This window comes from Vitis vinifera, chromosome 6, assembly GCF_030704535.1.
Source record: "Vitis vinifera cultivar Pinot Noir 40024 chromosome 6, ASM3070453v1".
Classification (NCBI taxonomy): Eukaryota; Viridiplantae; Streptophyta; class Magnoliopsida; order Vitales; family Vitaceae; genus Vitis; species Vitis vinifera.
The window spans coordinates 3,373,226-3,516,929 of NC_081810.1; the positions used below are offsets into that span (position 1 = coordinate 3,373,226).

The window sequence follows — 143,704 nt, forward strand, 5'->3', positions numbered from 1 at the left end:
AAGAAGGTGATGATCAGGCTCTGGTAAGATAGAAAGTACAAAAGTATCAAGGGTGAAATGTCTGAGTATGAAATGAAAGGTAGAGAGATATCCGAGATCGTCCAAGTATGCCGAGAAGACTAAACCCGAGGTATCAAGAGCTCCATAATCCATCGAAAAGTAGTAATCACAAACAGGAAGTCAAATCTCGATGTCAAAACATCCAACTAGGCGGTTATGCCCCAGTATGCAATGAGGACAACATGAAATAATCCAATGATCTCCATATCACTCGTCAGATGCTCCAATGTCAATAACCAATCTGATCTCCCTCCAAAAGATGGACATGTCCCAGTGTAAAGGATCCAAATAGGGTGGCTATGCTCCAATGAAAAATGCTCTCCATCTCGGCTATGCCCCAGTGTAAAGTAGTGTATCCAAGTCGACAACTGCTGAAGAAGATCATGCTAGTGTATACGTCAACAAATCAATCAATCTCAAGTCTCACTGCCAAAAATGATAATATCTCAACATGATCCATACGAATAAGAATCCCGGGCTCTATGAATGTGAATGAGGTGGCTATGCCCCAGTGTAAACCACCTGAAATGACTATGCTCCAATGAAAAATCAAAGTCCATCACCGATGAGAAGGCTATGCCTCAAAATAAATCGTCATCTCAAAAATCTACCATCAATGAGTAGAGTGTGTCGCAATGCAGAGTATCGAGTAGAGTGACTGTATCTCCAATAAAAGTGCTCTCTGAAGTGGCTATGCCCTAGTGTAGGGTCATCCCACAACTCCTAATCCATCATAATCCACGTGAAGAAGCAAACTGACTATGCCTCAGTGCAAAGCATCATCCCGAAAGAAAACGTCATCGATGAGGGGGGTATGCCCCAGTGTAGATAACAGCGCCTCTGAAAATCCATCACTGATAATAGGGGTATGCCCCAGTGTAAATCATCATCTCAACTCTACATCCATCATGCTCTGAGAAATAATCACCAACTAATCTCGAGTATTGCCCACGTGTGAGCTGTCAAACACAATGCGTGAAGTAATGGCCTCAGGGTGGTCTTCAGACACGGGACGTAACGTAGGCTAAGGTAATAGGGTGAAAGAAATGAAAGGAAACTAGGCTCAAAGATCCCAATGATATAATCCCCCATACCCCTCGTGCATGAGATGCAATGTGTAGAAAACGTCATGAGTCCCGGACCTAGGGGTCCCTACACGAAAAGTGATGATAAAGGAATGGACATATCGAATGAACAAGTATGATGTGTGGATGCTGAACCCAAGTCAAACATCAAGCAGGATGAGAAAAGAAAGAAACCAGAAGAGCTAAGGGTGGAATGGAGGAACAAAACAAAGATACAAGAAAACAAAGAGGTAGAAAAATGAGTGATGGTCAACCTGCATCAAAGCATGGAAAGTAGTCACATCCAAAACAGATGGGATGATGGATAGAGCAAGGATCCAGAGATATTAAAGAAAGGTCACTCGTCTCTCTCACAAAAATCGAATGGATGACTCATACTCTCACCCAAAATATACACTAAGATGGAATCTCAGAAAGAAGCTCTCATACGAACTCTCTCTAATACATGAACTCAATAAAGCAAACTAGCACATTCATACATGTGCTCAATGGAAAACGGTATAATGAACAATACACTTTTTTTTTTTTTTTTTTTTTTTTTTTTTTTTTTTTTGCGCATACTCTGATCAATAATGAATGAACTCCCATGAAAATACATACCCCAAATGATCAAACCCTCTCCACATACGAATGTAACATGAATCCTCACCAACAAGACAACCTCTCAAAATAACATCTCTGAACCACTGCCCATGGGGGGTGAATGATAGGAAAGAATGTGACAATCCTCCATGCAGTGACGTGTGAAAAACCACCACTCAAGGTGAAACACGGATAATGTCGAGCAAGCAATAATGAAAGAAAAGGCAGAGAACGAATATCGCAAGTGGTGATATGTGATATAAGAAAAATAGTGATGAAATGATGTCCAAGTGGAAAATAACACAGTGAAGAGTGAAGAATGAGGCTCGAACAAGTGTGTCAGGTCTGGAACTCATGACGTATCCAAACATAGCATGCAAGCACTACAGGGTCCTCAACCCGGTGTAATAGGTAAATGAAGTGATGAAATAAAAGGCTATGTGCTCGTGTGAGGCTCAAAGGGCTAGCAACGGGTAACTCTATATGTGAGGGTGATAAAGTAAATAGGCTCATGAAATGATGGCCACCCATCATTTGACCAAAACCTCGAACATCATGCTTTCGAGATCTCACATGACCAATACTAAAGATTGGTATCCATCCAACATAGTCATGGCGACTCCTCTGAAATCGTGTGAAATCTCTCACTAATGCTCCGTGATAACCGTCAATGTCCTCTGATAATCACCTCACTCCATCATCACAAGTCACTCACCATCATCTCATAAAATCAATCTCTCTGATCACATCAAAACACCTGAAGTCATGTGCAATGACTCAAATCTGGATGCTCCATGACGATCCATCTGCCTCAACAACATCATCAAGTAGTCAAGCCACTCTCTCATCACGATCCATCTATCATCGTGTGAAGCTCACCTCGGGTCTAACCATCTCTGACACTACCAGGTCAGATCAAGGAAATGATGGAAAGAATAGGCAATGGTACTATAATATACGAAGGCGAATAAGAATGGTAAAGGTCGTATAACGGTACCAAGGGGTGGTGTCATGTCAGGCTCAAAATGGGTAGGTCGACAAGTCCATAGAGTCGGGATATGGATATGGATATGGTACTGCTCCGAACAGAAGGTAAAATGGGTCACAGTCTCGAACTCTCTAGGTCGAGCTCCTGATCCTAGGTCAATAGGCTCAATATCCTCCATGATAGGTCAGGCCAAAGTGATCGTGGTGTAAGTGAAAGATGTACCAAGTCAAAAGTACAACACATCATTTGATATATGGTCCTGTGATGACAATCTAAAATTGGAAATATGACAGAAACTCTAAGGTCATAAAGGTGTCCACTGTGAGATGGCTACAAATGTGACTAGAGAATTCCCATCAATAATCCAAGATGAAAGAGGTGTGAAAAAACACGCTATCACGAGATTAATACTCCATCTGTAACCACATATCCTTGAATCAACCTTCAACTCGAGCTCCATAAGAGAAAAATAATAAGGTGATCAAGGCGACTCTCTCGAAAAAAGTGTGAACATGAAAACGTGCCTTTCACCTTTCCGTAATGAAAATATGAGCATCGAGTCAAAAATTGAATCAAGGATCAAACAAAGAATGAGGTATCGGGCTCGTGATAGGTGTGCAATGCTAAAACAAGATGATCATGATGGATGAACATATCCCGAAGTATCAAGTAAGTGTCAACAAAGTGAAAGGATGTGTCGAGCCAAAAAAGAAAAACGAAAGCCCTAAAGAGAAAACATGACAAACTCATCGAGTGAAAAACATAATCCAAGGTGACATGACAAAGGTGGTCCAACCGATACTCAAACTCAAACAGATCTCCGAGCACTCTCAACTGTAGACTAAAAAGAGGGAAAACTGGATCCGAACTGTAACTAAAGAGGCTCTGAAGGCCCTCAGATGCACCCACGTGTAGGGGGGAAAGTCTTAATCGAATGATCTACGGCTCAACCTACAAGGGCAAGGTGGCTCTAAATGGATATGGGTGGACTTTAGAGGATCCCCAGCAGAAGTGATCGTACCCTCCAACGGTACGCAATCCTCTGCACGCCTCAGAAGAGACGGGGCGCTTCCATGCAAGGTGGATATCACATCCACACATGCACTACCTCGACATCCCAGGGGGTTTCCTATGGTGAAACCTCTCAAACCCTCAACGCTCAATGGTCAACTAAAGTGCACAGTGAATGGTGTAGGTACATCCGAAAACCCTAAGAATCTATAGCAGAAGAGGAAACACACTGGTCACACGACTATCCATGAAACCTAGCTCGGGGCTATACAGGTCTTCAATGATCGGACTCCAATCGACATCAAAGTGTCGCTCTCCTCCAGAATGCTCCCATGCATCGATATAGCCCGTCGCTAGACCCTACTCCTAATCTCTGGCTCGGTCAGAGAGCAAGCACACAGAAGGTCTCACACTTGCAATAGTGAGAACCGAGATGAAAGGGATGACCAAGACCAAGAGATTTGGAAATAAGGGGATAGAAGTGAGACCCACATAGACAAGCGACATGCAATCATGCAGAGGAAGGGCAGTCATGCATCATACAATCAGGCAGAGTAGGATATATCACTCATGTACACAAGATAAGCGAGAATACGACAATCAAGACGAATAGTGATACAAAACATCATGCTTAAAGACGATCAAAATAGTGTACAAGTCAGATAATCAACATGTCAAGCTGAGTGATATACAATGGCGAGTGTATGCATGTGAAGTGATCAGAACAATCATGCCAAAATCAGAATCAATACGCTAAGCAATGCAATAAGATCAATCATCAATAATCCAGCATGCCAATGTCTCAAACGAATGTATCAATGAAACACAGAAGAAATCATGGCATCAGAATCGTCAATCAATACAAATCAATCAACACGATCGACATGTCAAAGTCTCAAGTGGATATAAAATCCGAGCATGCATCAAATATCCTCAATGTGCAATCAAGAAATGGGTATCCACTGATCGTCCAATCGAATGCCACGTTTGCTTCACTCTAAGTTCAAGCTTGACCCTCTAAACATCCCCAGCGGAGTCGCCATTTTGTGGACCCCGCATTTCGGCTCATGCGTTTCCCACTCGACGGCGAGCTCGATTTATTTTGAAAAAAATTGATTTTTATTTATTGTTTGAAAATGACTTGGAGTCGCCACTTATTTTTGTTTTATTTTTAAAGGGTAAACAAAATAAGAAAGAAAAACCCTAAGTGTGACTCCTTAATTTGGAAAAGGTGATCTGCGAAAAACCGGATCGGGTTCGGGGGTCAGGTTACTTATCAGGAAGGTACGGTAAAAACCGTAGCACCCTTCTAAGTCCCTAAAAACGGGTCTCTACTGATAAAATGAAGCAATCATGGCAATGGACGAGTAGATCAATGAGTACCCAGAATAAATCAGGCACACGTGAGAATCAAAATATGCTTGGACAATTATCAGGGTGAAAGTAGGTGCGTACCTGGGCGACGAGCCACCATGCGCTATCAAGAGAAAGGCTAGTGCATAATTAAGAAATAATAGCATGCATGTCGGAGAGCAGGATAAATAAATCATGTATGGCAATTAAATCAATCAATCATAAAATCATGTATGTAGGGCCCCCACCAAAGCCCGATCGATCTTGCATGAATTAATCTCATAAATTCCATTATTCTGAAATTATGAAAGTGACATTCACGCTTATATAAAACCAAGAGGAACATGAGATTATTTGAAAACCGGAATGAAATTAAAACTGTTCGAGTGAAGACTGGATTTTTAAAATTTGTTTGAAAATTGGAGTTTCGAAAATTATTTGGAAATTGGAGTTTTGGAAATTAAATTTAAGAATTTGAATTTTTGAGATTAAATTTGAAAGAAATTGGAATTTTTAAAAGGATTTGAGAATTGATGTCTTGAGAATTAAATTTAAGAATTGGAACTTTAGAAATTAGATTTTAAAGAAATTGGAAATCGGAACTTTAAAGGATTATTTAAAAATTGGAATTTATTTAAAGTTGGAATTTTCAAAAATAAATAATTAAGATGAATAAAATAATAACAATAGCGAAAATAATAATGATTAGATAAAGAAATGTGAAAAATGGAATTTTGAGGGATTATTTAAAAATGGAATTCTTTTAAAAATGAATGAATCAACAAATAAACGGATATAATAATAATGAAAGTAATAATGATTAATTAAATAATGTGAAAATTGGAATTCCGAAAAATTGGATTTTTGAAAATTAGATTTTTGAAAATTAGATTTTGAAAATTAAAGTTTCGGAAATTAAATTTGGAAATTGGAGTTTTAAAACTTATTTGAAAACAATTTGGAATTTTTGAAAAATTAATTGAGAATGGAGATTTTGAAAATTAGATTTAAAAACCTAAGTTTTAAAAATTTTATTTGAAAACGTGAAGTGGAAATTAAAAAAGAGATGGGAGCATTTAATAAAAAAAAAGAAAATGGGTCCATTGTCTGCAGGCCTCAATATTTTATAATGGGTTGTGTGCTACTTTGTTGACTTTTGTTTTTTTTTTATTTGTTTATTTGTTTTTGCTTCAGCCTTTGCCAGAGACCTTCACAGTAGAGAAGCCCATTTTCTGATTTTTTCGAAACAGCGCTGAAATTTCTGGGCATGACTGGTTATGGATGGAGAGACCCATTTTCAGGCGGCATCCGTGGCCAAGGTGGGTGGAATTAACAGAAGTGAAAAGCATGATTTCGGGCATCAAACTCAAATAAAACAGAGACAAAAATAATTCCAACAACACCAAAATGAAGAAAACGAAATGAACTATAGCTCAGTCAATGCAACTCACGGATCAGTTAAATATGCTCTCTGATTCGCACCTGGAAAATCCCGAAAATCCCTTTTGCTGAAAATCCTTTTTCAACCCCCTCTTTCCCAGCTCCTCTCTCTCTCTCTTCCCGTTCCTCTGTTCTGCTCGGGTTTTCCTTCAGCCTGCTTCTCTCTCAATCTCATTCTCTGATTTTCTCTCTTTTCTCTCAGTTGCCCTTCAAATCCTCCAGATCACCCTCCAGGCGCTTCCTCTGAAAAATCCCCTACGCCCCCCTCTTCCTCTCTAAAAATCCCTTGTCTAATGGATTAAAAAATGATGCATCAATCTTGATAGTTTAGAATATTTTCAAACTCATCCTCAAATCCTTGTCATGGAAGATTTATCTCAATCTCTCATTAAAAAGCAACAGTTCAAGCCTAACTTCTTATTGTAAAAACCATGAATGGATACTAGAAGCTCTTCCCTCCTCTCACATGAAGAGGAAGACACTTAAATAAAAAAACTTCATCAACATTTGACCTGCAAGAGAATAAAGATGATTGTGAAGGAATCCTTCATTATATCAAAAAATCAAAATGATAAATAAAACTCAATTCAACAATAAGATATTTTAAACACAAGCTAAAAAATTCACATGCCTATTAGAAGATAAATGTAATTATTCTAACTATATCAACCTAAGGTAATCACATAGAGCGGGGATGAATAGGGTGATGGTCACTTTTTTCAAATTTAACAATTATGTAATTATTTAACAAAAATAATGGAAGAGAAATTTGTATATAAAATAAAGAAAGTAGGAAAGGGAAATTACAAACACTAATTTTTATACTGGTTCGATGCAATTCGACATACATCCATTCTTCTCAAGCTCCTAATTGAATGAGGGTTCCACTAACAAGACTTCCAACCCAAATCTTCAAGTTTTATTACTAAATTATGGTTTCAATTAACCTTCTTGAACTTATAACTCTAAAAACCCTTTACAACAAGACTTTGCAAGATAACGCTTCCAAATTCTTCCCTTTGGATTATGCATTCAAAGAACCCTCACAAGACATGAAAATAAAAAAAAAATAAAAATATTCCTAATTTAATATAAAATCTTGATTTCCAATCATGTGGGGCCCACTTAGGGAGAATGGAGTACCCAAGACATAATTCTTGAGGTGGAAGAGGAGAAATCCCAAAGTAGCAATGCATAATTTTGAAATTGGGGTGATTTTGAAATGGATCTTAAAATCATAGGTTAATTTTTCAAAATGGTTATTCAATTCTATCCAGTTGTCTTTAAATTGTCATAACTTCTTTGTTTCAACTTTGATTTGTATATCTTTTGAAGTGCTAGACTCTTGACTTTCCGAGCTTTAAAATGATATATAATTTACTCAAAAATAATCTCAGTAAGCCCATAAAAAATTACATCAAAGTTAATGTATGTGTTATTACCAAGTTTGAATTCCAATTCTCATGTTGAACATTGAGCTATGGCCTCCAAGCTTCTTTCTTGTGTTTTCTTGCTATTATATTCATTTCTCATATCTCATGTTATGCATTACTCTATTTGCATTTATTACACCTTTCATCACGCTTGAAAACTCTTGGAGCTCCTTGTATTTACATTAAGCTCCTTCACTATCATGGGTGAAAGAGGTTTTTGTAACTTACATCATTTTCATCTCTTAAATATGGATTTTAGATCAATATATACATTACACTCATGACTAGGGTCTTAACAACAATTTGAGTTAAGTGGAATGAGTTAAGCCTTTTTTATCACATAATTCTCTCTCTAGTTGTGACATTAGAGTATAATTTGTGGCTCTAATCATTGACCTACATCCACTTTCCTCAAGCTCCTACTAGTGAGGGTTCCAATAATAAGGCTTCTAACCCAAGCCTTCAAGTTTTATAATTGAATTATAGTTCCAATCAACCTTCTTGGATTTGTGGCTCTAAACACTCTTTACAATAAAAATTTTCAAGATAACCTCTCCAAACTCTTCCCCTTGGATCATAGTTCCAAAGCACCCTCACAAGATATAAAATGAAGAAAATATTTGTAGTTTACAATGTTTGCTTAAATGGAATACAAAAAAAAACTAGGGTTAAATGATACATTAAGATGAAATGCAAATTTGAAAGCAAATACACTCTAAAAACAATCACATAAGGCTCATACAATATTTAATAATGATCTAGAACTCTTCCACCATCAATGTAAGAAGTTTTGAGACTTTAAATAGGAGTTAGAAACCCAAACTAACCATTAGGTAGAGTTTAGGGTTGAGCCAACTATTAGCCATTGGATGGCAAAAGGTATAGAAAGTGATTGTTTGGTCATAGGAGCCCAACCAATCAATCACCATTCAACTATTCCTTTATGAGTTGAGTAGGATGAATAGTAATTGATTGAGTCGTTTTAGTCAAACTTTGGTCAAACATACACAAAATATAGGAAATTGATGTACAAATGACCTTCAACAACTCAAATTGTTTCAATATGAAAATTTAAGATTAAAAAAACTCTTTTTAATGATGAAATACATATCAAAGTATGAGTTTTTATTCTTGAAACAATCAATCTCATTTTTTTTTATAAACAATCATTAAAAATGCATAAATGAACTTTATAGTTTTTGCAACTTTTGCATTTTTTTTACATAAAATCCTTAGGGAAACCCGACTAGATGAACTTCTTGTCATTTTGAAAACTTTTTTAGCTATGAATAACACTAAACAAAGATAGTTTCTTTTAGAAAGATTCTCCATCCAATTTATAAAAGAATAAAATCAATTTAGACACTTAAATGATTTTAGGTGCTTAAGTAAAAATGAAATATATGATCCTAATGCACTAACAACTTTAAAAAGAGATTTTAGAGAACAGATATTGATTGATCTTCACTTTAAGGTTTGCTCGTTTTTTTTTTTTTTCCTTTGACATCTTTGTAATTGTCACTTTAAAAATCTTCATGCCTAAACATATCTAGGATAAATCATTAGTTCAAATCTTATTTTGTTATCATCAAAATCGCCATTAATCAAACCTTAATTTCATAATAAAAATCTTAGACAAAAGTTAAGGCATCTTTATATGGCTATAGTGAGTTAACATGTATGTAGAAAGACAAAATTCTTCAAACAAGAGGCAAGACATCACATGGTTACAATAAGATTGTTCATATATAAGCTAAAAAACTCACATGCCTACAAAGATGAAAATATCAGTTTTCACAAATATATCAATAGTTGGACTTTACACAGATATATTGGGATATATCAAGAAATATTGATGAAAATTTTAATAAAAAAAAATTGTTATGATAAAAATTGATCAAAATTCATAAAAATATTGGGAAACACTCAAAATGATAGAACAAATAATAATATATTGATATATGAAGAAATTAATATATGAGTGATATAATTTATAACATTTTATAATAATAGGTAGAATTTGAAAATACATTTAATACTAAAATGATAATTTATCTACTTTATAATATATATATAATTATTTTCTATTTAAAAATATTTGTAATTTTATTTACAAATTATATATTCTTTATATTTAATTCATGATTTTTGTGCTTTGAATAATTAATTAAATGGAAGTTGAAAATAAACCATTAAAAATTTATTTTAATATTATATATATAATTTAGGTCTAAATATAACATATATAATATGTAGGTCATCATATGCAATAAGGGCATGATTGTCCAAGCAGTTCAAAGGTTATCTCTTACAACCTAGAGACCTTGGTTCACGTCCAACTCGAAAAATCAAGAAATATCTATCATAAGCTATGATACATTATGATTATTAAACCTAGTTCAACATTTTAATTTGTTGAAGGACAAACAATAAGTCCTTATTTAAATTGTAGATAATTCTAATTTATACAGTGTGGAAGTGCCATATCCTTACGAGATATTTCTGAGGAAGCAAATCTCCACTGATCTCATGATTTTCCACACTAGCCCACAATAGTGGCCACTATGGTTATTTTTTTATCATGGGTCATCGGACCAATGTTTTCCTTGTAAGGTCAAGCCAGCCATTGTCAGCACACCTCCAATCCAAATTCCATCCGCGTGAAATCATTTATATTCAAAATTTAACCATATTTTTGGAGACCCATTGACCTAGGAGGCCAAAAAAAGTTCAAATTTTGCAATTCTTTTTTTATTAAAGATATTATTTCTCAATGAAAAGTTACCATAACCACGAGCCCAAAAAGTTCAACAAGGTCAGCATTTAGATGGCATGGCTGCTGCCCCACTAGAAGACCAGATATGGTTGTTTAGGTCTTTGTTCGATCAAATTTAGGCAAAGTGACCTTCACATGGTATTCTATTGAAAAAGTCTTTTTAAGTGTACAAAGCCTTTGAATTCTCGCCCCACTCGAGTTCTCTCAAAATATTTTTATTATTTTCTATTTTTAATAGCATAGGCTAATAATAATTTTTATATAAAATATTGTAGAAAAATGCTAAGTTTCTATTTGACAATTGTTTTCAAGAATAGTTTTTAATTTTTCAGAACAAAAAATCAAGAAAACACGTGTAGGTTGAGTCGTAAATCCTTCCCTCCGGCGGTACGCAACCCTCTGCACGCTTCCAAAAAGACGGGGCGCTTCCATGCAAGGTGGTCATCACCTCCACACATGCACTACCTCGATATCCCAGGGGGTTTCCTATGGTGAAAGCTCTCACAACTCTCAGCACTCAGTAATCAACTAAAGTCCACAACACATTTGATAACCAAAAACCTTTTTTTGTTTTTTGTTCTTAAAAATTAAAAATGAGATATTTTCAGAAAATATATTTTAGTTTTTTTCACACATTAGCTAAGTGTTATTTTAAAAAATAATTATACAAACATATAGAATGATTAAAAATACAATACTAGACATAAAAAATAGTTTTAAAGCATATTTAAAAATATTAAAAATGGGTTAAAAATATTTTAGATTTCTAAATAAACTATTTTTTTACAAAACATTAAACAATAACTTTTAAAAGTTATTCTCAAAAATTGTTTTTTACAATTATTTTCGAAAACAATTATCAAACAAACTTTGAGGTGATATTTATCGAAATCTAAATTTAGATAGTTGAATATATATGATCACATTTCAACAGTTAAATGATTATACAAACAAATGAGATCAAGATATAAAAATATAAATAAATGGGACTAAGGTATAAATAATGAGACTCAGAAAATATATATGCTTTCAATACCTTTTGAGAAAAGTACAATAGATGAGTAATAACATTTTTACACTTATCCTAAAAAATAATAATATTTAAAAACCATTTAAAAAGTTAAAATATTAAAAAAAAGAATTGTCATCTTAAATTTTAAAATTAATTTTTAAAAATAGAAAATAATCCATATTTTATTAAAGATAAGAGTTACCATATTTTATGCAAAAATGATTATTATTTTCTATTTTTAATAATGAAAAGTATATTCAAATGAATATTTAATATTATTTGAACCATCTTTTTCAACTACAAGGGAAGTTGGAGGTTTACCACACTAAGGTGAAAGTGTCATATCCTTGGGGATACTTAGGATTTGTATTAGGCAAAGCAGAGACAAAATCTCATCATTTTCCCCAAGACTAATCCGCATTAGAGGCCACTATGCTCTTCTTTATAACTATTTGTGAAGTAACCAATCTCTAATTTCCCCGTAAATCACTCGAAATTGAAATCCCACCTTATGTGAGTTCACAGAAGTAACCATATATCCTAGGAAATTACTATTTAGTCCTCGGTTTCATGATTTTGAAGTCAAGTGTCCCACATAGGTATTGGGCTCGAAAAGTCATTTTCAGGAGTATAAACCCTTTGAATGTTCTCTCTACTGGTGGGATGCTGGTGGGATTTATCACAATACCCATTAGGTACGACTCCACTCGCGCAAAAAACGAAAAAGAAGATGGAATTGAAGACCATGGCAGTAAAGAATTGACTTCTTTTGTACAGCACACAAGGCATATTGGTAGGAAGATGTGAGGCACGTGGAGACTTACGTATTTGTCTCTGTTCAGGTTAGGCCTTTTTGGCCAAATTGCAAGCTTACGTGGCAGCCACTATATACTCTTGTGGCCAAGTCAAGATGTCGCGTTGGCTGCCCAACTATGCCACCTGGGTGGAACCAATTTGCTGCAAAAGTGGTGTCCAATGTTGAAATGTGACGCCACCAAACCATTCAAAAGTGAACCAAACTTGACTTTGTATCCATTTTGGGTTGATAGAATTGGAAGAATGTTCAGGGTTGGTAATTGGGTTTTGGAGATGGTATGGTCTCCTAATCAAGGGCATCATTAGTTTCCTAATGATGTTTTTGAGACCATGGGCATGTGGGCCCTCACGTGCATGTTCATGAGATGTGAAACTTACTCATTTCAGACCACATTCATCATCCCTTGTGTATGAGTTTTTCTTTTTTAGTAAGGATATAATGAGACGAATTTTTTGGATATCTATCTTAATCTATATCTAATAAGGTATTTTGAAAGAAGTATAAATGATTTAGGGTAGGTTCAATTTTATTTTTTAAAAAAAATAATTTGATTGGGTTTAGAGTAGATTTGGAAATCATCTTGATCCACATGTCATACCCTAACTATATATATAATTAAATAAAATAATAATTTAATTTATATTTTCATTATTTTTTTATTATAAATCAAATAATATAAAACTAAATAATAAAATGTATAGTATTTATTTATTTATGAATTATATTTATTTTAATACAATTAAAAACTTGAAAAAAAATAAAATTAAAAAACGGAATTGATACAAGGGTGATCCATCCCAAATAGGTTGGTTGACATCCTACCCTAGAGGGTAGGTGTGATTGCATGATGAAAATAACACATCCTGAACTGAAAACCTTTTGCCTATTTACAATCAAATATAATAAAAAAATTAAAAATTCTAATATTTTCAAATCTTCACTCTTGATTTGGAAGTAAATTCGAAAATACATATGACAAAAATTTATTAAATTCAAACCTAATTCCTATTTTTGTTATTTTGTAGTATTTTTTTTTCACTATTTTTTTTTTCTCAAAATAGATATTATAGTTTGTTTGATAAAAAAAAAATTGAAAATAGTTTTTTAAAATTGTTTTCTGATTTTTGTAAAAACAAAAGTTTATTTAGAAACCTAAAATATTTTTAATATTTTTAAATATGTTTGAAAAATAATTTTTATCTCTAATATTTCATTTTTAATCATTTTGCATATTTATATAATTATTTCTTAAAATAACATTTTAGAAAACAAGTAAATATAATAGAAACCAATTAAGAGATATTTTATAAAAACATTATATTTTCTATTCTTAACATAAAAAAACAAAAAATAGTTTTTTATCATCAGATGTGTTTTCTGTTATGAAAAACAGAAAACTATTTTAAAAAACAATTCTGAAACAAATCCTATTTCTTTACACCTCGTTGTTAATAATGGTCACGGAAAATATAAATAATATCCTTCCACTTCAACAAAGTACCACGGAAAAAAAAAATCCATATAATACTTCACTAATTTATCAAAAACAATTAAAAAATTTGTAGTACAACAAATTGAACATATGATTATTTATTTTGAAAATGTGATTTTCACTTAAAATACTAACTTTATGCTTTGAAAAATGATGCAAATCTTTAACACATGGAGTTGAAGATCATAGAAATAAATCATATATTGTTTTGAAATCCTAACAAATCTTTTATGGTACTTCAAAATTGCTTATTATTCTCAAAAAGTAATTCACTTTTTGAGACCCTAAACCCAAAATATTGAACCACATCTTAGAGGTATTGCTTCATGTAGCATATTGCTTTGAAAAGCTTGAGAGTTGACCGTTGACTTTTAGAGAATCTTTGAAACACTTAGGTAAGAGTAGGTTAAGATCATAATTTATTAAGGTAGAAAAGTTTTATTTGTTTGGCAATTGAGGCAGAAAACCCTTCTAGAAATTTCTGTTCAATAATGCTATGTATTTTATTGTCACGTTTTCACAAAATATTATACTTTTGCAGGGACTAATTATAAAGTAATTATTAATAAATATTAATTTATTTGTACATAGAAAAAGAAAGTATGTACACGTCAAAAGATTAGAAGAAAACAAAAATTGTAACTTTACCCTGATGAGTCTCATAGTTTAATGCCCTTACATGCATGTGCCACAAAGTCCTTTGTGGTCGTCCAAACAAGAAAATAACCATATTTGAATACTTGATTATAAATTAAAATTAAAAGAATTATAATTTTTTTCGTAAGTATATGTCACACCTTCCTAATCATATAATTGTGTTTTATTGGATTTTATGTAAACCATATGATACAAAAAAACCGATACTTTATTATAAATAATATCAAAATTGGTATGAGTGTTCCTTATGAAAAGTATTTATGATATGTCATATGAGCTATCTTATATTATTTAATTAAATATAAAAAAATTATATTTATTTGAACTTGTAGGAGAATATAGAAATATTTTATGGGAGAAATAAATAAAAGGGATGGTCATGTTTTCCCTCGTTTTTTATTTTTCAAGTTCGCTCTTCGTGTTCTAGAGCTTTCTTCTAGTGATCCATAATATAAAATATACAATTTGTTTTAAATAATGGAGGAAAAAATTGAAGAAAAAAAAAGTTCATTATGAAATTTCTTAAAAAATTGTTTAAAAAATCTAAAAAACATATGGAGTTGTTTAACAACTGTTTTCAATAATAATTTTTTATTTTTTAGAACAAAAAATTAAGAAAATAGGTTTGATAATTAAAAATTGAATCTATTTTTTATTCTTACCAACATAAAATAAGATATTGTTGAATAACATTTTTTAATTATTTTCAATTGTTTTTATTTATTTTCATTTTTTTTATGATTGATTTAAAAAAATAATTACATAGAATGACTAAAAATATAATATTAAGTATAAAAATTATATTTAAAAATATTAAAAATGGGTTTAAAACATTTTACATTTTTAAATACTCTTTTGTTTTATAAAACATAAGAGAAAATTGTTGTCAAAAATTGTCTTTTAAAATTGGTTTTTTAAATTGATTTTCAAATAAATCTGTTCTTATAAATTGTTATTTATACAAAATAGTTTTTAAAAACTATTCTTAAAATTTATTTTTTAAAACAGTTACCAAAAGCAGATAAGTTGGCTCTTCATTTCTCACCTTTCAATTTTATTTTTTATTTTTTTCTCATGAAAACATGCTAATTTTTTTGTTTTTCAAAGCAGTTAGGCTCCTTCCCAAAAACTTAAATTAATTTTCTTCAAAACCGAATAAATTTGTTAGGTTTTTTTTTTAATAAAAAAACTATAATGCACCACCTAATTCTAAGTCCGTAACAAACCCAATATCTGTACCTTCCGGGCCTCTGCATCATTAATGGCAACTCGCCTGTAAAAAATGGCTTGACCAAACAAGAGAAAACAAAGAAAAAGTTGACATCCTTTCAATAATTCTAATTGAATTCTCCATTTTCCAAGCAAGTCGTATATGGGCTTCCTCGAATTCAACTTGTCCGAGTTTGGCAAAAGGCCATTAACACCCATTTCTGCTGCTCTCAAATTACGTATGTACATGCAAAGTCAACCCTGCCACACCACATTCTTTTTGGCTACTTATATGTCACCATTACTCAATCCTCTGCAGCATTGTACTTCCCTTTCATTCTCTGCAATTCTGCCTGCTTCTTTGCATACCGTTGGGAATGGTAGTGTGAGATTGAGGGTTCTCTTTAGCTTGGCTTGCTCAGGAAGAAAAGGCTCTCTTTGGTGTCCCTGGGTTAGTTCCTTTGTTATCAAGCTTGTGAGTATGAGTCATGGCTTGTCTGTGGTCTTTTCATTTTTGTTATTTTTGGCTGTGGTAGAAGAACGCAGATTTTCTTGTTCTTGGGATTTGGGTTTGAAAAAATTTTCTACTGAATAGTTTTACATTTTTTTTGGGGATCTGGGTTTAACCTGCCATTGATTTGTTTGGTAGCAGAGAAAATATGAGAATAGAATGGAATTTGTTTGAGCATTAAATGTATAGATTCCGCTCTATTTTCTTCTGGAAGTGGAGTGAATTTTACGCTCCTATTCACAAACTTCCATTTTTTTTGTCTTTTGAGAGTGAATATTACGCCCTGATTCACAAACTTCCATTTTTTATTCTTTTGAGAGTGAATATTACGCCCGTATACACGATTATATGAACTGGGTTTTTTCAATTTGGAATTTTCAATAATTCAAGAAATGGGTTTCTTCAATTTTGAAGCTTGAGAATGAAGAGAAATGGATTTTTTTTTTCTTTTTTTGGTTATAGTGTAGGAGTACCAAAAACGCAGGGGAAGCCCACTTTAACGGCTACAAAACCGGCTTTGAAATGGTGTCTTGAAGATGAAAATGTATGTGAACTGTGAAGTAGTGAAGGTGACGCGTTTGGCATTTTAAAATTTTAATATGAACGTTTAGCCCATGTGACCTTTGATGCATTTCCCATGGAGTGCTTCTCCCACGCTTCACTCTCTCTCTCACTTTTCCATATAAAAAGCCTTTATGGCACAAGATCCTTTGCTCCTCATCCCTCAACGATTCCACCTCTTTCTTCTTCCATCCTCTTAAGCTCTTTCTCTTAGTATCGGTTAAAGCGATATTACACTTGGAAAGTCTATAGGTCTGTTAATCTCCGCAGGGTTAATTCTTTTTTAGCTGATAGTTCTGTATGTTTGATGATTTACAATTTCTGTAAGACTTAATTATGTTTGCTTTGCAATTTTCTGTAGGTTCGATCCAATTGGTGAAATGGGGTTGGTCCGGAAATCCCAAATGAGAAATGGGGATTACTTGGAAGGGATGCTGAATGAATATGTTGGTGGAAAGGCCAAGTTCAAAGCTCATAAGAGTCCCTCTGCTCGCCTTGTTACTGCCCTTACTTGTCTGCAATTCGCCTTCGCAATTTATGCAACCTTCTTGTTGTACTACATGAGTCCGGCGATAGACTTACGGTCGAAACCGGACTTTGCATGGGCTACACGATTCGCCCAGCACTGGAAACAGCTCATGATCCAACCCCATGTTGTCAGTCACTACCAGGAAGCTTCTTCTCTTGTTGGGGCTGAGATAACACCAATCAATCCATCAGAAGTTTGTGAGCATGAGAAGATAGATTTTATGCAGAAGAAGTCTAATGATGCACAGATGATCAAGTTGAAGACAGAGCTTTACAGGGAGGTGTTGGAGTTTCAAAGCAAGTCCTTCGGGACAGAAACTCTTTCAGAGCTCATGGCAATGAAATCTAAATGGGATTTGAAGGGTCCAACCAAGCCTAAGGTGACAGTGATCTTGAACCATTTCAAGAGGAAAACACTCTGCTCCCAGCTTGACTCATTGCTTCACCAGACCCTTCCCTTCCACCATGTGTGGGTGCTTTCATTTGGGAGCCCAAATGAGCTCTCACTGAAGAGAATTGTGGATAGCTACAATGATTCAAGAATCAGCTTCATCAGTTCAAGCTATGATTTTAAGTACTATGGAAGGTTTCAAATGGCCTTACAGACAGAAGCTGATCTTGTCTACATCCTCGATGACGATATGATTCCAGGGAAAAAGATGTTACAGATTTTATCTCATGTAGCAGGAACTGACAAGTACAAGAACTCGGTTTTGGGCAGCATAGGGAGGATTTTGCCTTTCAGACAGAAGGATTACTCCTTCCCAAGCTATAGAAAGTTCCGATCAAAGGAGGCAGGCCTTTATTTGCCTGACCCTGCTTATGATATCACAGTCGATAAGATCGTGCAGGTGGACTTTCTTTCCAGCTCATGGTTCCTATCTGCAGAGCTCATCAAGACCCTTTTCATTGAGACTCCCTTCACCTTCATGACCGGAGAAGATCTGCACCTCAGGTATGTGTATAGTATCTTCTTTGCATTTCAATTAAAGAGAAGTTTAACAAATGAGCAAATCCATATCAATTTGATAAAACAAATTTTTTATTGAATCAACTTGGCCATAGTTTGGAGTTGTTTTGGTGTTTCTAGGCAGTAATCACTGATCATCACTATTGGATTCAACAAAACTAGCAGTTTAAATATTTCTATTCATTGAACTTTGATAAGTTTTGAAGGAAGCCCCTTTATTTACCTCAATAATGCAGTTTGACCAAAACAAAAAATGCAGGTTGGTCACCTGTTCATTAGTATATATACACTCAGTGATTAGTTTATAAATTAGTACCGATAGAACCCGAATATTGTTTGTATAAACTAATATTCAATTTCTTGGTTGAGAACTGTAATTATCTTGGGATTTTTGTCATATTGATAATCCAATCAGTTAGCAGTAGGTTCAATCTAGTGGAAGAATAAGTAGCCAACTAAGTGTAGATTGAATTGAAAATGACTCAGAAGGCATTTGAAGTAATTATATATTGAGTACCTCAATCAATTGATTTTCAGGCTGAACTTTCTATAGAATTATTTTGCTTGCCTAACCTTGTTTCATTGATAATGTGGTCAACTTTTCTGCTTAACAGCATTTATTTAGTAGATAATTAAAAAAGATTAGTATATTGTTTTCTAGTTTAAGATGGGCACCCCTGTTTCCACTACTGATTTTCCTGCATCCAGCCATTTGTCTAAAAGGTGCTGAAAGTCTTTGGTGGTCCCTCTACCACTATTTCTGCAATTGTTTGAATGGCATTTTGGCGTGTAGGAAGTCTTGGGTCAAGACCATTAGATAGTGTGCCTTTTAGAAATATAGTGACATCCACATTTGGTTTTTTCCCCAACCATTCAATGGAACCCTTATGTAGAAGCCACTGGTGTAACAGTAAGAAGTTACAAACAAAAACTTTCTGATATTTGGATAGTGACAGGCAGAATACTGATGAGTACTTCCTTTATGACTCTACCTTCTGATTCTGCTTCTAATGATTGGAACCTCTAATTGTGCAGCTATCAGCTTCAGAAGTACAGAGATGCTGGCTCATTCGTTCTTCCTGTTGATCCAAATGACAAGGAAACTTGGGGTGACAGTGAACACAGGCTTGCTTATGTGTCTGAAACTACTGTTATTTTCAAGGACATTGTTCAAGTCCGGGATGATCAATGGTGGAAGGCGCTTTCTACTGGTTATGTGACTCAGTGGGCTGCAATGAATCCTCAGAAAATTGATGCACTCTTCTATGCCCACTCTGTAAATGAAGTTAAGGCGCTCGCACCCCTTCTGGAGAAGTTCAGGTCTACTGTTGGGAAGAAGGCCTATATTGCGATCTCAGGAGGCAATTTCTGCCCTTGTGAAGATGCTGCCACAGCATTAAAATGGCCTAAGTCAGTATGCAGAGAAAGGAGATTTAAGATATTTGATTTGGGAGTTGGGGCTCTTTCTGGAATATCTAATTCAGAAGTGCCTGTGGTGCAAGCAGTGTACTCTAGCATGAAAGGATTGATCAAAATGCACAACCCCAGTGTGGTGATCACTCTCTCTGACATTGATCCTCATGTGAGGAAAGCTTTGAAGATGGCCTCAGAGACTAATTCAAATGGTTCAACATTGGTTCTTTTACCAAGAGCTTCTGTACCAAAGGTTCTTTGGATGGCTGATCTTCGGTCCACGGCATTACCAAGTAAGAAATCAATTTCTGAAGTTACGGAACTCTTTCTTCTTCCTTCTGATTATCTTATGAACAATTATCTAACGAACAACTTATTTCCAGATTGGAACCGGATGCGAATCTCCATCAGTATAATCACCCAAAACCGTGCCACCTCATTAACAAGACTTCTCAAATCTTTGAGCAATGCCTTCTATACCGGGGATGAGGTCTCTATCGCCTTCAACATGGACAGCAAGGTGGACGAAGAGACTATCAGGCTTGTGAGTAATTTTGACTGGCCCCATGGCCCCAAGACTCTTCGAAGGAGGATCATTCAGGGAGGGCTCATCCGAGCAGTCAGTGAGAGCTGGTACCCTGCTTCTGATGATGATTATGGACTTCTACTCGAAGATGACATTGAAGTCTCTCCTTACTACTATCTCTGGATCAAGTATGCCCTCCTGGCATACCACTACGATCCCCAGGTGTCTCTTCCTGAGCTCTCCTCTATCTCTCTCTACACCCCTCGTTTGGTTGAAGTAGTGAAAGAACGGCCCAAATGGAATGCAACCGAGGTATTCAAGCATATTCATCCAAACACCCCTTACCTCCACCAGTTACCCTGCAGCTGGGGGGCAGTCTTCTTCCCCAAGCAGTGGAGAGAATTCTACGTATACATGAACATGAGGTTCACGGAAAATGCCAAGGAAAACCCAGTTCAGATTCCAAAATCCAGAACTAATGGTTGGCAAGCTTCATGGAAGAAATTCCTGATCGACATGATGTATCTCAGAGGCTATGTCAGTCTGTATCCAAACTTCCCAAAACAGCACAGCTTTTCGACCAACCACATGGAGCCAGGAGCCCACATCAGCGCAAAGGATAATGTGGTCAAGCACGACAAGACAGATTTCGAAGTGCCATTGCTGAAGGAGGACTTCCGGACTCTGTTGCCGGGCGGGAAGATGCCTCCAGCCTCAAGGCTGCCGTCAGTAAACCTCTTCAACCAGCCGGTTTCTCTCAAGGGGCTTAAGGCTGCCGGAGCCAAGCTGGGGCAGGATGTGCTTCGATGCGACAATGTGACTGAGATCGTGGCTGTTGATCATCAAACTGGTCTGCCCGCTGCCTGCGTCAAATTCTGATGATTGATTTGTTAAGTTTCATTCTTTGTTTCTTTCCATATATTTGTTAAAAGTGTAATGTTATCTATAAATGGGGTGACTGAGTGGAGGAAACGGTACTGAAGCAGAAAGTGGCTCTCAGTGGTTCTTCCCCATTTTGAATCCCATTGTCGTGGAAGGGGAGTAGGATTCTTGGTCGGAAAATGGTTCGTATACTTTCAATCTTGCAATGAAGTTTGTTTTTTCGCAAACACTCTCTCCTTCTATGCTGTGGTGTGGGCCATGATGACTTTGTTAACAAAATATATGATTTGTTAATCGGGAATAGGAATGAAAATAGAAAGGTAAATCATAGTTTTTCTGAAAATAAGGAATTTAAATCTTAATAAGAGTAAGATTTGATTAAGACACTAATGAATTTTTATAAGAGTGAGATTTGATTACGACACTAATCAATTTCTTACTTTTATTTTTGCCTCTAACAAATAATCCAAAACGAACGAAGATATCATAGTCTATCATATTATTTCTTGTCATTTTCATAGCATTAGGGCCTATTTGGAAGATACCATAGTCAATCATATTATTTCTTGTCTAAAAACCAATTCCAAAAAAATAATTTTTAACATATTTTAATATTTTTTAAAATAATTTTCACACCAACTTTTTATTTTTAATCATTCTATATGTTTATATAATTATTTTTTAAAATAACCCTTAAAAAACAACATTAAACAACTTAAAAAATATTTTTTTAAAACACTATTATTTATTTTTAAAAATACAAAACATAAAACAATTTTTAATTACTAAATATGTTTTTTATGTTTTTTATTTTAGAAAACAAAAAATTGTTATAAAAAACAGTTACCAACAAACCCTTAAAAACTTTTTCTTTTTATGTATATTCATATGGAATGATTTAATTTCCTTAAGATGGAAGATAGTGCAGCTTTCATGGAACCACCCCTTGCCCACATGGCTGAGGTCTATAGCTTGGAGTATTTTGTAAGTCAAAACCATACTCACCTATACGTTTCAATTCATTTGACTATGATTCTTCAACAAATATTTTACAATTATCTAATCTGAAAATTTTCCTTTTGGTAACACATCCCACACTCATCAATCAACTCATATCAACCCACCACCATCAAAATAAAAATATTTTTTAATTAATTGCTCTATTTCATAATTTCTTAATTTTCATTAAATTTATTTTTTAATGGAAATAAAATAATTATCTTCCTAAAATAAGTTTTTAATAAATTTATATATATATATAACCGGCTTTTAGAATGCGTTTAGCAGTATTTCTACTAGAAATGTTTTTGGTGAAAATGTTTTTAGGAAAATCATAACTACTTTCAAAAACAGGTTTTTGTTTTACAAAACAAAAAATTAAAAAAATACGTTTAACAACTAGAAACTACTTTCTGCTTTTTGTTCTTAAGAACATAAAATATGATATTTTTAAAGAATATTTTTTTAGTTGTTTTCATTTTTTTTTAGGATTATTTTAGAAATTAAATACACAAGCATATAGAATGATTAAAAATAAAGTATTAGATATCAAAATTATTTTTAAATCATATTTAAAAATATTTCAAATTTTAAAATAAATTTTTGTTTTATAAAATATTATAAAATAATTTTCAAAAACTATTCATAAAAACTTATTTTAAGAATTGTTTTATAAAAAGGTTATAGAATAGAATGAAAGTGTTTTTTTTTTAAAACACTGCAAATAACTTTTCAACAACAAAAGTAATCTTTTAGATTTTTAAAATTTTATCAAATTTTACACTAAAATCGCTGCTTAAAAACATTATAAAACATACTCTTAATTTGTAAATAATATAATTTCATTCAAAAATTTTAGACTGTAACATATGACATCGAAGTTTCAAGTAATTACTATTAGAAATATAAATTTTTATAACGATTTATATTATTGCATTGATGGCATTAGAGAAAAAAACGTAAAATTGGATGTAAATTTTTTAGTTAATAAATCTTTGTGAAATGACTATGACATGAAATTTAAATGGTCTCCTTAAACACCAGTGGTGTTAAGGTTTGGGTGACGGGCCGTCAGGGAGTGGTGTGAACGTCATTCTCTCGTGGAATGATATAGAACCGTCAAATAATGTTGGATCCTGCAGTGTTTCTTACGTGGCGTATTGTGATGGACTGTGAAAGAAGGCACACGACCGAACTGTGGTTATAACTTTTTTTTGAAATTAGGGGCCTTTTCGCCATATGGGAAATAATCATATTTTTCCAGTTTTGAGCAGGGCTCACCGACGATCCCTCAGAATCCGTCTCTCTCTCTCTCTAAAATCCAGTCTTTCTCTTTCTCCGGAATTCTCTCTTTCTCTCTCTCCAAACACTAAGCCTGTAAGTTTCTATTTTTTTTTCTCTATGCATTTGATCAATTTTTGTTACATTTTCAGTTTTAATTTTTTTTAATTGAATTTTATGCGTAATGATCGTCGATTTATCATGTGTGATTGCATTTGAATTTCAGAATTCAATATCCGTACGGATTTTGATTTTCTCCAACAATTGTAGCGTACTCATCGCGTCAGAGTCCATTGGTATTTGAGCTTTTTTTTTTTCTCAATAATTTGCCATTTGGTCGTCTCAATTTTGCCGTTTCTTGTTGATTAGGGCTTGGTTTTAATATTCATTTGTTTAGTTTAACCATTTTATTCACGAGTCATTGGCCATGGTTTTGCTTTTAAAAATTTGAACATTTGTATTATGTTTTGGCACAATAATTTTATTCTATTTTTCATATTTAAATTCAGGCGGTTACATCATTCTTTTTCAAGATGGAGATCAATTATTTTGTATTTCTCAATTTAAATCTAGGTTAAGTAATGCATAAACGCAATATTATAAAGGATCTCATTTATGAAGCAATGCGGATTTGTTTGAAGTTAAATTATAAGGGTTATCAAATTACCAGCTTTGAATATGAAATGTGTTGTGCAAACTGAAATGATTTGTTTTGTCAGGATTTCTGTTGTGGCAGATCACCTTAATTCTTGTACTTGGAGAATGCTAATTTGCTTCAGAAGTTGTTTGAGAGGACCGGTTTCTTCTGGGTGTGTGACCTTTTGAATTGGGGTCATAGAATATACCAAGATGGGGACGTTACATCGCAGGTTTAAATCCTTTCTATACTTCCAATTTACTTTTACTATGGCAAGTAGAGATATTGCTCTGGTGCATTTGGTTGCATAATTCCAAATCCACAATTTGTTATGCTATTTATCATGGGTTTGGAAGCATATTTAATTTCCAGAAACCTAAGTCCTCAAAATAATTTCATATTAAAAGCTAGATTCTTGAATTCCATATTGTTGGAATTCCAAATGAAATCCTAGTTCTCTTCAACCAGATACTATCAACTGCTGTGAGCTCCTTTTCAAAATTATTGCATTACAGTTATGAGATGGTTGTAATGCTAATATACAAAGCTCACCCTGCTTAACTGCCTTAAGTAGTTCTCCTGTTTGGTTCGCAGTGGAGTTCTAAAAAAATCACATGACAGTGCCAGGCTTATTATCACAACTATTATGGGAGTTGTCTTTGGATATTTTGTTGGTGTTTCATTTCCATCTGCTTCTCTCACCAAGGTATGTAGACCTATCTTTATTGTATGCATATGCTGCACTCTGCACCTATCATCAATTTGATTCATGGTTAAATCTTGCAGATTAACTTATCTTCAAGCCTTATGTCCTCTCTTGATGTAGCCACCTCTGAGCATAAATCTAGTAGAAGCAAATCTTCTGAAACTCTTACACCGGGCACTGTTCCTAAGGTACTCATTCTCTAAAGTATTGTGAGCTGTCTTATCTTGTTTTTACTAAAATTCTATGTTATTTGCATCGCTTTGATCCATTACATCCTTCTGTTCCAACCATCTAACAAAAAGGAATTTGATGAAATTCCAGTTTTATGAAATTTTATTGATACTTGCTTGAAACTGTGACTTTGGTGAAGCAAAAGAATATTGTTGCTTTATTAGGAAACACAAAAGCCCTGGTTAGTCGAGGACGGGTTTACTGGTTTTTAAAGTTATTTTGTTTGGTAATGAAGCCTCGATGAAAGCTGTCAAGGGATGGCGCCATGAATAAATTGCTGAGAGATTTGTTTTCTAGTGCTTAAGTGTCCTACTTTATTGTCTCAAAGAGTTTTATACCATGATTTGAAGCTTAAAAGAGGTGCCATTGATATGGAAATAACTAGCTTCTAGGCTAATACATTGACTATTAAGAAATGAAGACCACTGGGATATTGCTAGAGAATTTAGAATGGTTAGAGTCTGATTCCTTCACTATTGCTACTAATCTGGATGACAGTATAAGGGCTTTCTTAAGTTTTGATTATTTCTAATAGATTAAAATAGATGTTTCTTTTGCATATCGACATTCAAACTATCTTGATTTTCCTATGTGTGGACCAAGTTTCAAAATTGTTTTATGATCTTATACAGGTCCTTAAAATACAATGAAGAATTGTTATTTTGGATTTAAGCTTACTTGTGAAGTTGTTGAAATATGTTATATTGTCTCTGAGTCACATTTCTAGGATATGGACACTCGAATAGAAGATGAATATCGATGGTTATTACCAGACTTCTGAACCTAGTTAAATATCAAGCCATATACTTCAACAGAACATTATTGCATAAAGAGATATTGCTATTGCATACACTTCTGTGCTTGAACTTGTATGTATGCAGGCAAGGAAATTTAAAAGGACCATGAGATGACTGAATGATTCAATTTTTCACTAGTATTTCAGGCTAGCAATTAATTGCTTTCCTATAGCAGATATGATTGGTGTTTACCCGTGTCAATACAATATTTACTGGCCTTTATATATCTTCTTAGCTGATGTGGTTGCAGCAATAGGTTCAGCAAACTTTTTGAGTCATGATTCAGACTGATAATTTGATTGACTTGCTTATTTTCTCCCAGATTTATGTTCCAACAAATCCTCGTGGTGCAGAGTCATTACCTCCAGGAATTGTTGTATCAGAATCTGATTTTTATTTGCGCAGATTATGGGGTCTGCCCAGTGAGGTATGTTCTATAATGATTTTAACAAAAATAACTGTGACAGAGCTCACAATTCTGAATAACTATAGCCCTGGCTAGAATAAGTTTGGTATAATTGATAATATCCACTCTATGCTAATTTTCAATATGATACAATTGAAGTAAAATTATTGCTCAAAGTCCTAATACAATGGAAGCTTGCTGTTGTAAAAGTAGGCTCGTGCAAGCATTAACTGTTCTTCTTCCAGTGCTGTAACATATATTGAGCTTTTGTTTTTGGTGCAATTATTATGTTCTAATGGTTGTTTAAAAGCTATAAGTTAATTTGTAAAATCAGTTGTCATTTATTCTGAAACCATTTGCACAAAATTAGATCTGTGTCTCTTTATCATATGCATGACTAGATGTCTTGGAAACTCACTGTTTCTTTAATAAGAGGACAGGCAAGAAAGATGTAGTCGGAGGCCGATGGTGATGGTGATTGTAGTTCTTTCAGTTCAAAATTGTATTTCTGCTTTTATATATAAGCACCCAACACTGGCAAGCACTATCGTGTGGCAAATGTTGAGGGTTCCAGTGATTGTTCATATGAGTTCATTTTCTAGTTGATGGAAATTATCTTACAATGGATCTTCTTAAACCTGCAGGATCTGAAGAAAAAGCCCAAGTACTTGGTGGTATTTACAGTTGGTCTTGATCAACGGAAAAATATTGATGAATCAGTTAAAAAGGTCATCCACATGAGCCGTTCCATAATTTTCATTTATTTATTTTGATTGTTTCTGGATATTGAGTTTCAGATGCTTATGTTTTGTGGCAGTTTTCTGAGGATTTCCAAATTTTGCTTTTTCACTATGATGGTCGAACAAGTGAATGGGATCAATTTGAGTGGTCAAAAACTGCAATTCATGTTAGTGCAAGAAAACAAACAAAATGGTAAGGACTCTATACATAATTTTGAGCATAACACTCTGACCCCTTTCAGTGAGAAGTTTAAACTTAAGATGTAACAAGGTCCTCTTATAAGAAGGAAAAGCATAATTATTTTTATAATTAATTTTTTGCACTCTGTTGAAGGAGAGACACGGCATTATTGGCTAAGCTGAAACTTTTTCTGCTGCAGATAGTTAATACTTTTTGTCCTAGTTTATATTCATAGATTCCCATGTATTGCAGGTGGTATGCAAAAAGGTTCTTGCATCCTGATGTTGTTGCTGCTTATGAATATATTTTTATATGGGATGAAGACCTAGATGTAAAGCACTTCAATGGAGAGAAGTAAGTTTTTTTCCCATAAACCAGTGATAGTTCCTGGTCAAATTGAAAATTTTTACACTTCTTTGTGTTCTGCTTCCGATGATCTTCCAGGTATATTGAATTAGTAAAGAAACACGGTTTGGAGATCTCTCAACCTGGTCTGGAGCCCAATAATGGATTAACATGGCAGATGACAAAGAGGAGAGGTGACAGAGAAGTTCACAAGTAGGCTTTGTTGCTCTCTCTCCCCCTCTCTCCCCCTCTCTCCCCCTCTTCCCCTAGTATCTTATTTCTGCAAGTTCTAAATTCTGTATTGTGCCCCTTCCCTAATATCTTATTTTTGCAAGTTCTAAATTCTGTATTGCTGATTGGTGACAGAATTACTGAAGAGAAACCTGGGTGGTGTAGTGACCCACATTTACCTCCATGTGCAGCGTATGCTTTCTCTCTGTTCTCCCTCTCTTGCATATCTGGTGTGCGTGAATTTGTCTTTATGAGTGTTAAAACATGCATAAACACAATGTAAAAATAAATATTCAAATATTTGTAACATAGGGTAAATATGTTGTCTTGGGACTTGCATTTTCTCCCCTCTCCCCTCTTAGGCTTACAGTTTTCTACATTAATTCAGATTTGTGGAAATTATGGCCCCTGTCTTCTCTCGGGAAGCTTGGCGTTGTGTGTGGCATATGATTCAGGTATCCTTTATCTTTTAGGATTATATTGCTTTCTACACATGGCACATGTTACAAGCATGCACATCTTTTCTCTTCAAGTTATTCTTCTGTTATCTCATAGTGAGAGTTTAAGGCAATAGGTTTTTGGAGGGTGGCAGATGCATTCTTATAGTTGCAAATTTTCTTAAACTACTATGTTACCCCTATTTTTTACCGGAAAAAAATAACCATATACTTTTTTCATCCATGAGGAGAGTTCCTTTAATGTAATAGCATATTGTAGTATAGAAGTGCACTTCACTTTTTTAACAAAAGTCTTTTAATGTGCTTGCAGAATGATTTGGTGCATGGATGGGGATTGGATTTTGCACTTAGAAGATGTGTAGAGGTGACTTCTTTTATCTATTGCTGCCCTTTCTTTTTCCACATTGATAGTTGGATATGTTTCAATTTTAGACACCACCACACCCAACCAAACCCTCCCCCACCACCAGCACAATAAACAAATAAATAAGATGAGTTTCAGTTCCATCCTACATCTGGTTGAACTGCTTGTTGACAATCTATAGCAGCCAACTTAAATGAATTTCACACGTTAAGGTGGCTTTTCGGGTATTGAAGCACTGACAAGCATTCAAATAATTTTTCAGCTAGTAACAGCAGCTTGAACTGTGGAATGAATGGATCCAATGTGGAAAGCTCTCAGACAAAAAAATTGTTTTAGCACATGGTTCTAATCATTTAATCAATTTTTTCTAATGGATTTGGATCTAGTAGTTTTGACCATTAAAAAAAATTCAAGTTTTTCGGTAGTGAAGATAACTGAGCTAAAAAAAATACTCATTAGGCTTCCCATTAGTGCTTTGGATTCAAAAGAGCAACTAGTTTATCTGGGCCATTAAAAGAAAGTATATGTTTGGTTCTATCAGTGAATTATAGATCAGATATTTTATATTTTTCTTTTGGGCTAACAACCTTTTTATCAGCAATCTACTTTCTATTTGACATCAACTCATAATTGTTACTGGATTTTCTTTACAGCCTGCACATGAGAAAATCGGTGTGGTTGATTCACAGTGGATTATTCATAAAGTAGTACCTTCTCTTGGGAGCCAAGTAAGTCATATTTTTGAGGCATATTGTGATAAAATTTTGTTGTGAATTTCATGAATCTGTGCCATGCATTTGATGCACTTTGTTGTTGACTGGCTTGTTTCAAAAAAATTGTGAAGTCAAGGAAAACCTTATATAGCTGTAAACAATCTTCATCAATTTGCTTCATATTTTGATTAATTCTTTTCTGAATTTGCATCATGATTTTGAGGCATGGTGTTGATGACTTATTTGTTGCAAAAAAATTTTGTTTAGTTGAAAAGCGCCTTGTGGCTGTAAATGATCTTTAGATTTACATGTGAAATGATCTTCCCACCTGTCTCATTATCTCATCTGTATGAATTCATTTTCCTTATTGTGAATTTGTGTACTTAAGTATACACTTAATTTTTGTGGTTGTCATTTTAATTGAGGCTTCTCAAATTTCAATTCTTACTTTATGCTTTTTCCGTAAAATTTCAGGGCGAGTCTGCAGGTGGAAAGCCTCCATGGCATGGGGTATGCATATTTAACATATCATTTTGAAAGCTTCAATTATATTTGACATGGTTTTGTATATCTGTCACTGAGCGGTCTCTGCTGTTGCTTATTTACTCACAAATTATGAAGAAACAAAGATTTCACCCCTTGTTATTGGATTTTGAATTATTTATTGACCATTCATTACGGTTTTTTATTGAACCAGCCTCTTAACTTTCTTTCTGCATTTCATTTTCGACTCACAGGTGAGAGAGAGGTGCAGAAGTGAATGGGCTCAATTCCAGGCTCGGCTCACTAGTGCTGACCAGGCCTATGTTGCACAACTCGAGAAAGGATGACTTAGATGCATCTACTACCTCTCCTTCCCCTCTGCACTTGTTCTTTTTTCTCTTCATCTTGAGGAGTGTTCTAGGGTCTGATTCCTTGAAATGATGTTCTCTTTCCGTGACCAGAACTGTTTCTTCTGTATTTTACATACACACAAATACACTTTTGATAAGAGGAAAATATTACATCTTTTTGTCTATAAATATATCTCAAGTTTGTGTTCAATTTGGTTGGTCTACTCTTTTCCTGTGGTTCAAAGTCCTAGCTTAACAGACAAGAAAAATGAAATGCTTCAACAATGAAATTTCTTATATAGTTTGTCCCAGCAGTGGGTTATCGCCACTGCTGTATTATTGTATATAGCATGGATGGTCATGTATCTGTGATAACTTCTGCCTGCTTTCATTCTCTCATCTGTAATAAATGGTCTCCCCGATCCCGGAAATGATCAGATTTCTTTAATCACTGAGGTGGTGTTTGTTTTTTAACTTAATTCTAAATAAAATTTTAATGCTTAATAGTGTTAAATATTAGGTTATTTGTTTTTGTAATATTTTATTTTCATTAAGTATTAAAAAATATAAAAAAATCAATGCCATTTTTTCTATTTAGAAAAAGTTTATAATAAGTCGTGAAAAAATAAAAATAAAAACAAATAACTTAAATTCTGAAAATAAATTGTTTTCAATAAAAAACTAAAAAAACAAATACTACCTGAGTTTTAGTCATCAACTTCCAGATGATCCCTTGTTGGACAATACCAATTTACCAAACCATTCTTCGGATGGTATGAACCTGAAAAAGGAAATGGGTTTTAACTTTAAAGAGAAAAGAGAACTCTCAAAAACTGCTGAGACAACCCATTGTAAAAAACAACGATAAATGTGGTAAATAAAACAGGGAACAACCCCATTTGATGAGAGAGGCTGTCAATGTCAGAGCTTGGGCAGACCTGCAACATTTCTTAAACTGCTTTGTATAAGTCAATTGAAATTGAGATACACTAAATTCATGTACCAAATTCTCTGACCAGGGTCTACACCATCAAGACTGCAATAACTGATCACTTTTTCAAATTCAACTCCAATTCCAAATCATGCCTTTAAATGTCATAGAATCACTGCATCATTAAAGAATAAAGATACATTGGTCCCTTGATTATTAAAAAGATGAAATGTGTTTGAAATACATAACCACTTTTTGGGTATCTCCGTTATTTATTTATTTATTTTTTTTTTTTTTTATGCTGCTGAATCTTGATGTGTGTATTTCAAAGGGCCTGGTTGGTGATGTTAGAAGGGCGCCAAGAAAAAGGACATTTTTGGAGTGTGATTGAAGTCTGAGTCTCCCCACCAAACTTCAATTCAAATTTGGATCTTTTGCTTGCATTTCCAGAAAATATTCAGCTCACCTTCCTGCCTTGTCTGCTAAGCCTCTTTCATCAACTCTCAAAACAATTAGGGCCTTCATCCATTGGACTAAAACACCCTCTCTTCCACCCAATTTGAAACCCTCCTACACACTGAAATATGAAGGGTAATTGTGTCACTGGAATCACAGGTCTTACCAGTTACCACCTTAACGCCCATATCTACACTGAGCAACTTCTGGAAGTAAACCCCGTGCTCACAAAACCCACCCTGGATCCCTTAGTTTAACGGCGTTAGGCCCAACCAACAACCATACTGCTTCCAAAAATAAAAGGGTGGTACAACATCAACATTCTCATACAAGCCACACCAACACACTCTCAGAGGCTCAGAGCTATCAATTCCTTCATCCAATTCTCTCCCACCATTACCCATTTTTTATTCCTGGTGATTTTGTCTTCCTCTGGGGTCTAAGGAGTCCATTTCTTCTGACAATTTTCCAGGGCTCCTAACACACCCAAGAATCATTTTCTTTAAGGTAATGTACTTGGCCATGTCATTAATTTTTCAGTTTCTGAAAAACTACAATGATTCAATGATTCATTCTCCATGGATTCTTTCAGCTATCAATAAATGTGTTTAGTTCTTTTATGATTAATAATTCAGAAACGTACGTGAATGAATTTAGAGGCAAAAACCATGCATGAATATGTGAGTGTTTGAAATTTAAATATTCTAGAGTTTCTAGTAGTGATGGATTATGGAGTCAAATTGCTGCCAAACACCCATTACCGTAAAGTTGTTTAAAAGTGTGGTTGAAATCAAGAAACGAAATATGCTGTGGATATAATCCATCTAATCCTCTACTTCTCTGTGTTTGCTGAATTGTCATGAAAGATGGGAGAAATGTCAGGCTTCCAATTGGGTGTGATAGGAGCACTTTTTCTATCAGTGGCATCATCTGTCTCCATTGTCATCTGCAACAAAGCCCTGATGAGCAATCTTGGCTTCCCTTTTGGTAACTATTTCTTTCCTTCAACAATTAATCATGAGTTTGTTAATTGGGCTTTTCTACTGCATCAAACATTCCAAATGTTTTCAAAATATGTTTTGCTTCTTGGAATATAGGCAACCTGTTTTCAACACAAATCTTCTTTCTTGATACATAAAACAAAGCCTCTTGATCCCAAAATTGTTCAATTTACAATACCCGGATTTGTTTTCATGTTTTTCAGCTGCTTTGTTTTTCTGGGTGCAGCTACAACACTCACTAGTTGGCATCTGATGGTAACATTCTGCACTCTTCATGTGGCACAACGCTTCAATGTGTTCGAAAGTAAGTCGGTTGACATGAAAACTGTGATGCTCTTCGGCATTCTGAATGGTGTTTCCATTGGCCTTCTCAACTTGAGCCTCGGATTCAATTCCATTGGTTTCTACCAGGTACAAATTTTCATATATATACTTGACATAATTCAACAATGAATCACTCCATAAATCTATGGAATTCAATTGATGTGTTATTTATGGCTCTATATATTTTGCAGATGACCAAACTTGCCATCATACCATTCACTGTACTACTGGAAACCCTTTTCTTGAAAAAGCAATTCAGGTTATATGCATATGATGAATTTACGGATTACACTTGTTCATAATTTTCTGAGCTCATTGAAAGATTTAAGCCCTTTTTTTCACTGGTTTGCAGCCAGAAGATAAAGTTATCGCTCTTCCTTTTACTTGTTGGAGTTGCCATTGCCTCAGTGACTGATCTGCAGCTCAATTTTGTTGGAACCATTCTCTCTCTACTAGCCATAGCAACAACCTGTGTTGGTCAAATTGTATCCTTTTCTTCTCCCATTAATTTCTTCTCATTCTGAGCAAAAATCCCAGCTGAATATTAACTTAAATCTCACCAAGATGAGTGAATTTTGATATCTATTGCTAATATATTTCTTGGAATTTTCTTAACCAAGTGCTGAATTCAGCTGACAAACACCATACAAAAGAGGCTCAATGTCTCTTCTACACAGCTCCTGTACCAGTCAGCCCCATTTCAAGCAGCTATCCTCTTTGTCTCAGGCCCTGTGGTGGACCAATGCCTCACCAAGCAAAATGTATTTGCATACAAATATTCTCCTATAGTCTTGGTACTAATCGACCCTATCCTTCGTCTTTTCATTCATTCATCTTCATGTCCATGTCTGCATACCATGACTACTAATCTTTCTATAATATCTGCAGGCATTCATCATACTTTCATGCATAATCTCCGTCTCTGTGAACTTCAGCACCTTCCTAGTGATCGGGAAGACGTCTCCTGTCACATATCAAGTGCTTGGCCACTTGAAAACATGCCTTGTTCTTGGCTTTGGCTATACACTGCTGCATGACCCCTTCACAGAGAGAAACATCATTGGGATACTGATAGCCATTCTGGGCATGGGCTTGTATTCATATTTCTGCACTCATGAGAACAAAAAGAAACAATTGGGAGATCTTTCTACAGTGTCTCAGGTATATATACATATCTCTGATATACACAGTTTTTTCAATGGGGTTAGTATTGGAACTGATGGGACATTGGTGTGATGTGTTGGGTTCCAGATCAAGGATAGGGAAACTGCACCCCTTTTGGCAGGGAAGAACATGGGTTACGAAGATAAAGAAAGTCATGAGGTGAAGAAAGCAACCAAGGACTCTCTTGTTTGAGTAATGCCCAGAGCTTTGATTGTGATAAAAATTTCATGTATTCAGATTTTGTTGAGTGTAAATCATTCTCATTCTTTGAATAATAAACTCCTTCTCCCTTTCCCATTCATTCAATTTTTCTATCTTTCCCCACTTTGTCATATTCCAGTCATTTTTAGTCTTAGACTTCCGAAAACAGTTCTCTTAACAAAAATATGTTTAAAAGTACTTTCTATGTTTTCAAATATTTTTAAAAACATGATTTTTGTTATAATTTTTTTAAATAGTTTTTTTTTTTAAAAAAAACTATTGAAAACAAGAAAACAATTAAAATATTTTTTTAGAAAACACTATTTTTATACCAAATTCTAAAATATATATATATATATATATATATATATATATATATATATATATATATATATATATATTATATAAAAAAATTACAAAACATATTTTCGAATTTTGAAAATATTTTTCTATTTTTAAGAATAGTTTTAAATTTCTATTTATAAAATCAAAAAACAATTTTAAAAATAATTTTCACATATACCCTTTTAACTTTTGTACTCAAATTTATGGAATCAAAAACATTTAAAAAAAGAAAAAAGAAAAAATCATACAAGACTGTTTCAACACTAGTCCATTCGAAATCGAAAGTGGGCCTCTAGTCTCGATATCGGAATGGGTTCAGAAATCAGCCCATGGGCCATGGGCCACGAGCCACTTCGTAGTAAGTTAATCCCCAAACCCCTCGTAGCTCCTTTGCATGAAATGCGATAATCTTAAATTAGGATATGAGATTCACACAATGATTAATTTATTTTTTTCATCCATTTTCCATTTTTTTTTATTTATATTACACACATTTTATTCAAAAAATTGTGATTAAACAAAAACCCTAAATTCATAGTTCAAAAGAAAAAAGAACAAGAAAAGTGTATTTCCATACACTCATATAAAAAAAAACCCATAAAATAGGTAGTTAAATTTATAAAATACAAATTTGAAGCATGTATTTAAAAATAATTAGTATTTTATATATTTTTTTGATCAAAAATGTTACATTTGATCATTCGAGTACTATATTTTAATGATCGTAAGTACTACATTTGACTATTTTAAATATTACCTTTAATTGGTAAGTCTATAAAACTTGAATTATTTTTAAAAGGTTTCTATTTTATGATTATTTTTATATAAATGTATGAAAAATCAATTTTTTTCAAAAGAAAGTGGGAGGGTTTAATATTTCTTTTTTAAAAAAAAAAACTCATTTTTAAGAAATGTTTTCTTACATAATTTTTTTATAATTAATTATTTTTAAAAAAATCATATTTTATAATTATTTTTATATAAATGCATGAAAACTCAATTTTTCAAAAAGGAATATTTCTTTCTTTCTTTCTTTCTTTCTTTCTTTAAAAGAAAAAAGAAAAAAACTCACTTTTGATAAAAGTTTTCTTACATAATTTTTTGAGATTTCTCATATTATGCATTTATTTCCAAAAATAAAAAATAAATAAATAAAAACTTTTAGCAGCAAATCAAGCCAGAGGGTGAGATGCCAACAAAACCTACAAAAAAGTCCAAATGCAAGTTTGGTGGGCCATGTTTGGTGAGATAATTGCTCTCAAGGAATTGGGATTGCTTCACAAATTTAAACTTTTACCAATGAATAAGATACCAAGTACCCATAAATATCCCACACTTGTAATCTTAAAAATATTAAAATATCAAAAGAATTCAATTAATAATAATAATAATAACTGACTCATATTAATTGTTTAGTAAAGTTACAAAGTTTTGGTCAAAGATTTGTTAGAAATCACTTATTAAAATTGAAGTCTGTCACCTTGCAATTTTTAATGATAGATTGTAGTGGCATTTATCAAGACATGACGTGCACCGACCAACAACATGATTCTAAAACATCTCATCTGTTCTGATTGGCTTTAGTGCCCTAAAATTAGGGCTGAGATGGAAAGGGAAAAGTAATATTTAAGAAATGAAAAGCCCAGCATAATATTAAAGGATTGATAATTACTTGTACAACACTACTTTAGCAAATCAAATTCCAAGTTGGTTGGTTCATTGGTTGGTGGTAGGGCTTAATTGTGGGCCCAAAATTTTGCCCATTAAGAATACCATCAAATCCAATGCAAAATATTAAGAAAGGAGGATGATGGGTGTAATGCTATCTTGCTTTGTCTTTTTGCTCTTTGTAGTCAAATTGGAGTTATTAGTGAAAATTTAAAAAAAAAAATTGATAAAAACAATTTAACCCATTGATGAAAACAAATTTGGTTTTTATAGTGGAAACATATTGTAGAATTTTTTAAAAATTTTAGATTAACTTTTGAATGGATTTATTATATTTTATGTTTGAAATTTTAAACCGAATACCTAAATTGGGTTTAATTAATTTTAAAAATAAGTTGAATTTAAGATTTAAATTAACTTGCATCAAACCAATTATTCAAATCAAATCAAATTGATGTTAAAAATCAAAAAATTGATCAAATCATATTTTTCACATACTAAGAGAATAGTAATATAGGCCTTCTTAGATAAATTATAATATTTGGGGATTATGTCCATCAATTTTTATATTTATCTCACATAAACACTTAAGAAAAATGTATTTAAAAAGCGAAAAATTATTTTTCAAAGTAGGACTATTGTATACAAATACTTATGCTTTTCAATCCCTTCTTTATGTCAAATTAAAGGTTAAAGGTTAATTTATTCTTAAAGATGTTTGACATCAACAAAAGTTATAGCTTTGCTCCCAAAAGTTACGCTTACTAATAGATGCCAAACTTTAGTGTTTATTTGTATGTATTTCTTTTTAATAAGAAATTATTAAAATATCTATATTATATATAAATAAATGTCGGAATGCAAGCAGTTTTATTATAATTGTTTTTTAGCCATATTTCCTTTAGATATTTACTCATTTGTCATTCATTTACATCAAAGCCTGATTTCTTTTTTTTTTTGTCGTATTAGAAAACTCGATTTAGGTTTCTTCTTATTTTGTTTAACACCATCGCTAAACCCAAAGCCCCAACAAACACTCCACTTGAATCCATCATTACTCAACTCTCACAAAACACAAGGGATGTTCAACATTTATTAACATCGAAAACCAAAAGCACCACTACTTCCAAATATCAATAGAATATGAGAAAAACAAACAACATACGTACCGCTTCATCACCATTTCTAAAGCACTTTCCAAGCCTCCCAAATGAAAAAAAAAAAAAAAAAAAAAAACCCTCACCAAAAGCAAACCAATTTTATTCCCACAAAAAAAAAAAAAACTCAATTACCACAACCGACAATAACAATAAAAAAAAAAATGGCAGAACCAAGAAATTCGAACCAATCAAGAGTTGATCTCCGTTGAATGCGTCATGACATGAGAATGGCAAAGCCGAAACCCTAGAAGAAAGAAAGTGTTTAGTATGTGTTTCTAAAAAATATGTCGTCTGCTCTATTTATGTCATTATATGCATTACGTACACTTTTTTCACCCTTTTTTTTTATATAAATAATTTCTTTATTTATATGAAATAAAAACCATTCCTAAATTATTATTTTTAAATTATTATATAATTTATATTAAAAATTCAAATATTTTTCTCAAAATTAGAAATTTCTCACATTTGAAAAGCGGAAAATGAAGAAATTATATAACATAAAATAATTACACTTATTTGAATAAAATAATATATTTTTACAAAAAGAAAATCCCAATCACATCCTCTTTTTCATTTTTATTTTTAATTAAAATAAAATTTTAAAAATATTCATCACACATGAATAATAATGACGGTAAAATTAATACTTACCAAATTTAATTTTTTTTAATTTAAAACATACTAATATTCTAATTATAATAGGTATGCAACATTAAGACCTATTTTTTTTCAATATTTATAAATGTCTCCACTTTCATACAAATGTCAAACCATGAACAAAAAAGCATGGGAGAGAACAATATTTTTTAGTTTGATAAGAGTTATATACGTGATTTGAATAAGGTTATTATTTTAGCTTTAAAATTCAATAAATAGTAAAATATATTTGTTTATTAAATAACTATATTTTATTCATTATAATTAATTAATTTAATAAAAAATAATTAATTATTTTTATTCAATATTGAAATTTTATATTCAAAAACAATAAAAATATAGAAAATAAATAAATAAATATTTTATTAATTTATTATAAAACTTATTTCCAATGGTACATCATTGGATTAAAATTTGAAATATTTAAAAAAAATTATAAATAAAGTTCAATCTTATCTACTCTAAAAAAAAACATTTATAATTTGATATATTAATATAATCATTTAATAAATATAAATAATTTAAAATTGAGATCACTTATAAAATAGGTGAACATTAATTTTTTTAAAATTTAATTAAATAATTAACTTTAAATTTAAATATAGAAAAATACCCTATTAGATAGCAATTAATGTGCTTTGCACGTGTAACAAATCTAATTTTATAAATAATAAAAAATCTAAACATCCCAATATCTTTAATATTGTTGTAAAACAAGGACAAATACAATGTCAATTAATGTAATAGAGATGAAATATATCTTACTTTGATATATAATAGGGAATAAGAAATTAGAAAAGAGAGTTGAGAAAGTTAAGAGAATGAAAAACAGAGAGAATGAGAGAAACAAAATTTCTTTCTTTTCTTGGGATATATATTACAGGAGACGGGAAGCCCTTTTATAGGCTTTCCAAATGGCTTCCATTAATATCCCCATTAATGAATATTAATGAAACTCGTAAATAACATTAATGGTTTCTATTAATGAGTATTAATGGAAGTCATAAATAATACTTAATTAACATTAATGTGGTGGCATTCATTACTACAATTATAACATTCCTCCTTAGATGTCCACCACATTGAAAGAATATGTCTCATTAAAACCTTGCTAGTAAAAAACCCTATAGGAAAAACCTAGCGAAGGAAAAAAAAAAGTACAATATTATTTTCTTGGTATATTAGGACTGCCTCGTTAAAAACCTTGCCAGTAAAACCCAATAGGACAAAACCTGGACGAAAGAAAAAAAAAGTACAGTACATTAACACCCTTTTACAAGCATACTCCCACTCATGTCGATATCCTTGAATTGACGCATTCCAATCCTGTGTATTAACTTCTTGAATGTTGAGGTTGGCAATGATTTTGTGAATAAATCTGCTAGATTATCATTTGAGCGTATTTATTGCACATCAATTTCTTCACTCTTCTGGAGTTCATGTGTATAAAAGAATTTTGGTGAAATGTATTTAATTCTATCTCCTTTAATATAACCCCCTGTTATTTGTGCAATGCATGCAGCATTATCTTCAAATAATATTATCGGGTCACCTTTGATAGAGGAGAGTCCACATGATTCCCGAATATGCTGGATCATAAATCTTAGTCATATGCATTCACGACTTGCTTCATGAATTGCCAGTATTTCTGAATGATTTGATGATGTGGCCACCATTGTTTGTTTGACATATCTCCATGAAATAGCAGTACCATTGCAATTAAACACATACCTTGTTTGTGACCTACCTTTATATGGATCTGTAAGATATCCTGCATATGCATATCCAATCAATTGTTGTGTTGATTCCCTTAAGTAAAATAAACTCATATCAGTAGTTCCACGAAGATAACGCAATATATGTTTGATACCATTCCAATGTCTTCGAGTTGGAGTGGAACTGTATCTTACTAATAAATTGATAGAAAAAGCAATGTCTGGACTTATACAATTGGCAAGATACATAAGTGCACCAATAGCACTAAGATATGATACTTCAGGACCAAGTAACTCTTCATCTTTTTCGCAATGACGAAATTGGTCCTTTTTCACATCAAGTGATTGGACAACCATTGGAGAACTTAAAGGATGCGCTTTATCCATATAAAAATGCTTCAAAACTTTCTTAATGTATGTTGATTGATATACTAAAACTCCATTTGGAAAATGCTTGATCTGCAGACCGAGACAAAATTTTGTTTTTCCAAGATCTTTCATCTCAAATTCCTTTTTCAAGTAATTTGTTGTTCTTATGAGCTCTTTAGGAGTTTCAACAATATTTAAGTCATCAACATACACTGCAATAATTGCAAATCCGGTTTCTGATTTCTTAATGAAGATGCATGGGCATATAGGGTTATTCACATACCCTTCTTTTAGCAAGTATTCGCTAAGACGATTGTACCACATGTGTCCAGATTGCTTTAATCCATACAAGAATCGTTGTAACTTGATTGAGTACATGCTACGAGGCTTTGTACTATTTGCTTCAGGCAATTTAAATCCTTCAGGGATTTTCATGTATATATCATTATCTATGGATCTGTATAAATATGTTGTAATAACATCCATGAGATGCATATCCAATCCTTTTGAGATTGTCAAACTAATTAAGAAACGAAATGTGATTGCGTCCATGACAGGAGAATATGTTTCCTCGTAGTTAATACCAGGTCTCTGCGAGAAACCTTGTGCTACTAATCGCGCTTTATATCTTATGATCTCATTATTCTCATTGCGCTTTCGTACAAATACCCATTTGTACCCAACAGGCTTTACATCTTCAGGTGTTTGGATCACAAGTCCAAAAACTTCTCGTTTTGTTAATGAGTTTAACTCTGTCTGTATAGCTTCTTTCCATTTTGGTCAATCATTCCTATGTCGACATTCTTCCACATTTCGTGGTTCAGGATCTTCATCATTTCTTATGACTTTAGAGGCCACTTAGAAAGCAAAAATATTGTTAATAACAATATTATTTCGATCCCATTTTTCTCCCGTGTGTACATAACTTACTGAGATCTCACAATTTTCAGGTACCTATGCCTCTTCAGAGGTTTCTTGTTCAATATGTGCCTCTTCAGAGGCTTCTTGTTCAATATGTGCCTCTTCAAGGGTTTTCTGCATTATTTGTGCCTCTTCTAGGGCTATAGATTTATCAATTTTAAACTGATCAGTCATTTTGATGGCCTCTTATAGAGTGCCAAGTTTTTATTGGGTTCTCCTCTTTCAGAGAGTTACATCCTTTGAGCCGACAGGTCTACCACGCTTCAGGCGTATCTTAGATTCATTTGTTAACTGTCCTACAGGGACATCAATCCGTGCTGGAGTTTTTGCAGTCAGGATATGTGACTTTGTCACTTTCTTTGTATCAATGAATGCATCTGGTAATTGATTTGCAAGATTTTGCAAATAAATGATCCTTTGAACTTCTAGTTCACATTGATTTGTACGAGGATCAAGATGAGTCATAGTAGATACCTTCCAACTAATTTCTCGTCATTCTTCAGGAATCGACTTTTCTCCCCCTAATGACGGGAAAACACTCTCATTAAAATGACAATCCGCAAAACAGGCTGTAAAAACATCGTCTGTCAAAGGTTCAAGATATCTTATGATAAATGAAGAATCAAAACCTACATAAATCCCAAGTCTTTGTTGGGAACCCATTTTAGTGTGTTGTGTAAGTGCAATTGGTACATATACTGCACAACCAAATACTAGTAAGTGAGAGATATTTGGTTGTTTTCCAAGCACAAGTTGTGAAGGAGAGTATTCATGGTAAGTTGTAGGTTGAATACGGACTTAAGCTACAGCATGCATAATAGCATGTCCCCAGGCGGAAGTAGGTAATTTGGTTTTCATTAGTAATGGTCGAGTTATTAATTGGAGACGTTTGATGAAGGATTCTGCTAAACCATTTTGGGTATGAGTACGAGCAACAGGATGCTCAATATTTATCCCTACTGACATGCAATAGTCAATGAATGTTTGAGAAGTAAATTCGCCAGCATTATCAAGACGTATTGTCTTAATTGGATAATTTGGAAATTGTGCTCATGATCTGATTATTTGTGCAAGGAGTCTAGCAAAGGCAGTGTTATGTGTAGAAATGAGACAAACATCTGACCACCTAGTAGAAGCATCTATTAAGATCATAAAATAACGGAATGATCCACATGGTGGATGAATAGGCCCACATATGTCCCCATGTATTCTTTCTAAAAAGACTGGTGACTCAGATATGACTTTAGTAAAAGATAGTCTGATTATCAATTTACCTTGTGAGCAGGCAGCACATGAGTATTCATTGGGCAAAATAATCTTCTGGTTCTTTAGTGGATGCCCATGTGAGTGTTTGATTATTCGACGTATTATTGAAGACCCTGTGTGACCTAGCCTATCATGCCAAATGACAAAAACTTTTGGGTCGTTGAACTTCTAGTTCACGACAACATATGATTCAATAGGCTTTATAGTTGTATGATACAACCCATAGGAGAAAGCCGGGAATTTTTCCATTATAAGCTTTTGGTCAGATATAATGGAAGTAATGTAAAGATATTCTACATTATCTTCATTCATAGTTTCAATATGATATCCATTTCTGCGGATATCTTTAAAACTGAGCAAATTTCTTCTGCATTTGCTAGAATATAAAGCGTCATTTATATGGAATCTAGTTCCATTTGGCAACATTATGTTTGCTCTTCCAGAGCCTTCAACTAAGTTTGTAGTACTAGGTATGGTACTTACATTAGTTTTTATTAATGTCAAGTCGAGGAAATATCTTTTATCTCGAAGAATCATGTGCGTGGTTGCACAGTCTACGAGACATACATCATCCTCATTCATCTTGAGACCAAATAACACATGGATTTTAGATATAACTAAAAAAATAAGGCATAATGTAAATAACAAAAGAAAATCAAAATTAAATATAAGACATAATAATATATTATTTCATATATAAAGTAACATCAATCAATGTTAATTTTCTCATCATTTATCAAATGGTCTGTTTTTTCATTGAGACCTCCAAAGAAATCAATGTCATGGTAGGTTAGATCCAATTCATCACCATCGGTAAAGTTCATATCTATCTCTTTTCCTTTTGCTTTTATTGATGCTTGGTAAAGGTCGACCAAATGTTTGGGCGTACGATAGGTACGTGACTAATGTCCCTTCATACCACATCTATAACAATTATTCTCATGGTTCTTAAGAGGATTATCTTGTAAACGCTTCCCATTTTCTTGTTTTTGCCTCAGTATTGTTCCATTTCATATTGTTCCACTTCTAGTGGTGCAATGAGGCTTTCATTTTCTAAGAATTATTATTATAAGAACCATGGTATCGGGGATTTCTTCCACGACCACAACCACGTTCTCATCCACGTCCACTAGTTTGGGACGATATTGCATTCACTTCAAGGAATGATTCAAATCTAGTTGGATGAGACTGATGATTTTTCATCAAAAGCTCATTTTTTAAATTAAAAAAAAAAAAAAAAAAAACCTCATGGAGATGATGACGAAAGAAAATCAGTGTTTTTGTGCGATCCTGTAGGAATGCTTGATTTCCTTCTTTGATCATAACTTCAAGATTATTACATCAGGATGTATTTCAACATCAAGAATCCTAGATAAAGAGTTCTTTCTCGAAATGTCCAGTGCCACAAATTTGAGTTTTATGAGATTCGACATTATCAAATAATTTCAAATATATGACAAAACAATATTATTAGAATCAATTATAATAAATTGATAGTATTGGTATAACTTTGATTATAAACAGAATCAAATAATTTGTTTATAACTTTTAAGAATATGTAACAAAACAAATCAACAATAATATAACTATGTAAAATTTTATTCTATATAAATAACTTCAAGTTTAAGATATGAGAATTACCTTCAGAGCAATTCGTGCTGATAACGTGTTGTAAAATAAGGACAAATACAATGTCAATCAAAGTAGTAGAGATAAAATATATCTTACTTTGATATATAATGGAGAAGAAGAAATCAGAGAAGAGAGTTGAGAAAGTTGAGATAATGAAAAACAGAGAGAATGAGAGGAGACGGGAAGCCCTTTTATAGGCTTTCCAAATGGCTTCCATTAATATCCCTATTAATGAATATTAATGAAACTCATAAATAACATTAATGGTTTCCATTTATGAGTATTAATGGAAGTCATAAATAATACTTAATTAACATTAATGTGGTGGCATTCATTACTACAATTATAACAAATATATATATACATATATATCAAAATTTGAGGTATTAAAAACTTTAAAATTTGAGATATATACATGATTTAAAAAAAATTATTATTTTTGGATACAAAGTTGAAAGTGTTTTTTTATATATTATATAAAAGTTACTATTTATTTTTTAAACAATCGTTAAACACATTTATTTTACTTTATTTTTAAAAATTATTTTTAAAGAACAACGATCAAATAGTGTTAGAAAATTTTAAAAAGAGTTTTTATTTTTAAAAATAAAAAAAAAACTATTTTTAAATCACATGATAAAAAAAAGTTATTACTTTTCGATGCAATCCTATAAGGGTTTTCTCATATCTTATACAAAAGTTACTATTTTTATTTTAAAAATAAAAACATAGCCAATGTATTCATTTAAATTATCATAAGTGTTAATTTCATTAACACTCCTTAATGTTTAGTACAAATATACCGAGTCATTGTTGATTTCAAATTTCATCAATTAATAGTCCTATAAACATATTTTATCTATAAAATTTAATCGTTAAACACATCTCTTTAATTTTTTTAAAAAATAAAAATAGTGATCAATAAAATTTGAAATTAACTATCATCATCATATGTATTGACACACTTACCATTTATACAAAACTTTCTTTAACAATGCAGAATACAGAAAAGAAAAAAAAAAAGAAAAGAAAAAAAGTAAAAAATAAGAAGTAAAAAGACCTCCCTTTATTATTGATAACAAAGATGAAATGTTTGTAGTGGTGCAGTGGTCCAATTCCTTTTTGAGTACGTTGGGAAAATCAATGGTAGGCTGATGATTGTTGATCCATGCATGCCTGCCTGCCTTCCATGTTGTTTCCTGATTTCGAAACATCTTTTGTACCCAATACAATATGGGCTTTGTGTGTACCATCACTCTCATTCTCTACATGCCTCCCAAAATTAAAATTCTACTCAATGCCATTTTTATCATTAAAGCTCCTTCTCCCTCTTCTCAATCCCTAGGTCGACAAAAGCAAAAGCTCTAAAGTGAAAGAGAATTGTTATGGAAATTTCTTTGGTATGATTTTTACATCTTCATTGTGTTTTCATGGTAGGTACCCCACTTTCAAGAATGTCATCATGGGGTTGAACGTAGGAAGAAACTTCCAATCAAAGTGAATGGGAGAGCACACCCCACAAAGTCATATGATTGGTTTTTGACCAAAACAAAATAATTAAAATTCAACCCATTTCAACATACATAATTTTTGAATTTGGGGGAGGAAATGGTCTTTCATTTGAACAAGTAAGAAAAATAAAAATAAATAAATAAATAATGAAAGAGAAGAAAGAAGGGAGCACATCAATTTAGGACACCAATGAAAAGAACGAGGAATCAAAGGGGCACCGCCCACCTCTGGCCTTTTTTGTCTTTGTGTGCAGCTACACACTTTGACCCTCTGGCCCATATGCCATGCAACAACATCTCAGTCGCATTATTCGCATGATTGGTTTCATAGACATTAGCGTATACATTAGGTTTTAAGTTATTCGTTTTTTAATATTAAGAAATTAAAAAAAAAAAAAAAACTAACTTTTTAGCACTTAGAAAAGTAGAATATTTGTTTACTTTTTTATTCTGTTAAAAGATTTTAAAAAGTAGATAATAAGTCAATAAAAAGTAAAAAATAAAAACAAAAACAAATGATCTGAAATCTAAAAGCAAATTACTTTCAGATTTTAATTTTATTATATTTTTTTTTTTGGGTATGAGATTTCAACTCTTAGAATTTCCTTTTGTGTTATTTAAAAATATATAAAATAGAAAGTATTGAAATATTATATCTTAAATGAAATAAAGTTATAAAAAATATTTTATTAAATTAAAACTCTCTTTCTAGGACATCTACATTTGTAGCATCCGAAAAGACGAGATAACCTTAGGGTTTGTTTAGCAGCAAGTTTTTAAAACAATTTTATATTATCTAAAATTAAAAAAAAAAACTGAAAAACATGTTTCATAACCAAAAAACTACTTTTTTTGTTATATTTTAAAGAATATAAAATAAAGTATTTTCGTATAATAACTTTTAGTTGTTTTCCATTATTTCCACTTGTTTTACAATTATTTTAAAAAATAATTATATAAATATTAGATATAAAAATTATTTTTAAAAATATTTAAAATAAATTAAAAGTATTTTAGGTTTTTAAACAATTTTTTATTTTATAAAACATTATAGAACATTTCTATTTTTTAAAATTATTTTAAAAAATAGTTATCAAACGGCCTTATAATCATTTTCCATGTGCAGTCAAATTTTAATTTAAAAAAAAGAAAGAAAATATACTAGGTACATTATTTGGGAAATGTGGTGTAACGGTCATAAAGGTAGAAATTAAAATTAATTTATAAAAATAAAAAATAAAAATAATATACGCTCGGATATTGCTTTGAAAAAAGCTATTACAATATGCCTTCCTTGGAATTTGAAATAATGATTTTCGCAAGAAGAAAAAGTTGAAAAAAGAGAATCTCAGCCAAAGTACAATTTTTTATTTTTTATTTTTAAGATTTATTATTTAATTAATTTAATCAAGTGTAATTTTTTTTAGATATGTAATTCAATTAATTTAGATTTGGGATCCAAAGATAATTTATTTTATTGATTGAGAAGATATTAATATTTAAAAGGGAGAATCATTTTTAAGGTAGCTGTGAGAAAGTCATAGGCCTGGATTGGCTTCACATTTGGTTCAGAATCAAATCATGTTAGTTGGTTTCATTAAATTAAAATTTAAAACCCATTTAACTATTAAATCAACCAAACTCCATTCCACTTTTTTACAATTTGATTCATTTCATTCTATTTGGGCAAAAAAAACAAAAAAATATATATATTTTTAAAAAATGGAAGCCCCACAAACTTATTTTAATATTAAATAATTAAGTACAAATTATATAATTAATAAAAAATTGATATTTGGCCTAAAATATTAGGTGATAATAAAAGTAGTTAGATCCATTCATAACTCAGAACACCTATTGTCATTATTGTGAAAAAAGTGAGAATGAAGAGAAGGGACGAGGAATGAATTAGATTGTTAGTTTTAGAGAAAAACTAAAAATAAAAAAAATAGTAACTTATTATGGTTAAAAATGATCAACAAATTTTTAATCCTAAATTAGTTTTAATTGGATTGATTTTAGCATTGTCTAGGAAATAAAATTTTATTTATTTTATTTTTAGGAGTGATATCTCACATTGGATAAAGTAGAAAACTTTTATAGTGATATAGATATTAATTTGTTTTAAAGCCGAAAGAGCTTGTTTGAGCCAATAATTTATAATATTTACATAATTTGGTATATCAGAAACCTAATCATTTACAATGTATCAAAATCCTAATCCTTGTTTGGACAGGTGTTAGGATAATAGATATGATCGATTTCCACTTAAATAAAAATCCAAACCAACCTTTTTAATGATTAAAAAATGAAACCATACTCGATCTTCAAATCCTTGTGTGGGTTGTTATGGGTGTAAAAAAATAGACATGATCGATTTATATTTTCAATCAAAACCAAATTAACCCTTTAGTGATTAAAAAACTAAACCAAACAAAACTTATGTTAGATCGACTTGATTTAGATTAGACGATGAATTAGGTATAAAGTAATGTAAACTTTAAATCTAATTTATTTTTAAAAGAAATTTAAAATAAATTAAGTTTGAAATTTAAAATATATTTAAAATCTTTAACTCAAAATGCAATGAATGCATTTAAAAATTAAATTAATTGTAATTTAATAACAAATGAATTACTTATATAAAGTCTACAATATATATATATATATATAATCATAAATATTTATATGACAACTAATAGAATAAAATTTAATTTTTAAAATTCTCAAATCGGATCGACTTTTATAGTTATTAGTTATTATAAATCAAATCGGCTTGATCAACTTTTCGATTTTCATAGGACACGGTTTTAAAAGCATTTTATATATGATAAAAATATATTTTCATTCAAGTAATAACCTGTGGTACTCTTTAAGATTTAAACAATATATAGAATGACGCCTTCCTAGTATTCTTCTAAGTTCTAACCACCCAGAGAAAAAATGACATTATAATTAAAATATGTTGGCATTTACAAGGAAAACCAATGTACCCTCCTCAGTCTCTAGTGTCCCAAGTCTTGCATCACACACTTCTCACAGTCCAATCTAGGTCACTGTCCCTAAAAAGATGCATCTGCAAAACAATAAATTATAAATAAAATATTTATTAATTAAAAATTTTATTTAATATTTATGATGTGTGGTTATTATAAAAATTTTAAAATATTTCTCATTTTAATATTTTGTGATTACAGCTGCACTAAAACTGATGTAGCAGCGGCAAATGGAGGGGTCATATGGACTCTTGTTTTACCAAAATACCCTTTTTTGACAAACATAATTAATAGCATAATCAACATAATTAGTAAAAAAACCCTATTAAAAGTAATGAAGAATTTTGAGTGACTTCGATCGCATAATATGGATTACCTCGAGAAGTTACTAATCATTTTTCGTCATATAAATTTTGAAATTATTGAGCCTAATGGAATCAAACCCGACCCTTGCTTGATAAAAATAATTAATAGGTAAAGGATGGATTAAAATTTATCTGAGGAATAGTTATTAAAATATATTTAGAAAAAAATAATTTAATTTAATTTAATTCTTTTAGTTTAAGGCTCATACTCATTTGAAAAATTCAAACTTTTTTGCCATGGAATGAATTAAATGAATATCAACTCAATAAATAATTATTTATCATATATTTGCTCCAAAAATTGATTTTAGAACAAATATAGATAAGAATTGCCCTGGATTCTTCTAAAACAATAATTTATTAAAAAGAAAAAGAAAAGGAAAAAAGGGGGAGATTCCAAGTCCATGGAAAGTTCAAATGGAAGGGCAATAAAGTAATTTCGGAATGTATAATTGTCTGTCAATATTTGTCTTATTTACGCACCAATTCAGTTGCTTTAACAGAGAGAAACAGAACGAGAAGAGAGAAAAACTGAAACAGCTTCACCTGCAATTCCAAAGCGCTTTTCATTTTTTGTGAAATTTCGTTCTCCGGTTCCTCTTTGCTGGAATCGGAGAATCATCTTCTCATCGCCCTTTTTCTTTTTTCTTGACCCCTCATCTCTCCATTCCCATCTGGTGCTGGAATCTTTGGCTCTGCTGGTGAAAGCTGGGCTTTGGAATTGGAATCTTTTTTTTCTATGGACTTGTGATTTTGAGGAAGCAAAGAGGTGGGGGTGTTGGAGAATTGGGGGTTTTTTCTAATGGGTGTCTCTCAGAATGACGGAAGAATGGAGGGTTGGTTGTTTCTCATACGTTCCAATCGGTTTGGTTTGCAGTATTCAAGAAAACGGTACTTCGTTCTTGAGGATCACTATCTTAAGAGCTTCAAATCAGTACCCATTTCAAAGGATGAGGTTCATGACCTCCTCTCATTCCCTATGTCTTGGTTTTGGTTGATATGATAAAAACTCCTATTACTGAACTGGTTAATTCGTGTAGCCTTTTTTTGAGCTGCTTCTTTTGTTTTTGTTTATTTATTTATATTTCGGGCGTTGTTTATTGTATGAAAATCAATGGATTTTTGCATTGTTTTTGTTTGTTTGATCTTAGGTATTGGAGTTTGTTTGATTGTTCTTATGTACTAAATTAAAGGGTAGAAGATGAATATAATTATAAATACTCTTTGAATGGTTGAGATATTCTGCATGAATTCGATTGTTTGATCTATGTATTCTTTCAGTTAACTCATTTGGTGGAAAATGGATTTTCTTTTTCTTTTCAGTATTGTTAGATGATTCTAGTTTATTTCTCTCTCTCTTTATTTATTTTTTTGTTTGTTTCTGGTCACAAAAATTATTTTTTGCAGTTTGCTGTCTATTAGGTTTCTAGCATTTCAGAGATTAGCAATTTTCTCAGTTATCAGAATTAAAACAAAGACATTGTTTCTTGTGACAGGTTCCTGTTAGAAGTGCAATTATAGATTCCTGTATTCGGGCCACCGACAATGGAAGAGAGAGCATTCATAGAAAAGTGAGAATATTATGCCAGTTTTTCTTGTGGGTCGTGATTATTTTTTGGCTTATACTCTCTGCGAGAATGTGTTTGGTTTTCTTTTTTCTTTTTGATTGGAATGACACTTCAATGTGCAACTTGCAGGTGTTCTTCATTTTCACTCTTTATAATACTTCCAACCACAATGATCAACTTAAGGTACTGCAACTTTCTCGTTAAAATTGGAATTTTCAGTCTAAAGTTTACATGTATAAGTTCTTATGAAATCTAAATTTCATATGACATAGTTGGGAGCAAGCAGTCCAGAGGAAGCTGCAAGATGGATGCAGTCATTTCAGGAAGCAGCTTTAAAGGTTCTAAACTGATTGGTTTCATCAATAAACTAAAGAAGTATTATGTTCAAGCCAATGGACTAATGCTTGTGCATACATGCAGGCAGGTCCGAACACAAGAGGTGGTGGCGTGGGTTGTTCCAAGAGTAAATGGCCGTCTTTTCGGTAAATTAATTCTTGATCCAATATATTGTGTAACAAACTATAATTTCCCACTTTTACATTCTTATGGCTGCATGCCATTTTCTTTGGGTCATTTCTATTTGGCATGAACATTAACTATGTTGAAATTGTTTGGAAATTTTGGTGATACCTTGTGTTCATACTTCTTTCCTGTGGTATCCTTACAATTCCATATGTTGCTCACAGGTTGATCTGTTCTAATAGGATACATCGTACAAACTCCATAGACTGGACTCTTTGTTCATCCACACACATGGATCCAATGACATCTGATGTTATTGCACCTTCACCTTGGACAATCTTTGGTTGTCAAAATGGTTAGTGGTAAAATAGTGATCTGCTTTTTGACATGGCTGAAGTTCCATGTTTAAAATTATGGGTGGTATACAGGTTTACGGCTATTTAAAGAAGCAAAAGATAGGGGTTCTCATGGAAAGGTTGGTAGCTTTCTAATTGACTGCCTGTTGTTAAAATATGAACATCACATTGAACATGCTTTATCTTCAACAGTGGGATGATCATCCTGCAATAATGGCTGTGGGTGTGGTTGATGGGACTTCAGAGGCCATTTTTCAGACACTTATGTCTCTTGGTCCCTCAAGATCAGAGTAAGTTTGTTGAGCATTCCTCTTATCTCATGTTGATGATTTTTTTTTAATTAATTAATTTATTTATTAGATTATAGTGGCCATGGTGTTAGTGTTAACTGCATTTGTTCCTTCTCAGATATTTCTTCTATCTGCTGGCAGTTAAACATTTATATTGTTAAAGCTTTTGTAATTGCAATATTGCCATTACCTTGTCCAATTGGGAACCTATAGCTGTGCAAAAATGCAATTTTAGGATCAACAGAACCTGGAAAATTTAAACAGAAGGAGTAACATAAACAGAAACATAGAATTTTCATGGTTAGTCACATTAGTAATTGCATCCATGAAAGAATACAGAGAACTCTCACCATTAAGAGTATTCTGAACTCAACTCGACCCAAATCAACTCAGCTCAACCAAGCTTTGTGTCGACTACTTCTGGTCTGAGGGCTCCCTTTGAAGAGTAGAAATTATAGAGTACAAAAACCATACTTGCTAAAACCAAGATTGTGACTCAAATGAAATCCCAAACTAACTGGAACAGTGACTTTGACTCTTGCGATATATGCTATAGCTTGAGAAAGATAGTCATGTATTTTGAATAAACTTACATACTCGGTATGGATACTATATATTTGAAATTGATTAATCCCATCTAGCATTTTGGCCTTTTCTTTTTAATTGATAGTGGGTGTTAAGCATTAACAATTTAATGTTGCAACTGGTCTTGCAGATGGGACTTCTGTTTTTACAAGGGAAATGTGGTGGAGCACCTTGATGGTCATACGGATATTGTTCACAAGCAGTTATATAGAGATTGGTTACCTTGGTTAGATTCAAACCTTTATGTTTATAGCAAATATTCATGTCACAATTTTCTAAGATCTCCATATAATACATGTCATTTTATTGAATCATCATACCTTGCAGGGGAATGAAAAGAAGAGATCTATTATTGCGGCGGTATTGGAGAAGAGAGGATGATGGAACATATGGTAATCTTCTGAAGGAAATCTTCAGAAAAATTGTCAGATATTAGATTCATTTCAATTATAAAATAACTTTCTTTGGTTTATCCTGTCACAGTTATACTCTACCACTCTGTGATTCACAAGAAGTGTCCACCCCAGAGAGGCTATGTCCGTGCCTGCCTTAAAAGTAATGTATGCTTACAGTGGAAATAGAATGCTCTCCTAGTCTTTTTGTGGTTTCCAGAAGAATGTTGTCTCAAAACAACTATAGCTTTTTGACATATGGGCTAGTGATATGCAAGTTAACTATGTGCTCTCTCTCTCTCTCTCCCTCTCTCTCTCTCTCAGTTGTACACATAGCATTTATTGATCTTTTTCAAAAGATGTTACAATTTAGCATGCATTGTTGGCTCTGAAACCTGCTAGTTTAACTATGTGCTTTCTCCTTTTATTCATTTTTATCAAATGATCTTACAATTTGGCATGCTTTGTCAGCTGTGAAACCTGCTAGGTTAACTAATTCTTCTGTTGCTTTATCATAATCAACAATTAATATCATTGTTGTTGCCATTGTTTTTATTATCGTCATCCAACTCATAATATCATAATTTGAGATGTATGCTGTGTTCACTATTGGTCTTTTTCTCAGCAAAGGACTGTGAATACCCAATATTTACTGGAGGAATTTCATGGTTTAGAAAGTAATGCATTGAGTATGACATTTTGCACTCTTTTGCAGGTGGAGGATATGTGGTATCTCCTGTAAACCAGGGGAAACAATCAGTTGTAAAACACATGCTTGCTATTGACTGGAAATTCTGGAGATCTTATCTACAAACATCTTCAGCTCGATCTATAACCATCCGGATGCTTGGGAGAGTTGCTGGTAGTTTATGCTAATTGGATTTTGTGTATTTTAACAATGCTTTCTTCTTATAATTTTATGAATTTTGTCTGTATTAAAATAAAAACCTCTACATTTTGGCATTTGCAGCATTACGAGAGTTGTTTAGAGCAAAGCTAGGGAACTACCCTTCCTCTGATTTCTCATCTGGAGAGTTGACAAGCAATGTTAGGTTGCCTCAAAGTGAGCAGGATGTCAAAACTGAAGCTCAAACACTCGCAGAGGAGAAGACTGAGGAGGATATAGAAGATAGAGAAGTGGATAAAACACCTTCAGAACATGCAAGCCTTGTAGGCCTGAATGATGCGGCTGATGAATTCTTTGATGTTCCAGAACCATCAGATTCTGACCTAGCTGAAAATGGTTGGCCTTCTGATTTTGGTTCAGAAATGTACTCTCAGGTATTAGAATTTGGATTGGTTGTTAATGACCAGCTTTATTTATCGTATCATTCATATTTGAATCAATTGATTATCATTTTTACTGGACATACAAGTTGTGGTAGAATCATAATGGAATGATGGGGAGCAGCTACTCAAGATTCAAAACTCTTCTTAAATTGTATTTGTCTAAAATTGAAAGAGTCAAATGTTAATCCTTACTCCCTGCTGTATTTTTACCCAGGGGGTGGGTTGGGGTATAAAATATGTTTGAAATTTTAGCTTTGTGATATGTGTGTGATCTATAGGTTCAGGCACCCACATATCCACCACAAACATATGTCATGTTCTTTCCTTCTGTGAGGCAGGAATGCCTTTATGCATCAATTTCCAATGGATATTTTTTCTGCATCTTGCACATGATTCACTTTCCAAAACTTGTCCATCTAGATTCTTCCATATTGCCATCCATTGCTCTTTTTTTATGTAGGTGTTACTCTGCTGTCATAACATGCTGTTATATTTTGTTTTTGCTTGCTTCAGTTCCCTCACTTTGTCTCTATTTGTATTAATTGTTGCAGGACATTCGGCATCCTAAGTTATCTACTGCTGCTGGTTTTGTAAAAAAATTGCATGACCTTGCAAGTGAGTCTGATTTTAGGCAATCAGTGTCTGATTTCACATTTGCAAATATCTTTCCATGACTTAATTTTGTTAAAGAAAAGAGCTTTTCATGATTTAATTTATTGATGGCTTGAGGCTTTTTTATTCTGCAGTTCAGAAGAGAGGTTATATGGACTTACAAGAGGTGGCAAGGGAAGACCGTATTCCATGCTGCTATGGAGCTACACTTCCAAAAGATCCAACATGTAATCTGGCTTGCAGTTGGACAGAAGCAGATCCCTCTACATTTTTAATCCGTGGAAAGAATTATCTAGAAGACCATCAGAAGGTACTCTACATATTTTATTCTAATTTTGAAAGCTCAAAGATGCAATGTATCATCTCTCCAGGAATGATCTGCTGTCTGCAATAGTTTGAGCTCCTGTAAAAGCAACACTGTAGTGATAATTAAAGTTGAAGTAAACTCATACAGTAGATTGTTTATTTGTCATCCATGAAATGTTTTATCATATCCAGCAATTGAGCAGCAAAAAAGCCACGAGAAGTTTTACTTTCTTGGTACAGTGAATTTGCTAAATTGTCAGACATTATGAACTATTGCATATCTGAATCAAGGATACTTATTAATTCAGTCTATCTCTGGTAATGGTGTTTACATTTTAAAACAACTGCAAAGCTTGAATGAGATAAGAGTTTTAGGTGCTGTTTCTTATTTTATTGCTTCATTATTTTTTTTTTGTCTTCTTTCCAGGTTAAGGCAAAGGGAACTTTGATGAAAATGGTTGCTGCAGATTGGTTAAGATCTGACAAGAGGGAAGATGATCTTGGTGGCCGTCCTGAGAGCATTGTTCAGGTTGATTTGTGATTGCACATAAATATTTTTTATTTAACATTAAGGTTTTCTTGTCACAAGTTGTCCTGTGAGCAAATTTACAAGTAGTCCTATTCTGCAGAAATATGCGGCGCAAGGTGGCCCTGAGTTCTTCTTCATTGTAAACATCCAGGTGGATTCTCTCTTCTGTTTAATTTGCTTTTTCTTTCTTTTATTTTTATTTTCTGATCTTGCTATTGACAAGAACCAAGATATTTACCACAAATATTACAATGAACCAGGTTCCAGGTTCGACAACATACAGTCTAGCACTATATTACATGATGAATACTCCTGTGGAAGACTCACCTTTGCTTGAAAGCTTTATCAAGGGAGATGATGCGTATAGGAATTCGAGGTTTAAGCTCATTCCTTACATATCTCAGGTTAGAACTTGTAACAATTCTTTCAGCCATATTAGTTTAAGCCCAAGGGTATGATTGCATGAAATTACATTTCTTATTAAGATCAGTCATCTCTTTCGTTTGTGGCCTTTAAGATACACTAAAAACAAACGAGCCATATGCTTATACAATCAATTATCCACAAGAAGCCATTATATATTCTTACTCATGTTTATGAAGTACCTTTGCTAAAGTTAGTTTAAACTCTCTCTCTCTCTCTCACACACACACATATGCATGCTTACATACAAACACACACACAAAAACATCTTATAAATAACAAGGAAAGACTTATTATTTCTTTAAACAATATTTTGCTTTTAGGTCTTTAGAATTGACTTCAAATTTGGCGTAATATAATGAGGACTGTAAGCTTAATTTCTCAGGGGTCCTGGATAGTTAAGCAGAGCGTTGGAAAGAAAGCATGCCTAGTGGGTCAAGCGCTTGAAATTAATTATTTCCATGGGAAGAACTACTTGGAGGTAAAGTACAGGAGTAATCATATTTATAGTTCATGAGGGTGGGCATTTTTCAATCCATTACTTGCATATCTTTCATTTTTTCACTGATCAATTTGGAATCTTCCTATGAAACCACAATATACTAGTCAATTTCATTCAAAAAAAAAAAAAAAAAAACAAGGAGAGAATAAAGGAAAAAGGATGAATTGTTTGGCTCTCTGCTATATGTGTATATATATTGAAATCATGTTACTGCCACTCTGTGCCTTGATGCTATGCTGCTAGCTAGATTGGTAATAGAACCACATGGAAGTACTCTTACAGGAAGGAGAGCTGTATCAAAGACAATTTGTGTATAAAATGGTTAATTGTCATGTTGTAAGATGCTAATTCTAAACATTGTAATTTCAGCTTGGAATCGACATTGGGTCATCAACAGTTGCAAGGGGCGTGGTCAGTCTTGTTCTCGGTTACCTTAACAATCTGGTTATTGAAATGACATTTCTGATACAGGTAACACAACTATGTCTTCCACATGTGGCATGTGTTCTTCAAATTATCTCTTAGTTATATGCCTCAGCGCCAGTTTTATCGAGAGTAGAAGCAATTTGAAATTTCCTCATGAATGAGTGTGCATAAACCAAGTTCTCTGATATATGAGCTACCTTTATAGTTTATACCAAATTCTCTGTGATTGTACCTCGCTTGGTGATTTTATTAATCCATACTCCAAGTCTAAGTGTGATTAAATGTATTTTGCAGGCTAACACGCCGGAGGAACTCCCAGAATATCTTCTTGGAACCTGCCGCCTTAACCATCTGGATGCCTCAAAATCAGTTTTAGTGAAACCGTGATCGTCTCCCAACCTTGTTTTTAGCTGGGGTCTTTTGATCAAATACAAAATGTAGATGCAGCAGTCTGCAAACCAACTTGTGGATGCCATTCTTTCATTTAACAAATTCATACTGGCAGGAGGAGGGCCTTTGTTGAAATTGTCATGAGGGCATAACCCAACCTTTGTAAAGAAAGAAAGTTTCTTGAAGCTAATGGGCGTTCTTCAATATATATTGTTGGTGAGGTGTTCAAAACTGTTGTTAACATTTTTTCGTTTGTTGCCATAGAGTGAAATCCCACAAAATATGGCCATGGTGCTCATAGTGTAGGTTTGGTGATTGCTGGGTGCCAATAACATATTTTTGGTGTGTTGGCGTTGAATAGTTTTGGCTTCTAATCCTCCTACTAATGTGCTTAATACAAATATTAGGCTTAAGAGCCAGAGAAATAAGAAAAACTGGGAAGAAATTCAAATTCTATTGTTCTATTTACCATGGAAAGTATGAATAAAAGACACAAAATATACAGAAATGTGTAAGAAAATTCAAATTCTATTATTCACATCTTGTTGTCTCTTATTCATAATATTATTTTTCCTATGCTCATAAAAAATGCAAGATGAAAGTTATCAACATGCTTATACAAAGCCCTTTCTCACGAATGAAGCACAATTTTTGGTTCATATGTGTGGATTTTCAACCCCCAGACTCGGCTGAATCGACAGAGAGTTAGAACAAATAGAGCAGTTTATCACCTTGCTTCCAACACAATTTTTTTAGTCATTATCTCATTTAAACTATGACCAAAACTGATTTGTGCCCGCCTAGCCATTAACCTTATAGTCTGATTCCCCTAGTTATTGTTGGGACGTCATTTGTTTGTTTGGCCCTGGGCAGCCGCATGGGCCGGATACCAGAGTGGCCTCCCCAGGATTCGAACCCAAGTCCAAGACTTAAGGACGATAAGGTTGCCCTCCTGGTACCATCTGCGCTACTAGCGTCCGGGGCCGCTTGAGATAGAGTGCGGAGCAGCATTTACTGGCTCCTCTATCATTACTTCCCCCTCATAGATAGTTGGTGGAGGAGGAAACTCCTTGGGAGGGGTGGGTTCCTTCGCATCCTTCCCATGCTTCTTCACCAGCTTCCCCCTTTTTCCTGAAGTTTTCTTTGGAGGGGAGTCCGGACCCCGCTTCTGTCCGGGAGCCTTCCGGATAGTGCTTTCAGTCTTTTTCTGATCTCTATCCTCCAGGAGCTTTCGCCGCCTTTCAGCGTCAGCCTCTTTAGCTTCCTGATAGAGGGGGAGCTCCTTCACAGTATAATGCTCCCCAGGCACTATCTCATCCTTTGCCAGTTTCCTAGGAAGAATGTTGATAACATATTCCTGGGGCTCCCGGACGACCTCTGTCAAATTCCGCGCGGAAAGCAATGTTTTGTAGGCCCTCTCCTTGGGATCTATTTCGAATAATTTGCAGACGCAGGCAAAGGACGTCTTTTCCACCCAATCCACAAGGTGGCCCCTCAATTCCAAACCTGCATTGTCAGCAACAAAAGGTAAGAATTCCGTCCGGAAAAATCAGGAAAAATCAGCAAAGCAAAATCCGGACAAAAAAATCGCAAAACAAGATTACCCGAAATTTTTAAGGTATAATTCGGAGAAAAAGGCCTCGACGGATGCTGCGATAGCCCAGCCCATCCACCCCAGACTGCCACCAGCCCCTTCGCCCCTCCCTTTGTCGAATCTGGCAGTTCTGTCACCATTTGAAGGGAGGACAGGTGAGCGGACACACTAAAGATATCATTCTTTGCTTTCTTCAGGGAATAGACAAAGAACAATTCCAGTAGCGTAAGGTCGAGGCTGTACAGCATGTTGATGATGCTGCATCCCATCAGCACCCGGACAAGGTTGGGATGAATGAAGATGGGTGGAATCTGAGAGAAGTGGAGGAATTCCTTGAACAACGCCGGCAGAGGGAACCGGAGCCCCGCGTTGAATTGTTCCTTTATGAAGAGGATAACGTTGTTTCCACCTTTCTCAGTAGGCATAGCCGCCTCCTCGTTCACCAAGTCTATCAATACGTCATGGGGGATGCGGAATCGCTCCCGGAACTCCTTCGCATTTAATTTGTCTATCGCCTTTTCGCTAGCTTCGCTAACCCGGACAGATGAAACAGCCTTTTTTGGAGCCATTTTTTACCACAAAGCTAAATCAAAATCTACATACAAAAGCAATACAACGAATCAAACCAAGCAGTCTGAAAATACACAAACCCTAACCCAAAACAGTCAGAAAAACCCATCAAAAACCCCTCCAAACAACAACAAAGTACCAACATTCAACAACAATTGCAAACGACTCGTTCAAAACAACGCCCAAGCAAGCCAGAAAACAATTGTAAAGAACTAGCAAACGTAACCAAAGGAACGGCAGTAGCAAAGAGATACGTACCAAATACAGCACCGAAGAAGAAGAACGGGTACCGCCTTGATACAAAATCACCAGCAGCAAACCAACAAAGTCGCGATACAAAAGCACCGGTACAAAAAGAGCTTTCGAAGTTTGTCTCAGAGAAGCAAAGGACGCAGGAAAAAGCAGTAAGAAGAAAGGCTCTCAAGAGAATGCAGTAGGAAAAATTGCAAAAAGAAGTACAGTACCCTATTTATAGCAGGACAGCCCCTTGGAAAGGCAAACCAACAGCCATGTTATCATTGAAACGACATATTGCCTGGGGATACACAGGGTCGGCGGCTCGCCATAAATGCCTTTTTTGGCTTCCGCACCCCCACTCGCCACATGGCCAAGTTAGACGAATGGACTTTTTCAGTTTTCAAAAACCCAGTTATTTTTAACCCGCCCATTTTTTGGGCAAAATAGGCAAGTTAAAAAGGGGGGCAATGTAGGGACCCCTCCCCTTGGGAAACACGTGGCACGCAGCTCATGGTGACGCGTGGCACGTGTTATCAGCCGGACCATCATCATCCGGATTTCCCTAAAGATATGCATGGTGCGACTATCCTATCCGGAACCCCTCAAGGAAAGACAAACGACGTTTCAGCCTCTCCTATCCAAGGAAGAGCAAACGACGCTGGCAGAGCGTAGACACCCGGATAGTCCCCACAACACATCCGGATAATCAGCATGATCCATCCGGATATAAATCGTCTGGATGGTCAATTAAAGTAAAGCGAGTCTTACACGCAATCACAACAAGCAGCCATGACCCACATCCCATCACCTGCAGAATGAGAAGACAAGAGGAAGTGACAGCAAGTCACTTCCCACGATCATTCTACATAATCGCTTCCCACGATCTTTGACAGCCGCATCACCTACCATGGTCTCTGACAGCCATTCGTAGGATGATAGTGCTCCTACTAACACCTATTGTCATCATCACAACAGAAAATATCTCCTCACCATTAATGAGAGGAACAGTACCCCTGAAGCTGGATATATATGCCTTCGCATGAAGAAGAAGGGGGGATCCCCACTGGTAATCTCTGGATATATAGTAAAAGGCCAACTGATTTATTTATCTCTCTCTCTCTGACCATGGCTAACATAACCATCGGAGGGTGCGTCCGGACACCCTGTCCGGATGCCTTTTGCAGGTGCAACCGCTGAATCAAGAACCCCTTGTGTGTTGAGAATCACGTGTCCATCCATCTAGCAGCAACGTGGACTACAGGATACGCGATGTGACAACAGTTATCACATTTCATTGGCTGGCACATGAACATGGTCACAGTAGATGTATGAGTAGGACCATACCAATTTTTTTTTGAACTCTTATCATGTACCCCATGTTAATTCCTCTTGAGTCCAATTATAATATTTGGCAAATCTCCCCATAAATTGAAATGACGTATCGCTTTTCACCCAAATAATCGTCAAACCCCTGACTGCACCTTTCTTTAATCATTCATATTCCAACCCAAAATAATTATTGACATTCTCATCTCCATTACATGATTTAAGGCGATGTTTGGTTTCTAAAATGAATCTAGGAATGGATCCTGTCAAACGAGTTACAATATTATATCCCACGTTTTCATTCCCATTCACAGTATTACGTGAGCAAAAACAAACGCGGCCTTAAAGGTCTTAAGAGTGGCTCTTACGCGCTTGAAAGTCGAAGCATCTCACGATTTGTGTAGCGCAGCCCCTCGTCATGACGCCAATAAAATTTGAAAAGTATGGTGTGGTGGGCCCCTATTTCCCATATTACCAAACGGGCAACAATAAACAACGAAATAAGTATAAATAAAATAAAATTTTCCATCATGGCTGTCCACCACATTAGGGTATTTTGGTCATTCAGCTGCCTTGAAAAATCCTCAATCGCCCGCCAACTAAAGCCCTCGGTCCGAGCTCAGTGCATCAACAACCCAACGGCGCACATTATCAAAACGCAGGCTACTGAATTATTTTACTCTTTTGCCCCTGCAGAACCGCTGGCATTTGTCTCGGTCGTCGTTGGGGGCTCTCTTGGTTTTCTTGGACACACGGAGTGGCCTAGAAAATCTAGGATTGTTTTCCCGGGAATTTTTGGGTCTGGTAAGAAATTTAGGGTATATTTTCACTTCCGGAAGGTTCCAATGGGCCATTTGCTATTGTGAACGTTGTCTGGTGAAGTCCCAACACAGTTGGGGCTATTTATGAGCACGAGATCCCGAAAATCGGAACAGGTAGGCCAAAATTTTCAATTCCCTTAAATCTTGTTCTCTTTTTGGACTTTATTACCTGTCTCCATACATGTCTGGATTCGCGCTCTTTTCTTATCCTCGGTTTGGTTAGGGTTTCGCTTGTTGGTGTGTTTTGTGGACTCAGAACGTCTTTCTCTCTGTGGTTCGTGAAGTTAATGTTGCTTCTCTTCGTTTCATTTTCCCTCTTTTGGTTTTCATTTTTTGCTTTTAGTTTTTCTTATTCCGCTGTTTGATTGTGGAAAAAGGGTAACGAGAGAAATCGGTTTTTGTCTCTTACAGCTACTTTAACATGGTACAAAACTTTTTTTTTTTCTGAATTTATTTCTGCACTGAAGACACAAACTTTCTTGTAAAAGGCGATGTAAATGTTATGATTTAAGGGCTTTTTTTTTTTTTTTCTCAGTCTGTCAGCGGCTAAGTGGTGGCATGCGGTTTTGTTTTTGTATTAATTCGAGTTATCTTTATTCGAGTTATATTAAACAGAAATGTTGGAGGACTGGAAATTAGGGTTTAGAATAGGTGAATCAAATTTGTTTTCTTTTTGTTCACCCCCTGTTTGATTGCTGAGAAAACTGGGATAAATAAGAAAGAGGAAAATAAAATCTTGAAATCTTATGTTTAATGTTGTTTTGAGGATAGCTTCAAGTAAGCCAATTAGTGCAGATTTTTGTTTCTTTGAAGATTCCAAATTATGATAAATGTAGGAGATATTATTATTATTTTAAAATTTCCTGCAATTTCTCAGTAATCAAATAGTGCTTCACTGCCTTCTTTTCTGTACCATTGGGATGCATTTTCTATTATCTCAGCCTTTCTCCGCTATTTTATGTGATCATTAAACTGGGTTATACTTCCTGTTGCTTTCTTCTTTTTTCTTTTCCCTGCTAATGTTGTTGTTCTTCTTTCTGTTATTTTCTCCTTAGGAAGTGGGCAGAGTAGGCAGGAGATAGATGGACCCTGCCCTGAAATATGCCATGTTGTTAATCCTTCTTGGATGGGGTATGTATTAACAAAATATATTTCCTCTCTTTCTCTTTTTTACTCTCTTTTCACAGTGGCTTGCTAAGACTAAAAGGTGGCTTGTAATTGCATTTTAGACTTGCTAAGATAACTAAAAGGTAGCTTGTGATATGATCTGCATTTTACTCCGTGAGATATCATTTCTATCTGTACTAAACTTTTAGTGCATGTGCCTAAATATTTGGTTGGACTCTCTGATCAATTTCATTCAATACGTAAGGAAACTTGGTTATAGTTGGTCTTTTGGTTAATTGCAGTGATTTGGGATGTTTTCCCAGTTTCTAGTTTAGTGAACGCTTCTCCTGCAAAACATGATTTTGGGCATTGTGAAAGAACTGTGAAAAAATGGGCATCTTCTTCGCTTGATTTAGAAGTGAAAGAAGACAAACATACACTTCAAGATTTGCTGTTTTTCCTCCATGTCCCAAGAACAGGAGGCCGAACATATTTCCACTGGTAATTTTCAACTGTTGTGAAACACAGGATAATATTTTCCCTAAAGTTTGAGTTCCAATAGTTCAATAACAATGACGTTCCCTGCTTGTGGCTATTTTTTTTTTTGTTTTCTTTTAATGGTCGCAGTTTCTTGAAAAGGCTGTACCCTAGTTCTCTGGAATGTCCGCGTTCTTACGATAAGCTGCGATTTGATCCTAGGTATTGTTTTTCTGTTTGTCATTCTTATATCCATACTGCACATATTTAATTATTAATCTTTCTTCTGTTTGGATTTTTTCTTTATGCCTTATGTATGTTGGCCTGTTCGGACCTTTACTCTCCATATGGTGGTACATTTATTCTGTTATGATTTGCTTATTTATTTTTGTAATCTGTGCAATATCACTATACATGTTCCCCTTTTTGCTTCCTTTCTTGGTAATAATGTCTTTCATGTCATCTTTGCTGCAAAGCAATAAGGTTTGAACAGAAATATAGTACAGAGTTCAAGGAAGAGATATTTATTTAACAAAAGATGGTTTTATGCTACATCTCTGGTATGAAATCAGCAAGGTCTTCATTGCTCTCATACTGCTGCAACTGCTAATGTTTGTGTGTGTGCATTTTTTTTTATCCTTTTCCTTTCTTGGCAAGCACTAATCACTTGGTTTAATCTATCATCTAGTAATTACTAGTCAAATGCATGTGTCATGTGAGAATTGAGAAGTGAGTTGTGATAGGTTTTTGGTGTGACCCACCTATCAAAAAGGTTTTTGGTGTGACCCGTTCACTTTATGGGGTAAGCTATTTTTTTGGAAGTGTTTTTATGCTCAAATTATACTTAATACATATTATTGGGAATTGGAACAAGGGCATTGTTACCTGGAAATTTTTGTTGTTTCCTCTCATATTCAATATTTGCAGCATGCATATCTAATCATTTTGATGAAAGGGTTTGTAGTTCGACTGCATTGGGTGTTTTCCTCAAGTTTGTTTGTTTCTTTTGCTTTTTTGGTGCCTTCTATCGGAAACTGAAAACTCCTTCATAGTTAGAGTCTTCATTTGGAAAGTGGATGATAAAAAGGTTAATGCTAATTACTTTTTACCTACTAGGATGCTTTATAAAGCTTTCAACCTCGACCCTTTTTGTTCTATGCTCAAGGAATGGTGAGACAGTGAATCACTTTTTGTTCGATTGACCTGTAACTATGGATATCTGGTAGAGATTATTTAGGCTGACAAATATTTCTTGGGTTCCCTGCAGAGGTATAACCAAACTGATGTTGATTTAATTGATGCTTTCTGGGAGTAGCTTAAGAGGAAGAGTGCTTTGGCAGGTGGGGCCATGCTTAACATTTTTCGAGCAATTTGGAACCTTTTAGGATAAAATGGGTCCTTGTGGGGTGCCATTGATCTCACTTCTTTTTGGGGTTGATTATTATCAAGTTCATAGATACTCCCATTAGTTTCAATATGTCGTATTGGAATAAGGTGTATTAGTTGAACAGAATTGTTTTAGTGATAATGAACAAGTGGACTCTAAAACCACCTTCACGACCCAACCCCCCCAACACCCCTGCACATACCTAGGGTATATGATAAACAATTTGTTAATGCGAGATAGATGGAGATTGATGGAATGGTTAGAGTTCATGAAAGCACTATAGTTAAACTTTCTCTGACCCAGCTAGTTTTGGTTTGGCCAAGAGGCTGAAATTCTAACTTTACTGGAGGGTTTAGTGAAGGCAGCTTATATGGATCTTTTAGATAATTCTAGTGTGAGGAGGATCTGGTCATTGTCCTCTCTTGAGTGTCTCAGGGGAGGAGGGGACCCATGGAAATTGGATAATATGATGGCATGATTGTTGTTCCATGAATAATTCTAGGCTGTTCTTCCAATTGGATGCTGGGGGCAGCTGATCAGATGGTGGACCATGTGGCAAGTGAGGATTTTTTTTTTTTGATTGGAAACGACACAGAGATATATTGATAGATAAAAAGAAGTACAAAAAGAAGGATGAGGAATCCTCCCGCCATAGAAAGCTAAACTACAGTAAATTACACTAAAAAACAAGCGAACACTCTAAAAAGGACCATTCCTTATGGAGTACACACCGCTAACCAATCAAGTTGTATCACATTAAGGGGAGTCCCCATAAAAACCTTGGAACAAAAAGCCCAAAGAGAAGCAAGGAAAACAATAGAGTCCCAAAGATACTCTGAATTCCTTGCTTTATCCTAAAAAATCCTTGCATTTCTTTCCCACCACAAAACCCGATAAGAGCGATGCTTGCAGCTTGCCACAAAACAATCCCCCTCTTAGAAGAACCAAACCCATTAAATTTGATGGACATTATGTCAAAGATGCTCCTCGGGGGGACCCAATCCATCTTAGCAAAGTGAGGATCTTTAGTGGGGGGTTTTCAATGATGGGGCATTTCCTTCCCATCCTGAGCATTTGTATTCTCAGGTGTTCTTTTGATGCAATATTGCAATTGCTTTGTCTACATTATGCTGTTCATTAATTTTTGTTAGTATAAGGTAGCTTGCCGTTCCAATTTTTGTATAGAAATACTTTACACTTTATACTAATTTTGCTTCTGTAAGGCACTTCAAATGATGCAATGTGTTTTCTATGCAGCAAACCAAATTGCAGGTTGTTGGTTACTCATGATGATTATAGCATGATGTCTAAGCTTCCCAGGGAGAAAACTTCAGTAGTTACAATTCTGAGGAATCCACTTGATCGAGTCTTTAGCGCTTATGAATTTTCAGTAGAGGTTGCAGCTAGGTTTTTGGTGCATCCTAACTTAACTTCTGCCAAACAAATGGCTCTACGCATACGTTCAAAAACTAAAGGAGTAAGTACACTGGATATTTGGCCATGGAAGTATTTGGTTCCATGGATGAGAGATGACCTCTTTGCTCGGGTATGTTTAACTTTACTTTTTCTGCTGGGTGTTTCTCCTTAATTCTTATTTTTTCTTTCTTCTTCTTTACCCTGGTGCCACACACTACCCTTTCTTTCTTCAGCAATGGGTCCACGAGCGATCCTTGCAAATCCCACTTTTAAATTATGTTGCAGTTCTCATTACGCTTTTCTTTTTTCCTCTAAATGCTTATCTTAGAAGAGAAAGATGATGAATTCAAAGGGAAGAGGGGGTTCTCTAAAAGATAGATGACTAAATCAAAGTTGTTGTAGTAAGACAATGCACCCACAAAAAAAACCCTTGTCATTTGGCCCCTGATATGAATGCTGGTTATCATAAAAGTAGTCTCACTATTTGAATAAAATTCCCAAAAGATCTTGTAAATTGCTCTGCCCTTCCCAATTTAAAGACATAAATGCTCCAGCCAATATAATGAAAATTTAAAAATTCAGTTATTTATTCATGAGAATATACATTTTTTTACTCTGTGTTGCCATAAATTATTAGAAAAATCAAATACTATGTGCATAATAGTAGTAGTAGTAGTAGTAGTAGTATTGTTAAATGCTGATAATAATAATACTAATAACATGCTAGTATGTTGCAAAGAGTACTAACTTGGCAAATAGGAATGTTCAAAAGTAATTTTATAATATTAATTCAGTAATATATACAACTGACTGCTGAATAATGATCGTAAGTATGTTGCAAAGAGTAGTAACTTGGAAAATAGGAATTTTTGTAAGTGATTTTATAATATTAACTCAGTAATATATACAACTGACTGCTGAATAATGATTGTTAGAACATTTCATGTAGAAGTGCGTTAACAAATTCTGTTATTCATCAGTTTTCATTTATGCTTTTGCACTTTCTTGTAATTTTCATTAAAATAAGAGAGCTAGTTATCTTATATCAGATATGGATCCATCCCTCTCCCACATGATTTAATTATATATCCTTTGGAAGGCAGACCTTCAAAAGAAACTATACCAGAAAATGCAAAAATTTCTTTGGCTTTTCCTTGGCTTATCTTGCAATTTCAGCTTAAGAGGGAAGTGCAAGGTCTAATATTTATGCAGATAAGTAGTGTGATAAATCAATTTCTTGAAGTTGGAAAGAGGTTGACTGTTTGAGTCTCTTGATTTATCTACAGAGGGCTCTCTCTTTTTTGGGCCAACCACTCTATGTGAGAATTAGAACATTCTGTTGATTTTGAAACCTCAAAACTTATGTAAAATCTTGGAAACCTCCACAAAGAGAGGTTAGACACTTGCTAACCTCACCTATAATTCTTTCTCTAGGCTCACAACCTTGTGTGTGCATACCATCTATATGTCATAATCTAGGAGAATAAATAATCCTGTCATGTTTTTCCATTTACTTGGATGTCAATTTTTTTTTTTTTTTGGTGTTATCTATGGAACAACCTTATTATTATTCCTAGTTACTTATTTCTTTTGTTTCAATGGATAGAGAGACGCTAGAAAGGACAAGGGTCCAAATTATGTTAAAGGCAATGATTCGTACAACATGGAAGAGATTGTCATGCCATTACATGAATACATTAATGATCCTATTGCTCGAGACATTATTCACAATGGAGCTACATTCCAGGTACACTAGCATTTATTTCACTTGTGTATGTGTGTGTGTGTATATATATATATATATATATGTTGTTTAATTGTTTTAAAAATCTCTTTCTTAACTTGTATTTACTTACGACAAAACCATGGATTAGATATAAAATGTTAGTCTTCATTGGGCTCTTTGTGGGGTCATTTTATTCATAAAACTAATGACATGACCTTATTCTCCCCTATTATTCAATTTCACATTAAAGAAAAATGGTTAGATTCCTCGTGTTTGCATGCATGAACTTTAGTGTGGAACAAGGTGGATTCGTAAAGAGCTTGAATGCAATTTTTTTTGGTTTTAATTCCTAAGAAGGGGGAGTAGAAGACCTTAAGGATTTTAGGCCGATCAGCTTGGTGGGTGGCCTCTACAAGTTGTTAACGGAAATGTTAGCCAATAGACTTAAGAAGGTGGTGGGTAAGGTGGTATCAAAATCCCAAAATGCCTTTGTGGAGGGAAGACAAATTTTTGATGTAGTGCTTATCGTTAATGAGGCTATTGACTCATTGATGAAAAGCAATGATTGTGGTTTAATTTGTAAGCTTGATATTGAAAAGGCTTATGATCATGTTAATTAAGACTTGTGACTTGATTATAAAAAAGATGGGTTTTGGGGAGGAGTGGATCAATTGAATTAAATCGTGTGTTCTACAATAAGATGATTTGTGCTTGTTAATGGCACTCCATCAAGCTTTTTCCAAAGCTCTCGAGGTTTGAGGTAAGTGGACCCTCCTTCACCCTATTTATTTGTGATGACCATGGGGGTTCTCAATTGTTTGCTTTATAGGGTGAGAGGCAGAGGTGGAGAGGGGGTGGAAGTTTCCCATTTGTTCTTTGTCGATTTTACTTTAGTCTTTTGTGAGTGATCTTAGGACCAATTGACTTATTTGAGTTGGATGCTCATGTGGTTTGAGGCTAATTGAGGTTGGGAATTCATTTGGAAAAGAGCGAACTAATTCCATTGGGGAGGATGGAGAACTTACAAGAGTTGGTTCCAGAGTTCGGTTGAAGGGTGGGTGTGGTCTTGTCCTCTTACTTGGGTTTTCCATTGGGTGCTTTGTTTAAGTTTGTGGCAATGTGGGATGAAGTGGAGTAGAGGTTTTGCAAAAGACTAGCTATGTGGAAAAGATAACACATCTCTAAAGGTGGGAGGCTAACCTTGATTCATAGCACCTTATCTAGTATTCCTATTTATTTTATGTCTTTATTTTGCATTTCAAGGACAATCAGGGTTGAGGTTGGAGCACATTCAAAGGGGTTTCCTATGGGGAGGAGGGACCCTTGAGCAAAAACCGCATTTAATAAGGTGAGCTATTGTTTGTTCAAACAAAACTAAGGATCATCTAGGGGTTAGGAATCTCTCGACACTTAACAAAGCCCCGCTTTGTAAATGAAGTTGGTGTTATGCTAAGGATAGGGGGGCCTTTTAGAAGCAAGTCATAAGTGGAAAATATGTGGAAGAATAAGGAGGGTGACGCTCTCGTGAAGTGAGAGAAGGGTATGGGGTTGGGTTGTGGAAAGTCATTAGGAAGGATTGAGATCTTTTGACTAGTAAAGTTGCCTTCTCAATGGGTAATGGGCGAAAGGTGAGATTTTGGAAGGATAAGTGATGTGGTGACAAATAGTTATGTATTACTTTTCCTTTTTTATTTGCTATTGCTGTTTTTAAGGAGGCTTAGATAGCTTGTAGCAGATGTTTGGAACCCATCAGATGAAGGGGGTGTTGGCCCCCCCACTCCTCTAGGCTTTTCAATGATTGAGGGGTGGAAATTGTGGGGCGTTTCCTTATGAGACTATAAGGGAGGAAGGTGCGTTGGGATGAGGAAGATAAGGTGATCTGGACAAAGTCAAAGAATGGTAAATTTTCTGCAAAGCCTTATACTCGGCTTTAGAGTCAGGAAGTCCAACCTCTTTTTTGACAGGTGTTATTTGGAACTCTTGGGTGCCACCGAAGGTGGGCTTTTTTGTTTGGGAGGCTACATGTTATAAGGTTTTAACCTTGGATCATTTTATAGAGGAGATGATGATTTTTGACAAATATATATTTCCTATGTCATTTAAAGGAAGAATTCATTGATCGCATCCTCATTCACTGTGTCAAGATAAGGGCTTTATGATATTTACTGTTTTCCTTGTTTGGCGTGTTATGGGTGCTTTCCTCCTCGATTAGAGAGACACTATTAGGATGACATGACTCTTTCGTGGGTAAAAAAACAGAAAAAGGTGTGACAGACTGCTTCCTTGTGCTTGTTTTGGACAATTGGGAAGAAAAGAAATTGTATATCATTTGAAAATGTGGAACATTCCTTTTAAGGGCTAAAACACTATTTTCTTTGTAATCTTTTGGCTTGGTCTAAGTTGTTTATAATTTTAGGTCCTCCTTCTATAGTAGATTTTGTTGATTGGTTGGGCTCTTTTTATGGGGGTGGTGTTTTTTGTTGTCCTTTTTCCTTTTGGTGGCTTCAGTAGGCGTATGTTGTATACTTCTTGTGTACTTTAGGGTGAACTATTGACATTTCTTTTTGTAACACTCGCTTTGCCCATAAAAAAATAACTTCAGTATGGAAGGTGGTTATTTATTTGATATCTAATTCTTGAAATTTGTTGAAACTACCCTCTAGTTAATTAGGATATCTAGTTGACTTGTTCTTGAATTAAATTGCTTTGGACCAATTGGCTAATAGAATTGGAGGATGAAGGGAAAGGGGGAAGTGGTTGCTATTTGATGGTGCCCTTCTCTTGTTTCATTTCTTTTCTATAGAAGCGAGTCATGCTTTGCAAAATGATTGAAGGTTTTATCTTTGTAAGCCTTCATTTCTTGATATATGGGACCCAGTGTTGGGTTGTTCTTTAGGGTCGTTCTAGTTAAAGAATCATGGGTTTGGTTGGTTGGATTGCTTGTCCATTTGTGTGGAAAAGACTTGTTAAAAAAGTTAGGGGATGCTTTTGGGTTTTGTGGTGGTGGGTGAAGACATTGCACTATGACACCTTAGCTGGGCAGGATTTTGGTGTAGCTAAATGGCAAATTGGTGTCATGGGAAATGGAGGTTGTCATGGTAGCACTTGCTTTGCAATGATTTATGGTGGGAGTCCCCTTCTTTGATAATTGACATTGGTAAGGACATTAACTTATGTTTGTAGCTCTTTTATTGAAGCCAGGGCTTCTAGCCACCATTGAGAAGTTGAAGATGTTGTTAGGTGCCCACCATTGAGAGGTTGAAGATATTGTTGGGTGCCCGCTTTTTTTGAAGGGTGTCCATGGAAGAAGTTTCTTTTTTGATGGGAAACAACAATTTAATATATTAAGATAAGTAACAAGATGTACAATAGAAGGATGAGGAATTCTCCAAAAAAACAAACTACACAAAAAGCATATAGGGACCTTCAAAGTACTAAATAAATCAATTCAACTATGAGGTGCCATAACCTAGATGGTTAACATGGTCCTTCAATCTGAGAAAGGCCTCTCTTCTAAATGGAGATAGTGAGAGTGTAGGAAGGAAGTGCAATATGGCTTCACGCATTTTCAAATTCAAAACCTTCTTTGGTAGGGATTAGTGAGTGAGCCTCTAGGGCGTGTATTGTACTAGTACCCATAGGGGTACTGCAATTTTGGGCATGTTGAAGCAAGTTGAAAGCCTAAAAGTCCAAATGAAATGAGGTTGAGTTCTCATATTCATTGTAGTGGCGGACAAGGATTAAAGAATCGACCCACCAAGGTAGCCTAGTTGGTCATGGCGAACACATTGGGAAGTGTGGTCCTAGGTAGTGGCATATGGTCCTGGGTTCGAATCCTACCACTAATGAGACCCAGAATTTACCCAATGTTGGTTGTTGCAAAGCGGTTAACACCCCAAGGTTTAGGTCCCCATGGAGAGTTCTAAGGGCTTGACAATGGAAGGTTCATCGATTATTAGAAAAAAAAAAAAAAGGATTAAAGAATCCATTTTCATGGAAATATAGATAGTTGGATTTTACGGAAATATTGAGAAGTATTGATGGAAATTTTAATGCAAAAAAGTTGATCAAATTACAATCAAAATTTATAGAAATGTTAGGAAAAATTGCAAAAAATGATAGAAGAAACAATATCAATAATATATATAAATATGTAATTTGTGATCAATAATAATATATAGAACTTGAAAATATTTTAATGCTAAAATAATGATGTATATTTATTTTAGATATATTTAAACATATAAAAATATGATTGTATTTGCATGATATTTTTTTATTTGAAAATATTTTTTATTTTATGTAACTTATTTTATATTTAATTCTTCATTATAGTTTTTATATTTTCAATGATATATTAAATGGAATTTAAAAATTACATTTATATATATATATATATATAAGGAAGTGTAAGGATCCAAGCTTCAAGAAGTCAACAAGTATGGGTTGTGGAGTTCTCTTTTCCCTTACATTTTCTTCTTCCCTGTCAATTAATGGGCTAGATCAAAGAGATGAGTGAAGCCTCAAGGGGTAGAAGAAGTTGGTTTGTTGTGGAGTTTAAATCTTTTGAGCTTTCGGTTGAGGATGTGGGAGGGAAGTTGAGAAGGTGCATTTGGGAGAGATGTAGAGGTGTTTCCTCTTAGATTAGGTTTGGGGATGCAAGCTTATGCTTTTTGTTGGATGGAGTTGAGGCTTGTTGTAGGGAGAATGGAAATAGAAGGTGGTTCATTAACTGGGGGGAGGGAAGGAAGGGAGTATAGGTTGGAGCGTCGCTCAAACGAGGCGGGAAGGTTCCATCTTTGCTCATTTCATGATTTTGAGACAAAGATTTTGTCTTATTTTCCTAGAAGGGAAGGGGTTGATTGGAGGTTGGAATACTCTAGTAGAGAGGTTGCGAGGCCTTGGAGTGGTTCCATTTGAAGGATTAAAGGTTTTTTAGTAACCTAAAGGTTTCTCTGAGTGAAAAGGGGTCGAAGTCAAGGATGCTTGTGGAGGTTACAAAGTTGAAGCCAAGAAGGATAGGAGATTCGGTCTAGTTGGAAATAGGAGAAAAAAAGTTACTAAGAAGGATGGAACAGATGGATTGTTGTTTAGTGAGTTGGTGGGGTGATTTTTTGGTTCCTTTTCTTGAGTTGGAGTTTGTGACGAAGTGGGCGAATCACCATTGGCTCTTAAAGGGAAGATTGGGAATTGTTGTTTTGGGAAGAGAGCTATTTTTGTTTGAGTAAGGTTGAGTGGGTCCTTGCCAGAGGCAAAAGAAGGATAAAGAGAATTTTTTGAATTTGGAAAGATGGAATCTGGAGGTGGGATGTTTCTGTAGGGGAGCTCATCTAAAGAGGCTTGGGTGTGGTTGGTGGCTCTCCCACTTCATCTGTGGACCCGTGAGGTGTTCAAAAAAATTAGTGATGGGTGTGGAGGTTTAATTGTTGTGGATGAAGATACCACATTTTTGTTTGGGTTGTAATGGGCCAAAATGTTGATGAAGATGGTGGGAAGGGACTTATCCAGTTCTATTCAGGTTGTGGTGGGGTTGGGGTGTTTCTCTATTTAGTTGTGGTGGGAAATTCTGCCTTGGTTTGTGTAGGTGGTGTCCTCAAGAGGGAACTGCGTGAACAGAGTTATAGTGGCCAGGGAAGAAGATGGGGGAAGCCCGCACACTTCTTTCAGTGGAAGCCCTAAGGGTAGGGGGTTGTAGATTGAGGAGCAGTTTGAGGTACAAGTCGTGTTGCCCTTTGGAGGAAAGTCAAAGAGAGTTGCAACCTTTGCTGCTACTTACTCTGTAGGGGCGTCTGATGGTGGGTCTGAGGAGGGTGATGGGGAAGGGAATCTAAAGTGTAGAGGTAATGGTATAGGGGTCAATGTTTCTAGTCCTAAACATATGGGTGGGTACAAAAGTGGGTCGGGTGGCGTTAGAAGCGGGTCATTTGGTCTAGGTCATTTGGAGGCCTAGTCTTTTGCATGGCTTGGAGCCTTCAAAGAAAAGGGGCTGGGAGAAAGGAGTTTTTAGGCCAAATTAGTGGGCTGTAAGGTGGAGTTTGGAGTGGGTTTTGGGCCTAGTGTTGTGGGTTGTGCGGGTGGGGGGTTATTAAAAGAACCAACTCCTTGGGTGTTTTTGGAGCTAGGGCACCAGAGGGGTCTTCGCGAGGCAATTTAGGAAAAGAAAGGGGCAATGAAGGTCTCTTCGTTGGGGTCTCGAGGGAAGATCCAATGGTGGCGACTAGTGCGGTGAACGCTAGAGTCGCGATAACCGACAAAGCACTGTTGGTTGAATCATCTAGGTATGTTGATCCTCTTTCCTTCTCTGTGGGGGCATGGGGTTCCTTTTCTACTCCTTCCTCTATTTTTAGTCGGGCCTTGGTGGCCGATGGGTCTTCCGGCCTAGGGGGGTTGGTAGCTGTGGAAAGAGAGGGGAATCAGGATTTGTTGAGGATCATTTTAGCCGACGACAGCTCGTGGGAGGTAATGACATTGGGGCGGAAGGCTTTGGTTGAGGTGAGAGTGGGGGATATCATTGAAAGGATCAAGGATGAGGGACCTTTGCAGGAAGCTGCAAAAGGGGAAGGAGGGGACGGGGGGGCGGTTGGTCCTGTGGTCATTAGGATGATAGTTGCTTGGCGAAGCTTAGTAAGTTTTTGGGATTCTGGATAGAAGGATTTGATGGGGAAATTCTGAACTTGCCCTAAAGGATGAAAAGTAGAAGGGAATAGTGCAAAAAAAAAAGGGATGTTCAACTTCTACTAGGTTTGAACGTGAACTAAAAAAGTCAAAATGTTTGATTAATTACAATGGAGTGAGCAGAAAAAGTGGGATGGACAAAGGAGGAGGGGCTAGAGTCTCGAGCCTTAGATGAAGATAAAAATCTTATAATGGAATGTAAGAGGGGTTAACAACAATAATAAGAGGAAGTTAATCAAGGCATTAATCAAGTCTCAAAGGGTGGAATTGGTTTGTTTGCAGAAGACTAAAATTCAGGATATGTCCCTTGGGGTGGTGTGAAGTCTATGAGTAGAGAGATTTCTAGAGTGGGGAGTAGTGAATGCAAGGGGTGTAGTTGGTGGGGTCGTAGCATTCTGGGACAACAGATTGCTAGAGTTGGTTGGGATGGAGGTGGGTCAATTCTGAATCTCTTCTCATTTTAAAATTTCAAGGATGGATTTGTGTGGATTTTTACGAGTGCCCATGGTCTTGCCTTGAAGAGAAGCAAAGAATTTTTCTGGGGGGAGGTAGGGGTCATTCACGGATTGTGGAATGATCCCTGATTCATTGGAAAGGATTTTAATGTAATTAGATTCCCTAGTGAGCGTAGTAGGGAAAGGAAGGTGTCTTTAGCTGTGAAAAGGTTCTTGGAGGTGATTGAAGATTTGGATTTGAGAGACCTTCCCTTGTAAGGGGGTCTGCTTACCTAGAGAGGTGGATTGAATAGTCAATCCATGTCAAGACTGGATCATTTTTTGGTCTGGGAGGATTGGGAGTGCTATTTTAGTGGGGTGGTGCAGTGCACTCTCCCTAGACCGGTGTTTGATCATTGTCCCATTTTGCTAGATGGATGAAGGGCCCAATTCCTTTTCACTTGGAAAATATGTGGTTGAAGGAGTTGCTGAAAAGCTAGTGGCAAGGGTTCAATTTCAGCAACTCCTATAGCTTTGTTTTGGCAACAAAGTTGAAGGCTTTAAAGACCAATTTAAGAATCTGGAATAAGGATGCATTTGGGAAGGTTGGGGTTAATAAGAGTTTGGTGTTGCACAAAGTGTCTTTTTGGGATGAACATGAGAAATTGAGAGTGTTAACGGTGGAGGAAATGGAAGCTAGAAAGAAGGCAAGGGAGGAGTGTGAGAAATGGGCTCTGATGGAGGAAATTACTTGGAGACAAAAATCTAGAGAAGTGTGACTGAGGAAAGGTGATAAGAACATTGGCTTCTTCCATAGAATGACTTCCTTCCATAGAAGGAGGAATTGTTTAATTAAGATCAAAATTAACGGAACCTGGTTATCAAAGGAGCATGAGATTCAAGGTGGTGTAGTCAATGCTTTATAGAACTTGCTGACAAAACCTAGTGATTGGCATCCTAGTTTAATTAGGTTGGATTTTGAAAGGATTGGAAAAGAGGATGCTGCTAGGCTGGATGAGGCATTCTTTGTGGAAGAGGTCTTTTCCACCCTTGCAGAGCTCAATGGGGACAAAGCACCTGGCCTGGATGGTTTCTCTATAGCATTTTGGCAATTTAGTTAGGAGTTTGTGAAAGATGAGGTTGTGGGCTTTTTTAGAGAATTCCATGAACAAGGAAGCTTTGTTAAGAGTTTGAACACTACATTTTTGGTATTAGTCCCAAAAAAAGGAGTTGACGACCTTAGAGACTTCATACCTATTAGTTTGGTGTGAGGCCTGTACAAACTGTTGGCAAAAGCGTTAGCTAATAAGCTAAAGAAGGTGTTGCCTTCGTCTCAAAACGCTTTTGTTGAAGGAAGACAAATTCTTGATGTTGCGTTAATTGCTAATGAGGCCATAGATTCTCTGTTAAAAAGGAATGAGAGTGGCGTGTTGTGCAATCTGGACTTAGAGAAAGCGTATGATCACATAAATTGGAATTTCTTATTGCTGGTGCTGCAAAAAATGGGTTTCAGGTAGAAGTGGGTAGGTTGGATAAGGTGGTGTATCTCTGCAGTGACGTTCTCTATTTTGGTTAATGGCACACCTTTAGGTTTCTTCCACAACACTATTTTGGAAGCAAGTTATTAGTAGGAAGTTTGGGATGGAAGAAAGGGGGTGGTGTACTCGTGAAATGAGGGTATGGTGTGGTGTTATGGAAGGAAATCATGAAGGAAGGGTTTCTATTGAATAACAAAATTGTGTTCTCAGTGGGGGATGGTAGAAGAGTAAGGTTTTGGAAGGATAAGTGGTGTGGGGATGATGCTTTGTGTGTTTCTTTCCCCTCTTTGTATGCCTTGGCGGCTTTAGAAGAGGCGTGGGTGGTAAAGGTTTGGGACATTTCGATTGAGGAGTAGGGTTGGAATCCTTGGTTCTCTAGGCTTTTCAATGATTGGGAGGTGGAGATGGTGGAGAGGTTCCTTGTGACTTTACAAGGGAAGAGGGTGATTATATTGTCTTAAAGGATAGAGTGCTATGGAACCAAGGATGGGAAAATTCTGTTAAGTCCCTTTATGATGCATTGGAGCCTAGAACTGCAGTCCCATTTTGGAGGAGCATCATTTGGAGCCCTTGTGTTTCTACTAAGGTGGGCTTTTTCGCTTGGGAAGCTTTGTGGGGGAAGACTTTGACTTTGGATTAACTAATGAGGGGGGAGAGGTCCCTAGCTAATAGATGTTTCCTTTGTTGTGCTGAAGAAGAGTAGATTGATCATATTCTAATCCATTGTACCAAGGCTAAGGTTTTGTGGGAGTTATTATTTGCTCTTTTTGGTGTGACGTGGGTCCTCCCATTGTCGGTTAGAGAGACCCTTCTTGGTTGGCATGGTTCCTTTGTGGGCAAGAAGTATAAAAGGACGTGGATGACAACTCCCTTATGTCTCTTTTGGATGGTTTTGGAAGGAAGAAAATAGGATTGCCTTTGATAATGATGAGCTTTTGCTTCAAAAGATGAAAAATTCTTTTATTTGTAATTTTCGGTCTTGGTCTAAGTTATTTATAGCTAAAGGACCTTTACCTTTAATCAATTTTTTTTTTTATTGGTTGGGTTCTAGATGAGGGTGGGTAAGTTTTTTATTTCCCTCGTTCTTTTTTGCTCTTGCCTTTAGGCGTCTATTGTATATTCCTTGTATGCTTTGGGTTGGCCTTTGGGTGCCCTTTATTCATTGTGTAAACTATCTTTTTGTGCTTCTACCTATCAATATATATATTGCAATTATGATAACAAGGGCATTTTTGCCTTGTTGGTAGATGCTTTATATTTTTCAATTTGGTGATGAACTAGGATATGGCATGATGAAGCATGCACCCATGTGCGTGTATTGGATATTGGCATGGAGGATAAAACTGAAAAAATTGGGAAAACTCCAAAATATTGGAGAATCTCAAAGATAAATCCGATAAAGTTGAGAAAAATCTTGGGATCAAAATTTCCTCTTGAATATTGCATTGGATCCCACCGAAACATGATTTTTTGTTGATATATCGACAATAAATCTTGACATTTTTGTCCTTGGTGGTGGGTACAATAGGGCTGGGCATCAATTGGCTTTTAATGTTAGGGCTCCATTAGTGGTTTTAGACAAGTTGAAGTGGGAGAGCCACGATTTTCTTCTTGTGGTCCTAACCATCTTCCTATGCTTTGACTAGGCTTTGCTTTATGAAGCCCTATTCCATTGCTTTCATTATAGGGAAGTTGAATGCTTGGATTTGAAGGATGGAACTAACTTTCCCTCCCATTTTGGACTTTTAGTCCTTAGTCCTGAGGAATTGGGTGATTGTGGTTCACGATGCTGATGTATGCCTATGACACATTCATCTTCTACGAGGAAGGGTGATGGGGGGTGCTTTCATTGTAAGGAAGTTGAATATGAAGTAGTTGGAACCAATTTTGTCTCCTAGTTTGGATGTTGATTTCCTAGTACCAATGAGTTAGGTAATTGTGGTTCATAGTGCTCATATACGCTTTTGGTTCATTCCTCTTCTTTCTAGGGAGGGTGATGAGTGGGGACTTCTATTATGTCTTCTTTGAGTACTTTTCCGTACTCCTGTGGTGTAGGATATTCAATGGGATTTAAAGGTAAAAAGAGGATGATGAGGAATCTGAGTGGCTTGCAGTCAGAACGTGGATGAGCAACTGAATTGTTTGCAGAATGGGCAAATTGTTGTGTTCCTCAGAATTACTTGCTTGGTCTTCTACTGGGTTGGAGGTGGGGTAGATGGGTACATGTTCTATACAGTACTCTCAGGGTTACTCGTCTAAGGGCTGTGATGGATTTGGGGCCAATTGGGAATCTTATAACTTCCATGATTTGATCTGCACTAGTCAAACTCCACTGTAGAGTGGTGGGGGAAATGGTGAAAAAATATTCAACTACTTATCTGATGTGGGTCCCAGTGGCACTGAGTCACTCAATTTTGTATAAAAATTGGTCATAATACATTTTTCACCCCCTGCATAGTAAAAATATCAATTTTCAATTTTCTGGCAATGGTTTAACAGGTTGCAGGACTAACAAACAACTCTTATTTAGCGGAAGTGCATGAAGTACGTCATTGTGTACAAAAGTACCAGACTCTTGGGGCATTTGTGCTTGAAGTTGCCAAGGTAATGACTGTAGGTTTTCATGGTTGAATAGAGTATTGTGGGTCATATTATTGTTTCTCTGATATGTTTCTTCCTCATGGTTGCAATCATGGTAGATCTTGTAAATCTTGCAGAAGAGGTTGGATAATATGTTATATGTTGGCATCACTGAAGACCACAAGGAATCTGCAACAATGTTCGGAAATATGGTTGGTGCACAGGTGATTTCACAGTTGATGGCATCGAGCTCTAGCATGGAGGGTGCTGCTAATAACTTATCAGGTCAGTCTTGCAAAACATTTTCTGTAGTCAACCTTGTCCTTAGCATTAAACACAAACATATTCAAATGGAAGCATGCAATTTATTCAATGTCATGGAGGTGAAAAGGTTGTCACCAGCTTCTTCCCAGGTTGGGCAGTATCAGATCAAGGAAAATTAAAATACCCCGCCTTCTTGCAATTACATCTTTTTTTTTTTAATATGTATCTACCATTCGAATGCGTCTGTGAGGAGATTTTAGAAAAGCATTAAATTGTTGATGTCCAAATGCACTTGCTTCATGTGTGCCTATTACTCACACAACATGCTTCTATGCAACTTATTGGATTTCCCATTGAATTGCTTGTAACACGTTACAACAGGGCAAGTGTCCAAGTATTCCGTGGTTTGCATAATTCTTCACTTACATGACTCCATGTGTCTTACATTTGCCACATGTGCGATTTACCTGCATATCTCCTTTTTACCTTCAAATTAGGGCAAAATTACATTCAACTTGGGTGCTTAGCCCTTGGGTAGATGATCCAGTGTCTTGAATGCCTACACAGTGAGGATGCCCATATAATGTGGATGTCTGCCTATTGTCAATTGTAATAATTGTTAGTGAAGTGGTATTCTTTCCCTCAATGCATTATGAAGGAAAGGGTCAACTCCCTCTTGATGGTAGAGGTGAATTCTCAGAGGCCAGAAGGACCTGACCTCTTAGGAGCAGTATAGGGGTGCAAACAAGTCGGGTAGTTAAGTTTGAGCTGCCTAGGGCTTGGGCTTGGGCTAACAGCTTTAAGGCCATATTTGGCCTTGTGTCAAGCTCAGAATTAACATCCCAAGCTCAGGCCTGAACCTAGGCCTTAGCCTAACAATCTTCAGCCAAGCCCAATGTTACCTAGTTGAATATTTGTAAATGGGGAGAGTTGCTTTGAAGAAAAAAAGAGATGGGGAAGGTTGTCCCACACTGGTCAGAAGAAAAAAGAATCCTCTTCTTCTAGACAAATCAACTCTTACTTCCTCCTAGCTCACCATAAGAAGGTTCTACCGCATTGATTGGGGGAAGCATCTCATCCCTTTTCCTCATAGAATCAACTTGTATCTTTTCCAAAATAACCGTCCAATACCTTTAGTTAAAGGTTTGTTCTTCCACCCATTTAGTTTAAGGTATTAAAATCTCGTTAAATCAACATTGCAATAAGTAATTAATGTTATAATATTTTAATTAATTAATGCAAACATATTCTAATACTTTATTTAGTTAAAAGTTTTAATCTTCTCTAATAAATCTACAATAAATAATTAATACAATTTAAAAATAAGCATATCTTATCTTTGGACAGGCTTAAGCCTAAAAAATGAGCCTAGGCCTAACCCTAAGGTGGTTAGGATGCCTCAAGAGGGCCTAGTGGTTGGAGTGTAATAATAGCCTAACAATTTGAGTTTCACCAAGCCCAAGTTTTAGGTCACTGGGCTGTTCTAACACATATAGGAGACTGGTAGTGAGGACCTAAGCTCTGAGACCATATATACCTAACCTCAGAGGTGGTATGGGTCTATCCCTTTGAAGGTAGTGCAACTTGAACCTTTTAGAGGTTGTATGGACTGGATGCGTTACAGGAAGGCCTAACCCCTCAGGGGTTGTATGGACTTGACTTCTTGAGGAGGCTGTCAATGCTTCTCATGAGTGATGGTGTCTTATTTCTTCCTTGTAAAGATAACTTCCTAAATTCATTTCTGTATGTTTTCACTTCAATTATCTCCATATTTGCTCCAAGATATTCCATTTTCAATGGCACCCAGATATTATTATGCATGCCTTAACTCCGGAGCAGGGTCCCATGTGAACTTTGTGCATCTTGGTAGCAAGCTAGGCCCTCCTATCAGAAAGTACCTGGAATTGGTTGAAGGTTTTGGTTTGGCAAATGCAGCCGAAGGCTTATCAGGGTGGGATAGATCTAATATATATGATTTGATTGAGAGTTTGAGAGGGTGGATCGTTTGTCGTGTCCTAGGAGCATGTGTCACCATGGTGCAATTTGAGCCAATAATGCCTTGATGCATCATTTTGGTGTCTCCACATTGACTAGGATTCTTCCAGCCCAAATGAGTTGTTCTCTTTAGTCTTCCATGGAGAAATTATCTTCACCAAGAGAAATTGTCTTTCATTAAGAGAGTTTTTTTTTTTTTTTTTTCTCCTCTGTTTTTCCCCAATAATAAATTTTTTTCTCTAATCTCTAAGCATTATTAGCTTCTGGTTCCTCTCCTCTTTTGGCTTTTAGTCCACTTTGTTCTCTTACACTGTCAACTTGTAAAGAATAGTTCCAGTTGGTTGCCCTGACTCCCAAGTTGGAAAGTAGACAAGGAAAGTTTTTATTAATATAAAAATATCTTTCATTTCATCCGTGTCAAGCTAAGTATGTGGGGCAAGTAGTTCAGGTGTCAATACTCAGGAGCATGCTTTGAATAGTCACCTCTTATAACTTTGTCTACTGCATTTACAAACAGAGGACAGAGCTATAAGCCGTAGGGAGATTTCCGCTTTTTGAATTGTAGGGTGTGGGCAGCAGGCTAGTCAGTCTGTAGAGCTGGTTAAAGTCAGAAACACTTTCATCTCAAATATCTTAGGGAAATCAATCTTTTTGCTTAGGTTAGTTATGGGTACCAGCACTCTTGATCTTGTTGTAGAAAGGCTTTTTTGCTTCCTAGTACTTCTGTTCAAATTCTTCTTTCTTGAAGATTTGAATCTAAAGGCTTGTAAACAAAAGCTCTTTATGATCCAAGTGAATGTTTCTTTTCCCTTATCCACGGTCCCTGTTCTTGATTGAAGGCCAAGCTTTGAATCATTTAAATACAAAATACTGGGAACAAGAATCTCATAACCTAACTGACAGCAAGTGAATTGTAAAGGATAAGAGTTTTCTTGTTCTTGTTATGGTAGCTGGGAAATTCTGTAATTGGATTAATTAGACTAGTTGAATCTAAAGTTGGGAAGGAGGAATAAAATACCAAACTCGCTTACTTAGAAAATCAAACCTTTCCATCAATAATCAAGCTTGAGCACTCTCCAGAAGCCCTAGTAAAACCGGATAAGTAGTTCCTTCTACTTGCTTGGGATTTCAAGAAGTTTTCCTTCTTTCTGTTTGGTTTGCAGTCACCAGTAACTAGAGCTGATGGCAGGTGCTACAGATTGCAAAGAGACTTTTAGTTCAGTTTGCACTGTCAAGTGCTGGTGAAAGTCAATTTTGATCACTGGGACAGTTAGAAGTCACAGGGTGACTTTCAAGCAATAAGTAGGCACAGTTGGAAAGTGGTGCACTCAAGCCTTTATGGATAAATAGGTAGTAAAGCAGCTCTTCTTTGCAGCGACCAATGAGTCTTAAGTTCTGGGAGTTGCAGATCCATTTTTCTTCTGGTAGTGGAAGGTGACATGTAGGCCCATCATATGTGAAGCTACAAAAGTACAATTCAATTATCTTTATTCAAGTAGTATCCTAAAAATACTTTTAGGGAAGCCCTTTAGTGAAAGCCAGATGTGGAGATGTGTAGGCTAGACTAGAGTCTGATCTGAACCTTCAGTTTCACCTGCCAGTTGTCATAATGGAATAAAGATCTTTGATTAGTGTGGCAATTGTTCACATATTCAATGATATACAAGTCTACACAAATTTGGGCTTTTTGGCCCTCACAACAAATTGAAGTATAATCCTAAGAAAAGAGAGACAAATTGCCTTTTGGTTGATATCCTTTTGGCTTTTGGTTAAATCATATTTATCATCTTTGTCAAATTTTATATTTGTCTCTTTCCTAGCAAGTTAATCTCTATTCAATGTCTCTACCTTATCTGGGCTATTACCTTGGTCAAACTCTTGTCCAATCATAAATTTCTAGTTTGTTGGTGATACCAACTTGTTATATCATATGCATGGATCACTGCCAGTTTGTTTCCTCTTTTTGGTTACTATCTAGTAAAGAGGTCCTTAGATTTGGTATTGTTGGTCATGCTTGCATCATGGAGTACTTGCTTTCCTCTTGATTTACTAATTGTTTTTTAGGGTTCATTTCTTGTGAAATGGTTCTATCATGAGAATATTCTTGATCAATATTGAAAGAGAGAAACAACAGTTCTATGAGATTTGGGGAACTTATGAAATTCCAAATAGCATTATATTTTTTTTAGTATTTTTTACTAGGCTTCTATGGGCCTTTTTCTTAGACTTCCACAAAGTGTGAGACCATTTGTTTAACTTGATATATTCCTGTAAAATTGTATTTATGTTATACTCTTCTTCTCTTACTAGCGTTTTCAAATGGAGGAATGGTTTTAAGACCTCATTTTTCCTGGTTAACATATGCCCAGTCTTTTAAGACATTGTTATTCAATAAATTCTGTTATTTCAATTTTAAAAAATGTACAGCCGTTACAAGAAGTTAAGAACTTGCAGACAGAGCATCTCTACATTATAAAAGTTGTATGTATTGTGCTGAAGTTGGGTAACTAATTTAAGTTTGAGTATGATGAAAAGATCTTAGCTTTTTTCTCAGAATTTCTCTATTTGTGCAACAGAACAAAGCACTTCTTTTCCTGATTCCAAGTCTGACAATAGTCATCATCAGGATCCAGTAAGCATGATAGGCTTCTGCAATTCAATAAAGTTAAAACGGTTGTGACATCAAATCAAAGTGCATTCTTATGGCTTCATTTTGTCTTCATGACAGAATAATAGTACAGGTCAAGAGGCTGGTGAAATTGATTCTACAATTCCATCAACAGAAAATGTTGAAACGACAAAGGAAAATGTAAGTTCAATTCAAGTAATTCAACATAGTGTCTATGGACATATTCAGATGTAACTTGTTCTTCTTGGAAGGAAAAGAAAGAAGTTGATTCTGAGGCTCTCTTCTTCCATGTCAGATAACTGTGGGAGAACTCATGAAATCTTATGAAGTATGCATTTCTAGTTTACGAAAAACTCAATCATATCGGCGCACCAATTCTTTAAAGGCAATCTCCCCAGCAAACTTTTCAAAGGAGGTATGGTTGATATCAAGTTTTCCAAAGCCTAGCTAGCAATGTTAAATGATTTATATCACCTGCTGTGTCCATCACCTGTTGCTTGTGCTTGTGTGTATGCGTGCGCTGTGTCTAGTCTGTACTTCATTTTTTTTTATTGTTTTATCATCAAGGTTTTTCGAAACCTAACTAGCCGTGTTAAATGATTTTCTATAACCCATTGCATGTGTTCTGCGCTTGATTTTTCTAATCACCAGGTTTTTCAAAATCTATACTTCTTGATTTGTTTTTGTCAAATTTTTCAAAACCTAGTTAACTATGTTAAAAAATCTAACATCATCCGATATGTGTGTTCTATACTTCCTGGTTGGTTTATTAGCTGGTTTTTCTATAACCTACACTAGTTGATCTGTTTATTTTCAGGTTTCTCAAAATCTAGCTAGCTGTGTTAACTGACATATATCACTTATTTTGTGTGTATGTGGGTATCTATTTTCCACTTGTAACCTGTTAATTGTTTTAAATAATGCCCTGGAAGCTCCACATCTAACCTGTTAATTTGTCTGAAATGACCCTGAGGCCTGAGATGACTGCTTGCATTGTATGGGTTGATGGTATGGATCATTTTTAAGCTTAGCTAATAACAAGTCATGACCCTCAAGCCATAAGTTGCAAAATTTAGTGCTGGGACCCAAAATCGGAGAGTCGGTTTTTTAATTTCCATATGGCTTAACAGATGCTTGGATATCGGATAATCTGAATCATTATGTAATTGGATTTCAGCGAAAGATTCGCCTAACTCATGACCTATCAAATTTATTTCAACATTTTGAAATAAAGTCATAGATTCTCAAAAGATGTTAGTTGATTTAGCTTGTGTGATTGAATTGCTGTCTTGGGCAAAGAGCAAGAGACATCAAAATGTGCTACCCACGTTTGGCTTCCTCTTTTTTGTTTTTCACCCCAATTTCCCTTTTATCTTTGTTAATGGTAGAAAGAAGCAATAATAGAAAAGAGTAACTCAAAACATCTTTTGTTGAGTAGGAAGGAGTGATCATGAGGGAGTAATGACTATGGTTCAAAGTCGCAGTCTTGGTCATTGACTTGGAAGGTTTTAAGGGTATTGGTCTTGACATCTTGGATCGGTATTGGGCAATACGCACAATAAACTAATTAAAAAGCTCAAAAAATTGTGAGAGAGAGCGAGGGCGATCCTGCGAGCGAAGGTGGAGAAGGGGAAAGCAGGGCGGAGAATCTAGGGAAGAGGAAGAGAAATAGCTTCGTGGTGGAATCGAAGATGTTTGAAGTAGTAGCAAAGGAGAGAAATGGTAAGAGACATGCCATTATCTCGGAAAGCAAGGGAGGGGTAGTGTCTTGGGTCCGGCGAGTGGGGCTACTCATAGAAGGACTGATCCAGTGCGCGAAGGATGGGAAAGATGAAAGATGGGAGAAGGGATGGAAAGAAAAAGGGAGGCTCTATTCCCTGGTGAGAGAGGCTAACAGGGCCGGGAGCTTCATTCGCTTAGGGGTGACGGACCTGGAGAAAAGGAGATTTGGTATCTGTATACCAAAAGGGAAAGGGGAAAAGGGAGGATGGGTTTCTATGGTGGAGTCCCTATTGTGGGTAGGGTTTCGACGCAAGGAAGAGGCAGTTGATCAAGGAATAGGGGACTCATGGAGGTCGTATTTGGAAGTGGCCAGGGGCTCAGAGTCCAGGATTATCTCAAGGGCAAGAATAGAGATAAAGGAGGAGGAGATACGAAACAATGTAAGCAGACTAAAGCAATGTCTGATTGCTAAATGGAACCCGAAATCAGCACGTGAAGAGGAATTAGCGAGTTTGGGGTGGTCAGCGGCAAGAGCATGGGGATTGAAAGGCAAATTAGGCCTGGCTAGAATGGGAAAGGGATGTGCTTTGCTGGAATTTGAGACGGTGGAAGAAGCGAAGAGGGTTCTTGCCGCGGGGGTGAGAGCAGTGGGAGGGATCCAATTGGGCTTGGAGCTGTGGAGCTCGAGTTTTGGATGCTTTGCAGAGGATGGAGATAGGAAAGAGGCTTGGGTGAGGATCCTGGGTCGTCCAATCTCGCTGTGGGTGCCGTCGGTCCTGAGGAGAGTGGGGGAAGAATGCGGCGGGTTCTTAGGAATCGACCCTCTAACGGAAAGGAAAGAGGAATTGGAATGGGCAAGGGTTCAGGTAAAAATGAACGGAGGGGCCTTGCCGAGCTCATTGGAGATTGGGGTGGAGGGGGAGATATACGTCGTCTCTTTGTGGTGGGAGATTCCGCCGGCAATAAGGAAAGAACAGGGGGATGGCCGTGATGTTTTTAGGCAGCAAAGAGGGGAGGTCAGGGGTGGTGTCGATCCACGCGAGGGATGGCGTGTGGGAGGAAAATCGGGCGCTGGAATCAAGGAACAGCGCCGGTCAGAGGAAGTGATGGGGGAGCAGGTGGGAGGGGAGGGGAGGGATGTGATTGAAAATTGGACCCATAACGGGCGGGTGGGCCGACAGAGTTATGGACCCGCGGGCGATGGGTCGTGTTCGTCCGGATCGGGGCTTGGCATCGTGGGCTTGAAGCGGGACTATGGGCCAGATACGCAAGGCCCGAGTCCTTTAGAAGGGGATGTATGGACTGCAGATGGGGTAGTGTGCGGGTCGGCTGAGGGACGGGCCCCCGAAGGGATGGAGCTCCTATCCCATAGGCTTGCTATTGCGGTTGGGGGTCATCTGGGCCAAAGGCAGTTTAAATACATGGGCATAGGCTCTGAAGAGGACTTGGGCCTAAAGATGGAAATGGAGTTCATTAAGTGTCGGGAGAAGGAGACTAGGGGTAAGTAGATGCCGGTTCCTCAGTGTTCCATGGCTGAGAGAGAGATCGTGGATGAAGCCTTCAGGTACGGGTCCTATTCTAATCTAAGGGTTGGGGAATCCTCTCTTTCTTCTTCTTCTCTTTTTGGTCGGACTTCGGAGAGGGAGTCTTGCGACCACTCTGGGGATTTAAGGGTGAGCCGCCAGAGAGAAAATATGGTAGAAGGTGCAGTTACAGGGGGGGATATAGCGAGAAGAGAGGGTTGTTGGGACCTGGTTGCGATTGATTGTGATGTTTTAGAGGTTCAAAACCCAGATTGGAATCCAGCCATGTCTGGGCCCCAAGTTCAAAGGAGCGAGAAGGAGTCTGATTGGGAGGAAAGCAGCTTGGCTAAGTTTAGCAAGTTGTTGGGATTTTCAATAGAAGGTCTGGAGAGGGAGATTCTGGATTTCTTGTCCAAAATTAGGAAAAGACGGGAAAGGATACATAGCAAAGGGTTACTGGAGAAAACAAAATTTGAGAGGGAGCTCAAAAGGTTGGAATGCTCAGTCAAATACAAGGGGAAGGAAAAGAAGAACAACCTTTTGAAAAGCAGAGGGGGCCAATTACTGTTGGGTTAATGAACCTTAAGCTGATGAGTTGGAATGTGAGGGGTGCAAATGACGTCAATAAAAGAAGGATTATTAAATCTGTAGTTAGAAAACAGAAGGTGGATTTGATGTGTATCCAGGAGACAAAAATCCAGTTAATGACTGACGGGGTGGGGAGATTCTTAGAATGGAGAACTATTGAAGCTGCTGGAGCAGCTGGAGGTGTGTTGGTTTGTTGGGATAAAAGGTCCTTGGAATTGTTGGAGTGGGAGGAGGGCCAATTCTCAATTTCTTGCAAATTTAGAATTGTGGAAAATGGGACAGTCTGGGTGTTCACGGGTGTATATGGCCCCTTTAACAAAAAGGATAGAGAGTGTCTTTGGGATGAGCTTGGAGCAGTCAGAGGCCTTTGGGGTGACCCATGGTGTGTAGGGGGTGATTTTAATGTTATTCTCGCTCAAGGGGAAAGGAGCAGGCAAGGGAGGGTGACCCCTAGCTATGAGGAGGTTTGCTCAGGTTATGGATGACCTGGAGCTTATTGACCTTCCCCTTCAAGGGGACTTTTTCACGTGGAGTGGGGGGCTCTATAATCAAGCCTGGGCCAGGCTAGATAGATTTTTAGTTTCTCCCAGATGGCTTGATCAGTTCAGCAATGTGACTCAGAAGAGATTATCTCGGCCTATTTCAGATCATTTCCCAATCACAATCGAGGGGGGTGGCAAAAGAAGAGGCCCTTCACCTTTTAGGTTCGAGAACATGTGGCTGAGAGTGGAAGGATTTAAAGACCTCTTGAGGAGTTGGTGGCAGGGGATGGTGGTCAGTGGTAGGGCTAGCTATAAGTTGGCAACAAAGCTGAAGAGGTTGAAACAAAACTTAAAAATTTGGAACAGGGAGGTGTTTGGGAACTTGGAGAGTAATAAATTGGCTGCCTTACAGCAAGTGGATTATTGGGGCCAAGTGGAAAGTGAGAGGAGGCTGTCAGAGGAGGAATTTGCCAGAAAGAAAGAAGCGAAAGAAGGCTATGCTAAATGGGTCAAGCTGGATGAGATTCACTGACGACAACTATCAAGGGAGCTGTGGCTAAGAAAAGGGGATAAAAATACAGGGTATTTTCATCGAATAACAAATGCGCACCGAAGAAGGCATACCATGGAAAGAGTAAAAATCAGTGGGGTCTGGCTGTCAGAGGAGAATACAGTTAGGACCGGAATTGTAGACGCCTTCCATCGGCTATTAACAGAAGACTCGGAGTGGAAGGCAGATATAGGGGGTGTTAATCTGAATCAGATTAGTCAGCAAGAGGCGGACATCTTGGAGCTGCCATTCATGGAAGAGGAGGTCCATTTGGCTCTAAGGGACATGAATGGGGACAAGGCTCCAGGTCCGGACGGCTTTACGGGAGCTTTTTGGCAATTCTGCTGGGAGTTTGTGAAGGAGGAGGTTATGGAGATGTTCAAGGAATTCCATGAGCATAATACTTTCCTCAAGAGTCTCAATGCCACGTTCTTGGTTCTGATCCCCAAGAAAGGAGGAGCGGAGGAGCTGGGGGACTTCAGGCCGATCAGTCTATTGGGTGGATTATACAAACTCTTGGCTAAGGTGCTGGCCAATAGGATTAAAAACGTGATTGGTGGAGTGATTTCCTCAGACCAGAACGCTTTTATCTCGGGTAGGCAGATTTTGGATGCGTCTCTAATCGCAAATGAGGTGATTGACTCATGGAAAAAAGATGGAAAGAAGGGCTTGATCTGTAAACTAGATATTGAAAAGGCGTACGATAGCGTCAATTGGCAGTTTTTGATGAGGGTAATGGAGAAAATGGGCTTTGGGACTAAGTGGAGGGAGTGGATATGGAGCTGCATATCGACTGCCAAGTTCTCAGTATTAGTAAATGGGGAGCCAATTGGGTTTTTCCCTAGCTCTAAGGGGCTTCGGCAAGGCGACCCTTTATCCCCATATTTGTTCATCATGGGAATGGAGGTGCTGAGTGCTCTCCTTCGGAGGGCTGTGGAAGGGGGCTACATCACGGGATGTAGAATCCAAAGGGGTAGGGGGCAGACTCTTAGTATCTCTCACCTTCTCTTTGCGGACGATGCAATAGTTTTCTGTGAAGCTAAGAAAGAAGATATGACTTTTTTGAGTTGGACCTTATGCTGGTTTGAAGCCGCTTCAGGGCTAACGATTAATTTGGCTAAGAGCGAAATTATTCCAGTGGGGGAGGTGGATGAGATCCTTGAGATGGCTGTGGAGCTGGGATGCAAGGTGGGTCAGTTGCCTTCAACCTACCTGGGGCTGCCCCTGGGCGCGCCTAATAAAGCGGGTTATGTGTGGGATGGGGTGGAAGAGCGGATGAGGTGGAAACTAGCCCTCTGGAAGCGGCAATACTTGTCTAAGGGTGGTAGAATCACCCTCATAAAGAGCACACTGGCTAGCATGCCATTATACCAGCTGTCCCTATTCCGTATGCCTAAGGTAGTGGCGAGAAGATTTGAAAAATTGCAAAGAGACTTCTTGTGGGGAGGGGGAAGCACGGAAAGAAAAGCACACCTAGTCAGTTGGGAGAAGGTGTGTGTGAGCAATGAGAAGGGGGGGCTTGGCTTGAGGAAAATAGTCCAGTTGAACAAAGCCCTTCTTGTAAAATGGGTTTGGAGATTTGCTTGTGCCAAGGATGAAATGTGGAAACGTGTCCTTGTGGCAAAATACGAGCAAGAGGAGTTTGGGTGGAGAACTAAAAAAGCAAATGGGACGTTTGGTGTTGGGCTTTGGAAGGAGATTATGAAAGAAGCAGATTGGTGCTGGAACAATATGACTCTTAAGGTGGGAAAAGGCACCAAAATCAGGTTTTGGAAGGACACTTGGTGCGGGGATGTGGAGCTGGCCCGGAGATTCCCTCAACTCTTCAATGTGGCTGCTCAAAAAAGTGCCACTGTGGGGGAATTATGGGACTAGAATGCTGGCCAAGGAAGCTGGAACCTAAGGTTTTTTAGAAGCTTCAATGATTGGGAGCTGGCCTTGGTTGACGAATTGTTGCAAATCCTAAGGAGTCAAAGAGTTAACTTGGAGGAGGACTTGGCCTTATGGAAGGGGGGCAAAAATGGGAAGTTTGATGTCAAGGATGCGTATGGACTGTTGACCAGCCATAGTACATCTTTGTTCCCCAAGAAGGGCATTTGGGTGGAGAACGTGCCTTCCAAGTTAGCGTTTTTTGCGTGGGAAGCTACTTGGGGGAGGGTCCTTACTATTGATAGGCTTCAAAAGAGAGGATGACAAATTCCTAACCGGTGTTATCTATGTGGTAGTGATGAGGAAAATGTAAATCATCTTCTTATCCATTGTACAGGGGCTAGTGTGTTGTGGGGGATGGTTCTTAGTCTGGTTGGAGTCTAGTGGGTCTTTCCAGAAACTGTAAAGGAGGTGATTATCAGCTGGAAGGGTTCTTTTGTGGGCAAAAAGAGGAAGAGAATCTGGAGATCCATACCGTTGTTTATTTTTTGGACAGTGTGGAAGGAAAGGAATAGATTAACATTTAGGGGGGGGGGGGGGGGGGGGGGAGTTAGCTCTACAGAAAATTAAGTATTCTTTTGTCTGTAATATGTGGGGGTGGGCAAAATTGTATAATGGCGCGGAGTCCTGTTCCCTTATAGGTTTCCTGGAGTGGATAGCCTCCAGTTGAGGGTTGGTGGGTTTTTGTTGTTTTTTGTTCCTTTGTTGTGAGGCCTCGTCGCCTCGTATACTCCCTGTATGCTTTGCGGTGTTTGCCTGTGCTAATATATTTGTGTTAACTTATCAAAAAAAAAAAAAAAAACTCAAAAAATTGTAAAAAACTATTATGGCAATTGTTAGAAAAATAAATATAATTGGCTGGACTCAGACATTAATAAAATAAGCTTCTTTCACATGTAACATTTTTTAAATAGTTACAAAAGAACACATTGATAGATAATATTTCTATGTTTTTGTAATTTAAAAATATTAGGATGTGAAATTAATTGATTAATGTGTATAAGTAATTAAAGATTTTTAAAATGGGATAATTTGATTAGACTTAATACAATTGAACTAAGATAATGCTTATTTTGAAATTTATTGTAATTAATTTCGATAATATTACTAAAAATTGACCTAATTTTTTGAAAAATGTTTAGTCCAATTGGTATATAATTATTAAATTAACATTTTTTAAATAGTTACAAAAGAACACATTGATAGATAATATTTCTATGTTTTTGTAATTTAAAAATATTAGGATGTGAAATTAATTGATTAGTGTATATAAGTAATTAAATATCTTTAATATGGGATAATTTGATAAGACTTGATAATGCTTATATTGAAATTTATCATAACTAATTTGGATAATATATACTAAAAATTTACCTAATCTTTTGAAAAATGTTTAGTTACATTGTTATATAATTATTAAATATTTAACTATAAATGTATTTTTTTTAAAAAAATTCTATTATCAAATTTTATTGTAATAAATTATATATTTATATATTTAATTTATTATTTAAGTATAATTATTATTAATTATTGATATCCATATTCATTTAAAATTATTATATGTATCGTTATTAAATACATATAACAATTATCATACTTTTATTGATATATAATTATCATGCTTTTAATTTATTGTATATCTTTATATATTATATGTGATAGCTAATTTTTTACAAATTAGGAATAATTTTCCTAAAATTTCAATTTGTGTTGTTTTTAATTCATAATGAATATCTCTATGTAATTAATTTCATAAGTAAATTTCTAATATATATTAGGAATAAGAGTGTAATTTCGGACCATCCAATCCGGTCCAAGCCTGAAATATTCAGGCTTTGGGTGGGATTGTGTAAGCTTTTCAGGCTGGGTCCAGCCAGGTTTATTCTCCCAAATCCAAGGCCATATAAGTTATGAAAACTATAAAATAAACAAAGAGATTTATAAAATATAAATTAAGACAAACAAACGTATGTATAAAAAATATTTTTGCATTATATTTTTTTGTATAACCTTAAGCTAGAAAAATTATATAATAACTTTGAATATCTGAAATACCTCATTAATTTCATCATAAATTGAAATCATATGTACAAATTTTTTACACTATAAATTTTAAATTTTTTGTTTTTGTAATGTATCTCAAATAGCATACTGAATGGTACACATTAAATTAAAATAACAAAAGTACATTTAATCATGTAGCTGGATTAAATTGTATATACCTTTACATCATTATCATCATCGATGTCATTAAGTTGCATCACTTCCATATTTGCTAGTAATTTATTGTTGACCTTAATGTCTTGATAGTGTTGTGGGGCCTAATAAGAGGATTTAAAAACATAAAATGGGTGGTGACAACAGTCATATGGGGGATTTTTAAAACGTGATTTGCAGGTTGGGTGGGCTAAGCCTAGTTTGGGCTCTCGAGCTAGATTGACGGGTTAGGCCAACATAAAAAAAATCCTCGGTCCAAGCCTGACCCATGAAATTTCGAGCGGCTTTATGTTCAGGCTTTTTTGGGCTTAGGGTTGAGTTTTTTTGAATGGGTTTAATCGGGTTTCAGGTCATCAAGCTTTTTTTACATCCCTGATTAGGAATACAATAATAAGCATATTAGGAATACGTCATTCTTTAATGTGTTTAGTTGATTTCATAAAAGGAATACATTAATAAACATATTAGAAATATATCATTTATTAATGATAAAAAGTTAACTTTCCTAAATCCATTCTCAATTTCTCACTTTTGTAAATCCTAAATTCCAAACCAAAGTAAAATATGCAAAGGTAGAGGTTTGCTGCCAACGAAGAAAGACAAATTTTCGTTACTTCGACATTTGGGTGATTAATGCTTTTTAAAAAATAATTAAAATTAAGCAACAATTAAAGAAATATAAGTAAATAGAAGAGGGAAGAGCAAACCTACTGTGAAAAGAGAGAAAAGGGAGAGTCTCTAATTTTTGTTATTAAAAACTATTAATAATACACATTGGATTTGGGTATATATATACATGCTAGTGGGACCCACAATACAATAAGGAAAAAAAGGAAAAGTAGATAACTGAAATAACTGTACACTATCTAACACTCCCCCTCAAGCTGGAGCATATATGTTATATGCACCAAGCTTGTTACAAATGTATTTAATTCTAGGACCTCTGAGAAATTTAGTAAAAATATCTGCTAGTTGATCATTTGAATTGACAAAACTAGTCGCCACACATCTTGATGCGATCTTCTCTCTAATGAAGTGACAGCCAACTTCAATGTGTTTGGTCCTTTCATGGAAGACTGGATTTGATGCAATATGCAAAACGGCTTGGTTGTCACAGATGAACTTCATCTGTTCATCATTTCCAAATCTCAACTCCCGAAGAAGATGTTTCAGCCATATGAGTTCACATGTTGCCAGAGCCATAGCTTGATACTCGACTTCAGCACTAGATCTGACCACTACATCTTGTTTCTTACTCTTCCAGGATATTAGGTTGTCTCCAATAAAAACACGATACCCGGAAGTGGAACGTCTATCTATGGGTGAGCCAGCCCAATCTATATCTGTGTAACCCAACAACTTGGGTATGACCTCTGTTCTCGTACAACACACCTTGACCTGGTGTGCTTTTGATATATCGAAGAATGCGGATTACAGCATCCCAATGGCTATCACATGATGACTGTAGGAATTGACTAACAACACTTTTAGGAAAAGAAATGTCTGGACGAGTAATGGTGAGATAGTTTAGTTTGCCTACAAGTCGCCAATATTTCCCAGGATCTCCTAAAGGCTCCCCCTGTCCTGGTATAAGTTTGACATTTGGATCCATAGGAGTGTCTACCAGTTTATAGTCTAACATACCGGTTTCTTCCAAGATGTCTAAAGCATACTTCCTTTGAGAAAGAACCACATCGGAATCTGATTGAACTATCTCAATCCCTAAGAAATACTTCAGTTTCCCCAAATCTTTAGTCTGAAAGTGGGTGAAAAGGTGTTGCTTTAGTTTCTGAATACCATTCTGATCACTGTCTGTAATGACAATGTCGTCCACATAAACTACCAGATAAATACACTGCCCCGAAGAGTTATGATGATAGAAAACGGAATGGTCTACTGTATTGCGAAACATGCCAAACGCCTGAACAACAGAACTAAAACAGCTAAACCATGCTCAAGGAGATTGTTTCAAGCCATATAGAGAACGGCGTAACCTGCACACTAAACTAGACTCCCCTTGAGCAACAAAACTAGGTGGTTGCTCCATATAAACTTCCTCAGCAAGATCCCCATGAAGGAAAACATTTTTAATATCTAACTGATAAAGAGGCCAAGAACGCATAACAGCCATGGAGAGCAATAGACGAATAGAAGCTATCTTGGCAACAAGAGAGAAAGTGTGTCACCATAATCAAAACCATAAACTTGAGTATAGCCTTTAGCAACTAACCGGGCCTTAAGGCGATCAACCTGACCATCAGGGCCAACCTTAACTGTGTAGAGTCAACGACAACCAACTGTAGATTTACCAGAGGGTAAAACAACAAGATCCCAAGTGCCATTGGAGTGTAAAGCAGTCATTTCATCTACCATTGCCTGTCACCAGCCTGGATGGGAAAGAGCCTCAGGGGTGCTCTTGGGAAGAGAAACAAAAGATATAGCATAAACAAATGCAGAATAGGGTGAAGATAATCGATGGTAACTCAAAAAATTGTAAATGGGATGAGGATTACGAGTAGATCGATTACCTTTCTGAAGAGCAATGGGTAAGTCAGCAAAAGGAGGCAGAGTTGGGGCAGGAGAAGCCGAAGGGATAGAAAGTGAGTCAGCAGGTACCTCGGCCAAAGAAGGAGGAACAACAACACGATGACGACGATGATAAACCTGAAGTGGGCGAGAAGGCACTGTATCAGGTGGGGTGATAATGGGAAGGGGTAAGACTTCAGAAACAGGAAGAGACTCAAAGATGGAGAAGTATGGTGAGTCCTCAAAGAAGGTGACATCAGTGGAGAAAAAGTAGCGATGAGTCTCAAAGGAATAACAACGATAACCCTTGTGAAGTCTAGAGTATCCCAAGAAGATGCATTTGGTGGCTCTACCAGAAAGTTTGTCCTGTCCAGGAGTGAGAATATGAACAAAGCAAGTACAACCAAAAACACGAGGAGGAAGGAAATAAAGTGGTTGATCAGGGAAAAGAAAGGAACGAGGAATCCGATCGTGTAATACAAATGAGGGCATACGATTAATCAAATAACATGCTTTAAGAACAACATCCCCCCAAAAACGAAAAGGAACATTACTATGGAGAAGGAGAGTACGAGCTGTCTCAACAAGATGTCGATTCTTACGTTCGGCTACCCCATTTTGTTGAGGAGTATAAGCACAAGAAAACTGATGAAGGATCCCATGTTGGGACATAAATGAAGTAAATGGTGCAGAAAAATATTCCCTGGTATTGTCACTGCGTAACACATAAATAGAAATATTGAATTGGATTTGGATTTCAGCATAAAATTTCTGGAAAATAGAGAATAACTCAGCTCGGTTTTTCATTAAAAATAACCAAGTACATCGAGAATAATCATCAATGAAAGTGACAAAATACTGAAATCCTTAAGTAGATGCGGTCCGACAAGGACCCCAAACATGGATGTGGACAAGTTCAAAAGGAGACTTTGCCTGATTATTTAAACGCTTTGGGAACGAGACACGAGTATGTTTCCCAAGCTGATAGGACTCACACGCAAGCGACGACAAAGATGAAAAATGAGGGACCATTTTCTGGAACTTGGATAGACTAGGGTGGCCCAGGTGACCATGGATGAGGAGGGGAGCATCAGTGGAAATGCAAACTGCAGGAGTTGAAGGTAAGGTGAGGAGATAGAAGCCTTGAGACTCACGTACTATGCCAATCGTCTTCCCCGTACTCTGGTCCTGCAAGGTTTCAAATTTATCAGAAAAAGTAATAGAGCAGTTAAGAGTACGAGTGATTTTGCTGATGGAGATAAGGTTAAAGGAATACTCGGGAGTATAAAGGACAGAAGTGAGAGGTAGAGAAGGGAGAGGATGTGCCAAACCAATGCCTTTAGCCATAGTTTGAGAACCATTAGCTAAGGTAATAGTAGGTAAGACAAAGGTAGTAGTAATAGAAAAGAAAAAATCCTTATTATCAGATATGTGATCGGAAGCGCCAAAATCTAGAATCCAAGGTCCAAGAGAAGATGTGTGGGTAAGACAAGCAGAAGCATTACCAGTCTGGGCAACAGAAGTAACAGAAGCTGACTTGGTGACCTGATAGCGGAGATAGTCATCATACTCATTGTCAGTGAGAGAAATACCTTGAGATGTGGAGGAGCTCGGAGGATGAGGCGGTTGAGGATTAGATGACTGGGCCATGTGGGCAGTGTAGGGAGGCCGCCCATGTAACTGATAACACCGATCACGAGTGTGGCCAAGCTTATTGCAATAGGTGCAATGAGGACGTTGGCCTCTACCTCGGTTGACACTGCGTCCTCCTCGAGAGTTAGTTTGAGAAACTAACACAGAAAAATCTGAAGTGTTATCAGATGGCAAAGTCTGAGTGGAGGAGATACGGAGGAGGCGAGCAAACACATCATCCAAGGATGGAACAGAGGAATTGCCAAGAATTTGATCGCGGACGGTCTCAAGATCTGGACGGAAGCCAATAAGCGTAAGAACCATGAAGAACTTGTCAATCTGTGTTTGTTGATCCCAACATCAGTAGTAAGAGGCATCACATTCAAGAATTCCTCCTTAAGAGAGGCAATTTGGCCAATATAAGTAGATAAATCCATGTCTTGTTGTCTGATATTGACAATAGAAGAAACCACCTTATAAAGGCGTTGGATATCATTTATGTATAGCCCTTTCGCCTGATTCCAAAATTTAAAGCATGTTTTGTAGGCCTGAAGATGAAGCAGAATCTTAGGATCAACTGATTGTCATAACACACTACATAACTATGCATTTATCTTCCTCCATTGTACTCTGTCAACCTCAGGGATATCCGCCTCCTGCGTAACAAGGTGATCCTCATAACCTTGACCCATAAACCAAAGCTCCACAGAGGCAGACCAGGACAAATAATTTTCCCTGCCAACCAATTGCTCCGAAGTAATCATAGGAGATCCAGATATAATAGAGGAAAAAATGGAACTTTTAATAGCCATATCTACTTATCTGGAGAACGAAATATGTTTGGATCGAAGAGAGCCCTAATACGGCTTCAGATCGCGGCTGAAAGAAGAAAAACCGAGGATCCGCGGCTGTGAGAGACCAAATAGTAAAGAAAAACAAATGTGGCACTATTGGAAGGGTAGAAGAACACTTCCTAAGACACGTGTAGGGCTTGGGGTGGAGAGGAAGTCACTGGAGGTCGCTGGAAAGGTTGTTTAGAGGGCTGGCGGAGACAAAAACCCCAAAAAATGCACTTGTAGGGCTCGGATGGCACATGCACAGATGGAGAGTGGCTAGACGGCGTCAAGTGAGGCTGGAGGTGGAAGCGCATTGCCGGGAAGTGCTCCATGTGCCCTCACGCACCGGATAGTTGAGGTTCAGGCTGCTAGAGAAGAAACGCGCATGGTTGGCGCGTGACTGAGATTCTCCCTCCGGTGCTTTGACAAAACTTGAAGATCTTCTCCTTGCGCACCTGATGGCATGGCCGGTGTTGGAAAAGGACTTCGCCGGAAAAGTCGCCGGCGGTGAGGGTTTTCTGATGGCGATATGGTTGACCAGAAAGCTTTAGGAGATGGGGAAGGTGACCGAAATGAAACACGGATAAACTGAAAATAATTAGGTTTTTTTTTTTCTCCCTAGGCTTTAATACCATGTGAAAAGAGAGAAAAGGGAGAATCCTTAATTTTTGTTATTAAAAACTATTAATAATACATATTGGATTTGGGTATATATATACATGCTAGTGGGACCCACAATACAATAAGGAAAAAAAGGAAAAGTAAATAACTGAAATAATTGTACACTATCTAACACCTACTTATGTCCACTCTCCTCAATCTCCTTTCCAAATTGGGGGGGGGGGGTGGTGTTTGTATGATTGGGTGATTAATGCTTTTTAAAAAATAATTAAAATTAAGCAACAATTAAAGAAATATAAGTAAATAGAGGAGGGAAGATGGATGCAAACTCTTTTATAGTGGTTTGGCAAACCTACTTATGTCCACTCTCCTCAATCTCCTTTCCAAATGAGGGCTTCACTAGCTAAGGCTTCAAACCAAGCATCCAAACTTGTACACTTGGATTCAATGGCTTTAATGGATACTACAATTCCCTTCAAGTTCAATACCGACTTGAAGCTTAAAAACACTCCACCTTTCAAGCATAATGGGCTTTTAACAACTCTCAACCTAGCACAAATATGACTCAATGCAAATGAAAGTTAGAATGAATTCAATGGGATAATCTAAATGGATTTGCAAGTGAAGGAGTAAATGCACTTGGGTTTGAGAGCTTTGAAAGAAAGAAATGAGTAGGTAAACAAGGTAATATACATGTTCTCTCAATAAATGTATAGGAACTCTCAATTTATAGGAAACCAACCTCGGACACCCTATTTTATTGGAGTTGGCCTCGATTAGTTGAACTCTGGTTCAACTGGTTGAGTAGCTGTTGGACATTTAATTCATTGCAGGTTTTAAGCTTCAATCGACAATCAATCGGGAAAGGCAGAGCCTTTGCCAACATCACCAAGGTTTTGGAAAAGAGAGAAGATTTTTTGGAGAGTTGACCAATCCTCCACTGGTTGTTCTGGGGGGCTTGACTGGTTGGGCCAAAACCAACCAAAAAATCCCTTTTTTCCTGTCCAAATCTTCCCAACACTTAGGAAATTCATTTATAAACCTTTCTAAGTCAATTTTGAATGAAATTAGCCCAAGGTTTCAATGTAAAAATCTTATTCAATTTCAAAGTGTTTAAGGTCATCTTTGTGAAAAACTAAATATGAATTAATGCATGAAAAATGATTTAATCCTAAATGCACCCAAAGGATTCATCTTACTCAAATTCCTAGACAGTACTTGTTTTCAATGATCCATGTCTTCGTGTCCTTTGAACCTCTTTTAGGTGATCTTGAGTGTTTTTTTTCTCTCAATAAAACCTGAAACTTTAAACACGTTAGTTCACCTAACCATGTTTTGTTATCTCAAAACGTATTTAGGAGAACCCTTGGACTAACAACATTGACAACAATTGGCAAGAAGTACTGAAGATTGAAGAAGAGGACTACCACCGCTGGAATCTGATGCTGCAATGCCTCAGCCAGTCATGGTGCTAGCAGTCACTGCTAAAGTTCAATCTAACAACAACAAAGAAGATTCGTATTATTTCATGGATTTGAAGTGATGGATCCAAGTTTATTCGGGCTAGTTTTGGTGAACTGGCTGACACAACTGAGGTGTGTCATGAACTTGTCCAAGTTAAACGAGTTTTACCAATGTACCACGGAGTTAGTACAAGAACATGTGTTGGATATTGAGCTCTTTGCGGACCTTGCAGAGGCGGATATGACTTGGCCAATGCTTGAACCTTTGTCATGATACCCATTTCTAAATTGCAACTATATGTGTGTGTTTGTATTTGTTTATATATATATATATATATATATATATATATACACTTTTAATTTATATTAACTGATTTAAAAATAAGGTATATATGGTTATGCCTTCACTTGCTAGGTTGTTAAATGCTTCAATTTATGTCTAGGTTTAAAAAAAAAATGCTGGTTTCACTTGGTAAATGAATTCTACAGAGGGGAAGCAGAAGGGTGTGGTTATTTTGGAATTTTGGACTAATCTGTACGCCTTTTTATTGAGGGTTCTTATTGGTCTGCCTTTCAGCTTATTCTTTCTTTCTTTTTGTTTTTTTGGCTTGGATAAAATGCATTGCCCACTTTCCCATGACTGACTTCTTGAATTTTTGCAGACACGTCTTCAGGTTCCCCAAATGGTTCTCCAGCAGATAATATCACTCAACAGTCTTGATGTAGAGCTCTATAAGTATGCTCAGAGCATTTTTGCGAAGCAACACAAACACTTCATGCGGAAGTTGGATACTACAGTAAGCCCCCATCATTCTAAAACTTAATCTCCTAGGCTTACAATTTGGATTGGCTGGCTTGGAGGCTACTTGTCAACCCCTCAAGCTCCAATCAAACCTCATTTTCAAACCCCCTTATTTTTGTAGTTGAGCATGGGTTGGTTTTATTGAGGATTGTATTATAATAACACATTTGTTGAGGCCCAAGCTACATTGAGGTCTGGTTGATGTTTCTGAAACCGAACCTGAGCAGGTGAGAGTTTTAGAAAAATGGGGAAGGGGAGGTGGAAATTTCAAAAATATGAAAACCCTTCCCCTGGGCCTTGGCAGTTTGGAATGTGCTTTTAGATGTTCTGTATAATACCCTAAATTTACCAGGTGCTGGTTGTTGTGGAGCGGTCAGCATCCTGAGGTTTGGGTCTCCATAGAGAGTCCTAAGGGCTTGGTCATGGAAGGTTCCTTGGTTATAAAAAATAATAATAATAATATCATCCACAACAGAATGGCTTAACTCATTATTTAAGCTTGTCATTTTCACTCATGGTTCTTCTTTAACTTCTCTGGTTCCAGGCAGTAGAGATGTTTTTTCTCCCTTGATTCAGGCAGTGGATGATTGTTTTAATATATAATTAAATTGCAGGACATGCAGGAGAGCATATTCGACATTGCTTATGACAACCCTCTTTGGAAAGTTGTTTCGTTAGCCATTTCCCTGGTCTGTCTTCTTTTGCTCATCTTTCTAATTGTAAACGCAAAGAGAAGAACATCAAAACTTAAAATATGAAATACCATCCCATTATATGTTTGTGGGATATGGACAGAAAAGGTTGCGGGGAAGAAGCAATGGAAAGTAAGGATCATTTTTGTGCTTATTCATGGTCAGTCAGTTGCTCATTACTCTTATATTTAAACTAATCATGGACTATTTTTGGTATAAATGACTATTTATGATGAGGGGAAGGTAATATGGTCAATTTTTAACAATATCCTGTATTTTTTTTTATTCTTGTTTGTAAATTTGATGCTATTTTGGGATTGGATTGATAATGGCGGTTTGTAAGATTTAGTCAGATTTAGACACTGTGAACCAGTTTTTAGTTCCTGAAAGCTTTACACAATGAATTGGCCACATTCCAAATATGTAAAGATATGATATTTCCTGTTCTCTCTAGCTCTCCTAAGGTGGTTGTGAAATGGTTTTTATTATGGTTTTCCCATTTTGTCTTGGAACATTACTCCACCTGAATATAGTTATTTTATGAAGTGAAATCTGCCCTGGAGAGCTAAGATTCCAAGTCTTCTCAGTACAGTCTTTAATGTTGACTTCCCATCTCAGAGGTACGCGGTATTCCTCTCAAAAGAACATTGAGGTTGTTATTAACCCAATTATAGGTCGAAATGAAATTATTATCATTAGTATTATTAACTGATTATTCATTTTATGAACTTTAAAAGCTTTACAATTTTGCAGACAGCCGTTTTAAATGTGTGCCTATTCTATATATGGCTTTGATGATCACCCTGAATATATATGTTCTCCAAAGTATGTTTCTCCTCAATTCTAATAGACATGTTCTGTTCTATCCGTCAGGGTAGTCTAGTTGGTCACCTAAGTTCGAATCCTACCACTGATGATAGGTACTGATTGTTGCTAGGTTTTGATCTCCATATAAAGTCTTAAGGGTTTGATCATAGAAGATTCATGGGTTATAAACACCCCACCCCCCACATATCTGTCCAGGCTCAACTAGAATGCAAATTGAAAAAATTAGTACTCTGGCGTTGAAGGAATGACAGCCATGAGAGGAATGTAGAGAACCTTTACACTCCATTTATTTCTCACTAGCGGGTAAAAACACATTATACCCAAATCTCAAATGAAGGGAAATACAAAACATAGAAATATAAATATTAAAAAAATAAAAATAAAAATAAAAGAAACCGGTGGGTGTTTAGTTAATTAATTTTTTATAAGATCACCCAACTTATTGGAAATCTGGAGACCAGATTTGAAAAGATTATTATGTTTGACAAAACATGAACAGTCTGAAGTGCCTTTGAGTAATGACACTTAGCAAATAACAAACAAATGGGCTTTTGCAAGGAACATATTTCTCTCGTGTTGTCTAAAAATTACTCAAGAGACGAAGAGAATGGTATTTGTTTGTACAAATTAAACCTAAAAGTTATCAGGTGGCCCCATATCATATTTCACACTTTCATAAATTTAATTTGTGGAAGCCCCTTTATGTCTCTCTTTTAATAATGAGTTTTGAGACCAACGGAAATTTAATCTCAGTCAAAAGTTGTTAGACCATTCATTGTTAGGATGTAATCATCATAAATGTATAATTTATATTATGATAAGATTAAAATTAATTAAAAAAAAAAACTAAAATATATAACATATAAGTAATTAAAAGAAGTGAAAGATGATTCACTTTTTTATGTTTTAACATTTACTAGATTAAGTTATGATAAGGACAAAGATAAAATATAAATAATATTTTAATACTTTTAGTTTTATTAAATACTACAAATATAAATTTATATGTTAAAAAAAATACAATATTTCAACACTTTTATATATATATATATATATATCATTTTATTATAATAAGAATTATTATCTTACATATATTATTTTTATGTTTTTTTAGGTCAAGTCATAAATATGGTTATATTTTTCCTTCATGAGGCTTGTTGTGCGTTAATTCTTCTATTCTTTCCTTTTAACTAATAAAATAAGATGATTCAAAATGTAAATTGAATCAAAGTCCAATCCATGATCCAATCGGTTTGATTGATATCAACTAAAAGTTAGGGATATCCTTTTTATGCATGACACATTACACTTTACTAATTTAAAATATTTCATAAGTCAATGATAAAATTAATCAAAAAAGCCTAAATTAATAACAAGTCGATGGGGTGAGCTAATTCATGACAAAGATTGAAATTTAATCTCGATCAACCAATAAGGTATAGTTAGTGAAAGGCTCTCGTTTTCTAGACCAATACCATTTGCATTATCAATTATCGTTTATTTACACCATAAATGATGATTGAATAGTTATTATTACTATTTTTAATTTATTATTAAATTCCTATATTTAAATATTTTATTATATAAACTATCTAAAAGTACGACCATATGATATTTATTTGTTTGGTGGGGTTGTTAAGATCAATAGTGTGAACCCAAATAAAATTAAATTGACTGGGGTCCAAAATTTCTTTATTATTGTAAAAAAATAAATATGATAAAATATTTAAAGTAAATAAAAGGAATTAATGGAAATAAATTATTATCCGGAAATTTAAAAAGAAAGTATTTAAATTTGTCATTTGAAACCAATGTCTGTGTATTACACAGGGTTTAGCATTTTAAGGCAAACAAACGTTATGATGAATAATTCCAAAGTATGAGTGGCTTTCAAAAGCTACTGGCCATGGTTACTCAGCCGCGTTTTCGTCTCACCCAAGCAACACCCAGCCTCTTCTTCAGCCAAACATTACCCTCAAGCTTCGGATTCTGAACTGGGGTTTTAGGGTTTATCAGAGGTTCGGACAAACTCACTTCTTCTCTTTTACTGTATATATATATTTTTTCTGTTAAATTCTTTTCTTCTTCAACACATTGCTTGCATTTCTTTTACTCTCCATTTGGTTTCTGAGATAATGGAAAAAAGAGGGGAAGAAGAGGAAGGTTTTTTTTTTTTTTTTGGGGGGGCGTTTATTGGTTAGCAGAAATGGAAAAAAATTCAGCTAAGTTTAATGATATTATTAATTCTAGATAACTGGAGATTTTGGTTTTTTTTGGGCTCCCACAGGACGCAAAAGATAAGGTTCCTCATGTTGATAATGTTTTCTTTTTCGGCATTTTCTCAGCGACCAAACGAACTCTACAAATTTTGGTTGACGGTAAAATTGGGACAAATGTTACCCTTTTGAGTTATTTCAATTCCGAGGAAAGAAAGAAAGTCTCGCAGCTTTGATTTTTGGGGTTCCAAAGAATGAAAGTTTTTCAAAATTTTGGTTTTCTTTCCCTTTCCGTTCTTTTTCTCGGCAACCAAAGGCGGGTTTTCAGTCAAAATGGATGACGTTATTGATTCTCTGAAACACAAATGACGTCATTTTACCTTTTTGTCATCACCATATTCCCACTAAGCAATAGGCAAAATTAACGGATAAAAAATATCTCTGCATTTGGAGAGTCCTTTATTTAGTATGTTCCAAAAGCTTTATGCGTTTTGGGCTCTGTAGAATTTGAATGGATGTAAATAATATTATGATTATATAGCAAACCATTCTATATGATAATCTTTTATTCAGAGAAGGTTTTCAGTATTCCTTTTAAGTTCTGTGCATGAATTGCATATACGAGGGGTTGAATTCTTTTTCTAAATTTGATTATTTCTTCCTTTGCATTTTAGTATTATGTGTTGCAGAAGTTCAATATGATTGACTCTGGGCTTTTTGATGAGAATGGCAATGGCAATGACCATAGCTCAGATGATATGTTTGATGGCATCATTGATATTTTTGATTTCCCCATGGAAGATGTGGACATTGGTGGAGAGGTAGAGGAGCTGCAACGTGAATCATCACCTTTGAATGATTTATTGGCCCTTCCCTGTCCTTTCTCGGGCAATTCTTGCAATGACACTTCAAACCTTCGAACAATTCCAGTGAGTTTCCTTGATGTTTGATTGCATACTCTTTTGTTCATGAGCACCTATTGGCTATGGGATTGTTTTGACCCATTTAACCTGTGCTTTGTGTAAATAAAGGTAGGGTAACTTGACATACCGGTATTTTATTAGAAGTAAAATTGCTTCCTATTGAATATTTCTGAAGGAGAAGCTGAAATACACCTTTAAAATGACATCTAGAACACTGTGGAACTTGATGAACTAGTACATGAACTAATACCTATTTCCCCTTCTGTGGAACTGAAAGAAGATGAAGGGCCCAAACTAATAACTATTCCCCCTTCTGTGGAACTGAAAGAAGATGAAAGGCCCAAACTAATAACTATTCCCCCTTCTGTGGAACTGAAAGAAGATGAAGGGAGAATGGGCCCATATGCTCAAAATTGAATTCGAAGTATATACTCTATAACCATTTTAAGAAATGACATAAATTGGATGATTTTGAACTTCTTATTAAAAAATTTCCTCTTCGTTAGAGTTACTACGATCATGGTGGACAGAACTGAGTGCACATTTGACTCTTATTATGTCTTCACCAAGAATTTATATTTTTCATCTGTGACATGAACCCAGAGTCTCTAGTGGGTTGGTTTCCTCTCTGTTATAAATGTGAGAGCTTGGCATCTTCTCTCATAAGTCTCAGCCATAAGGAAGCTCCCTATGAAACTGTAGTTTGGAGAGGGTTGAAAGCCAAGGAAAAACCTGTCATTTACTTGCATATAGAAAACGATGAAGGTGAGTAGTTTACTTTGAGAAATACATTCACTGTGTGATACTCTAAAGGTACTCTAGTTCAACCAATGTGTAGACTGACATACAAGTGGTGTCAGCTGCTCTGGGTAGTTTTGGGGCTAAAAAATCATATCACTTTGCTACATTAAAGTCAAGGGTTTGTTTAAGATTGACTCTAATTAGTAAGGTTGATAGTTTCTCCAATTTTTCTCTGTTATCACGAACAATAAACATAAAAATATAGATCACATTGTGATGGTGTTTCCTTTCTTAGTTACATAAATATACTGACTAATCACATGCTGATCTCTTATTTAGCTCTAGTGAGCCATTTTATATCGTTGTGAGGGAATTTCTGTCATATTAGCTATGCATAATTCTTTTTAATCTTGTATAAACCATGGGATGTCAAGGATAACATCCTTTCTTCAAGTAGACAGGGGATGTGGGATAAGTGAACTCTTTCTTTGTCCCAAAAAAGTACCTTTGGTGGTGCTTTTAGAAAACACATTTAGCATAGAAAGCGTTTTTGGAGAACCAATGAGCATTTGATAAGTATTTCTCCCAAAAACTCTTCTAGAGAATATGCTTCAATTAAAAGCACTTCAAATAGAAATATTACCAAAAGCACTCTTAAGTCTTTTTGTATTTTTGCTGTAAGAGATGGAAAAAGAAGAAATTTTAAACTGGATTTAGTGTGGACCAGGTTGTATAGTCCATAAATCTACTGAAAGCTTAAGACATATATACAAGAAAATACAAATTCAAATTCACAACCTTTATGTAGAAATTAAAGGATATGGAAAAGATTCATTTGAGAACATGTCTCTTGGGAAGATGAGAAATTTAGAACATTAAGGGCAAAACAACCTTCAATTTGCCATAAACAGGAACAGGATGAATATTTTCCTCCAATGAACAAAATATGATTCTAATTCTTTAGCTAAATGTTTCTTTGGACTAATGTGGCATATTTTCTTTCCTCTCGTCCGATTTTTTAGTTTGGTTTGTCCTTTGATGTCTTCAGTCTGATGAAGCTCCTCGGACAGAGCCAATCGTCATAGATACTTGTAGTGGAAATATTTCCCTCCATGGGGATTCTTCTGATGACAAAGAATCACTGCTGCTGCAAAACTCTACAACCTCTGAATCCGGAAAATCTGCCTCTGAACCATTTGCCCAAACCATTGAAGCTTCAGAAGGCTATCCCAACTTCATGAAAGGAAAGCAGAAGAAGAAAAAGAGAAAGAAGCTATCACTGCTATCAGGCGCTATGGGGGTAAAGAAACAGTGGTGGCAGCAGCCGATTACAATTGGGAGATGCATGCACTGTAATGTAACAAGGACCCCACAATGGAGGGAAGGACCAAATGGGCCCAAGACTCTTTGCAATGCATGTGGAGTTTGCTACAAGCGTGGCAGCCTCTTTCCAGAGTACCGTCCTGCATCCAGCCCTACTTTTGTTCCATCTTTGCACACAAACTCCCGCAGAAAAGTTACCGAGATGAGACACAAAGCTGGTCAAGAGGCTGCTGTTGGAGCAAGTCCAACCTTTCTTACTACACCTCTGCACACCAACTCCCGCGACAAGGTTATAAAGATGAGCAACAAAGCCGGTCAGGCTGGGGACTCTTGCAGTGAGGTTGTGGAGATAAGAAACAAAGGCATCCAGGTGGGGGCTACCTTCCTTGCAACTTCAGATTCAAAGCCCGATGAGAAAGTTACTGAAGCTGACATGGAGGCTTCTACGGCAGTTAGTCCCATCCCTGTTGCAACTTTGCCCTCACCCCACAGGAAGGTGATTAAGATGAGAAGTAATGGTGGGCAGGAGGCTGCTATGGCCACAACTCCTACCTTTGTTGCATCATTACACTCAAACTCCCACAAAAAATGTTCCTTCCAGCAGCCAGTTACTGTTAGAAAATGCATGCATTGTGAGGCAGCACAGACCCCTTTATGGAGGCAAGGACCATGGGGACCCAAGAGCCTCTGCAACGCATGTGGGATTCGATACAAGTCTGGCCGTCTCTTCCCAGAGTACCATCCTGCTGCCAGTCCTACCTTTGTTGCATCTTTGCACTCAAACTCCCACAAGAAAGTCTTAGAGATGAGAAACCAGGCTACCCAACAACAGCTTTCTTTGGCTGCAACAGATACGGCAATGTCCCACCCCTCACAACTCATTCCATGAACAAGGTGAGAGACCATTTTCCTGGTGGTGAGCTCCTGTTTTCTGTAAGTCTTTTTTTTTTTTTCATTTGGGGTGAACTTGTTTTATGTACATACGAGGGTTGGAACTCTTGATGACCTTGTGTTTGGTAACAGGGAAAGGCAAAAAAGAAGAGTAGAGAAAACATTAAAGGTAGGTATTTGAATTTGGCTTAGGATTAGTAATGTTTAAATGGTATATTTAGTTTATGAGAGTTCGCATTTACCTTCTCCTGTTGCTTTGATGGGTTCAGCTGTTCAACTGCTAGTCACCCCATTTTCACTGCCGGTATAGCCATTCTCCCATTCAGAAGGTGAACTGGTGAACCGAATCAGACCAGGGTCCGATCCGGGAGTTGAATTGGTCCAATCGTCCGGGCCAGTTAGTTCGGTTTTTAAATCATTGATTAAGTAGTGAGTAAATTAAGAATTTCTCAACACTTTGCTCTAGCATCCCTCAAGGGTGTGCCGTGCGGGTGTCACCAACGTGCTCTTGCAGGGCCTGGGACTGAATTATTAGACAGAAGCCCAATACCATCTTCCAGCCGTGGAAACCGAAAGCACAGGCCCAAAATGCGACCGAAGCACGAGGAATCCGAGTGGAGGGCAACCTTCATTGATGGAGAGGGGGTCCAGGTGTCATTAATTAATTGGATGGAAAGCTGACTTGTCGATGAGGACATCTGTACATATGTTTCTCTGACCTGGTCCCATAACCCCCAATCTCCACTCCACAGTTCACCCCAACACTCGAGCTGTCTATTGACTCCATTTAAAGGTGCCACCCCACCAGGCCACGCCTTGGAGCTCATTATTTGACTTTGAATGATTCATTCATTCACATTCTTCTCATTCTTAATTTTGTCCGTAGAAATTATTTTCATTAAAAATTTGCCATTGTTCACCATTCATAGATTTCCAATATTATAATAATAATAATAATAATAATCATAATTTGTAACGTAATAATTCCGACAAGGTCCGAATGTGCATTCCATGTGTTCACGTTGATTGTCGAAATACTTTTTCTAGTACCACACATGATACAACCTTTTATTTATACGGATCAAACATAGTTTGATTTGTGTATGAAAAATCAGTTGATGTATAAAATTTGGAGGATCGACCAAGAAAAGGTTAAAGACATGAACATGACATTTCTCTGTTATACTTCTCACCTGTCATATGGTCCCAGGAATTTATTGTTCAGTTGGCGTGCACATCCACCTGCGATCCCAGGCGTACACGTGTCATGTGGCTGGTCCACCTTCTGGAGGGGGTGGACCCCCCCACTGCATTGGAAGACAAAACGACAGAGATTCCATGAAGTGGGGCCCAACACGCAGTGAAACGTCGCATCGCTCGCTTGATCAGCCCAACCCCACCCCTTTAATGATGGGGCTTGTTAATGAACCCAGATCAAGCCACTGCTGCTCCAACACGTGGTACATCACACTCCTCAGCCACCCAGCGGTCAACCACTTCGGCCTCCAACTGTTGGGTTGTCCCTTAGCTGTCAAGGGGGATGAGTGAGCACCGGGGGCGCATGTTAGCGTGGGCGGTCTGGAGGGAAGATATCGGCGTCAGTGACAGTGGCGTCAGTTGGGCTGTCGCCCTTTTTGGGTAGGGACCCAAACCATGGTCCATGCCTCCATGGTTAAGCCCGATTAAATCGCCGATGTGGGAGGCGAGGGCTTATTGCCTGGTAAGCAAAACAAAAACAAAAAGGAGATGGAACTAAAAAGTGAAGAGACGGGTGTGACGGTTTATGGTATGGTATTCGTGATTTGATCTGTTTTGGTTTGCACTTATAGGCTCTCAATTGTTTGTGAAAAAAGGGTTGGGCAAAGAAATTTACACCAACCAAATTCCACCCTTTTCATTACAACCGCCTAAATGGGTCTTCTGATTTGGAGTTTTCGTACTTGTTGCTTTGCAAGTTTCATACTTCGCCTTCTACTTTATTTTGATTTTGACTTTTACCTATCCTTAATTTTATTTGTTGAATTGATTTCATATGATTTACCCATTTACGTTTTTTTTTTTTATGAAATTAGAATTAATTACCCATGAGATTAATTTTAGATCTATTTTCAAATTTTTATATGAACAAAAGTAAAAATAAAATAAAAAAAATAAAATCAATAAATTATTTCAAAAATTTTCACTTTTTTTTAACTCTTTTATATAAAATTAAATAATTTAAAAATAAAGAACTTTCTAATTAATTTTAATCATATTTATTTATGGATCTAGTAAGCAAATTAATTAAGTTTGCTTCTTATCGTGCCACTTATACAATTCTCAATAGCTTACACTAAGGAATTTCATCTTTCTAGGATTTGTTGCACTATTGAATGCCATCTACCCCATTATTACAAAGATTTGCTTAACTTGTGTTTTGTATGTAGGGATATGTTGCACTATTGAATGCTATCGACCCTATTATTTCAAAGATTTGCTTAACTCAGTGTTCTGTGTTTAACAAACATCTTTGCTCACCATGTGCCTCATGTTTGATGCCTTACAATACTCCATGAGAATTATCAACTCCTTAATGTGCCAACAACCCTTGATTAGGCTTCCCTTAATGCCAAGGTGTCACATCCTTACACTTCCATGTATCATATTTTTGTAATCTAATAAACATTTGTTTTGTCTTTCACCAATGCTAATTGCTATACCAAGCATGTTAAGCCCATGTATGCTACTCAACCCATTGATGTATGTACAAGTAGCCCCATATGTGCCAAGCCTTCACTTGCCCACATTCTTACTATAATATTGCTTGTGTGTACCAAGTTTTCTTCTTGGCCCATGGTCTACATTTGTTGCTTTGCTAGCCTATGCATGTCAACTTGCTAATTCCTTCATTCTGAGGCATGCATAGCTCATGTAGCATTACGCCCATGTGTTGCACTACACTCATGTTGTTGAACCAACCTATACGTACTATTAAGGTTTATCATCACACCTTGTTTATGTGCAATGCTCCATGTTGTACCTTCAAAGTGGCATAGTTGTTGTCGCCCACATTTTACCACTACTCTTAGAGAAAGTCAATAATCTTCAATCCCTTAAGGAGCTTTTTAAGTATACGTCACTTTGATAAATAGGAGAGATATCATAGGTGTTTCCATAGATATAATTAATTTTCTTTAATAATAGAAAATAGAAATATATTCAACTTGAAAAATCTTCTCAAGGCATATCTTTTGAAGAAAAATCTTAACCAAACGAAAACTCACACTTGAATTTTTGCCTACTCAAGCCACACATGTCTTGTCTTACATGTGCATGCTGACATAATACCACTCTCAACTCACCACCAAGCCATGACTTAAAACCCATAATACTCATCCCCTTGCATTGATATGCTACTTAGCCTCACAAGCATCCTCGTTTATTATTTTGTATTCAATATGGCATGTCAGCACGCCATAGGCACTCATAAGTCCAAGGTGCGCAACATGAGACCTTGGTTTTGCATCAACATAGTCAAGGTATTGACAAACTATCCCTATCAAACACAACTAGCACCCTTATTGACTTGACTTGTAAATACTTTTGTGATGCCTCTTCAAATTGCCATAAGATTGTATCCCTCTCTAAGTTAGTTTCACTTTCAAGAGTCCCTTTCTAATAGACGAAGGTGGTGTTTGTTTTTTTACTTAATTCTAAATAGAACTTTAATATTTAATAGTGTTAAATATTAGGTTATTTGTTTTTGTAGTATTTTATTTCTATTAAGTATTAAAAAGTAAAAAAAAACTAATATATTATTTTTTTCTATTTAGTAAAAAGTTTATCATAAGTCATGAAAAAGTAAAAAAACAAACAACCTAAATTCTGAAAACAAATTGCTTTCAGTAAAAAGCCAAAAAAAAAAAACACCACCTAAGTAATCCATTCTTCTATTCTTTTACTTGTACTCAGAGTTTGATGATCCAAGATCTCATAAACCTCTTGCTCAACATGCTTTTGGATAGTTGGAGCAACATGCTTTTGCTACACCTTGGTAGGATCTTGATTTTCATGAAAGGGCTCCACATGAAAAGAATGAGGAATTTTCAGTCCATTCAAAAGTTTTAACCTATATATAGTCACATTAATCTTTTTTTATTACTTCAAAGGGACAATCATACTTAGAGATCAAGTCCTTCAGTACTTTCTTGCTGTTAACTTTCATTCAAATATATACCAATGTTGTCACCTACTTGAAATTCTAACGACCCTCTTCCTTTGTTAGCATACCTTTTTATTCGTCTCTTAACATTCTCCAAACTTTATGTCTTTTTCAAACATTTCTAGTCAAGATTTCACGAATCTAAACATTGTAGGATTAATGCTATGTCCAACCTACATCTAAAAAAAATCCTAAACCTAATGAAATCCTACACTTGAATTTTTGTTGAGACAAACTACTTATGTGGTGTCATGTGTGTGCACTGTGCATGCTCATGTGCTATCACCCTCAAGTTGCAACCAAGCAACCACTAGTACTTATAACACTTATCCCCTTGCACTAAGATGTTACATAGTCTTGTAAGCTCTCTTGCTTGTTACCTTATCTTCAATATGGCATATCATTTCATATGTCATAGGAATCCATGGGTGCAAGGGTATTGGCGCTAAGCCATTAGACACCTTTAGTAAAAACGTAAAAAATTTCTCAATGTGATAATAATGCAACTACACAACCCTTCTCTTCGAAATGGTATAGAAATTATTATCAGAGAAATTTTCCTAATGAAGTGAAAAAAAATTGGAGAAGTTAACCCGTGAAAGTAGGTAAGAGATATTTCATAATTTATTTTACCATATGATATAATTCCTACTTCATTTATGTCATGACATGGCTACTAATGTCGTGAGTTGTATTAAAGATGATAAATATATACTCTTTAAGTTGTTAAAATAACAATAAAAATAAACTAGTCAAAATCATAGACCTAACATGGTCAAACATGGTAATAAGAATTATGCTACTAATAACATGACTTCCATATATTATTTATTTTGTGTCATGAAAATGGTGTGACATACATAAATTGTCATGTGAAAGGAGAATTAGATTGTTGCAAAATATGATTTTGAAACTATGAATGTTCATGTTAAACGAAAACCATAGATGAAAGATGCTCTCCATAAATAAATAGTACCTACCTAATGGGATTAATGGGGTGCACTCCCCTGAACAGATTTTTTTGTAGACACATGCCCAACCTAATTATTGAATGGGTCCATATGTTGGCTATGGATAGGTTTGTACAGTAATCCACTGCAAGGCTAACCCACCCCACCCCAATCATAGTCCTTCTACTTCCAACCCTTAGGCCACTTAAGTGGAAACCCTCAATTATTGAACCCAAAAGGTTGAATGGAGACGAGCTCAGCCTTGGATTTTTCCATCCCAAAAGGTCAATTGCCGAAGGACCACATAAAGACAGCCCTAAAAGGCATTCACCCTTTAAGATGAGAAACATGGGGCCTATGGGCCTATGCATATGGGACGGCAACTTTCATGTTAGAAACTAGAAAGTGAAATATAGAATGTAATTAGATTATAAGATAAGAATGATAAAGAAAAGCCGTCCAAACTAACGATGGGTCACACTAACTAATTAATTCAAAGGTCGACATTTCACATTTGGTCGAACGTAGCATGTCTGTATCAAATGTTGTTGCTTCACCAACCACTGTCAATCTCTTCATTTATAGTCTTCCATGGCAGTTTTCCTGGATTTGCTGCATTTTTTTTCCTCATTGGGGTAATGGGTCAATGACCAAAAATGAACTTCACACAATTCTGAGTGATTCAGTTTTCACTTTTCACCCACCAAAAGAAAAAAATAATTGTGGAAGTTTATTTCTCATTCAAGGACAAAAAAAATCATTGATTTCACCAATGTCATCCTGTCTTTGTCATTTGTCATTCCTATCTTTAAGTTGTTGTTCGGTTGGCTTTTAGTTTTCTTGGTCATTCTCATAACAAGTCATCATTCATTCATCTCTTAGCTGAATTGCCATGTCGCATTCATTCATAAAAATTGTCATTATTAGTGGTTGTATCTCAATCTCCATCACTATTCCTTTTATCTCTCTTTTCTTCTAAGTCCTGTACTATTCAATTTCAACTTGTCCAACCGACCCGAATCCCCACCACCTCCACCTAATAATCTTATGGGATGGATGTTTACTACTTTACAAGGAAACAAAACTGAGATGGGGATTTGATTAAAGTGTTTACATAACTGTCAAAAAGAAAAAATGAAAATGAAAATAATTGATTTTGAGTTCATTGGAATAAAATGATTTTATATATTAAAAAAAAAATCAATTTTGTTACTTTTTATATAATTTTTATTTTAATGTTATAAGGCTAATTTTAATAATTTATTTATAAAAAAATAAATATGTATTATTTTGTGCTGAAATTGAAGTTGGTTTGTTAAGGTTTAATCCTAGTACTTGGCCAAGTTAGGATTTCTCAATGTTAGGTTGGACTTCATCTTTCATATGGGCTTGGAATAAGAAGGAAATGGTTTTTGCTAACATGAATACGCCTTCTCAATCATGGAAAAAGGTATTATAGGAAAGAAAAATACAAGGAAAAAAAAACAAGTTCAAGCTCGATATTTTTTTTATTATACTTTCTGAATATTATTTCACTTTAATATGCGTAATAAATATTTTAAAAATTATAAGGTTTTATAGAATTCTCATAATATTTTTCTTTTAAGTTTTTCAATATAAATTAGGTAATACACATTCATACCATTCTTATTTCAAGTTATGACCATTTTAAAAACTTCGACAAACTAGCATTAGTAGGGAGAAGTGAGTTGCACTACATATAACCGATAGAGTGAAAACAGAGATTGACATGCGAAGGAAAGGGAAACAACTTATCTCGTCCAAAATCCTTAATGAAATAGGAAAATAAGTAATCAAAGTTATACATGAAGGATGATGAAGAAGAAGAGATAGATGATGGATAGTTTGTAGAATAAAATGATAAATGATTATAAACCAAATAAGAAACTATAAATAGATTGAATAAGTGATCATTAATTAATTACAATTTATATTACTGTATCATTTTACTCTTAAGAGTACTTAAAAGAGTAATGTAACTAGCTTATCGTCGCGTGACACGAGTTTTAACTCCAAAGTAAAGGTAAGTAAAGAATTTAGGGCCAAAAAAGCCCTCGATCAATCCTTACTTAAGTCTAAATTATTGACTAAGGCTGAACTTTATGTCAATTCTAGTTAATCAAGGTTGTACTTGGCTTACTTATCAACAGGTGGAGTAAGAAATTGAGTTATTAAACTTTAGCATGTTTGCACATTGTCAGCATTGATCATGTGTTAATGTTCTAACATTCAAGTTCAACCAATTCCATCTAAAGTCACAAAAATGTAATCATGCGTCTATATATATATATATATATATAAACAAAAAAAATCATTGTAAGGAGTTCAAACAAAAAATTTGTTCAAGGGGTTTAATAATTGTACATTCTCATTATGATTTTATGGAAAAAAAATAAGTACAATTCTGCTACTGAATTTCATATGTGTATATATATTTATATATATTGATTGTTAAGGAGTTAAAACAAAATGTTTTCACTTATTTCAAGTTAAAAGTCTTCCCCAAAGGTTTCATAAAGATAATTCAGTGTATGTATTTCTAATTTTGAGATTCCATAATCATACATCCCACGCCTAATTCTAACTTCTTTGTAGTCATAATTGGAATAGAAAAATTGTAAATTATAATCATGGATTATTTGAAAAAGTTTTTCGTATCAACATATTAATTTTCATATTTTCTGTTTTAGAAATTACGTAGATCTTTCTAAATTTTGTTTATATCTTTTTTTTTTCTCACGAGGAGGGTTTTGTTTATCATTTAATAAACCATCAAATTCTCTCTCTCTCTCTCTCTTTCACTCTTTCTATATATATATAAAATTGAATGACTTGATATATTTGTGATTATCGATATTTTCATTATTAATTATAAAAGGTTTGAAAAAAGGCAATAAAGACAAAAGTTTAATTTTATTTTATGATGGAAAACCAAGAGAAAATTTAAGTTCAATAAATGTTGTGTTTCTCTAATTATATTATTTTATGAGAGGATAAAAGTTTAATTTTACTTGATATTTTTTTTATAACAAATTGACTAAAAAAAAATTAACATCCAGTATGTTTTGTTTTATTTTCCTAGCGTCCAAACTGAGCCTAAATATGCAATAAATAAATCTCACAGAAACAAATAAAATTGCAGCAATAATTAGAGTAATATCTTTGTTCAAAGGGATACCTCAAACATCACAATTAGGCAGGAACTGGTGTCATATTTTAATTTGAAAGAAATAAAGAAAATGTTGTCATATAATAATGATGATAGGAAACACGTTTGGAAAGAAAGAAAAATCTTTGAACAACTTACCTCACTAATAATTTAATTTTAAGCTTCAATTTAATTCCAATCAATATTTTGTATGGAAACTTGGTGTCTTGATTCCGGAAGAATAGGGAATCTTGATTTTAAACCCTAAAGCTTAATTTTTTTTAATAAAGTCCAATCACATAAAAGGCTTACTATGTACATGAAAAACTACCTATACCTATCGATGTAAAAACTATGAGTCTAATTCATCGTAAAGCGAATTCACTGTTTTTGAAAGAACTAATACACAAATTTACCTAGATTAAACACTACATTTTTCTAAGGGTTTTACGCTAGTCTATACTTGTGTTCATGTCCGCAATACAAGACACCATGCTTCTTGATGAACTCCTTAACAACTTTAGGGGATGTCGTCAACCCCCATGACTTAACCTCCAATATGATTTTGGTTTTTAAAAATGTTGGAAGTACACAGGAGAATAAGAATTTACATGTCACATAATCGCTTATGTCTCAATTCCTAATGGTTTCCATTTGAACTCATTTCCTTGATAGCATAGTTTATGAGGATTAGTTGAATTCTTTATTTACTTATTTATATAAGGACATTTTGTTAAATATGCAAGATTGTATAAGAACTTGTGAATGATTTATTTGGATTGGGTCAATTGATTAATTGGAACCTAATTGAACTAATTAATCAATTATGACCCAAAATAGGCTAGTTTAAGTGACCTAAATCCAAAATAAACTCAAATTTCTTAAGCCCACAAGAAACATACATAACCCTTTAGGGGTTATGACTTCTTAGAATTGAGTACAGTCATCTCATGGAGTTGAAGAAATTCTATAAATTCATCGTCTTATATATTTAAACACTTTTTTACAAACTTATTCACTTTGCATTTTTAAGAAAAGTTTCAACGAGCTTTCTAATGGGGATAATTGTTTCCATCAAAATATGGTGGATTGTTTATGATGATCCCACTTACTAGGATTCTACGAATCAAAATTAAGTTGTTATTTAAAATTTTTTAATTTTTAAAATTTGATCTCCTCTTATACTAATTGAAAGCTCTTATCTTGATCTATGAAACTACCTAGAAGGGAAGTGAATAGGTACTCTTGATTTTTAAGCCCAAAAATATAATTTTTCTCAATTATGAGTTTTTTTTTTTATCAAAATATAATATCCAAGAATTAAAATAAAATTCAGTCACATAAGAGTCACGTGGTGTATGTGGAAAACCACTCACAGAGCTTGTAAAAAACTTTATAGATCATGAGTCTAATTGACATCAAAGCAAGTTCACTAATTTTGGAAGACTGAGTACATAGCTTTTCTTAAATCAAATGACCTTTTTCCAGGGTTCTCATTCTCGATAGTGCTTACACTTGTCTTCATGTTTATGACATAACATCTCATGCTTGTTAGTGAACTCCTCAATGATTTGAGGGATACAATTGACCACTAAACTTCAAATACAAGTTGGGTTCTTGAGAATGCACAAGAAAACAATGATAATTGTAACTTAGGGTGCATATGTTTTTCAACATCATAAGACATTTATTTGAAAAAAACCCTACCGAGTCAAATCCAGTAACATTAATAAAAAAAATTACATAAAACTATAAAAATAAGTAAGAACGATCTGAGCACTTGAGTGCTTCTTTAGGGTGTTTAGGCGCTACTCAGCAAATTCTATTGTTCAAGTCATTAGTATTACTCATCAAAGGAAAAATAGATGCACAATTTTTATTGTCATTTCCAACCGAACATATTCAATCATACTTACCTGAATGGTCCTAAGTCAAAACTAATTATCTTGAATCTTTAAAGACTGGTATAAACCCTAGAAAGTACGATGAATGAATCTAATAATATTTGAAATAAAATTATAAACCTAGACCAATTAATCTCATCCATTAAAAAATATTATAAAAAGAATTAAAAAAAATTATAACATATAAAAAAAATAAAATATAAAAAAGATATGTATTAGGAAAAAAGAATTATTGGAAAGGCCAGGAGTTAAAAGCCCATTAGGGTGAAGGGAACAGGTCTGTCCACCCAGATTGATGGGCCCGGAGCCCAGATAGAGAGTGGTGGCGGGGTCCAGTCCACGTCACTGCGTTGTTAAAAAGACCCCCTTGGACTCGTGAAGTCAGGTCGGACTGACCCCAAATCAAGCAACCGATGTCACCTTTCTTCACGCCCGACCAAAAGATCGCGAAGGCCACTTCTTCCTCACCTCCCTCACCAGTGCGTACAATTCACGCAGTCTTAACCCCAGTTAACCCCCACCACGTCCAGTTTTAACCGCGGTTCTTTTGTCCACTCACGACTGCTCTGATTTCAGAGCATTACTGTATCATGCTCGCGAGATTTTAAAACCATATCACGAGATGAAGGATCCACGTATTAACGAGCAATAAATTCTGTGTTTAATTAAAAAATTATGAAAAAATTTTCTGTTTGTTTGGCTCCGGTTGTAGAGAGAGAGTTGGATTTTCAGATCTGAGGAAAAAGATAAGAAGAAAAGGGAAGACAAGAAAAGAAAAGAAAATCAGGCAAGGGAGTTGATCCATTTTTTTTTTTGCTTTTCCTTCGTTGGTTTGGAGTCTAGCGATGGAAGAAGGCATGGGATGGATTTATATTAATCTCTGCTTCTCAATCAGATTGTGTATCGTTCGCTGAGAAAATAGGAGTAAGTGAAGGAATAATTTTTCTATCTTGTTTTTCAGGTTGAGAGTTGAGGTTCCCGATTTGAATCATCGATTTTGAACCATTTGGGTAGTTGAATCTGAAGTTTTTTGAGTTGAAGGAGTGTGCAGATTTGTAGTGAATGTAAGGAGCGTCAACCGTGGGAGAGTGTTGTTGAAGAGAGGGGAACTGTGAGGGAGGGCTGCGACTGTGGTTGTTGTTTGAGGTAAGGAGATTGAAAGTGTGAGATTTTGTTCAAGTTTTTTTTGCCTTTTTTAGTTTCTTTGTCTTGACTTATTGTGGAAACTTTGCTTTAATCCATTTGAATTTGTTGCTTGTTTGCAGCATTTAAGCTATGAGGAAGAGGTTGTTGTTGTGGAGGTTATTGCTCTGAAAAGCGCTGTTGTGACAAGTGTTTTCGTTTTGAAGTTCAGAAATCGGGATTTTTGTTACCGGATAATGAAGGAGACCGAAAAGAGCTTGGACTCTCAACTGTGGCACGCCTGCGCCGGAGGAATGGTGCAGATGCCGTTAGTGAGCTCCAAGGTGTTTTACTTCCCTCAAGGCCACGCAGAGCACGCCCACACCAACGTCGATTTTGCGGCTGCACCGAGGATTCCAGCACTTGTGCTTTGCAGAGTTGCTGCCGTGAAATTCATGGCAGACCCTGAAACTGACGAAGTTTATGCTAAGATAAGATTGGTTCCGATTGCGAATAACGAACTTGATTGTGAGGATGATGGGGTTATGGGAAGTAGTGGGTCGGAAGCTCCAGAAAAGCCGGCTTCTTTTGCAAAAACATTGACACAATCTGATGCCAACAACGGTGGGGGCTTTTCAGTTCCACGATACTGTGCGGAAACGATCTTCCCCCGATTGGATTACTCGGCGGATCCGCCGGTGCAGACTGTGATTGCTAAAGATGTTCATGGTGAAATTTGGAAATTTAGGCATATCTATAGGGGGACGCCTCGCCGGCATTTGCTGACAACGGGTTGGAGCACTTTTGTGAATCAGAAGAAGTTGGTTGCAGGGGATTCGATTGTGTTCTTGAGGGCGGAGAATGGCGATCTCTGTGTTGGGATTAGGCGAGCCAAGAGGGGAATTGCGGGTGGACCTGAGTCTCCGTCTGGGTGGAACCCTGCATCACCGTATGCGGGATTTCCAAAGTTCTTGAGGGAAGATGAGAGCAAGCTGATGCGGAACGGAGTTGGTGGGAATTCGAATCCAGGCAGTGGTGGTGGTTTGAGGGGAGGTCGTAGGGTGAGGCCCGAATCAGTTGTTGAAGCTGCAACTCTTGCTGCCAATGGACAGCCCTTTGAAGTTGTTTATTATCCACGGGCAAGCACTCCGGAGTTTTGTGTTAAGGCTTCAGGTGTGAGGTCAGCCGTTAGGATCCAGTGGTGCTCTGGGATGAGGTTCAAAATGCCATTTGAAACCGAGGATTCTTCTAGGATAAGCTGGTTCATGGGAACCATTTCCTCTGTTCAGGTTGCCGACCCCATCCGCTGGCCTAATTCTCCATGGCGGCTTCTCCAGGTACTAATATCTTTTTTATTCTTATCTTATTCAGTAAACAAGAATCAAACTCACTGTGTTTTCCTAAATCTTAATGGTTACTTGTTTTCTTTATGAAATTTTGGGTGACTTTTGTTCATTGGTTAGAAAATGTTAGGAGTCAGTTTTTTGGTTATGGTTTTCCCACACTCAGCTTCTGACTTAATAACACACTGTGAAGTTATAAGCCTGAGTGCTCTTGAAAATTTAGTTAGTTTTCATGGAATCTTAGCTTGCTTTGTTAACGCTTATGATCCATCACCTAGAATCTGAGGACTGATTCAGATCACTTTGCCAAATTTCTTCATTTGTGGATGTTTGAGGTGCTAGAATGGTTTTTGTTTCATTTCATTTGTGGATGTTTGAGGTGCTAGAATAGTTTTTGTTTCATTCCCCCCCCCCCCCCCCCCCACTTGTTTATTTTGGTAACTTATTAACTGCATAGCCCGCTAGCAATATGGTGCCACTCTGGCTTTCTAGCACCCTGTGGCTGTATTTGAGGTCTAAAAATTCATTTTCTAGTGTTGAAACAAGTTCTATTTATGACTTTGGTATAGCCCACAAATTAACGGAATCCTGTATGGTTCATGACAATATTGCAAAAAAAAAAAAAAAAGGGCATTTGCTCTTGGAACTTAAGTTGAGCATTGGTACTTTTCTTTGTAAGTTTTACTTGGAGAAAGGTTAGATTTTTCCAATGGTTATTTTAAGGATTCCACGTGGAAACAGATTTTTTTATTTTTGGTTATTTCTTATCCTTCTAGTCTGACACAGCAATTTCATAAAATTCGGTGTCATCATCAGATAATCAATTTGAGATATTTACCTGTAAAAATGTGCAGGGAAACAAATTAAGGATTTAGTTTAAAATTCTAATTCTTAGATTATAACCATTGTTTTAGCTAGCTCATTTTAAGTTCTTGAGTACTCTTTCTTTTGTCAGTTATTATCCCCAAGTTGATGAATATTTAGTATCATTCCAAACTGCCTATCAAATTTTGATGGTGAGAGTAGATTGATGCACCAAACTTGCATGCATCCATGCATTTTCTTCTTCTTGTTTCTTCCCAATTTTTTGTGTCAGGTGCATGCATATAGGAATATGCCATTAAAGGATCTTGCCCTGATGATTTGAGTTGAAATTTTTTGTGGTTGGATGATCATTCATTATTGTCCCTATGATTTGTCCTTGTTCCTCGGTCATAGCAATATGTGTTTGTTTACCTCTCTGAACTTGCTTTTGATGTTTTCTTGTTTCCATCCTTCGTGCAAATGACATTGCAGGTGACATGGGATGAACCAGATTTGCTACAAAATGTGAAGCGGGTCAGCCCATGGTTGGTTGAATTGGTATCAAACATGCCCATCATCCATCTGTCACCCTTCTCACCACCAAGAAAGAAGTTGCGGATACCACAACACCCAGACTTTCCCTTTGACGGCCAATTTCCAATGTCGTCATTTTCAAGCAACCCCCTCGGGTCCAGCAGCCCCTTGTGTTGTCTACCTGATAACACTCCTGCAGGCATACAGGGAGCCAGGCATGCTCAATATGGAATATCTTTATCAGATCTCCACCTTAACAACAAACTGCAGTCAGGGCTGTTTCCAACCAGTTTCCAGCGGTTCGATCAACATTCTAGAATCACTAATGGCATCATAACTGCCCACAGAAAGAACAATGAAAGTATATCTTGTTTGCTTACAATGGGGAATTCTAGCCAGAATCTGGAAAAATCTGCTAATGAAAAGACACCACAGTTCCTACTCTTTGGTCAGCCAATACTAACCGAGCAACAGATGTCTCGTACCTGCTCCAGTGATGCAGTCTCACAAGTTCTTACTGGCAAAAGTTCATCAGATGGGAGTTCAGATAAGGCAAAAAAAATTTCTGATGGCTTGGGATCTACACTTGAACAGAAAGGTAAGCCAGAAAATTTATCCAATGTTGGATTTTCATGGCACCAGGGTTTTCAGACAACTGAAATTGGCCTGGATACGGGTCACTGCAAGGTATTCATGGAGTCAGAGGATGTGGGACGGTCTCTTGACCTCTCGGTTCTTGGATCTTACGAAGAGCTATACACAAGGCTTGCCAACATGTTTGGAATAGAAAGATCAGAGACATTCAGCCATGTCCTTTACCGAGACGCCACAGGAGCAGTTAAACACACTGGAGATGAACCATTCAGGTATCATTTTGTGTAGTTTTTATTTCATGATCAATCTGTTTTGCCCTTTTGCTTGTGGATATATTAGTTTGGCTTTGTAAAATTTCCACGACATCAGAACTTATTTCTTTGAAAGACACCTGACTTCTTGGGTCTTAATATATCTTTTTTCACCCTTGACAAAATTGCAGTGATTTTACGAAAAAAGCAAAAAGACTGACAATTCTAATGGATTCTGGCAGCAATAACATTGGAAGGTAAGACAAAAGATAAATCTACAAATATTCATATCTTTTTTCAGTGCTTCTCTTCTCATTCGAAGTGGTGGAAATCATCAATCCAGTTTTGGGACATCTAAGATTGGTTTTCCCGGTTTAGCATATTGAGAACTGAATTTAATAAAGCATATTCAAAGAAAAAAGAATATTTTGTTAAGAAGTTCTATTCTTTGTGTTTTTTGGTTCATACTTTTGTTTCATCTGAATTAAAACTGATTTTTATTTTATTTTATTTACTGTCATTCTTTTGCAGGACATGGATTACAGGTATGCGGAATGCCGAAAATGGACTAGATTCTTCAAACAAGACAGGTCCTTTAAGCATATTTGCCTAGAACAATTTGGCATTTGTAAGTGGATGTAGAAAAAAAGCATTAATAGGTGTTGAAGCATGGATAGTAAGGACTTAGTGCACGCTTTCAAACTTTTTAAAATAACTGTTTAAATGTTATATTCAACATTGATGCCTACCAATCTACTATTATGGTAACTTTTGGTGTATATGTTTGCCCCATGATTCTCTCTTCAACTCTATGTTTCAATCTCAAGTGCTTTTCTGAGTTTTCTCGCACTCCATTATAGAGTCCTCTGTGGAGAAGAGTTTTACAAGTCTAAGATTATAATGCTCCATAAGGGATTTCCACTAAATCTGTTTCAATTCTCCACTAGACTAACACTTGTTATATCAGCAGCTTGGGTTGCTTTATGACAGACATGTTTCACCTGCCCGTCCTCTAAAACCCCCTATACCCATTTTTCTTTAACAGGAAACGAATTGCTTTTGGAATACTTCTTGTAGAGCAAGAATCTGATGAGAAAATCTAGATTACTCTTACAAAAAATGGTAATGCCCATAGCTCATTAATGGCCAAACCCCTCTGAGATCTCATTCGTACTCCATGGATTCAAACAAATCCGTATGTTAAATTGTAGGCATCTATGACTGGTACCACAATGTAAAGTGCTATAATGTGCTTGTGCTTGTGCTTGTGACTTAGACAACACTGTGCTTGACTCTTTTTTGTATTTACTTCATAATTATGGTTTGGTACAGAGTTGTCTTTGGTTCTGGCATATACGAACTTTAGCTTTGAGTATTTGGAGGGGAGATAAAGTTTAGAGCACATTAATGAGTATAGTTGATTTTGAAAATGGAGTCATTGTTTTAAGAGTACAAAGTGTACAAACATCACAGCTCCTTCCTAAAGAAATCAGAAGCATGCTCTATGCCTGCTATGTTTCCATTTCTTTGTATTTATTGCTCTAATAGGCTTCAGAGCATGTCCTCTAATAGGCTTCATAATTATTAGGCTATGTTTGATTCTAGAAAATCTAAAGTAAAATGTAAGGGAAAGAAATATAAAGAAAAAAATAGAAGAAAAGAAAAAAAAGATTAAAAGTTAATAAATTATTATTTTTATTATTTTAAATTTATTTTATTTATTTTAATTCATTTAAATAATTTAAAAATGCATAAGTTTTTAATTAATTTTACTTATATTTGATTTTTTTTTATATTTTTTATAGGACAATTAAATATGAAAAAATTATTTTTTTTTTGCATTGTTTTTCTTTTCTTGCTATTTTCCGAAAACCAAACATAATCTTAATGTAAAGTTTCATTCTTCAATCCAGTCTCCAGGCATTTCTTGTAACATAAAAAAAATGAGGACTCCAACAAGAAAACCATGAAACTGAGAAGACCGTAAAACTGAAAGGATTGCTTGAGACTGTCTTGGGAGATCATTTTCTATTCTTAAAAATAATTTTTAATTATTTTTAAGAATAGGACTTTATTTTGAAACTTAACTATGAAAATAATTTCCGTGTCTAATTCTCACTGAAAATAATATGTATTTTGTATATAATGCAAAAGTTTTTAAAGTTCTCTTCTTCAAAAATTTGTCAAACTAGTTTTCTAAGTTAAGGAGAAAAGTATAGATTTTATTTGAAAATATTTTTTAAAACAATTCTCAAAATTTCATTTTTAAAAATTGTTTAATTGTTTTCAAGAACAAAATTAAAATAAAAAAATATCTTTCCCGTTAAATTCTTTGTAAAGTTATTGCACATTTATAAATAATACTAAAAAAATTAAAATATTTTTCATATTTTTAATTATTATTATTAAGAAAGAAAGAAAAAAAAAAAAAAAGTCTTCTAACAGTTTTCAAATAGTGGCTAATTTTGACTTTGAAAGATGAATTAAGGCAGAGGCTATGAAGGAACTACTGCTGGCTCCAAAAACCTAAACATCTGAACCTGGTACAACAATAATGGAATAATGTTACGGGTTTTTTCCCTTTTTTATTTAATATTTATAGAAATATGTCAACTTTTGTAGCATTTATTACCTAATCTCACCAGAAGAAAGAAAGCATATGAGAAATTATGGAGTGGATTTTAACCGACAAAAAATGACCTTCCCTATAACTCGGGATCCGAAATTACGGAAACCATGATTCGTTGACCCTTCCGCCACTTTGACACCCGCCTTCCTCTGCTTTCTTCTTGGCCGGTGCTTTCAATGACTTTGAAATCAAAACACTTTTGATTTTAGAAAACGTTTTTTTTCTTAAAAAAATGTATATAAAAAAGAAAAACAACTAATAGAGGACAATTAATCACACGTGAGGATGGGACCCACGCCAACACGGAGAGTTGAACTTGACCAATCAAGTTGTCACGTGCGGTCCCAAATGTGTCGCCGTTTTGGTGGCTGGGCTTTGGCCCATCCTAGATGTTGGATTTGACTCCACCCCATTTCTCCTCCACTTAAAGGGCCCCGCAGGGAAGTTTAAGCTACAACACCATCCCATCATTCACCCTCCATCTCTACTACTTTCTCAGTCTAAATGAAGCAATCAACGGCCGGGGTTAACTGGACCCATCCGAGGGCCCAGAAGGCCCACCACCCCACGCTGCATAACTGAGACTAGGAATGGCAACGGGGCGGGTTCGGGACGGGTCGCCCCCATCCCAACCCCGCCCCGTTTATTTAAAATAATTCCCATCCCCGTCCCATTTAAAAAATTAAACGGGGCGGGGCGGGACGGGGCGGGACGGGTCGGGTATGATAAATTCCCATACCCGCCCCACCCCGAGCAGTCGTGAAGTTGGTCAGGCCCATGTGGTAACGCAACTCATCCTCAGAGGCAGCGTAGGGTATGTCTATCTTGTTTCCCAGAATGAGAAATGGAACATATGCCAGTGACTCATCAGAAAGGAGGGCATCCAACTCCCTCTCTTTGACTCGGCAAATCTTTCCTTGTCATACGCATCAACCAGGTACACCACAGCATCCACCTTGGCATAATAATCCTTCCAGACTCTTCGAGCGATCTGATGCCCACCCAAATCAAAGGCTTTAAACTTAATTTTCCCAATACTCAATTCCTCGGACGTCGGGTGCTGCGTTGGTTGATGTTGAACTAATCTCTCATCTTTCAGCATATGAAGCAACGTCGTTTTTCCCGCATTATCAAGCCCTAAAAATAAGATCTTTGCCTCTTTTTACCATAGCCCCAAAGATGCGAGAAGTCCATAGAACCAATCGAAAAGAATCATGGTGTTCCGACAAGATTCGCGACTCAAAACGCGGCCAATTCACCGAAACTAAGCCGAAAACCACAAACTTATCGACAAACTTGTCGGAAAATCCCACTGGAGGCGGAGATTCATATATTCATATATTATAAACGGGGCGGGACGGGGCGGGATGGGGCGATACCCGAACCCGCCCCAAACCCGTCCCGGGTTTTAAAAAAAAATTCCAACCCCGTCCCAAACCCGTTTCTAAAATTTGAACCCCGTCCCAATAGGGGCGGGGCGGGGCGGGTACCCGAAAAAACCCGCCCCATTGCCATTCCTAACTGAGACATGACAGAAGATTCACATGCACGATAAATAAGTTTAGAATTTTCACGTGATACGGTAATTAATGGAGGCGAAGGAGAATTAATTGGTAGAGTAGTCAAACAGTCAAAGGTTTGGAAATTTGAACCATATATATCGATCTCAATTCTCAAAAGACAAAAACATTTTTCGAAGCAAAGCATTCATCTTCCCAAATTTTCCTCCCATGCATATAATGAAATTGAGTTTCAAGTTCCAACCCTTGAATTATGGAGTTTGGTTCCTCTATAAATAATCTCTCCCTCCCCCCCCCCCCCCCCCCCATTTTCTCGTGGTTTCTTCTTTTCCAAACACAAAAACATACATAGTAACATGCAAAATCCTAAACTAGGCTGCTTTAGTAATGGGTTCCTCAAACCATATGATTAATAAATGTGACATTTTTATCACACAACTCATTTTTAGTCATGATGTCCAAAATTAAGACTTAGAACAAGATGAAATGAGCCAAATTGCAAATCAAATCAAATCAATTCTACGGTTGAAAGGCAAACCTATGATTGAAACAAGGACATGTGAGGTAGGTTTAGTAGGAATAAGAACTCACAAGACAAATAACACGTGAGAAGGGAGGAAAAAAGTCGGATACTTTACAAACTTCAACTTCATAACCTCCACATATTCACAAATATTTAGCTTCTCCCTCTCTCCACCCTCTTTGACCTCAGATTTCGATTTTCAAAAGCTTTCCCTTTCCTTGATGTGGGGCTACCCTACACCAGATAAAGTGGTTTCTGTTGTGTCTTCACGCGCACCGCGTACTTTAGCATCTTACAGTGTGTTATTTGCTGTTAGAAATTTGTCGTTTTTTTCTTTTTTTTTCAAAAAGAGATTTATGGAGTGGGGAAAAATGAAACAAAGTCTACAGCATAAACGACAGAGATTCGGTGACATGGCGGTCATGCTCGTCCGTGCGGTGGGGACCACACGTCACTCATGCGTCGCCATCAATTCTAACAACCTTTTTTTAGGTGACAGTGCGGTAACGTGTAAAGGTGAAAGTCTTCTTTTTACTAACTTACGTGTACGGCTGTGATTTCTCTTGTTAGGTCGTTTCAAATAATCGCGATTTTATGCGTTTTACCCGTCTGTTGCACATTTGGCGCCCCAACCAAACTAACCCTGGTCAAGTCAGAGGAGAAATTCAACTTCTCGGGAGAAGTTCAAGTGTGGTGACGATATGACAGTAAATCATAATGCTCAAATTTAATGGTTTCGGGCCAAATGCAAAGAATGCACTGCTCTGAGGTTAAAAAGAAATATTTGTTTATCACTTTATAAATAAATAAAATTATTTAATAAATGTACGGTGAAAATAAAAAAATTAAAAAGATTAATTATTTAATAAGTCTACTTCAAAATAAAAAATTAAAAAAAAAAAAAAAAAGGAAAAAAACATGATCATACTTTTCTCAACGGTTGAAAATGACCTTTCACTCAAATAGTTAGTGTCCAAAAACACCCAGTGCCCCTCTTAACATGCTTTTGCTTTGTGTAGTATTAGAAATGAGAATACTTTAAAATCTGAATTGAAAACAATTTTGGTAAAAAATCATGGAGACAAGGAAAAGTCATTTTAGATTTAAATGGGGGATGAACATCTTGCAAAAGTTGATAAGGGTATTTAATTAAAACCAATTTGACCAAATTATTTGGTAGGGACAGTGACATGTTTGGCAACAAAAGAAATTTGTGAAATTAAATTTGATTCTGTATAACCCAAAGAATGTTGGTTAAACAAACAGACAAAACATCCAGATGGTGAAATGTGGCATGCTTCTTTAGGAGACAGGTGGCAACAATTTTGGGATTGCACCCCTTCCACAAGTGATAAGACAAAAGCATAATCAAATGTTCTATGGCTTCTTATTACGGCTTTGATTATGGGTTTGTTCGGTACACTCTGTCTTGTTCTTCTTAACCCTCTTGGGTTTTTCCCTTACTATCATGAGCGGATGACCCTGTATCCATATCCAAACTCTTTTCCTATTTAGTTATGATAAAAAGGAAAGAAAAAATGACACAAATCTCATTTCTTTCATTGATTTCTGAGATGAATCGGTGGAAAAGAAGAGCTTGGACTCTTTAAACCATGTGTATAATGATGAAGAACAAGTCCTTTAAACCTAATGAAAAGGACATGGGCAATTAGGGAGGATGAGTGAGTACAAGAAAACACACCTAGCCGGCAAGAGATAACGTTGCTTGAGGGGGATCCACCTGTTGATCTCTGAGGAGATTCCTTGGGGGGGATCACCATAACAAGCTGAAAACAAGATCATTAAGCATTAAGTTATTTTTTGAAAATATGTTGTATGGTTGTGGAGAAGAAAAAGATGTTGGGAGGGCAACACATTTTCTTAGTTCATGATTGAACTTGACAAAAAAAGAGTAGGGGTGGGACATGAGTATCATGCATATAGTGGATAGAATCACTAAGGAATCGAATGGGAGAGACACAGGTGAATTGGATTTTTTTTGAGGGTCAACAAAATAATCTCTACAAGCTGAATTGCAATGATTCAGAGTAGTAACAAGGCCACTTAGTAAATGGAACCGTAGAACAATATAGTCAAATACATGATTATAGAAACATGGATTATGGGTGTTCGGATGAAGACCCCCACTGTTCTCTGATGGGATTTGTCTCCACCATGTCTTTCCCATGGGCGGCCCAATCCACCTTTCCTCCATTACTCGGGTTCTACCTAGCTTTAATTTCCCCCTTTTTTTCTTTGAAGTTGAATGGAACTATTACCATCATTTCCCATCATATGTGTTTTTTTTTTGTACTGAAGAAAATGATATCAGAAAAACGATAACGTTTGTGAATTTTCATGACTAGCTTCAATTTGGAAGTCAAACAGGAGATGGGAATTGACATGTTGGCTCATCCAGAAAGGCATAGTTTGAAAGCATCTTGTTAAGTCTGTAGTTTGGTAACCATTGTGAACTGACCCACAAGAAACAAAGCCATCCTCCTAGAGAACAAACCCATCTTGAAAAGGGAAGAATCCATTCAATCAAAGGAATAAGACTAGAGTTCACTAGGATGAAATATTTACATTCAGCAGACAAAAAATGCACAACAAAAATTAGGGAAATGCATTGGAGAAGAAGTGCTAAACAGTGACAGACAATGGTAGTTCATCAACTAAACATTTAAACATTCTATTCATAGAGCATATATGTGTGTATCCAACTATCTATTACCAGAAGAATACTAGCTAAGCTTCACTGCTTAAAGAGACACAGGAATATGTCTACTGAGCAAGCCCCCAGTATCCTAATGCATTTTCCAATGAACAGTGGACCTGTAAAATACAAAAGTTTAGATTCTAACAAGCACTATATGTCAAACAAGATGAATTTGTTAGGCAACATAGTAAATGGGTGAAGTCCACTGTGAAGCATGTAAGAGCATGCAAGCAGGGAACCTATTCCCTGGAAGGACAAAAATCCAGCCTGCAAACTGAAGGTATAGAAAGACAGTCCCACCAACAAAATCTTCAAGGCTAACAACCATTGCACTTGATGGAAAATAATTATGGTAGTCACAAAAATGTCTAATTCAGATGACGAAGAAGCAAGCATAATTTCCCACGTGATATAACATCCATCAAAGTTTAAATGTCAGCCAACCACCAGCCCCCCATCCCCCATCAAGATTAACATCCACAGCTACCAATTTAAATTATGATAACAATTGATCCCGTAGAATTAGGAATTCTGAATAGAAACTAATAGAGAGATACACTCATTTTCCTTCTATACAGATAAGCCATTTGGAAACAAATGGTCATTCATTAGTCACAACTGGTCACCATTTAAATAAAATAAAATTTTGAATTAATAAACCACATGCAGGCTTATACAAAATCAAATTCCACTAGTAACAAACAAGCCCTCCCTTTTTTCTTTTTCATTTTTGAAGAGGTAACCTTTGGGACTTGAACCTCGAACTCCCACAAACTGTCCCAATACTTTACCACTTGAGCCAAGCCTCAAGGGCAAAGAATAAGCCCTCCCAATTAACATTCTCTTAATGATACTTGGAAAGAGTGGTACATTCAAAACCTTCTTTTTTGGACAAAAAATAATTTACAGACAAGTGGTGGAAAAAGGAAGAGGTGAAGGGAAAAAAAATTAGAACGATTTTTTTTTTTAAATTAGTTTTTCTTTATTATCATTGCGTTCGTATTTATCAAATCAATAGGTTAGGCATTTAAGTGGAATGAGAGTTGGAAGAGAAAAAATATGAAGGAAAAAAAAAGGGGGGGAGAGGAAGTAGAGAATTTTTAAATAAACATAGAAAATGATAATCTCTTTTTTCATTGAAATATGATGAAATTTCACTTGTGGCAAAAGCACACATCATGTGGAACAAAAATAACAAGAGGGCACATCATGCATGCATATTCTTTAGGATTTTTTTTTCTCTAAATAACACCAATAATTTCAATGATTTTTTTAGATTTGCGATGATAAATAAGAAAAATGAAATGTTTTGTTGATTTTATATTGCCCCCAAACCATATTAAAAAAATATAACAAATAATTTGGAGATATTTTGAAATTTTAATCCTTGCCTAAAACACATGTGGCATTACCTAGCAGACACCAAAAAGGAAAAACTAAATAGGGATAAAGAAATAATTTGGCAACAAAAAGCCATGCAGTATTTCATTGGACAAAAGTTAGAATAAAAGAATGACAAATACTAAACAACATATATGCTCATGTTGCACCAATAGATCAAATAAACCAGAAAGAGGGAAAAAAAATGAGAAAGACAAGCAATTTTGAGCTCCATGGTAAAATACTGGTGCCAGCTCCAATTGGTGACATGGTCATGGAGATCTTTTGTAATATCACACAATTATATTAGCCAAAGTGCAAACAACAGGTATAATGGGCAAAGATGCTGTGGTGGACTGGAATCGGGTGCTGACCTGTAGTTGAGCTATGCTTATTAAGTCTCCTGAAGTGGAAAACTTCAAACAATTCTACTTCATCCCATGAAGTATAGGTTTCTAGTTTCTATAGAAGGGGAAAAAGGAGTAAGATAGTAAGGATTCTTCTAAGAACAAGAAGTTCTTCATGGAGGAAGGTTTCAAGGTAGGGTCGGGCAATCTCTCTTGACCATACCAAGCAAATTCTTCCATTTCACCAAGGTCTAGCTCATTTTCGACCCTTCAATGTATGTCAGGTGCTCATGGATTGTGCATGTCTAAATCTTTTGATTCAACCATAGAGTGGGAAGTGGTTTTTGGTGTACAATTTTAAGCTAACAACAAAAATACTTTACTTCTTCAACCCAAGATAAGTCCTTCAAGATTATGGAAGACTACCTGGACGGTAACAAAAAAATAGGAACGACATGTCATATGTGTCTTTTGAGTAGTAGGAGTGCGGTCCTAAAGAATCGATCTAAGACAAGCTCATCCCTCACCACCTAGCCAAACTCAAGTTAAACAAAGAGGTAGGATAGTTTATTGCATCGACAAGACAAGGTTTGATCGTCTTGTCCATGTCTTTGGTGTCTACCTTGAAGTGAGGAACCACAGAATCCTTTTGTCTGTACAAAATTTGGTTAAGCACCCAGAACCATATGTTTAATGGGCAATTCCTAGAATGAAGACCAGGTCTCTTCTCCTTCTATTTCTGATGATGGGGCCCATTGCCCGTGATGGCCACTAGCTTGGTTTCATGGAGGGAACAAGATGAGAGGTTTTCAGTAGAATGCAAGTGCAGTGGTGGTCCTTTGCAAATGATCACCAGCAAGGACTTAGTCATGGACTTCTCGGAGCATCATTCCAAAGATGCCAAGAGTGCAAACCTAGAATCTAGTAGTGAGAAAGTGGCTTCAAGAAATGACAGTCCCAATCAGGGCACTATGGGAGATTTTTTTTGATAAATAAAGAAGAATATATATTAAAAAGAGGCGCCCCAAGGCATATAAAATAATTACACCCACTCTTAAACAACTCAAACAAAAAAGAAGCCGAAAAAAAGGAGGTGCTACAACAACCCCACCCTCAATGAGAGCTCAACCAATCAATGAAACTAACTAGCTTCAAAGGACTATCATTTACAAACATCCTAATCTCTGATCAAAGAAAGCAAACAAAAGAACCTTTTAGCCTTTGAATGGAAAGCACGTTAGGAGATAGGAGCCTCTTGAATATGTCTTTTACTCTTTCAACAAGTTTGTATGTTTGCTAGTGAATGGCTATTAAAAGGAAATTGTGTCCTCGCTGACAAAGATGGAAGCCGAAAAAGGTCATAGGGTGGCAAATTTAAGCAAGAAGAGGAGACCTTCCTTTGCCTCTCATTTTGATAGGGAGTTGTGGAAGTTAGAGTGCTTGGCTAATTACAATCAATCAAGCAGAAAAAAGACAAGGCATTGAAAGTGTGGTTAGGAAATGGTTTTTAAGTTCCCATGAAGTTTTGGTTTTAGATTAAGAGGTGAAGATTTTGGCTCACCTCAAATATATGAAGGCTAGAAAAGAGGTGAGGGCCAAGAACATGGAAAGAGGAGGAAGATTACATCCGCCTCAATATTTGATAGGAAATTAAAGAAGTTAGAACTACTTAAGGTGTTGGGTTTGTATCGGGTGGTGGTTTATTGTTGCCTTTTTTGTTTTACTTGTCTTTTGGTGCTATATGTGTACTCCGAAAGAGAATTCATTTTATTACCCACTTCATTGAGGAGGATCAAATTTGCATGGATCCATAGAAGGTGCAAGCTATCTAAGAGTGGCAACCTACTAAGAATATCCACAAGCTATGTACTTCGGTGTTCCTTTTTCAAGCATTTTAGTTTAATTTATCTTTTTATTTTAATTAAAAAAAATGCTTGATTTGCCTAGGTACCAGGAGGCACAAACATAGGAGGTCGAGGCCAGCAAAGTAGTAACAAGCTAGAGGAGAGTTACGCCTCACCTCCTAAGAAGAAGCAAACTTTGTCAATCATGGACTACCACAAGAACTTCATGGTGAACCTATCAGACAATGATGAAAAGAGTTAGTGGCTACCTTGGAGACCTAGGGGAAAGAGGGAAGGGATGGAGACGGAGCCCTCCACTTCCACGAGGCCCTTTCAAGAACAATCCGAGGTGGTGTGGATGTTAGCTTCAGCTGTGATGCAGGCTCGCTTGCCTTACAACAATTTCAGCCATGGGGTAGTAGCAAGTAAGCCTTGTATGGTTAGAGTTACTTCAGCTATTAGGCCCTATGGTTAAAAGAAAGAAAAAAAAAAGGATTACCTTAAGAGATGCCCAAGAATCTCAATTTGATTGTTTCATTGGTAAGTTTTTTGTCCCAAATCATGAATTGATCTATGAATATGAGAATCACTTAAGATATTCATAGTACAAGAGCCATGACCTTTGTTTTTATGGAGAAAACCGAAAAACTTCAAGAGAGGACCTTTAGAGAGAAAACTCTCTTCTATTATTTAAATAAATAAAAAACGTTCTTTACACCCCTTTTTTTATTTATCTTCTTTTCAGTAGCAATTTTTGGGTACTTGAAAAAACTCCTAGGAATTACTCCCTCCACTTTTGAAATATTGGGTCATGTTGGGTCAGACCATTTGGGCACCCAAACCCAATTCCAACAAGCCCTACATTCAGTCTCGTGTTTTATGCACCCAAATACCTGCAACATAGGAGGCGTAAAAATCCAAGTGTTGCAATTGACACTATTACAACTTCCAAAGCTAAAGACACCACCCCACCCCTCTCATACCAAAAATAAAATAAGAGATCGACACTAAGGCAGAGGTTCCTATGGAGAAGGCCGACAATAAAGTTCAAGTCTTCAATGAAAGCTAAGAGGAGGTTCATGAGGTGGAGCTAGCCAATTGATTTCTAGCTTTTTTGTTTCTCATTTTAAATAATTTGTTTGGTTGAGGTATATACCCTTTTCTAGTTAGACAAAGGCTCCCACCACATGACAAGTATAACATGGTACAAATCTCGAGTCCAAACAAAAATTGAGCATTGCTCATACTCATCTCATCTTACTAAAGAGAAAACAAGAACATGAGACCTATAGCAACACCAAAAATGTTGCTTCTTAATGTGGTCCTTATCGACAAGTTCAATCCCTAAAAAGGTATTGTCAATAGGTTTATTACCTTCCCAAAGCCTTCTTGGACTTAAGGAAATTTTCTACATTCCTGGACCCAATAAAATGTACGTTTTAATATTGTCCTTCAACTCCATGCAGATATCTAAAGGCATACATCAGAATTTTCCATGAAAATTCCCATTGTTCGCATGTAAGGCAAATAAGCAATCATACAATGATATTTAACAACTCAACCACGGTTGTAGTCAACCTAGTTGACCCAACTATGGTCAAATGAGGCTATAAGTAACCCTTATAGCAAATACTAGAGACATCCCATCAAGGAGATTTTGGAGCCCACATGTTATTTTAAGACATTAAGCAACAATTCAAAGATACTCAATTCCTTTATCATCAAAAATTCTCCTAACATTCTTTTGGTTCCATATTTACTTATCTATCCTAAATAATCAACTTCATTGATGGCTCTTAGTAGAACTCAACATTAACACTAGTACTGGACTATAATGTTCGTATTGATAACCTATGTTGCATAGGCTTAGGATATGTATCTAGATGTTTGATCTTTTATACCTACAAATTTTAAGATATGGTGCTTTGACTAAAAAATCTCAACAATGGGTATGAACATTTGGATACAACAAAATAGAAGGAAAAATTATAGAAATTTTAATTAAATATCAATAAAAAAACAAAAATATTTTTAATGAGAACTCTTCTTGTTTTTTTTCTTTTTTTTCTTTTTTTTTTATTTTATCTCTATCCGTTGTTTCTTATTCCCAAATATTTTCATAAAAATACACTACCAACAAAATCACATTTTTAATATAATTATCTTCTAAGGTTAATCATACTCACATCCCCTTAGGATTTGGCTAAATACACTTTACCCCCATTGATTTGAAATTTCATCAAATAAGAGGAGAGGTGACCGAAAATAATACTTATTTTTTAATAAGAGATGAGGTGACTAAAAATAACAAATGAGAAAAATATGGGAGATATTTGATGAAATTTTAAACCAATAAGGATTAAGTGTATTTAACCAAAATTTCTAAGAAACCGAATGAAATTAACCCTTATCTTTTAAGAAAGTTGAAAATAGAAATAAATTAATTAAAATCAAATAACTAGCTTTAAAGCAAAATAGGAGTATCATATAAGGATCTCATACCAACACTCATATCATGTTATGTCCATAAAAATACAATGGATGAAACTAGAAGATGCAGGTACCAAAGGAGCACCATATGCAACTTGCTTAGCTTGATTAAGACGTGTGAACTTTACATGTCCTTTACTTGGGCTAGGTGTTTTGGCCACACAAGACTAAGAGAGGGTAAAATTAATAGGGTCATGGAGTTACAAACCCCTCAAGAACCCATCCAAAGGGGTAGATGAAGTTTGAATAAATAAATAAATAAATATATATATAAAATTTGAGTATTTAATGCAGCCATGGCACATGAAAGTGAATTTTTGAGGGTGTTGAACCACCTGGAAAGGTCTAGCTCTCTATTAAGGAAGGTTGAAGTCAATCCAAATATTCAACAGTAGATCCCAACTTAGGGAAAATACAGATCCATTCTTAATTTTATTTTTGGTTATTTAGGATAAATATTCTCTTGTTTTATTTTCAAGTGGTCCGAAATTTACAGTAAGATTAAGTATCTTTTGTAGGAAGCCTTGTAATAAGATTAACTCATCTGTGGGAAGTCCTATAACTACTTAATTTCTCTTTGATTCTTTACGTGGTTACTTTACTTTGACGCTCATGTTGTTGGATTGAGGTGTCAGGTTCTGAGGACCCGTGCAAGAAGAAGAGTCTTCCGAAATTGACGCCTTCACAGAAATCCTTTTCATCACTAGGTTCACGAAGATGCCCAATTGTGCGGAATAAGAAACAATGGGAACCTAACATCCATACCATACCATACCCCTAAAGTCATGGAAGCCTCAAGTCTGAGGAATTCATTGATTGATTAAATATTATAGAGCAAATAATCTAAGAGTAAGGTCCCCAACAACAACACTGAAGGGAAGAGAGTTGGAGTGGCAAATTAGAGATGATGCAGAAGCATAAAAGTAACTCAAAGATCATTGATTGGGAAAAAAAAATCGATCTCATGAACACTTAACATTCAAGAGGTCCCACACCTACATTATGTTGAGTCCGTGTCAGGAGTATACCAGAGAACCCTTATGGTTGGAACTGGGAGACAGCAAAGCAAGGACATTGCAAGATCAGATGTTAATTCCTGGGACAAACAAGCAATATAAAGTGGTCATATCAGGAAACGCACACATACACAAGCAATCACATCTAGAAACAAGCCAACACTGTCCACTTGACCCTACTTGGGCGTAAACAATCTGGAGCTTCCAACACAAGTATCAACCTCCAAAAAGCTAAAGAAATTATGGAAACATGTGAAACATGCAAAGTAAGGGAGAAGTTGAAAAGAACGGTACCCTAGGGTTTTAGTGGGGGAGACAGAGAAGATACTGATTGTAGTGAGTTGGAGGCCCATGCCATCATGAATCTCCTAGTCCTTGATAGTGATGTGATCCTTAGAAATGGCGTATCGATTCTGAATCCTAATCTTGTCGGCCCTGGTTCCCGACTGAGCAGCCACCAGGCACCAGCTTCTTCATATCTCCGATTGTGTCGTCCTCGTTGCACTTCACTCGCACCTTCTCCCCCTAGCCTGTCGTTCAACACCACTTCTGTCATCTTCAACCACTGCTTGCCAATGCCTAAAAGGAATTTGATAATTTACTTGGTTCCACCCAAGGGTGATACGGTCACTTCACACTTCCAGTTCCGTCTCCTCATCCTGTATGTTTAATTCAGTTTATTTGATCTTACACCCCTCTTCCCCTCTTTAATTTAATGCGTTTTTCCAAACATCTGGCATAATTACATTGAGGATATATTATTGTTTCAAATCTTACCTCCAATGTTAGACTACTCAACTATTTGTTCAAATCAAATTATATTGAAACAAATAATTCCGTATCTCATACAACAAGAAATAGCAAGACCAAGAGAAGCAGGTGGATTTGTGTAATGATACCCCATGCTCTGCTTGAACTCAAGGCACTGCATCCACACCCATTACGCACAACATTCATCATGCAAGGGAAGAAGGGCAGCCATTCTTAGTAACAAAGCCATAACATATTTTACATCCAAGCCGTCTGATTCTGATTGTAAGTTAACCAAAACAACTTTCTGTTGCGAATCAATACACCCCAACTTATCAAAACTAATGCCAAATGCCCTGAGGTTGGAGGTCTGAGATCGATAATATAGTTTTCAATCAATCAAGTGCCATAATAGCAAGGCCTGTGTCACAGAACTGAGAAATGAACAAAATTTTGACTCCCATCAGAATAAAATATAAAATATGATGATGCACAGGGTAAACCCCACATATCCGTAACAGCAAGAAACAAAACCTTGAATAATAAACAACAATCAGAGTAACAATTAATAGCCCATAATAACCATAACCTACCATCCATTCCCCATCTTGAAACAAAAATATACTGTACATATGTATGCGTTGCTCTTGCCAACCAAAAAATAGGATCTTTGGCTGCAGGGATCTACTACCAGGTTTCAACCCCACCAGGATAAACCCGCTCATCACTCCAAAACAGCAACCTCTGTATCAACCCTCCAGTAGTTTGCATCATTGAACTCCTTCATCCCAGCTCCTCCGTCATCAGAATTCTCCTTTTCTGGCACTTTTGCAATAATGTTCCTCTTCAGTGGCCCTGCCTCCCCAACAATCCCCTCCTTCAGAGCCTGTTCCATTGCCTTCTCGGTACCCTCTAATTCCACACCTACAAATTCAACATCTTCTTCAAACAAAGACGGGACAGTGGCACCTCTCTGACTTGAACCAGACCCTGCCGACCCTTCACTGCCCGTAGCGGTTGGGGAGCCATTGGGAAGTACCAATTCTCCATGTGATGATGAATTAACATTCAGCACCGCTTCCTCAGCTGGAATAGGATGGGTGACATCAGTGTCTCCATTCTCATCCTCAAATGGATTTAAACTTGACCCACCAACCTGCAAATCCGCTGATTCTCCCCATCCCACCCATTCAGGTAAAGGCCTATCTCCAAACATGTCGTCATTATCTGTTGTTTCAAATTGGAAGAAACTCAAATCACCAGAAGCACTTGGCTTCTCATTCTGTGTGTTGATCACTCCATTCATGGAACTATTAAATCCGTTCAGGAAGTCTATGTTAGAAATGGAAGTGCCATTGATTGAATCTTTGCTTTCAGCCAACTCCTCATCCTCTCCAACCACTACCTCATCATCACTACTGCTATTACCACCATTTGTAGTCCCATTCAAGTTGACTTCATCCATCATCTCTGCGGGCGAGGTGCTTACAGGTGTTTCATCAATTCTGTTATCTTGGAATGCAAACCAGTTGGAATTTGTGAACAAACTGCTGCAACAAAGAGAGCATACAAGTATTTGTACATCTTCAAAATGTTCTTTTGTATGTCACAGGAAAAAGAAAAAAGGAAGAGGAAAAGAAAAAAAAACCAAATCAATAAAGGCTATGTTTGGTTCCCAAAAAATTTGAGGAAAAATGTAAGGAAATGAAAATAGAAAGGAAAAATAGAAGGAAAATAAATTATATATTTAAAGTCAATAAATTATTTTTATATACTACTTCAAACACATTTCATTTATTTTAACTCTTTTGTATAAAGATTAAATAATTTCAAAATACATAAGCTTCTTTTTTTTTTTTCCTTTTTTTTTTTGTACTTTTCATAGTAAAACCAAACATGAGAAAACCATTTTCCTTCTTTTTTTTTTCTTTTCCTTGATACTTTATTGGAACCAAACATAGAATAAGTGCTCAGAACAACAAGCATCACCAATAGAACACGCAGAACGAAAGTGAAGCTCACAAATTTTCAATGAGATAAAATATTGCCACAATATAATGCCAAAACTAGCAAGTGCCACATGTAGATTGGGTTCACTAAATCAAAGCTTGGAAATAGGTGTCATATTTCCATCTTAAACAAATTCCCCTAGAAATCTTTATCATATCACCCACAAAACATGAGTGATGAAAACTAACTATGCTCCTTGGGAACTATACTCTCATTCACCTAATTTTCTTTTATGATAAATTGCAATGATCAGCATATCCTTCATTTAAGCCTAAATAAATAAAATGTCAATTAAACACCTAATTTCAACTATATCTTAAATATTTATCTTCAAAGAAATAATGTGTTTGTAACCTAATAAATTGTTTATTTCTTTTAATCTTTAGTTACTTCATTTGTTTAATATGAATATCACCAGTATTTTTATTATCTATCCTAAATTTTATGGAAGATTATATATTCAAGATAAATTAATATAAATTAAACCATTTCTCATCTTAATCTTCATTTTAAATAATAAAATATCTTCTATCATATATAATCTAATAAATATAAACCATAATTATATTTTATATAAAAGAACATCAAGCATAATCATGTTTTTCAAAAATAACAAAATGTTTATGGGGACCATATGGATTTTAAAATTAACAAAATAATACTTAATAAGTTTCTTCTGTATTTTAAGAACTTCATATTTTAAAATGCATGTATTATAGTTTAAAAATCCATATATCAGATTGAGTTGAAGGAATACTATTGTAGATTAATCATATTATTTCATTTTTATTTCTAGACTATCCAAATACTTAAAACAAAAATGGATCTTTTATTATTTTAAAACTTATCTTAACCATTTGCAAGGACAGGAATCATCAAATCATACATCACCAAGGATAAATTTCTCAAGAAATATAATTCCTATCTTGGCTATTCTACAAATCAAACAAGGCCAGAAAGTGGATGTTGTAAATCCTATTGCAACCTAGAATCTGCCATCCTTAAGGCTATGTTTGGGTCCGGGAAAATTTGAGGGAAAATGTGAAAGAAATAAAATGGAGAGAAAAAGTAGAAGAAAAAGTGAAGGAAAATATAAAAAAAATATTAAAATCAATAAATTATTTTTACATGCTACTTCAAACTTATTTCATTTATTTTTCCTCTTCTAGATAATAATTAAATAATTTTAAAATGTATAAATTTTTAATAAATTTTAATTATACTTTGTTTTCTTTCTTATTTTTTCACGATAAAACCACACATAAGAAAATTATTTTCCTTAACATTTTTTTTTATTTCCTTAGTATTTTCCATGAACCAAACATACCCTAAGGTTTTAAGCTCCCGTTTCCAAATTCATAAAATTGATATAAAAACTAATGGAAAAAACGAAACTAGAAAAGAGAAAATTTCAAAACTGTTTTTATTAAGGTTAGGTGCTTACAAGCATAAAAAAGTCAACTTCCAACTCACCAAATAAAGAAGTACAATATTTCGTAGTTTAAGAAGACCAAAAGGCCACTTAAAGAGTGCCAAGGGAAGTATTGTTGATATTCTAACATCACCCTTTTTTCCTTCTTCTATTGAAGAATTTCTTAAGCTCTCATTTAGATACACTTCTAAAATTAGAAAATAGTAGTCACTTTTACATAAAATATAAGAACTCTTAGAGACTTACATTGAAAAGGCAATGGTTCCAAAAACTATTTTAAAAAATTGAGGTATCAAAAAAATTTTACTACCTCAAGTTTTAAAAAATTTTAAAGTAATTTTAAAGACATAAGGTAAATCTATACTTTTTGTAAAAGATGTTCTACTTGTATATTGAAGTTTCTAATTTTAAAAATAAAAAACAGAAAGTGTATCCAAACAGAGACTAAAAGTTTCTTTTCCTCTTCCTTTTTTGTCTTTTAGGTGGTTTGAAAATAAATATAAAATTATAACCATATATATAAAATGGAGTTGGCGTTTTGTTGTGGAGAGGGAAGCCTTTTAGAGGCAAGTTATTTATGGGAAGTACGGGGAGGAAGAGGGTTTATGGCGTTCTTGTGAAGTGAAGGAAAGGTTTGGGGTTGGTTTGAGGAAAGCCATCCAAAGAGAATGGGAGGTGATGGGTGGCAATTTGGCCTTTTTTACGGGTAATGGGAGGAGGATTAGATTTTGGAATGACAGGTGGTGTGGCAACGCTCCTTTGTGCACCACTTTTCCCTCCTTATTTGCTATTTCCTCATCCAAGGAGGCTTGGGCGAAAGATGTTTGGAACCTTTCTGGAGGGGGAGGTTAGGATACCTGTTCCACTAAGAGGTTCAACGATTGGGAGGTGGTTGATGTGAAGCATTTCTTTCAAAGATTGCAAGAAAGAAGGGTGTATAGGGATGTCGGGGATCAGGCGGGTATGGACTAAGTCGAAGGATGATAAATTTACAATCAAAATCTCTCTACAAAGAGTTGGAACCGGAAAGGCAAGGGGAATTTCCTTCTAGTGTAATTTGGAACCCATGGGTGTCACTGAGGGTGGGCTTCTTTGCTTGGGAGGCTACTTGGAATAAGGTCTTAACCTTGGATCAGATTCAAAGGAGAGGGTGACCTATAGCTAACAGATGTTATTTGTGTCTTTTAGAGGAGAAGTCTCTTGATCACATTCTCTTGCATTGCAAAATGGCAAGGAGTCTCAGACACTTGTTGTTTTCTATGTTTGGGATACTACGAGTGCTTCCGTTTTCAGTTAGAAAGACGTTAAGTTGGCATGAAGCTTTTGTGAGGACAAAGAGGAAAAAGTGCGGCAAGCAGCCCCTTTGTGCCTTTTTTAAACAATTTGGAAGGAAAGAAATAGTAGGCCTTTCAAGGATGAAGGACATTTGGTTCAAAAGTGTAAATGTTATTTCCTTTGTAGCCTTTAGGCGTGGGCTAAGGGATTTTTAGTTTCTGGCCCCTCTTCCGTTGTGGATTTTGTAGATTGGTTAGGCTTTGTTTGAGGGGGTGCTGTTCTTTTTGGTCCCTTGCTCTTTTTTGAGGCACTTTTAGGCATCCTTTGTATACTTCCTATATACTTTGGAGCGCTTTTTTGGAGTGTCTTGTTTTTAATGTATTGCTATTTACCAATCAAAATATATATATATATATATATATATATATAAATATTTTTTTTATAAGTAAGAAATTGTATTAAAAAAAAGCACGAAAAGAGCGGAAGAGTATACAGGTCAAAAAGATATGTGTAAATATACTAATTGATAATAAAAAGCATATTATATTATTCAAACAAAACTTCATACA

The 143,704-nt window shown here is 35.9% G+C and overlaps 8 protein-coding genes and 1 pseudogene across 27 annotated transcripts in view; 7 read left to right on the forward strand and 2 right to left on the reverse strand.

Annotated features, from left to right (window-relative positions):
* The first annotated feature begins 17,115 nt into the window (after window positions 1–17,115).
* Window positions 17,116–21,533, forward strand: LOC100262081 (uncharacterized). Its single transcript, XM_002285207.3, has 4 exons — window positions 17,116–17,239; window positions 17,349–18,470; window positions 19,521–20,191; window positions 20,282–21,533. The coding sequence occupies exons 2-4, from the start codon at window positions 17,368–17,370 to the stop codon at window positions 21,301–21,303; spliced, it is 2,796 nt and encodes a 931-aa protein (XP_002285243.1). The 5' UTR covers window positions 17,116–17,239; window positions 17,349–17,367; the 3' UTR covers window positions 21,304–21,533.
* A 2,007-nt stretch (window positions 21,534–23,540) lies between these two features.
* On the forward strand, window positions 23,541–30,439 carry LOC100267242 (uncharacterized). Of its 8 annotated transcripts, none has more exons than XM_010652880.3 (16): window positions 23,552–23,682; window positions 23,813–23,882; window positions 24,306–24,455; window positions 24,845–24,929; window positions 25,010–25,117; window positions 26,280–26,384; window positions 27,008–27,091; window positions 27,181–27,296; window positions 27,537–27,638; window positions 27,729–27,842; window positions 27,996–28,052; window positions 28,249–28,315; window positions 28,629–28,682; window positions 29,336–29,410; window positions 29,870–29,905; window positions 30,133–30,439. In XM_010652880.3, the coding sequence occupies exons 3-16, from the start codon at window positions 24,436–24,438 to the stop codon at window positions 30,223–30,225; spliced, it is 1,116 nt and encodes a 371-aa protein (XP_010651182.1). In that variant the 5' UTR covers window positions 23,552–23,682; window positions 23,813–23,882; window positions 24,306–24,435; the 3' UTR covers window positions 30,226–30,439. The 8 variants fall into 8 exon arrangements, with proteins under 8 accessions (XP_002285240.2, XP_010651181.1, XP_010651182.1 ...); XM_010652878.2 differs by having other exon boundaries at window positions 23,553–23,682; window positions 24,818–24,929; XM_019220838.1 differs by having other exon boundaries at window positions 23,553–23,682; window positions 24,323–24,455; window positions 24,818–24,929.
* Window positions 30,440–31,854: 1,415 nt separating this feature from the next.
* LOC100244931 (UDP-xylose transporter 1) lies at window positions 31,855–34,405 on the forward strand. The gene is made up of 8 exons (XM_002285193.4): window positions 31,855–32,122; window positions 32,482–32,602; window positions 32,843–33,027; window positions 33,132–33,199; window positions 33,293–33,425; window positions 33,573–33,734; window positions 33,829–34,101; window positions 34,192–34,405. Exons 2-8 carry the CDS (start codon window positions 32,482–32,484, stop codon window positions 34,294–34,296), a joined length of 1,047 nt encoding a protein of 348 aa, XP_002285229.1. The 5' UTR covers window positions 31,855–32,122; the 3' UTR covers window positions 34,297–34,405.
* Window positions 34,406–49,399: 14,994 nt separating this feature from the next.
* LOC100250069 (protein ENHANCED DISEASE RESISTANCE 2-like) lies at window positions 49,400–57,402 on the forward strand. 2 transcript variants are annotated; one of them, XM_010652877.3, is made up of 21 exons: window positions 49,401–49,868; window positions 50,410–50,484; window positions 50,611–50,664; window positions 50,754–50,819; window positions 50,902–50,963; window positions 51,168–51,298; window positions 51,372–51,418; window positions 51,492–51,589; window positions 52,305–52,400; window positions 52,502–52,566; window positions 52,658–52,729; window positions 53,282–53,428; window positions 53,537–53,847; window positions 54,408–54,471; window positions 54,603–54,778; window positions 55,202–55,303; window positions 55,404–55,454; window positions 55,564–55,707; window positions 56,112–56,207; window positions 56,598–56,699; window positions 56,949–57,402. In XM_010652877.3, the coding sequence occupies exons 1-21, from the start codon at window positions 49,716–49,718 to the stop codon at window positions 57,039–57,041; spliced, it is 2,205 nt and encodes a 734-aa protein (XP_010651179.1). In that variant the 5' UTR covers window positions 49,401–49,715; the 3' UTR covers window positions 57,042–57,402. The 2 variants fall into 2 exon arrangements, with proteins under 2 accessions (XP_019076318.1, XP_010651179.1); XM_019220773.2 differs by lacking the exon at window positions 56,112–56,207 and having other exon boundaries at window positions 49,400–49,868.
* Window positions 57,403–61,307: 3,905 nt separating this feature from the next.
* On the forward strand, window positions 61,308–101,853 carry LOC100255229 (protein-tyrosine sulfotransferase). Of its 4 annotated transcripts, none has more exons than XM_002285180.5 (13): window positions 61,308–61,706; window positions 62,648–62,723; window positions 63,002–63,200; window positions 63,327–63,398; window positions 65,821–66,109; window positions 67,586–67,726; window positions 78,852–78,956; window positions 79,070–79,217; window positions 83,768–83,823; window positions 83,920–84,000; window positions 84,116–84,235; window positions 100,575–100,709; window positions 101,329–101,853. In XM_002285180.5, exons 2-13 carry the CDS (start codon window positions 62,675–62,677, stop codon window positions 101,470–101,472), a joined length of 1,539 nt encoding a protein of 512 aa, XP_002285216.1. In that variant the 5' UTR covers window positions 61,308–61,706; window positions 62,648–62,674; the 3' UTR covers window positions 101,473–101,853. The 4 variants fall into 4 exon arrangements, with proteins under 4 accessions (XP_002285216.1, XP_010651177.1, XP_010651178.1 ...); XM_010652875.3 differs by having other exon boundaries at window positions 61,379–61,706; window positions 62,652–62,723; XM_010652876.3 differs by having other exon boundaries at window positions 61,705–61,866.
* A 2,191-nt stretch (window positions 101,854–104,044) lies between these two features.
* Window positions 104,045–110,254, forward strand: LOC104879571 (GATA transcription factor 8). 3 transcript variants are annotated; one of them, XM_010652873.3, is made up of 5 exons: window positions 104,045–104,252; window positions 105,125–105,379; window positions 107,163–108,331; window positions 108,461–108,497; window positions 108,598–110,254. In XM_010652873.3, the coding sequence occupies exons 2-3, from the start codon at window positions 105,149–105,151 to the stop codon at window positions 108,324–108,326; spliced, it is 1,395 nt and encodes a 464-aa protein (XP_010651175.1). In that variant the 5' UTR covers window positions 104,045–104,252; window positions 105,125–105,148; the 3' UTR covers window positions 108,327–108,331; window positions 108,461–108,497; window positions 108,598–110,254. The 3 variants fall into 3 exon arrangements, with proteins under 3 accessions (XP_010651175.1, XP_059593402.1, XP_010651174.1); XM_059737419.1 differs by lacking the exon at window positions 108,598–110,254 and having other exon boundaries at window positions 108,461–108,574; XM_010652872.3 differs by lacking the exon at window positions 108,598–110,254 and having other exon boundaries at window positions 107,163–108,574.
* Window positions 110,255–119,209: 8,955 nt separating this feature from the next.
* LOC100256989 (auxin response factor 18) lies at window positions 119,210–123,979 on the forward strand. 4 transcript variants are annotated; one of them, XM_059737420.1, is made up of 6 exons: window positions 119,210–119,339; window positions 119,514–119,698; window positions 119,818–121,011; window positions 122,314–123,221; window positions 123,392–123,457; window positions 123,732–123,979. In XM_059737420.1, exons 3-6 carry the CDS (start codon window positions 119,932–119,934, stop codon window positions 123,811–123,813), a joined length of 2,136 nt encoding a protein of 711 aa, XP_059593403.1. In that variant the 5' UTR covers window positions 119,210–119,339; window positions 119,514–119,698; window positions 119,818–119,931; the 3' UTR covers window positions 123,814–123,979. The 4 variants fall into 4 exon arrangements, with proteins under 4 accessions (XP_059593403.1, XP_010651172.1, XP_059593404.1 ...); XM_010652870.3 differs by having other exon boundaries at window positions 119,228–119,476; window positions 119,594–119,698; XM_059737421.1 differs by having other exon boundaries at window positions 119,228–119,407.
* A 1,747-nt stretch (window positions 123,980–125,726) lies between these two features.
* LOC100853118 (GTP-binding protein SAR1B-like) lies at window positions 125,727–127,119 on the reverse strand (annotated as a pseudogene).
* Window positions 127,120–138,860: 11,741 nt separating this feature from the next.
* LOC100260305 (uncharacterized) overlaps window positions 138,861–143,704 on the reverse strand; it is a 22,891-nt gene continuing 18,047 nt past the window's right edge. For 2 of the 4 annotated variants that reach the window (XM_010652866.3, XM_002285158.4), the window contains exon 19: window positions 138,861–139,965. In XM_010652866.3, the coding sequence (XP_010651168.1) occupies window positions 139,143–139,965 (823 nt within the window). In that variant the 3' untranslated portion in view covers window positions 138,861–139,142. Of the gene's footprint in view, window positions 139,969–143,704 lie in introns of all 4 variants that reach the window. The other 2 variants (XM_010652867.3, XM_010652865.3) reach the window with 1 other exon arrangement.

Coding starts and splice junctions, on each gene's coding strand:
- LOC100262081 (XM_002285207.3), top strand. CDS start 17,368: ATGGGGTTGGTCCGGAAATCCCAAATGAGAAATGGGGATTACTTGGAA. Junction 18,471..19,520: donor GGAGAAGATCTGCACCTCAG/GTATGTGTATAG, acceptor CTAATTGTGCAG/CTATCAGCTTCAGAAGTACA. Junction 20,192..20,281: donor TCGGTCCACGGCATTACCAA/GTAAGAAATCAA, acceptor ACTTATTTCCAG/ATTGGAACCGGATGCGAATC.
- LOC100267242 (XM_002285204.5), top strand. CDS start 24,436: ATGGGGACGTTACATCGCAG. Junction 27,639..27,728: donor AAGCACTTCAATGGAGAGAA/GTAAGTTTTTTT, acceptor ATGATCTTCCAG/GTATATTGAATTAGTAAAGA. Junction 28,053..28,248: donor CATTTACCTCCATGTGCAGC/GTATGCTTTCTC, acceptor ACATTAATTCAG/ATTTGTGGAAATTATGGCCC.
- LOC100244931 (XM_002285193.4), top strand. CDS start 32,482: ATGGGAGAAATGTCAGGCTTCCAATTGGGTGTGATAGGAGCACTTTTT. Junction 32,603..32,842: donor CAATCTTGGCTTCCCTTTTG/GTAACTATTTCT, acceptor TTCTGGGTGCAG/CTACAACACTCACTAGTTGG. Junction 33,200..33,292: donor TTCTTGAAAAAGCAATTCAG/GTTATATGCATA, acceptor ACTGGTTTGCAG/CCAGAAGATAAAGTTATCGC.
- LOC100250069 (XM_010652877.3), top strand. CDS start 49,716: ATGGGTGTCTCTCAGAATGACGGAAGAATGGAGGGTTGGTTGTTTCTC. Junction 51,419..51,491: donor ATAGGGGTTCTCATGGAAAG/GTTGGTAGCTTT, acceptor TATCTTCAACAG/TGGGATGATCATCCTGCAAT. Junction 55,708..56,111: donor TCATTCCTTACATATCTCAG/GTTAGAACTTGT, acceptor TTAATTTCTCAG/GGGTCCTGGATAGTTAAGCA.
- LOC100255229 (XM_002285180.5), top strand. CDS start 62,675: ATGGACCCTGCCCTGAAATATGCCATGTTGTTAATCCTTCTTGGATGG. Junction 63,201..63,326: donor GGCCGAACATATTTCCACTG/GTAATTTTCAAC, acceptor TAATGGTCGCAG/TTTCTTGAAAAGGCTGTACC. Junction 84,236..100,574: donor CAGCAAACTTTTCAAAGGAG/GTATGGTTGATA, acceptor GAATTTTTGCAG/ACACGTCTTCAGGTTCCCCA.
- LOC104879571 (XM_010652873.3), top strand. CDS start 105,149: ATGATTGACTCTGGGCTTTTTGATGAGAATGGCAATGGCAATGACCAT. Junction 105,380..107,162: donor CAAACCTTCGAACAATTCCA/GTGAGTTTCCTT, acceptor TGATGTCTTCAG/TCTGATGAAGCTCCTCGGAC.
- LOC100256989 (XM_059737420.1), top strand. CDS start 119,932: ATGAAGGAGACCGAAAAGAGCTTGGACTCTCAACTGTGGCACGCCTGC. Junction 121,012..122,313: donor CTCCATGGCGGCTTCTCCAG/GTACTAATATCT, acceptor ATGACATTGCAG/GTGACATGGGATGAACCAGA. Junction 123,222..123,391: donor ACTGGAGATGAACCATTCAG/GTATCATTTTGT, acceptor ACAAAATTGCAG/TGATTTTACGAAAAAAGCAA.